This window comes from Peromyscus leucopus, chromosome 2 (genome assembly GCF_004664715.2).
Source record: "Peromyscus leucopus breed LL Stock chromosome 2, UCI_PerLeu_2.1, whole genome shotgun sequence".
NCBI classification, from domain to species: domain Eukaryota; kingdom Metazoa; phylum Chordata; class Mammalia; order Rodentia; family Cricetidae; genus Peromyscus; species Peromyscus leucopus.
Window position 1 is genome coordinate 58,388,061 of NC_051064.1, and position 144,179 is coordinate 58,532,239.

A 144,179-nucleotide genomic window follows, 5' to 3' on the forward strand; every position below is an offset into this window, starting at 1 on the left:
GAAATTATCATTTGTGTTTTTACTCATTTTTTATAATTTAGACTTGTGGCTCAAAGCAATGCATATTTTTATTTCATGGAAAAGAATTCCCTTAGCCAAGCATGATAGCACACTCCTGAAATCCCAGCACTTGGGAGGCTGAGGCAGACGGATTATGAGTTCAAGGCATGTCTTGGCTACAGGGAAAACGTCTCAAAAAACTAGGGGCTGGGGAGAAGATCAGTGGCTCAAGTGCCTGGCACACAGGCATGGAGATCCCAATTCAGATCCCCAGCATCCACTTTTAAAAATAAAAAGCTAAGTGTGGTTGTACACATCTATAACCCAGTGCTAGGGGAGTGGGAGAAGAGACAAATGGATCACCCAGAGCTTGCTGGCTGGCCAGTGTAGACACTCAACCGAGTGCTGGGTTCCGAGTGACCTTGGCCAGAAAGATAAGAGAGAGAGCAAGTGATAATGTAAGAGGCCCCATGTCTACCTCTGGCACCTCACCACACACACACACACACACACACACACACACACACACACACACACAGAGAGAGAGAGAGAGAGAGAGAGAGAGAGAGAGAGAGAGAGAGAGAGAACAACCGTGGTCTGATGATATAGTTCAGTGGTAGAACACTTGCCTAGCATGTGCAGGCCCTGGGTTTGAGCCAGAGCACTGAAAACAAACTAGTTATTAGTGAAGTATCATTGTCCAATGCAATAAACCTTTTTCTCCAATGAGGGGTTATTTATAGAAGAGGGGGTGCATCACATTTTGCTACTGCTTGGTGACAGTTTGGAATTTAAAATGACCTGACAGGTCACAGCACTCAGCGACATGGGTGACATGCTGCAGAAAGCGCATTTGGTCATAGAGGGAACGTTCATCTACCTGAGGGACAGTGGAGATTTCTTCATCCGTGTCCGAGATGGTTGGAAAAAATTACAGGTAATTCTTAAGCTTCCTTTATAGCCCTCTCCCCTCCAAACACTGTGGATGTACAGAACCCCCCAGTGGTGCCAGTTTTCTGTCTCGGAAGCTGTTTCTTACAGCTGTTGCATTTGCAACATCTTCCTTCTCTTGTAGTTGGGAGAACTGATCCCCATCCCTGCTGACAGCCCCCCACCACCAGCGCTTTCCAGCAATGTGAGTAGTTCCTCTGCCTGTCCCCTGAGTGCCCCTGAGTCCCTGTACCAGGCTCTCCAAACCCAACATGTTCTGTGTGACTTAGCTCCTGGTGAAAAACCCAGGAATTACTAGACAGCACATTGTCACCAGGGAGTGGGGGGAGAGCTGGGTGCAGAGGCTGGAGACCCCTGTTGCCAATTTACCCACAAGCCATCTAGAAGAATCCCTCCCTCCCTCCTTTACTTACTTATTTTGAGACAAGATCTCACTAGTAGTCCTGGCTGGCCTGGAACTCACAGAGATCCACCTGCCTCTGCCTCCTGAATGCTGGGATTAAAGGTGTGCACCATCACAACTACCAGGCAAAACCCTTAACTTTACTGTAAAGAGCATAAGCAACTGGCATCGTCTGTTGTTGGGTTCTATTGCAACCCTTCGAGGCCACTGCCATCACCCCATTTTTCCGATTGTAAAACTGAACCTTTGAAGAGGTAGACATGTTGCCTTTTAAGCTGAGGTCCTCTGCTTCCCCAGCCCAGGGATCTTAAAGATCTTGAACACTCCCTCCTTCCCTGATGAATTTTTCATTTGGCCATGAAAGTCCTCCCACTTAAGAGTCACAGTTAACGGCAATGCCCAGCTGTTTAAAGCATCATGCCAGGAGGCATTAGACTAATCGTGCTCTGGAGAGTACAGCGTGTATCCTGAATGTGTATTCATACTTATCCTTTCCCCTTTCATATCACAGCCATACCAGCCACAGCCTCCACTGAACCCCGTTTTAAGTGCCAATTATGAGAGGCCTGTCGTAAGTACAAGTCATTCGTTTGCTTTTCAGATAATGAGTATGTGAGTGTGCCTGAAAGTGCTGAGCCCTGTGCTCGGTTCTAGTTATTATTATTTCTCTTTTAGATTTTTTTAGATTTTTTTGACTACATGTATGTATGTGCACCATGTGCATGCCTGATGCCTGTAGAGGTCAGAAGAGGGAAACATAACCCTTTAACTGGAGTTACAAACAGCTCCAATCCACCATGTGAGTGCTGGGAATTGAATCCCGGTCCTTTGAAAGAGCAGCAAGTGATCTTAACTGATGGGCCATCTCTTCAGCCCTGATAAATAGTTCTTACCACCCACCTGCTTACAAACTAGCCAGGAAGACACATGCAATGGACAGTTATATCATGGTCATTTGAGTGAGACAAACTGGAGATGCTGGGATCACTAGAAAGACAAAGGCAGTCAGTCTGGAGGAGGTGACCTCTAGCTTCAGACCTAAGAGACGCTGGAGTTCAGGAGTGAAACAGGCAGGGAAAAATAAAAGTAGGGATTCCCAGCAGAAGGGAAGATGGAACCTGAGAGGGTGAGGTGTGTGCGCTGCTCCTTCCTGTACTGCATTTCAAACTGGCCAGAGAACTAGACTTCACAGGAAAGGAAAAAGCTGAGGCTGGAGAAGTCCACACGAGCTGGGGATTTGGGCCCTTTCCTGCAATCGATGAGAGCTACTGATAAGTTGAAAGGGAAACAGGGGGAAGTGGTAAGGTTGCTGTTTTGAAATGACTTTGGTTGGAGCACGCAAGTGCTTTGGAAGGGACAGGGGCAGCGGTGCAAGGCTGCAGGCTGGAGAAGACGGCTGCTGGGAGAGACATGAGGAGACAGGGGAAGCCAGGTTGGTCACCTGGTGCATGTGTGAGATCAAGGATGAGGCCCAAACCCCCACTGGGGTGATCCAGTGGTCACAGGCTCCTTCCCAGGCATCATCTGACATGGTGGGGATTGGAGATGCACCCTAATCTTTCACATAAAGACCACGTCGCAGTCACTTCAGGGACTTCACAGAACTTGATCACAGGAAGTACAGCCAGCCTGGGAACTCTTGCCCCTGATCTCGGTCATTTTGGTATTTCCACAGACTCGCTTGTATAAGAGTTTCTCTTCCTGTCCCCCTCTAGCCCTACCCACACAGGCATGGTATACATGAGCTTGCACAAGCTCTGGGTACCCACAGCACTGTCTCGTGTCCTAATGCTTTTACCCTATGGCTACAGAGCCCAATCCACCCAAGTCAGTTCTGAGTCTTGGGAGGAGCAGTCTCCATGTTCTGTCTTAGATCAGTTACTCATTCCCACTCCAATGAAGAGCAGCAGGGAGATAGGATCAAACCCCAAGGCCTTCAAAGATCAGGTCATAAGCCACACAGCACAGAAATATGCTTTCTGGAATGCTGACACCTCCAGAGAAGACCTTGGGGTCAGCAGAGTAAGTCTGAAGTGACTCCAGAACACCCCAGTGAAAGTGGGAAGGAGGGATAGACTATGAATGTCTTAAACCCTCCTGGAGACCTTTGGCAGAGCCATGGCCATTGTCATGGGGATGGCAGGAGTCCCCAAGAGAGCCTGTACAGGGACAGGAGCAAAGAGACTGGTAGAAGAAACACAAGAGGCAGATGAGAAGCCAAGGCCCTGGACGAAGAAAGAAGGCCAAACAAGGTAATCAGAAGTCAAAGGCTGCCGAGGGGCAGGAGGCAAAAATGACTGAAAGGTCCTTGAGGACTTAGAAGAGAGAGCAAAGCATCTTTGAGACCAAGAAGATTCTAGGAGCAAATGCTCAGGAGAGAAGTGAATTTAGGTAAACCCTCAATGAGTCCCAAAAGTTAGTAAAGTGGCGAATGGGGCTTTCAAGCAGTATATTGGGGTTTTAACTTTTAAATATTGTGGGGTTGGGGATTGAGCTCAGTGGTAAAGCACTTGCCTAGCAAGCACAAGGCCCTGTGTGTGAGCTCTCTCTCTCTCTCTCTCTCTCTCTCTCTCTCTCTCTCTCTCTCTCTCTCTCTCTCTCTCTCTCTCTCTGTGTGTGTGTGTGTGTGTGTGTGTGTGTGTGTGTGTGTGACTTTCTCTCTCTCCTGAGATGAGGCTACATAGAAAGTGAGCATGCTCAGGCCATGGACTGTATTTCCTATGAAATGCCAGTAGAAAAGGCTGAAGGGGGAGGTCAATAAATGGATGTCAACGTAAGAGAGGAAACAAAGTCTAGAATGGCTTTGGTTTGAGGCTGATGAACAGGGTGTCAGGAATGGGAGGCCAGAGTGGCTATATGACTCTAGTTTCTAGAAGGGTCCATCCCAGCAGTTTTAATAATAAGTGCTGTGTGTCCATTCCTGGATGTCTCTCTTCCATGATCAGCCTCTGGTCTGCTCAGGAAGAAGTAAGGACAGCCAGTAGTAGCTGGAGGAAGCTTGGGAGCCAGGACAAAGTCAACTTAGAGGTCATGCTGAGAACTAGGCTAGGAACATATCCAGAGTGCTCAAGCATAACTAGCTGGCTCGGACTAGATCTCCAATGAGCTTTGCTTGGTCCAAGGAGAATTTTGCATCCTTTTTTAAATCTAAGAAAGATATTCCCACCCCAAGGGCTGTTCACAGAGCTGGAATGAACTGGCTGGGGCTCCAAGGCTATCTTTACTGGGGATGGACAGTTCCACTGTCGTTACAGCCAAGAAGCCTATGTATGCCATGTCTTGCAGCCAGAGGTGGCTCTTCCTCAAAACAGAAGGTGCTGGCAGGATTGCTGATTACACTGTCTTCCTCTTTCAGCTGCATCTGGTTGCTCTGAACACGCCAGTGGCCGGGGACATCCGAGCCGACTTCCAGTGTTTCCAGCAGGCCAGGGCTGCAGGACTGCTGTCCACCTTCCGAGCTTTCCTGTCATCCCACTTACAGGATCTCTCCACAGTTGTGAGGAAAGCAGAGAGATTCAGCCTTCCCATTGTGAACCTCAAGGTAAAGAGAAACCTTTATCACTGCCTTCAGGCAGACTGGTCCCCAAGTGTCCCAAGCATTTGCTACTCCATGGCATCAACCGCAGCTTAAGGCTACACCTCCCCTCTTTTCAAATCACTTTCCTCTCTGAACTGGGGACTTCAGGAGAACAGGCATCTGAACCCTCAAGGATGAGCAAAAGCCTAGTTGTAGGCCAATGGCATAAAAATTCTAATGTGGCATTTTTCTTCACAGGGCCAAGTTCTTTTTAACAATTGGGACTCAATATTTTCTGGCGATGGGGGTCAGTTCAATACACACATTCCGATATACTCCTTTGATGGTCGAGACGTGATGACGGACCCTTCCTGGTGAGTGCAGGCTGAGACCCTGTTATGTAGCACCATGGGTATTTTTAGGATATTTTCTAACAATGAGATGCCTTTATCAGCTACCCCCCTCCCCAAATACTGCCAATCCAAAGCCACAGGAAGGCAGCCGAGTCATGGGAAAGCCATGGCCTTGGAGCCAGAAGACCCAGGTCTAGTCACTCACTGTAAGACTTGGGCAAAGCACTTCACTCTGTAAACCTCAGCTGCCTTGCCTGTCAAATGAGTAGACAGTCATGTGTGTACTCTAGGGCAGTTGTGCAGATGACTGTGAGTGAAAACAGCATGCAGTAGACATACTGTGACTGGTGGTCCCGCAGCTCTGTCCTATAAATGGCACTCTCGGTCTTTGAAAACAGCATGTGTTGTTCAGGATGCTCGGTGCCTATGCTGTAACACATCTAATGCCAGGTCTGGAAGGCACAGTAGTACACCGACATGGCCCCTTCTCTTTAAGGGTTTTCAGTGTCAAGGGGCAACTGATAACAGACCAAATATGCATGTAGACAATTTTGTAGCTTTGAAATAGAAAGATGACAACAGGAGCCTAGGGAAGCCATTGGTTTTTGAGGGTGGGAATCAAAAGTCGAGTCCTGCAAGAGGGGGCCCCTCAGGTGAAGGAGTCCCAGGTCTGACTGTTAAAGAGGCTACTGAAGAAGTAACCGCAGTAGCAATTTTGCCGAGTCATGAAAACTAAAGGTGCTATTGGGAGATGGCTGCAAGCTGAGTATGCTAGAAATAGAGTATGCCTAGAAAGCTGGTAACAGCCACAAGGCTAAAAAAAAAAAGGATCTAGCATTGCTAGCATTGGATCATGGACTGTGGATGAGGAAGAATGTGTCTTACTGCACACACTTATGCCAATTCACTTACCAAGATATGCCACGAAGAATTGCTGTTTAAGAACTAGAGTGATTGTCCAGCAGTGGTGGCAGACGCCTTTAATCCCAGCACTTGGGAGGCAGAGGCAGGAGAATCTCTGTAAGTTCGAGGCCAGCCTGGTCTACAGAGCGAGATCCAGGACAGGCTCCAAAACTACACAGAGAAACCCTGCCTGTCTCAAAAATAGTAATAATAATAAAGAACTGGGGTGAAGGCTCAGGCAGTGAAATGCTTGCTGTACAGGCGTGATAACCTGAATTCAGGTCCCCCTCATACGTTTAATAGCTAGGTGGGGGTGCGCATCTGTAACTCCAGCACTGAGTGGCAGAAATCCGTGGCTCCTTGGGGTTTGGTGTCCATCAAATCTAGCTAAATTGGCAAGCTCCTGGTTCAGTGGGAGACCCTGCCTCAAAAATAAGGTGGAGAATGATTGAAGAAGATATCCAGTATTGACCTCTGGCCACATACATGTGCCCCTCCGCCCCCACGCATGCACAAACCACACAACACAATAACTATAAAATAAAATAAGAAATAAAGAACTTCATGTTATTAAAAATGCTACTTAAAATGTAACTAACACTAGCCAGGTGGTGGTGGTGCATGCCTTTAATCCCAGCGCTTGGGAGGCAGAGGCAGACAGATCTCTGTGAGTTCAAGGCCATCCTGGTCTACAGAGTGAGTTCCAGGACTGTTATATAGAGAAACCTTGTCTCAGAAAACCACATATACACACAAAAAGTAACACTATAAAATTCCTTTCTAGGCCCCAGAAAGTCATTTGGCATGGATCCAACCCCCGTGGTGTCCGTCTTGTGGATAAGTACTGTGAAGCCTGGCGAACCACGGACATGGCAGTAACGGGATTTGCCTCGCCACTGAGCACAGGGAAGATTCTGGACCAGAAAGCTTATAGCTGTGCTAATAGGCTAATCGTCCTGTGTATTGAAAACAGTTTCATGACAGACGCTAGGAAATAATAGCCTTCCCATGATTCTCAAAGAGTTTTCTAATTTTTCTTATGTGAAGAGTTGACACTGAAGTCTAAAATGTTGTAAATATTGTAAGTTTTTTTTTTTTATATTACACATTTGTCAAAAGAGAAACCAAAGAAAACATACCTCAGTATACTCAAAAGGAAAGACACAAGGGACTCAGATCCAAGTCAAATCCAATCCGCATATTGGTGCTAGATTCTGCAGGAAACCCCGGCAGTGTGAACACATCCCGACACAGAGTAGGGCAATCTGAAAACAGAGGCCAGAGTGACTGATTGCCCAGTGCATTCTTCAGAAAGAATTCCTTCCTTCCAACCATGACTATTGAGTGTAAGATGTCCTTCATGTTTGCTTACAAGGTCAGCTTTTAGACACATAGCCCCTCCCTAAGTGCTTGGTGATTCCATATACATCCATCCGTCCAGAGAAAGGGACCTGCTCGAAAGATCCCATTCATATTTTCTTCTATCAGGCTTTAATACGGTTCCCTTTAAAATACTATTGCCATCATGCTGTAGAGTTTTGCATGTTTACCCAATCATAGTTGAGCGTGGCATCTGTTTATGTAGTTCTGGCTTGCTGGGAAAGTTGAGACTCCAGGAAAGAAACAGCACATAATCATTACCTTTCTTTCCCTTGCTAGTCCTCCTTCCCATCCCCCACCCCAATTTTACGATTTCCATTTAGCAAGTCTTGAATTACGACTGCAGCTGAAACAGATTTCGTTGAGATGAGTTTCCTAAAAAGTCTGTATCATTGTGCTGTAGACTTTGCTATCTTTTTCCATGTAAGAACATAAAGACATCTTTTCCAGGAGCTTGCTTCTGTTTGACTTTTGATCCCTGGATCTTTCATTCTTTGCCACTGAGGCAGAAGTGGCCTAGGTGGATGTGCTAATCTTGTCACCGGCACTGGGGACGAGTCATTCCAGAATTGAAAAGGGGTGGGAGTAAGGTGGGGCAGATGAGCCCGAGTGGGAGACAAGCTCTGTTGGGATTGCACCAATGTCCCAGCGCATGACTGTGGGCTCTTCTGTCTCCGGGAGACTGGGGTCGACGCACAGTGTCGCCTTTGCTGAGTAAATGTCACTCATCAGAAGCCCCCTAAGCTCTGCAAAGGGGGTAGATTTTAAACCTCCACTTTACAAAGGAAGAAAAAACAAAGAGGCGGCTCAGGTCCTTCCTGGGTCCAGTCACTTGGCTGGCATGTGTGGGGCTGGTTTCAGACTCAGGCTCTCTCCCCCTCCAGGGCCCAAGGTCTTTTCAAGGCACCCCTGGATATGGCTGCCTGTTGGTCCCCTCTCCACCCCAAGTACCTGACTCTGGAAACATAATTAGTAGGCAAGAAGCATGCTGAGATATTTCCTCCCATTCAGTGGGGGCTGGCCCAGAAAGCCACCATAGTGAATGTATCCTCCTAACTCCTTGAAGAAGGAAGGAAATTAAGAACAAAAAATAAATAAATAAATGAAACAAAACTAACAGTCCAGGAACCTCCACTTCAGATTTCACAGCAGGAAGAGCAGCTGGAATCTTTCTAATGAGTCATGAACTGAAAATGGTTACAGGGGAAAGCCCCAGGGGGGGCTGGTTGAGGATGCCCCCCCCTGCTGAGTTACAGGTGGGGAGTGCTTGGCATGGACGGCAGTGGCAGGGGAGAGAGGACGGGAATCCTGGGTCAGGAAGTACAGATGCCACCCACTTCAGTCAGAGCCACAAGACCCAAGACCACAGAAACGACAAGGTGAAATGGGACTGAAGAGAGAAGCCAGAAGAAAGAGACCCACCTCTCCTGACCCTAGAGAGGGCATTGAGGCGTGCCCCCCTGCACACACTGGAGGACCCACCCTCGCAGATGGAGTCCCAGAGTCAACTGCAGCCCCATGCACCCTGACAAACCATCACGGTCCTGTGCCTGGCATTCTAGAGTCTTTGCCAAACATCTGCTTCCACCTGAACTTTCCAGACCCATGCCAAAGTCCATCTGTCTGGCCTACCTCGTGGTCTGTTAGGCAAACTGCACAGGCTCTTCTGCTGGGCCATGTTGCTTGTGCCCTGTGCCATCTTGGCAAAGCCATAATTGCTAAGTGTCCCTCCCCTCCCATCCCCTTCCCACAAAGCATCTATGGCATCCCCTAGACCTGTCTACCTGGTGTTGTATTCTTCCTCCCTCTGGATGCCTGGTGTGCTTCACATCTGAAATTTGTCACTCAGCCAGTTAAAATATAATGGCTTAAGGGTCTCCAAACGTTTATTACCCATTTGCTTGGAAGTCTTGGGGATGCTAGAAGGCTGTTAAGCCTACTCTCACACTGCCCAAACACAGGAGGGAGGATTTGGCATGCATGGCTAATAACCTCTATAAAGTGGAGGGCTTTGGGGTACTTGGGGTACTTGCTCTGAGTCTGTAAGAAAGGCCTTCAGATGTGAAGCCTGTGGTTTCAGGCTTCCTGAATCTTCCACCAGCAATAGAGCCAGGGAGGAGGAAACGGCTGCCCACCCATGTACACGGGGGCCACATCCCATGAGAAGGACGACTTGGGAGGGACACAGAGCAGAACTGGACAGCTCCAGTGGTAGTGGGAAACCAGCACCAGGAAGGCCTGGAGGATCTGCTGTGACCACACAGTGTGGCCAGAAACAGATCCGGAAGCATGAGGAAACTGGATCACAGGAACCGCCCTCAGGTTTCCAGTCTCCTCTGGACCCCGCGGCTGAGTGCTGTGTCACTTGAATCTGAAAGGGACACAAGCAGAATCATGGGAACTGTCAGCAGCCTGGGAGAGCTGAGTATTAGCTAAGGTCCAAAGGAGTAAAACCAAAAAGCAGAATGAGCTGGTTCATGAGACCCAGAAGTGGGGCATGGAATGCAGACTCAACCTGGCAATGTAGCTCCTGGGTTAGGGTGTGTGCCCGTCTTCCCCTCATCTGTCTGGCTGTCTGGCTGTCTGACTGGCTGGCTTCTGCTTTTCTCTGTGTATGTTCTTCTTTTTCAACCAAAGACAAGCTGCCTTCGTGGGGAGGGGTGATGGCAGGCAGCTTCAGACTTGTGTTTCCCTCTCTTGAAGAAGAGCCGCAGAGGGAAGAGGAGACTTCCTCTCCCCTGGGATTGCATCAGTTCCTGAAAATGACTGTGCTTGGCCTCACGTGAGTTGTGTGTCCTAGGCTGTGTGACTGGAAGCCTCACCAGAGATGATATGTGCAGAAAAAAAAATACTTCATCCATCCAAGATGCCTAAGGTTTTTGAAATGACTAGAACACTGAGAAGATCAAAGCACAGATTCATCACACCCAGCAACAGGGTTGGAATGGTATGGGCATGGAATAACAGGCAGACGTGAGATCATGCCAGCCTTGAGTTCTGGGATAAAGCATCTGAACAGGCAGTTATGGGCTTCCCCATGTGGGTGCTGGGATCTAAACTCCAGTCCTCTACAAAAGCAGCAAGCATTCTTAAGCCCTGAGCCATCTCTCCAGCCCTTCATGCTGATTTTTAAATGTTTAAATATCCAGGGGGTTCTAAGTTGATGCATATGATTGTCTTCCTTAGAACTCCTGCCCAGCTGGTCCCCCACTTAGCCTCTGCAGCATAGCCCCTCCTGTTTCCAAAGCTTCTCCCGTAGACTTTAGCTTCTCCCCTAGTTTATTCTTCGTACAAGAAGAGACAGTTTACAAAAGACGCCACTATACTGCAGCAGTCTGATCTGGGCTCCCTTTAGAGGGGGTTCTATTTGCAGAGTCTGATCTTCTATAAGGGAGGTTCATTTGCAAACCTTATAAGAAAGTGTAAACAAAGCCGGGCGGTGGTGGCACATGCCTTTAATCCCAGCACTTGGGAGGCAGAGCCAGGTGGATCTCTATGAGTTCGAGTCCAGCCTGGACTACAAGTGAGTTCCAGGAAAGGCGCAAAGCTACACAGAGAAACCCTGTCTCGAAAAATCGAAAAACAAAAACAAAAACAAAAAAAAAAACAAAAAAAAAAAAAAAAAGAAATGAAACAAGGAACAGACGGCAGGCCATGAAGAGTGCAGCTAGTTATTGCTGTGGGTAGCTGGCTTACACTCGTCTCTCAGGAACTCTGGGACCATCTTCAGGAACCTCAGAGTTTCCAGAAAACAAAGGTACTGTGGTATTTATATCCTTGTGGATTCAGCTTTAAATGACTGCAGCCATCTCGAGTCACAGGCACCAGGATTGCCCTCTAGTAATCCTAGTCAGTTTTTCCTGCACAGCTTCCCAGCAAACTCTAATGGATGGTTCCACCCCAATCATATGTGGAACTTTACAACTGACCCCTGTTTCCAGAGACTTTCCTGACTCTTCCATAGATCTTAAGAAAACCCAGATACATTCCATTCTCAGTGAAGTCAACTTTGTCCTCACCCACAAATCTACCCTCTTTCTGTCCCAAATTTTGGGGACCCAACTAATCTTGCTGCCAGTGAGGACCACATTTCCATCATTAACATAAAGGTTAATACATTTTTCTTTCCAATTCTTGATCTGTCTGCCTCTTTTTCTTCAGTCTCAGGGCACACAGGGACCAGTCCTGGTGCACCAGAGCTGGACTGTTGCAGAATGGTAGACCAACTCCAGTTGGTTACTGAAAGGTGTGAGTGTGCACGGGGTAGGGGGAGGGTGTTGTGTCAAACTCCAGCGGGCGGCACATAAGCAGAGTAGGCTCTGATGGCCAGAGCAAGCTCTCAGGGCAAGAAGTGCCCTTACAGGAATTTAGAGGTTTAGGGGTGGTGCACCCAGGCTTGTTATGTCACGTTCAGGAAACCGCTCGGGTTAGATTTCAAGATAACAGTTGGAGCTACAACAACTTCTTAGAACCCTATTGAGATGAGAAGACTGAGGGGGAGAAAAAGGTGGTGGAGGAGGAACGAGAGGAGGAGGAGGAAGAAAAAATGAAGATGTGGTGCAGGAGGAGGTGGTGGATTAAAAAGAGGAGGAGAAGGGAGAGGAGGAGGGAGAGAAGAAGGGAGGGAGGAAGAGGAAGAGGAAGAAAATGAAGATGTGGTGCAGGAGGAGGTGGTGGAGGAAGAAGAGGAAGAGAAGGAAAGGGAGGAGGAAGTAGAGGATGAGGGGAAGGAGGAGAGGGAGAGGAGGAGGAAAAGGAGGAGGGAGAGGAGGAGAGGGAGAGGAGGAGGAAGAGACAACCTACAAGTACATCAACAGGCCAGAAACTGAATGCTTCCTAAGAAGCAGGAACCTGGCATGGCTGAATATCTAACCACCACAGCAAGAACAGACCTGGGTCCCAGCTGTGCGCTGACTGCTGGCCCATGCACGCTGAGGAAGAGGTGGGGCTCTCACAGACACCTGTGCGCCTGTGCCGTCGAGCATGGCCTCAGCAGAGCTACTCCCGCTCATCTCTAGCTTTCCATATTCATGAACATCAGCAACAATCGTGTCAGTCATCTGAGGCATCCCAGCAGTCTCAAGCAGGAACTAGCAGATGGGTCAGAACCAACGGTTTCTATTTAAAAAGAATGATTATAACAAAAAAGAGACAACTTTGTAAATTCAAATTTGTATTCTCAGTGAAATTTTAGAAGACAAGAAATCAGATAAATTTAGGAGGATCAGAAACAGTTCTCGAAGATAAAACAAGGTGCCAGGGAGGTGGTTCAGTGGGTAGAAGTGCTGCTGACCCAGCCTGCTGCCTGAGCTTCACCCCCGGACCCATCGCAGAAGGAAAGAACCAACTCAAGAGAGGTGTCCTCTGACCTCCACATATGCAGTGCCATGAGAGTGCACATGTGAACACACACACACACACACACACACACACACACACAGACACACACACACACACTTACATACACACAGACACAGACACAGACACACACACACACACACACACACACACACACACATGCACACATGGGGGAAGGATTTCAAAATTACAGCATCTAGGTACCCAACCTGTGAAAAAAATCTTTTGGAAAATTATAACCAAATCGAAAATTGGTAGAGAATTGAGACCTCACACAGTAGAGGACAAGGCACCATAATAGAAATCTAATGAGAGGGAAAAAATCAGAATAACTTATAGTTATGTTCAAACTAGTGGTTTCTAATGTATAATATGTGTACATCATCTGGACTGAGGTGGCTTTTACTTTATTATTCTGACATGTGTTAGAAAAATGTAAGTAGATATTAAATTCATAATTTCACATTTGTTTTCATTTACTATGAAACTAAAATGGACACATAAAGAACGTAAAGTGTTTGTTGAAGGAAAGATATTAGGCAACTAATGGCACAGGCTGTATGTTGTTAGGATGCATGCTGTTAGAAAGTATATGATTAGGATATGCATTGCTGGGATGGTGTAGGATTAGGGAGTGTATGGTTAGGATGGTATGTTAAGATGTATGTGGTTAGGATGTATATTGTTAGGGTGGTGTGGGATTAGAACATATACTATTAGGATTGTATTGTGTTGGGGTATTATGTTGTGTGTGTATATATATATAGTTATATATATATATATATATATATATATATTAGTTAGTTAGTTAGTTAGTTAGGATGGTATATTGTTAGGATTATATAGTTAGGGTGGTATATTGTTAGGATGGTATACTGTTAGGATGTATATGGTTAGAACATATATTGCTAGGATGGTATATTGTTAGGATGTACATGGGTTTTGTTTTTGTTTTTTTGTTTTTCAAGACAGGGTTTCTCTGTGTAGCTTTGCACCTTTCCTGGAACTCACTCTGTAGCCTAGGCTAGCCTCAAACTCACAGCGATCCACCTGCCTCTGCCTTCCGAGTGCTGGGATTAAAGGCATGCGCCACCACTGCCCGGCTCAGGATGTACATGGTTAGGGTAATATATTGTTAGGATGGTTTATTGTTAAGATGTATATGGTTAGGACATATATTGTTAGGATGGTATATTGTTAGGATGTGTATTGTTAGGGTGGTATGGGTTAGGAAGTATATGGTTAGGATGATACCATTGTGGTTAAGATGTATATTGTTAGGATGTGTATGGTTAGGGTATCTATTGTTAGGATGGCAAATTGTTGGAGTGATAAATGACTAAATTCGTACTTCTGATTCCTGGCATGGAAAGAATGCAGTGGGGTGTGACTGAGATAGAATCCTGGCAGCAGGAGTTAAGTCAGAACCACATATCACAGCTATGGCTGCAGCTGGGCTAAAGGGATCTAGGTTGACACAGGAAGCATTTACTACACCTCAGCAGGCCACTCCTCCCCCTTGTCATTAGGGCCTCAGGCACCATTTTGTTCTCCATATCTAAGGGTTTTGTTTTCTGCAGTTTCCTTTATCCATGGTCACCTGCCATCCAGGTGACTATTCATAAGTTTTACGTGGTGCATCATTCTGTACAGCATAGCTACCCTCCCCTTGCTGGTTGCTTTTGACTGTCAACTTGACACACTCAAGGATCATTTGATCATTTAAAGAATATTGGTGAGGAATTGTCTAGATCAGATTGACCTGTTGTAAGCATGTCTGTGGGATCTTCCACATATTATATATATGTATATATACACATATACATATATTCACAATGCATATGAATATTTTGTCTGTGTATACATATGTATACTATGTACATGTCTAGTGCCCTTGGAGGTCAGAAGAGGTTGTCAGATCCTCTGAAACTGGAGTAACAGATGCTTGTGAGCCATTAGTGTGGGTGCTGGGAACTGAACCCAGGTCCTCTACAAGTACAAGCACCCTTAACTGCTAGGCCATCTCTGCAGCCCCATTTTCTTAATTGGGTTGAGGTCAACCTGAATGTGGGTTGCACCTTTTCATGAGCTGGGCCATGAACTGTGTAATAGTGGAGAAGGCGAGGTAAGAGGGCATGGATTTTCTCCCTGCTGTGAGAGAGACCAGCTCCCCTCACTCCCCCAGGGTACTTGACCATGCATGTGGTCAAGCCATCCTCTAATGCAGCCCTGCTGTGTAAAGCAAGCTCAGATCTCACTAGAAAACCATTGTGAGCTCCCACAATGCTGTTGACTGAAGATGTGACTATTTGCCTCAAGTTCCTGCCTTGATTTCCCCACAATGACAGACTGTAACCTGGAACTGTAAGTCGAATAAATCCTTTCTTCCTTAAAACTGCTCTTCTCAAGAGCGTTTCACTGCAGCAACAGAAGTAAAACTAGCACACTCCTAGAGGTCATTCCTTCCCGGCGGTCATCCTGTCCCTGCGGTCATCCCTTCCCGGCGGTCATCCCGTCCTGGCGGTCATCCCTTCCCAGTATTAGAATGACTGTCAAAACGTTCACTAACTTTTATTTTGTTTAATGGCCCAAGGCAGAGAATACCTCATGCAAGTCCGGCAAGCATACTTATGACAAAAGAAAAAACATATATGAATAAAAATTATAGTAAGAATATAAACCACTGACATAGGAGCCATTTTAAAATATGAAAGATTCCAGGAGAGAGTTGGAGGCGGGTATGATTAAGATACATCATATACACATGTGAAGTTCTCGAAGAATAAATAACAGGTACTATAATATAAAAGATCCTATCAACAACTTATTAATTTGAATTTTAAGACGCAGATACAACGAATGACATGCTACGAAAATGTCACTAGCACAGTTGATGCGAACAATCTGAACATTTCACTCGCTGTAAATTAAATCAAAAAGAATATTGTTAAAAGTCTGCTCAGCTTCCCACATTCCACGTATGTGTTTATGGGTGGTGGTACTGGGACAGTTCCTCAAGGAAAGGAAGATGCTATAGGAACAGAAAATGAAGGAGCACGTGGCATTTAATACTGCCCACTGAGCCAGGCTGTGGTGGTGCATGCTTTTAATTCCAGCATTTGGGAGGCAGAGGAAGGTGGATCTCTGAGTTCAAGTCCAGCCTGGTTAACAGAGCAAGTTCCAGGACAGTCAGGGCTACACAGAAAAACCATGTCTCAAAATAGACAAACAAACAAACAAAACTCTGCCCACTGAGGCTGAGGATGTAGTTCCATTGGTAGAAAGCTTGTTTACCATGAACAAAGCCCTGGCTTCTATCACCAGCACCACATAAACCAGGGGTGGCAGCAAAGGCCCATAGTCCCAGGACTTGGGAGGTAGAGGTAGGAGGATCAGAAGCTCAAGGATATCTTTGGCTATGTAGTAGGCTTGAGGCCAGCCTGGGCTACATGAGACTCTGACTCAGAAAAAACAAAAAAAAAAAAAAAAAAAAAACTGCTCATTGCATCCTACCCCTTATATTAAACACTACACATGCACACACATACACACCACACATTTCCTCATTTACAATTTCAAGACTGTTTTAACTCAATAAAACAGACTCACTGCCTCTTTAAGGACTGACTGTCAAAGCAACATCTAGCTATCTAGTCCAGCAGAAGTTCCAGGGTCTGTGGAGCAGTCCATTCCTCTTAATCAGGTTCTGGTGCTCATTAGCCAGTTATTAATTAATTGCTAGGAAGGACAGAAAAAGGGCAACTTCCCTTGAGGATTTATATTCCCGTGGAGCATATGAAATACACATGTAAACAGGTAAATAGATGTGGTGATTCAGACAGTCCTGAAAACTGACAAGACAAGGTGACAGGGTTGAGTGGGGCTGGGGGAGAATACGCCCTCTTCAAAAGCTGGTGTGAAGAGATGACATCCAAGTCGGGGTGCTTGCAGTCCACTTGTTGGGGTGTCTTGATGAAGGTGCAAACACAAAACCACTTGATTTCTTGCCATCGCTGTCACCAGCTCTGTCCCTAAGTCTCCTACAGCATAGATTTTACAGACCCCTGGGAAAGTGCATTAGCTAAGTCCATCCAAGAGACAAAAGGCACTTTAAATAATTGAACCAAGGGAATTTGATGTGGACAATTAATTACATGGATAGTAGAAAAGCCTATAAATGAATGGATGACAGTAATGTCCATCCGGGTATTATGAAAAGACAAGTGAGTGGAGAAGGATGTCTTTGCAGAGCTTGGAGACCGAGGACCAGAACACAGAGACTGGCTTGTGCTAGGCCTGGAGTCATAGGGAGAAAGAGTCCACAGCAAGTGTTGCTGGAAACGGAGGGAGGATGCTTAGTGTTTGTCTTCCTCCTTGTTCACAGGACTCATCTACACCAAGCTAGAAGTCAACTGAGCCAGCATCTTGGAAAGTACAGCCTGTAGGAAAGTGGTCCCACCCCACAGAGAGCATGGGTGAAGAAGGGGAGAGGCCAGAGACACAGGACAGACACTGGAAGATTTCGTCACTTCCTGGTTATTGAGTGACTCTTCTCCTTGAGATCCAGCCTTAACATCCCCTGCAGTGTTTCTCCCTCGCCCCACCCTCACACAGCTCTCTTGAGCTGGCACCCTTTTCGGAAGGAAGAGGAGAGGCATGTGATCTGGGCCTGAGAGATACTCTCCTCTTCCTTCTTCGTGCCCAGCTCCTCTCTCTCATGTGTCAGAGGTGGGCAGAAAGGGAAGAAAACAAAACTAGAGTCTCTAATTCTCTGACTACAGTCCTGTCTGGGTTGGCTGTTTCGACTTCTCTGACTAGTGCAGGCCACCAATGCCCTCACTGTGGTAAGCCTTCAAACTCCGGGAAGAACACCTCTAGGCTCAAACCTAACCACTTCTGCCTGATCCACTGTGTCCTGCCAGACTCTCCTCCAGTCAGCTCCCTCCTGGTCCCATCTCCACCTTGACAGAAAGGCCAATTATTTCTTATCTCAGCCTAAAGGCAAATAGAATGCAGTGTCAATTTGAGAACAACTCCTCTGCCTAGGACTGCCGCCTCCCCTACAACGCCACATTTTGGGGTTTCTGTGGTGGTGAACTGAATGAGAGTAGTCCAGGTAGGTGCATATGTTTGAATGCTTGGTCCCCAGTTGGTGGAACTATTTGGAAGGTGTGACCAGCCTTGTTGAAGGAGGTATGCCACTGGGGATGGACTTTGAGATTTTAAAAGTCCTTGCCACTCCAGTTAACTAACTCTCTCTCTCTCTCTCTCTCTCTCTCTCTCTCTCTCTCTCTCCCCCCCCAACTTGTGGATACGATTTAATCTCTCAGCACCATGCCTGCCTGCTGCCATGTTCTCCACCACGACGGTCACAGACTCTAACCCTCTGAAACTGTAAGCAAGCCCCTGCTAAATGCTTTCTTTATAAGTTGCCTTACAAAGATTATGGTGTCTCTTCACAGCAACAGAAAAGTAACTAAGACAGGATCTTACCAATAGTGGGCATGTGAGGAGGCTTTCCTTTTATCAGGAACCCCAAAGTATTCTCAAGGCAGATAATCATGACTATCTCTCCCTCTAATCCCATCCCAGGCATCTCATGGAGATCGGGCCAGTAAGCTCTAGGAGGAGGAAGGGCATTATGGTGGGCAGCTCTATTCATTGCTTTTCTTACAATTGTTTCTTGTTGGTGTGAACAAATACTCAACAGAAACGAGAAAAGGCAAGAGAAGACTGTGTTGGATCACGGCATCAGGACATAAAGTTTACCATGATGAGGAAGGTGCAGAGATTTCAAAGACTCCATTTGTAGCTGTGGTCACTTGGGGAGGCAGATCCTCATGCTTTGACACATCAGGAAACAGAAGTAGAAGGACATGTCACCTTCAAAACCTATCCTCAGTGACCCATTTCTGCTAGCTAGGCTAGAGGACCCAAAGGTTCCACTACCTCCCAAAACAGCACCACCATCTGGTGACCAAGTGTTCAAACACATGGGCCTGTGGGGGGCATTACAGATCTAACCATAACAACAGCTAGCTCTCTTGAGAAGGTGTTTGGCTGACAACCCCTTTGTCTTGATGGAGCTTTAGCTAGGATTTCTAGACCACAGGAGAAGTGCGGTGGAACAAACCTACTTTTGAACAATGGAAAGGAGGAAAATTCACAATGGCTGCTCTCAGACGTGCTGTTGGTAGCTTTACAACTGGATTCATCTTTTTAAGTGTGGTGGTAGTGGGGTCTGCAGAGGCCGGAAGAAAGCTCCAGATCCCCTGGAGTCGGAGTTCCAGGAGGCTGTCAGTGGCCTGATAAGGGTGCTGGGAGGTAAACCAGGGTTCTCTGGAAGAGTAATGTGTGCTCTTAACCACAGAGCCATCTCTCTAGCCTCTGATTTATATTTAAGTGTTGAGCCTTGAACTAGGACCTTATGCATGCTAGACAAGCACTCCACCACTGAGCTGTATCACTAGCCTTTTTTTTTTTTAATTTGAAAAAATTTAAGTTACCTAAGTTACCTAATCTACCCTTGAATTTGATTTATAGTTCAGGCTGGTCTTAAACTCTTGAAACATTTGCCTCAGGCTCTCAAGGGGCTGGGATTGTAGGAATACATCACTAGGCGTGGCTTTATCTTATTTATTTACGTTTATTTGGGTCTCTGTCCTAGTTAAGGTTACTATTGCTCTGATGAAACACCATGACCAAAAGCTTGGGAGAGGTTTATTTGGTTTGTGCTTCCACATCATAGTCCATCACCGAAGGAAGTCAGGACAGAAACTCAGGCAGGGATGGAACCTGGAGGCAGGAGCTGATGCAAAGGCTGTGGAAAGTACTGCTTACTGGCTTGGCCCTCTTACTTGCTCAGCCTCAGCCTGCTTTCTTTCTTTCTTTCTTTCTTTCTCTCTTTCTCTTTCTCTTCTCTTTCTTTCTTTCCTTTCTTTCCTTTTTTTTTTTGTTTTTGGTTGGTTTTGTTTTGTTTTTTTTTGTTTGTTTGTTTTTTCAAGACAAGGTTTCTCTATATAGTCCTGGCTGTCCTAGAACTCACTCTGTAGGCCAGGCTGGCCTCAAACTCAGAGATCTGATTGCCTCTGCCTCCCTAGTGCTGGGATTAAAGGCATGAGCCACCACTGCCTGGCTTCAGCCTGCTTTCTTATAGAACCCAGGACTACCAGCCCATAGGTGACACCACCCACAATGGGCTGGGCCCTCCCGATCAATCACTAATCAGGAACATACCTTACAGACTTGCATAAAGTATGATCTTGTGGGAGCATTTTCTTAATTAATGTCTCCTCCTCTCTGATGTCTTTAGCTTGTATCAAGCTGGCATTAAACTAGCCAGTCTCTCTCTCTTTAGGATCTCGTGCAGCCCAAGATGGCCCAGAACTCCTGCATCCCCTGCCTCTACCTTACAAGTGCTGGGATGACAAACATGTACCACCATGCCCAGCTCCATATGACATTTTCTATTGTGAGGGGGAAAAAAAACAAAAAACAAAAAACTACCCTTGGCACTTTCACACCCAGAGACTGTCTCACAAGTCGCATACCTTCAGTAACATGAATTTTATTTCTGAGACTGATATGCCCATCCTGCTGTTAGCTCTCAGCAGATCTGTTAGGTTTAGTAGGACATGAACTGATGTGTGTTTGGGATGACCAGTGTGACTTCTGTGTGCCGCCGGGACTGCAGGGCGAAATGGAACAACAGATAAATGATTATAGTGATGTCACTGAGAGTTTATAATGGTGTCTTGGGCTATGGGTGAAGCAGAGAAGGTGGGAGAAATAGAGAGATTCTGGTAAAATTGGAAAAGGAAACTTGCTAGAAGGTCTTGGTTACAATACAACAATCCTGGGCTTTGGAGCTGGCTAGCTGCCTGGATGGTGATGCTATTTCCTGGTATGGGAGTAACTCTATGAGGGTGAAATTTGCTCATACTTCTGTTTGTTTTGTTCATTATCCTATCCCCAGGGTCTAGAAGAGTGTCTGCCACTTAGTTGTTGTTCAATAAATAGACGTCGAATAACTGAAAAGGCAATGGTTTGATCAGGACATAGTCTGTTGGACATATACACTTTCCACCTAAGACCAATGACATGTTTAACCACTCCCTATGTTTGCCAAATCCATTTGAAAAAAAAACAAGAGGGAAATAAATTTTAGTTGTTGTGACTAAGAACCACTCTCCAGGCTTTGGGGACAAGAACAGCAAAACTCACTTTGTTTGTGGGAGAGAAAGCTCTTCTGGTCAGGCTATTTGCCCTGCCCCTGGGGACATGGGGGAATCCACTGAACAACCAAAAACTGACCTGCATCCTGGGGTTAAGTCTCCTCTTCGTCATAGCCTCAGAGGAGGGAGGGCTCAGCTTCCTGGCTTCAGCTGTCTCAGAGCTGCTAGTGATTAGGAAGTTCTGCACTGACCCAGGCCATGGCCAGTCACTGCTGCCTTAAAACAAAGCTCTCCTTCTTTCCTCCCTGGGCACATCATTTCCCCATCACAGAATGTGGTTTGCAGTTCTTTTTTTTTTTTTTTTTTTTTTTTTTTTGGTTTTTCAAAACAGGGTTTCTCTGTGTAGCTTTGCACCTTTCCTGGAACTTGCTTCATAGGCCAGGCTGGCCTCGAACTCACAGAGATCGGCCTGCCTCTGCCTCCCGAGTGCTGGGATTAAAGGTATGTGCCAACACCACCTGGCTGGTTTGCAGTTCTTAAAGGAGGAAGATCTGCAATGGCCCTGAACTCAGAATCTTGCTCTTTATTCACCTCCTGCTCCCTCCTGCTTTCAAACAGCCTAGCTTTGATTGGAGTCTTCATCCAATCTTGATGCCTGGATGTGATGTAATATTTGGGTTTTGTCCATGGTTCCTGGCTCATAATCCTCTTTTGAGACAGGTTATAGAAACTAGAATCTCTCTTCCTCAAGGTAAGTCGTATACTTCCATCTTCCTCTGTGTATCTGGTTTGGAGCATGATGGTACATACCCATAATGCCAGCTCTTCAGTAGTGGAAACAGAAGGGTCCTGAATTCCAAGCCATGAGGAGTTGGTATAGACGCCTGGTCTACTCTCCTGACATCAAATCATAAGACTCAAACTTGAGAATGGTTCCTACTTCATACCCTTGAGCAAGAGATGGTACAGAATCTAACAGGCAGCCTCCTGAGCTGCCCCACCCAGACTATTCATACCAGGACACACCCTTGCAGTCTGGTCCTGTTTTGACACAGTTTTCTTTGTTTTAATCATACCCATGCAATAAAGTCTCCATGAAAACTCAACAGGACGGAGTTCAGAGAACTCCCAGATAGCTAAAGACTTGGAGAATCCTGAAGAGTGGTGCTACCCAAGGCTGGAGCCATGGAAGCTGTGCATCTCTCTCCCACTCCAAGCCCTTGCACCCCTCGTTAGAGCTCACAAGCAGTCCATAGATCCAGAAAGGAGCTCAAGCTGGACTAGAGAAGGATTTCTGGCAGTTAGACAAAAGCCAGCATTCCTCGGGAACTTGTGAAACAGGTTTTTCCACTGCCCTCCCCCCCAAAGGAGTCATTTTTCTTCCATCTGGCAGAAGGGACATGTGGTTCTCCTATGGATATGTACCAGTGGCGGCTATCAGCATATCAAAGCCCATGCTGTCCTCCAGGTTCCCTCAGTATCACAAGGACCTGTTATACATTTCAAAGTCCATACTAGCATCCTATCCCTTCCCATCTCCTCCCCTATCCTACCCCAGCTCAAGGACATCCCTCCCCCAGCTACTCATCCTTCTTATAACCCAGATACTCTTGCTATTTATTCATGCATTATTCCCTCTTGCTATCCTCTCTCTCTCTCTCTCTCTCTCTCTCTCTCTCTCTCTCTCTCTCTCTCTTTCTTCCTCTCTCTCCTCCCCTCTTTTCTTGCTCTCACTGTGCTCTATTTTCAATCTCTTCCTCTTCTCTGCTCTCTCACAATCTCCACTATTCTCCCCCTCTATGCCCCCTCACATATATCTGGTGCCAAAACCTTTAACATCTCTCACTGGAAGCCTTTGGGATAGTCCATAATAAGCCCATAGCCTAAGTATTTCCTTGAGTTTTGTGAGATGCTCCAGCAAACTAATCAAACCTGAGTAGGTGGTTGTGGGAAGCCCAGTCTATAGGGCTGGGAAGAGAAGCACATGTTGCCTAGAGCTTACAGCTGTCATCGGAAGGAATGGATGGGGGTCACTTTGTGGACCACCCTTCAACCTATGAGATGTAATGCTATTTCCAGTTTGACAGATCAGAACAATTGAATTAGAGGACACCAGTGAAAGGGTCTGCTGAACAATTAATTGCTTGCTTCCTGCTTGGGAGATAGCCTACACCTTCTGGGCTCACAGAGTGATCTGTGTAGTAAGTGTACAATAGAAGAAACTGAGTCTGAGCCGGAGTTCGTCTCCCACCAGTTCTAGAGAGCAGGGGTGGGCTGAGTGGGAACTCATTGTCATTGTCTTTGTAGCCTGGTATCCAGAATCTACAATTGACCGCTGCGTTCCCCTGATGGGGGTGGGATGCTCTCTACCAGAAGAAGGTAAGGATGTCTGTCTTTCTAGGAAGGGACGGAGAGGCTGGGCAAGCAGACAGCAGAGAGCCCCCTCTTAGAACAAGTCAGACAGAACACAGCATCTGGGTACGAGTGAGAGTCCGGAAGCTAGTTTTTGTTTTCTTCTCTCACTTAAAGAAACCAGGTTGGTGATGAGGAGATGACTGCAACCCCCCTTCCTTTGAGGAAAGCTGTCCTAATTTGGAAGTGAGGAGAGCAGGTCCCACCTTTGTCGCCAGGCTCAGAAGCCCTGGGAGAAGGAATCTTCCTCAGGTGGTGACTCAGCCTGGTGTGTCACCACTTCCTCCTCCGTCCGCTCCCTCCAATTCTCCAAAGCCAAACAAATAGGAAGTGCGGCAGACGGACCCATTTTAGCAGCGGTCCACTTGGGTTTGTTTAGATGGGCACGAGTCCACTGGAATGCAGTTCTTTCCCCTCGCATCTTTGCTACAGCAAAGAAACACTTTTAAAGAGCCATTTCAAAGAAGCAATACTGCCTGAGCAAAACGGACGTGTGCACTGCCAAGTTGGATGGGCTAAATGTCATGACTTGTTCTGATCATTGGATTTGTTAGAGCCCTAGCATGTCAGAATCAGAAGCCAGCTCAAGACCATAGCCAACCTTCTCACCCTCCAGAGAAAGAAACTGGATGCCAGATATGGACCTGCAGTGACTTAAAGAGTCAGTGAGCTACAGGTAGAGAAGAGGCAAACTCAAAGGTCTTTCCAATTGCTGCACAGCGATGCTGCCATCTTGTCAGCCAGTGACGCTTGCTAAGTAAATAATGGAGCATTTGCTGTCAATCTGCTTCAAAATGTCCTTGAAAACATGTATGGAAAATTCCAACCTGGTGCTGCAAGTGAAATGGTTACGCGAATTCAATTCTTACATGCCAAGAATATCCCTACAAAGAGGTAGCAATATAGAGATGTTGTTTGGCTTTCAACATGGAGTCCTTGAGCTTAGCCATCAAGGTCATGGCTTTGCTCAACATTACCTTGCTTCCACTGGCTTTCTTAGTTTCTAAATGTCTGAGGTCTAAAGTTTTCTTGACAGGGAGACTGCTCTTCCTGTGTTTTCTACCATCTGTGATACCCTCGTCCCCTGGCTCTCTCCATCTTGTCTGATGTGTTGGGATGTTCAAGCCTGACCCTTGCAGGTCTCCCATCCTTTGATGGGAGTTCGAAGGTTATTGACTCTGTACCTCTAGTTTCACACACACACACACACACACACACACACACACACACACACAGAGAGAGAGAGAGAGAGAGAGAGAGAGAGAGAGAGAGAGAGAGAATATAACAGAAGGTTCCTTGTCTGTGGACTTCCATGTCAGTTCAGTCAACTGTCTAGAGATGGGAAGAAATGAGTTCAGGATTCTTATTTCCCAGTTTTGGGTTTGTGGAACCTTCAAGGGATGGCTACGTCTATCCGTTGTAAAGCACAGCTGTCTTACAGCTTTACCCTGCACAGAACTCAGCCTCAAAATCACAGCAGAGCTCCCTTCCCTCCCCTATTCAGGCATGGGTGGGGTCTGCTGATGCTGGTGCTTTGATGAGCCCTTGGGGTCCTGCACTTTCCCCTGGGGCTTCTCCACACCCTGCAATCCCTTTTTAAAACAATCCTTTTATTAAACCTGCCTCAAATTACCTGCCATCTGTTCAGCTGGATTTCTGGTTGAGTAACTGTCTTACTCTAATCTAAAGCATTATCCTCAATCTGTGAACACAGTCTAGCCAGAGAGAGACTCTCTAGAGATCATTTGATGAGCCACTGTGACTGTAGGGCCCTTGAACTTGGACTTCTCAATCTTGATTACAAATTCTTATCTTATTCTTAAGAACTAAGGTGGAGCCTTTGCATGGATATGGCCAAAGGCCAAGAAACCAGACCCTGTCTGAGCCTGCGTTAGGTGTCCATGCAACAGAGGATCAAGGATTGCATGCAGTGATGTGGAAGGAGTGTCCACCCTGCTGGGATCCAAGCACGGAGTACTTTTTCTTTGGGTTGAAGAGAACTGGGCAAAGAGCCAGGTATGGTGATGCACGACCCAGAATTTGGGAAGTGGAGGCAGGGAGATTAGGAGTTCAGGGTCATCCTTGGCTATGTAATGAGTTTAAGGCAGGCCCAGATTACAAGAGACCCTGTCTCAAAACAAAAGCAACCACAACATAAAGAAAAGCAGAGAGGGGACCTCATTGTGTGCTTAGGCCCAGGCACTAAGAATGCAGGTGATAATGATAAGGGGCTGCTACCAGGACTGAAGGACTCTTGGCAAGACTGAATTATAGTCCTCTCCCCCATAATCTGCCAATTCAAAGTCCTCAACTCCTCTTTCTAGCCATCCCATGCTCTCTTAAGCAGCAAGCCCTGTTTTGACAATGATGAGCTATTCAGCAATAGCCACGGTCTTTATTTCCATCCCTCATCGTGCTAGACACAAAATATGTTAGATTGAGAATAATTTATAGTCACTTACAACCTGCTTCCTTCCGACTGCCACTTGAGTAGAAAACTGTGTGGATAGCAGTTTCACAGAAGAAATAGACAGTTAGCTGCAAAGCTACCCAGAGTGATAATATTATCTCACATTTTTTACAGTGTTTCACAGTTTGTCAGACATTTTCTCATGCATTATGTATATTAGTTGATTCTCATAATAAACCTACTATATATGTGTGTGTATTATATATGCATCTATGTAAATGATATACATACATACATATATATGTATGCTATGCATAATGTGTCTAGAGAATGAGGCTTAAGAAAGAAAATGACTTACCCAAGGTCATGTAAGCAGGCAGAATGAAGCTGTAGGTACTCCTTATGATCCCATTGTACAATACAATAGCTGTGATGATGCCTGTCTTCTACTTGCATCAATGAGCTCACTAAGCCTAGAGTCCGTGATTTGTTATAATTTTTTTTTGACATGCATACTGACTGGCATGTATGTCAGGTACTGTGAATGGTTGTGTACACTAAACTGCTCACCCCACACCCACCTCTTACATCAGGAGATAAAAAGGTGTCCTTTACTCCAAGACTCATTCTGTCCCTTCTATATCTCTTGCTTTTTCCCTCTCTGAAACTCCTAACCACTGTTGTGAATTTTGTCTTTATCACATGAATACATTGTTAATAATATAGCATTTGTTTGTGTGTGTCACTGAACTCTGTATGAATGGGTACATGGCTCACTTATTCTCATCAGCTCCCCATGCCTTCCATATATATGGTGTCTTATTTTGCAGGGAATTGAACTGCCTTGCACACTGTCACTTCCAAGATGTTGAAAATGTGTGGTCAGCATGACAAAACTTCTTTGAATGCCTAGTTGGGTTGCATGCTAGTCTGCTACCACAGAGGAATCTTTCACAGCCACAGATCTGGTCTAAGCAAGAGGAAGGTTCTAGTGAGATGCTTTGCTACTGAACCCTTACAGTCCTGTTGTAAAATTCAGACGTCTTCTGTTGCAAGGTCTTCCTCCTGAGTTTTCAGTGACACAAGTGCCACCCACCCCTGTCTGTTAACTCACCTTCTGCTTCCTTACATACTTCCCTCTCAAATTTCTGGAGAATTTATGCCACATTTTCACAACAATTTCAACAGCAAGCAGTTTTTGCAAACCTAAAGACTGGCATTAGGGGAGTAGTCACCTTGCCCAGCATGCACAGTGTCCTTGGTTCCATCCCCAGAGCTACATGGGATGGGAGGGAGAAATATTGAGATTGTGGGTCATAACCCATTAGTGAGTTATAGAACTAATTTAGTGGGTTCAGAATAGAATTCTTTAAAGGGGCATTACTTTCTCAAGGAGCCAAGACTACAAAAACATCAAGAACATGTACCTAGTAGCAAGGGGCAAATAATAGTTTGTGAAATTTTTGTTTTAAGTGTGTGTGTATGAGTGTGTGTACGTGTGTGTGTGTTGAGTGTGTGTGTGTGTCCTAGGTCACAATGTAAGATGTTTCTGTTTCTGTGGACCATGTTCAAAACATCTTCACAAGCCACTACTCAAGAAGACCATTGCAAGGACAATGGCTACTTACTCATCTCCCATCATTGTAGGATGGTCTGTGGTTTGGATGGGCACCAAGAGTGGCCATGGATGACTTAAACCAGCATCCATATTCTTAACTCAGTGGCCACCATGACTGGCTCAGGACCTTGCCTAGACCAATTAGGACATGTTATTCCCTGTCGACAATGGGAAATACATATGGTCAATTAGCTAGATATCCATCTTTCAGAGAAGCCAAGTAAATCTTTTCATGGGCCTATGAATCTTACAAGCATGAGCTTTAGAGAAGTTCTGTCTGGTTGGAGACACAAAAAGGCTGTTCACCATTTCTCCAAGTCCTACCAGAAAGGAGAATTTCTGGGAGAGGACACAAGAACAATTTCAAACATGGGACAAAGTAATTTCCAAGTGACATCATCAGAAACCCACTTATAAAATTATAATTTTGCTGCCTTCAAGAAAGCTTTGTCAGTGACCACAGGTCCCTCTCAGGCTCTAGACCCATAAAAAGTAGTTCATACATTGGAAAGAAATACTTAGGAGGCTGAAATCCTAGGGAGGGAGACAGAGACTTGGGAGTCATTAGCATGTCCATGCTGGTAGAAGGCAGGAAAGCATTTGATTGTTCAAGGGAGGTTTAAGACAAAGAGGGATGGCCTAGAACACATTTGTGAGGAGCAACAGTGCTTAGAGCTAGGCAGAGGGGAGAAGAGTCAAGACTGATCTCTTGCTTCATGGTAGACACAACAGGACAGTCTCCCTACTGGCTCTTCTCTCCTGACCTGCCAGGATGATCCACTCATCTGCCTGACTCCCAGAGCTTTCACAATGGAGCCCTGGGTAGTGGGAGGGTAAAGGGAGGCCAACTTCAATGCTTTATTTACAGTGTTCAGAATCCTTTGTGAAGGAAGGAAAAACGGGCTGACCTAGATGACACTTGGAGAGAAGTCTTACATATAAAAACTCTTCTGGAACCATTAAATTTTTTTCAACAACTTAGGTGACTTTAGTGTTTGGGGTGAGTAAGACTGTCATTTCTTTTGATGAGTGAGTGAGGAGGTGGTTGCCTATGTTGGAGTTACAACAGCAGGACAATTAAGTGTATGTGACATTTGCCTCACTAACAAAAGAGAGATGGGAGAAAGGGAGATCTGTGGATGCTGGAGGGAGGGAGGGAGAAGAGATGAATGGATGAGTTCTTTGATTTATTTGGTCCTACCTCTGCAGGGGCATTGCCTTTCCTTCCCCTCCTGTGCTCTTGAAGACCAAGGAAGAAAGAGAAAAGTACACCCAGGGAGCCTGCCTCCACACTGCCTTTTTGTTGGAAGCAGGAGGGAAGAACTCATCTATGAGGGATAAATGGAACTCTAACACAGGATTCAGGACAGAACATTCTAGAAGTTCAGACACTCATTCTACAAAGTCGGTGAGCCTCTGGTAGTTTCTTCTAATTCCTTTAGCATCAGAGCTAAATTCCTTTGGAAACTACCTGTCTCAATGAGGGCTCGAGGTTACATTCTAGGGCTGGAGGGAGAGGACATGTACAGTTCTTGAGGGTTGGATAGGACGACTCAGGAGGTGGTGACATGGGCTGCTCCCACCTAAGCAGGATGCTCATCTCACAGAGATGCTCTGAAATCTCTCCTAGGAAGCTATCCCAGCCCTGGCACTTGGCACATGGGAGATGCTTCTATGGCTGTATGACTCCTGAGCATAGCTCAGCCCTGGCCCCACGAAGATGCTGGAGCTCTGCAATAGCATTCTTACCTTCTTCTTTTTCTCAGAATCCAAAGTTGGCTAGGCTGCTGGCTTCTCAGCTCTTTCCTAGAAATCCACAAGGCCTAGTCTGATAGGTTCATTCGCTCCAGATATGGTGTGCCCATACATATTGCCTTCTGGCTTTAGCTTGGTCTAGCAAGTTTCTAAGCTGAGTCCAAGGGCTGAGTCCCACAGATAATGAACCACCTGATAGTCTTGGAGATTGTAGAGCAAGGAGTACATGAAAGGTAAAAAAAAAAACAAAAACAAAAAAAAAAAAAAAACCAGAGGTTTTTATCTGGACACTAGGATTAGTTACTGGGACAAGGAAGGTGATTTAGGGGGAGAGAAGAGAAGTCTTTTCCTCTTGGGAGCACTCCCTACCCCCAAGAGTGGTTGCAATCAGCAGCTGTCAGTCTTTGTCTCTAGAGGTCCTTTCTGTAATAGGAACCCTGTGACAGTTCCTTTGGGAACAACTTTGGTTAATTCCTCCTCAGCCACTGGTGCCATTGGGTCTGGGAAGTTACCAAACACAACACCCCAGCGGTCCTGTCTCCACCGAGAGAAAGCAGACACCTGGGGCTCAGCCAGTCACATTGCCTCAACCGCCTGGATTCAGTGGTAGTTTTCAGCATGAGGCAGTGTGGCACTCTCCTCACCTGGCATTGGAAATGAGGGACTGTTTTCATATTTTGGTGACTGTTGTCACAGGATGATGGATGTTTCTGGACTTAGTGACCAGAAGTGTCAAATACCAGCCACAACCAGCAATAATTTACCCTATTCGAGAGATTATTAGCTTCTCTATGGAGTCACCTTATAGCAAAAGATGGACACCCTGTCCTTGCTGGGCCAATCTATCTGTTCCTGGGATTTTAAAAATTAATGAAAAGTGCTGGAGAGTTCTCCAAGTGGTTAAGAGGCTTCCTGTTCTTCCAGAGGACTTGAGTTGGGTTCTCAGTATCCGCATCAGGCAGTATATATATATATATATTTATATATATATATATATATATATATATTATATACCAGGTATACATTATATATTATAATAATACCTTATATACCAGCTCAGAGGATCTAACACTCTCTTCTGGCCTCTGTGGGAACATGCACACACATGAGACACTTTAACACAGATACATACAAATAAACATAAAAAAATTAAAACACATTTTTAGGAAAAAAAAAAAAAAGAGAGAGATTCTCTACCTCTGGGTTCACCAGCTAGAACAAGCCTGAGGCAACTTGGCTATCTTCTCCCATCTCGTGAGGCGTGCAAAAAGATGTTTGGAGCAGAGAATAAGGCTAACTCAGAAGAGGCTGAGATGAGAGATGAAGGGGTGTGTGTGTGAGGAAGCTCGTAAAATCATCTGGCCTTGTTAATTTTTGTTATGATGACCAATATTAAATTTTTTAATTTTAAATTATAAATTTTGTTTATATCCCTTTGAGCTGGGTTCTTTGTAATTCAAAGACTCTTGACAATACTGATGCTTCAGAAATCAATGGTCCTCCTCTCTGGATGACAGATGGTGTGGATGTGGACTTCAGAAGGCAGCCGCACACAGCTCAGTGATTAAGAGAACACACTGCTATTGCAGAGGACCCAGGTCTGGTTCCCAGCACCCACATCAGGCGGCTCACAATTGACTACAACCCCAGCTCCAGGGGATCTCTTCTGGCCCCACGGATACTTGCACACATGATGTGCACAGACATACATTTCATGTAAACACATGAAATAAAATAAATATTGTAAAAGGCAGCTTAAGCCTTCTCTATTCTTCCCACTTCTCCCTTCTAAAAATAGAGAAAACATCCAGGGAAGGGTCACATATCAAATTAGTGACAGATGTCGGATCTCAGCACAATGTCATTTAATAAGACAAAGCTGAAACTGCTGCCACTGAGATGTGACGCATCCTTACTGCCCCACCTGGCACTCTGAAGAATGCCAAAATCAGGTCTACTGAGAATGCGAAGCTGGCTGCGCCATCATGGCTACACGGATCCCATTGCTTTGGCTTAGAAACTGGGACTTCGGTTGGGAATGGTAGTACAAGAGAAATGACTGACAAGGCAGAAAGTTGTTCATCCTCTAGCTGGAGTTACCATGTGAGGCAATAAAGGGATCAGGCAGGTTCTCTAGGGGAATAGAATCCGTGTATGTGCATGGATGTGTGTAGTAAAAGGGGGTTTTACTAGAACGGCTTACATGATAGTGGCTGGGTAGTGCAGCAATGACTATCTGCACGCTGAAGTGCCCGGGAACCTGGTAGCCGCCCAGTCCACAAAGTCAGACCAGTGGACATTAGGTGGACATCCTTTGATTCGATGCCTTAGCAGTCAGTCGCAGTCTGGTGCTGAAGACCTGGAACGTTCCTGGAGAGTCAGTCACTGGTCTTCAATCCACCTTTAGAGCCAGAAGCTAGAGTCGGAATAAAGGGTGGCTGCTGCAGAAGTAGGTTAAATGCACTCACCAGCAAGGAGCGAAGGCAGAGAGTCTGAGGGGCTTTCCTTTCTCTGTCTGGCCACCTGACAGAAGGTGCTGCTGACTCTGAGGGAGGGTCTCACCCCTCAGCTGAGCCTTTCTAGAAAAGCCCTAACCAGTCTGCCCAGAGGAGTGTTGCTCAGTTGACTGCAGATAGCTGAAGTTGACAATCAAGATTAAGTGTCCTGCTATTCCATGGGGGTTCCCATTTCCACCAGTAGGCAGTGGACCTCTCTTTCCAGCCGAGAGGCTGGTTTGTGGCCAGATACTACCTAGACGGACGTGAGATCTTTCCTATTAAGCATGCAAGGCTAGGGCGTGCCGGACTTGGCTGTGAAAATGAGGATACTGATCACCTCTAACTAGCTTCAGTATTGAACCATTGGTGCACCCAGTCCCCTGCAATGCTCACTGTTTTATCACCTTGCCTACCAGGTTCCCCTCCCCTACCCCATCACACAGACAGCTTCAAAGTTGCTGTGGGTTTCTGTGCCAGAATTGTAGCATTAATGCTAACAGGTATGGGAGGGATTCATATAAAAAGTATTCGGTAACTACGACACAAATAAATTCTGATTCTGACTCGTCTAAAATTGAGACGATCACTCGCACTTTCTTCTCATTTAAGCTGATTTCTCCAAATGCTTTAGTTACTGCAATCATTTTTCTTTTAACTATGCTGTTTGTTTGTTTGTTTGTTTCCAAATATTTGTTACCCATACCCAATTTGAAACTCCCCAGGGACAGAGGATTAGCCTCTGCTTTGGAGGCTTTCCTAGGGTTTGTTAATTTGTGATTCCCTTTGTACATGTCCCATAAGTACTTGGAAACAGAAGATGGCTCTGCTCTTTGGGTCCATGTGAGAAGGTGTGTCCAAGCACTCAGACTGCATTCTGGTAGTTATTTACTCTTCTTTGGTTTTTTAATTGCTCAAGTCATCAAGTTGAACATGTTTCTGCAGCTCTGCTGTGTTTCTGCTGAATCCTGTCAGCAAATGTGGAAAGCTACTGTGTGAATGTAGAGTTGTGAATGTGCATGCAAACTGCGTGTGTGTGTGTGTGTGTGTGTGTGTGTGTGTGTGTGTGTGTGTGTGTGTGTGTAAAATTAAACTTGTGCAGGTTTCCAACCAAGAGGCCACATGGGCATGCACCTAACTGCCTTCTGGTCTGTTCTTTGTCTTTGTGCTTTCCAGAACATGTGATTAAAGGGGAATTTGAGCCAGAGGGAGGAATAGTGGCAGTCTCTGTTGAAAACCTTCAATTTGTTTTGACCACAGGAGTACCTTTCTGATTGACCAGGAGAAAAACCTGGCTCTGTGAGGAACAATACAACTTGGATGGGGCAGAAAGGTAAGAAGAAAAGGGCCAGTATTGAAGGGAGACGAGTCATACAATCCAGCAGGCAATAGACAAAGCAAGAGTGACAGATAACAAACAGGCATCAGTGTGAAGATTCTAACCAGGATTCTAGATGGACAGAGAGCAGCAGTATATTTGAGAAGCAGAAAGACATGAACATTATGGAGGTGAGTTGGCACAAAGCACACACCCAGAATTTAGGCTGGGTGTAGGCCTGTGATTCCTGCCTACACAATGGTCAGAGGGGGGCTGGGCCAGACTGGGAGGAACTGACATTACAGAAGATGAAAAGGATAGCTTAGGTACAGACTTAAGGCAGGAGCTTGCCCATGAGCCATGTGTCCAGAGAGAGACCGAGACAGGTGAATGTCCAGCGGTCAGCGGACACGCCTGATCTGGGGGTTTCCAAAAGCAGAGCAGCAACCTGCCAGGCCTGAGGCCCAGCTCAGAGGGTATGGGAGGTCCGTACCCCACTTTACTTCCCAAAGGAGGATGGTGAAGACCAAAGGGCCTGTTTCCAAGGACACAGGGAAAGCAGCAGGGGGTAGGGTCAGCTTAATAGCTTCTCTATTTGGCAAACCAAACAGCCAAAAAACAAGCAAGGATTAGCTATCAGTATTAAACACACACACACACACACACACACACACACACACACACACACACACCCTACACCCACAAATTTACATGCACAAAAAACAAAGTTCACTTTTGTTTTTGGAACAAAACAATTATGAAATCAATCATAAACATAAAAAGAAATTACTTCCCATAAATTAAAAAAGAAACATCTGTTGGTCACATTATTTTAACAACAATGTATTTAAAATGAGACATTCATAAGAAAGGCCTAAGTGAAAACAAAACAATACAAAACACAAAACAAAATAAAACAAAACATTTTCCTAAAGTAACCCAAGCATTTGGGGAGCCAGCTTGAAAGACGGGGGCGGGGGTAGACAGCCTGTGAGCATATTTCTAATGTTAGAGAAGTAGAGAGACAATGCCAGAAGCAGAATTTCTCTGGTGCTCTATTGGCAAAATAGCTTTGTTTCAATCCACTTGGATTCCTAGAGCAGTTCCAACAGTGTTCTGCTCTAACCGAGAAACTGCTAGTGATTTTGAATTTGTCTGTGTGGTGGGAGAGGTTGCATGGAAGAGATTTTGTTCCTGGTTAGTAGATTGACCCACTCATGAAAAGGTTAAATGAAGAAGAAGGAGGACGACGACAACAAAACCCCCAAACCACAAACAAAAATCACTGAAAGTTCAGGGACTGTCCAGGGCCTCTGGATACCCCTCCCTCCCAGAGCTGAAACCCAAAGGGTCTACACCCCCAGTAAAAGAATGCACCAGAAATAACCACTAACCCCACGAACCCCCGGAGTTTCCAGGACCTAGGGGTTGGGTAAAAAGTGACAAGATAATGGAATTGCTGAGAATCTGAAGCCACAGACTGGCATAGATTTTGAGTTTTTAAAACACTTTATTTAGTTTTTGTTTGTGTATATCTGTGTGTATGTATCTCTGTGTGTGTACAAGACACACACAGAGAGAGAGAGAGAGAGAGAGAGAGAGAGAGAGAGAGAGAGAGAGAGAGAGAGGAGAGAGAGAGAGAGAGAGAGAGAGAGAGAGAGAGAGAGAGAGAGAGAGAGCATGTCATGGCATATCTCCACTCTCCAGTGACTGGTGCCAGGAACTGAAGTTGAATTCAAGGATCAACAGAATCAGGGGAATCAAGGCAGTGCTGGTCCGGAGCCCTTGACTGGCGTTGTGTGAAGCTTTTATTCTGGATAGCTAGGAGTTCAAGGCAGGGTCAGAGACACAGTGAAAAACAGACAGAGTATTTCTCATCACTGTGACCAGATATGCTCAGGGTCTGCAGGTCTCATGCTGGAATGGGGGCTGTTTGAGCAGTGTTCTTGAGCATGCTAAGCTTCATTGCTAAGGAAGTGAGAAGAAACATCTCACAGGAGACATTTCTTGGGCAGCCAGGTAGAAGCAACAGGGTTCACACAGCAGGATAGTATAGGAAAGTCTACTATATGTAGACTACAGAGGCAGGTGTGTGAAGGTCAGAGGCCAGAGGATGACCCACCATACTTAATTCTTTCCTTCTATTATATGGGTCCTAGGGATTAAACTCAGGCCATCATGCTCTTTGGTAGGAGCCTTTCCCTGCTGAGCCACCTCTCTTTAAAATTTTTTTCCTTCTTCCCTTCCCTTCCCTTCCCTTCCCTTCCCTTCCCTTCCCTTCCCTCTCCTCCCTTCTCTTCCCTCCCCTCCCTCCCCTCTCCCCCTTCCCCCTCCCCTCCCGTCCCTTCTCTCCCTCCCCCTCCCTCCCCTCCTCCCTCCCTCCCTTCCTTTCTTTCTTTTAAGACAGGGTGTCATTGTGTAGACTGGGCTGGCCTAGAATGCACTATGTAGATCAGGCTAGCCTTGAAACTCATAGAGAACCACCTGCTTCTGCCTCCTGGGTGCTGGAATTAAAGGTGTAAATCTTCTTCTCACATATTTCAATGCCCATATTCATACTATCTGCATAGCTCAAACAATAAGTGAATAAAAATAAGTCAACATCCTAATTTTTTGTTGTTATTGTTTTTGGTTTTTCTGAGACAGGGCTTCACTGTGTAGTCCTGGATGTCCTGGAACTCACTCTGTAGACCAGGCTGGCCTCAAACTCATAGAGATCTGCCTGCCTCTGCCTCCTGAGTGTTGGAACTAAAGGTGTGCACCACCACCGCCTGGCTCAATACCCTAATTTACAGTCATTATAGACTAGCAGTTGTCCTGATGGTAAAAATAATGTGAAGCCTGCATATAAAGCCTAATCTTTGGATTAGATCTCAAAGAACCTAAGGAAAATGAGGAGTTTTTGATTTTAAAAAACTGATAGTGTAAAACAATACACAGTAGAAATAATCAAATTGAAAAATATACCCAAGAGTTTTAATAGAAAAACAAATATATTTGAAAAAGACCCATATAGAACTTGCATAAATTTGAAATATGCAACAATTGAAATTAAAACATCATGGAAACTGTTAGGAAAGAAAATATAAAAATATATCTCACTTTCAAATTTAATCTCTAGGTTAAAAACTTATGTAAGGATAAATTTTACACATTGTCATAAAAGTCTCCTGTTAATAGAAACTCCAAACATTGTTGAGAAAAAAATTAAAGAACTGAATATACCATGTTCTTGGAGGATCAGATTCAATACTGTAAAGATAACAGTCCTTGCCAGATTGATTTACCAAGTGCAATTCTAATAGAGCTCTTAGATAACCTTTATTAACAGGTATTGACAGGGCTAGAGAGATGGCTCAGTGGTTAAGGGCATGTACTTCACCTCCAGAGGATCCTAGTTCAATTTTTGGCAACCAAGCCAGGTGACTCACAACTACCTGTAACTCTAGCTCCAGTCCAGAGCCTCTGTGGGCATCTACATTCATGTGGGCAAAGACAAAGAATTAAAAATAATAAATGATAAATATTTTTGAAAGGAGTTGGAAAAACTTTCACTAAAACTTACATATCATTGTAAATATTTTAGAATAGGCAAGACAAAGTTGGAGAGCTTATTTTACCTGATTTTAAGAGTTACCATAAAGTATGGAAATCAAGAACCATGACATTAAGAAACACAAATAACTAAGTAGAAAAGAAAGTTCAGAAATAGATCCACACATATATAAGATTTTTTTGTGTGTATTCATTTTCAAATTCATGTGTGTTTTTGTGTCCATGTGTCCATGTACATGCTTGTGTGTGTGTAGAGGTCAGTGGTGTCCTCCACCTTATTATCTATTGAGGCAGGGTCTCTCACTCGAACCCTGAACTCCTCGATTCAGCTCGTCTAGCTAGCCAGCTTATTCTGCTGAAGCGCCGTCTCCACTTACTGAGCTCCGGGACTGTGGGGTGGCCTACCCCGTACTTGTGTAGGTACTGGTGATTTGAACTTTGCCCTTGGTGCTTGTGTCACAAGTACGTGTCCACGAGACATCTCTGTAGCCCTATTAATAATATTTGAGAAAGGCGCCACTGTAGTTCAATGGCGGAAAAGTGCAGTCAGTAAATCATATCGGATATAGAAAAAAACTTTGATTATTCCTCACATTTTATATATGCACTAATTTAAGACAGCTCAAGGACTTAAATGTAAAGTCTTAAGTTATAAACAATAAGAATACCATGTATAAGGAATTCTTTGTGATTGGAGTTTTGACAGTGAAACTATTATGTAGGATACTACATTGTGGGATACATAGGCTTGTACATTTGTTAAAGTCCATGGAATGTACAAATATTGTGACAATTCCTTCCTTGGAGAGATATATAATAAATATATAAACAATGTATACCCTTCTTCATAAGGTCCCAGTGATAAACCAAAGTACCATTCCACCACAGTGCACCCTGGGAAACCAATGAATTCATCAGGCTTACTTACAGAGAACAAGTGAGGGATTACAGGAGTGTGGGAGACCCCAAGGCGGCCACCCTGTAAAGTCTTCACTCAGAAGGAATGATAGATTCGCCATAGTCATACAGATGGAGATCCCTGTAGTTAATCTCCCTAATCTATACACTTGAGTACCCAGAGGCCATGTCCAATTAAGGCAGAATTGCTTACATGCTGGGAGGAGTGGTTGGACTCTCAGGTAAGAATCCAATGGTCCTCCCCAATTACTTCTCTAAAGAAATATGCACAGCTAATGGACCATGGGCTACAGTCTTTGCAAGCAGGCATAGCTGATCTGGTGTGAACAGTGGCTGTTTTGTTTGGAGAACCATGTTCTACAACACTGAGAATGGACCAAATGTAAACTGATGTGACTGGGTTTCCATGCAGGTTCACTGTTTGTAACAAACTGTAACTGTGTGGGACATGGATAGTGATGGGAGTCGTGTATGGGTAGGAGCAGGGGACACATGGCAAATAATTCCATGTAATTTCAAGTCATTTTGGCTACAGACCAAAAAAAAAAAAAAAATGCTTCAAAGAGTGAAGCCAAGGGCTGGGGAGATGACTCAGGTGATAGAGTGCTTGCTTAGTGTGTACGAAGTCCTGAGTTTGATTCCCAGGTCTGATCACTGTACAAACTGTGAGTGGTGACACATGTCTGTGAGCCCAGCGCTTGGAAGTTAGAAGCAGAAGGATGATAAGTTCAAGGTCACCTTTGGCTACATATTGAGTTTAAGGCCAGCCTGGGCTGCAAGAGACTCTGCTTCAATAAATAAATAAATAAATAAATAAATAAATAAATAAATAAATAAATAGAAACATAAACATGAGACTCTGCCTCAATAAATAAACAAACAAATAAATAAATAATAAAGTTTATTAAAAATCAGAAACATAAGCACATCCAATCAAACGAACAAACAAAACCAGCTGGGAAAGTGGGCCAGGCTGCCTACAAAGGAGTAACTATTAGACTGCTGTCTGATTTCATGTCACAACAGTGGAAGGCAGAGCACTTCACTATTCCAGTTGCTGAAAACAAACAATCCACCCAACATTCTGTGTCCAGTGAAAACATTATCTAACAGTGACATTGAAAGAAAAATATTTATATCAAACCAAAGCTAAGATGACATATTTGTTACGTTTCTATGGTTATGATAAACATCTTGACCAAGCTATTTGTAGAAAGAGGGTTCATTTTGGACTTATTGTTCCTGAGAATTAGAGTCCATGATGGCAGAGCAAAGGCGTGGCTGTGGGAGCAGCTGAGAGCTCACATCCCCAGCCGAGAGGAAGGCAGAGAGAACACTGGGGATGACAGGAGGAGTCTGAAACCTTAAGCCAACCCTAAGGACACATTTCTTCCAACAAGGCCACACCTCCTCCTTCCCAGACACTTCCACCATCTGGCGACCAAGTATTTAAATGCCTAAGATTACTGGGGGACATCTAATCCAAAGTACCACAAACGTTTTGTTCCAAGAAGACTCAAAAGGATGTATTTCAGGCAGAATGGAGGTGATGTACAACAGGGTGTCAGAGATAAAGGAAATGAAGATCAGAAGAATCACTTTGCAATGTGATTTTACCAATTCTTTTATTTTAAAAGATGGAGTAGGGAAAAAAAATCAATGCTGACCCAGTTTCTCCTATTTTGTTTTTTAAAAAGTTGGTCTTTAAAAAAGGATTTTCTTCTTAATTACACGTTTACATATGTGTCTCCACATATGCATATAAACATGTGAGCGCAGGTGGCATCGAGGCAGTCGCTGAAGTTACAGGTGGTTGTGCGAGGCTGGGTGTGGATTCTGGGGACCAAATTGGGCTTCTCTGTAAGAACAGCACAGTACATACTCTTAACCCCGGCCATCTTTTCAGCCCCATCTCCTGACCTCTTTATGCAGATATATATTTCTAATTGACCTCATCTTTTGTGAGTCATATGGGTCAGGGCCCCACAAAAACAGGGAAGCTGTACCCACCATCTCTACACTATGGTTGCTTAAACAATTTCCACATAACAACACCAGTTAGCATCCCAATATGAGTGGGAGAATTTCATAAGGCTCTACCCTTAGATCAAGAGCTACATGGGTACTGAGAGAAGGAGAATCAGTTTTCTCAGAGACAAACTCCCTGATAGATTATCCCAAGGGGTCAGTCCTAAAAGGCATGTACATATATAAATGGACTCAATGGGTTGATATGAGCGTGTGTGTGTGTGTGTGTGTGTGTGTGTGTGTGTAATAATTAAAGAAGAAGAGATCATGAATTTGAGAGGGAGGTGGTGGTGAGATGGAGGAGTTGGAGGTGAGAGAAAGAAGGGTAGAAATGGTGTATGCAATATTTTGCATGCTAAAATTCCCAAAACATAAAAAAATTAAGTTAAAAGTAAGGGGAATGATGATAATATAAATAAATCATTTAACAAAACAAATAAGAAAAGCCTTACAAACTAGCATATATGATATCACACACACATATATGTCATGATATATGTCTACATATATGATAGAGTTGCTGAATTTGATAAGCAAATAACTTAAGCAAATAATTCGAAAAAGACACAAGAGATTGGCAAGATAAAAGTCATTTTGAGCTTTGATCAGAAATACCTCAGTTTAGAAGCTGAATAGAGTAAAACCCAGCCTGCGATGTCCACTCAACTTGATAAGGCTAAGTCTCTGTGTTCTCAAATATATGGGCCTGGGGTCAATGTCTGTAAAACCTCCTTCAAGCTTCAAATGTGTTAAAGAACATCCTTCGGATGTGAGTCTCAAGTCCAGCTTGTTTATACTTATGCTTCTGACCAATTGATTCAATTAGATTGCTTGAACGGCTCACAGATCTCAAGAAAAACCCTAGACATACTTACTAGCAGATTACGAGGGGTATTCCAAAAGCTGTGAATGAAGAGTTGCATAGGACCAGCTGTGAGGGAGAGGCACAGAGCATCCATGCCTTGGAAGGAGCATCCCCTTTGAGAAGCCTCCATGTGTTCAGCTACCCAGAAGTGTTCCATCCTCATGAAGACTTCATCACATAAGCATGATTGAAACATGGATAACCACGTAAGACATGACTGGACAAGAAGATATGTTCTAGAGAGCCTAGCCTGGGTAGAGAAGTGTAGCAAGGCTGCCAGTCTGATTCTGCAGCATCCCTGGAGAGTCTAGACTAGGACCCTTTCTCAAGTTCAGGTATTACGTCGAACAGGATGGGTAAGTTTCTTTATGTCCACTGCCTCTATGATTGAAAGGTGTGTGTGTGTGTGTGTGTGTGTGTGTGTGTGTGTGTGTGTGTGTTGGAGACAGGGGTAGTTTCTATGTCCAGCTTCAGGAAAGATAATGCTAGTTGCTGTAGCTTGCTTTGAGGATGAAAAGGAAGCTAGGAACCATGTATCATATACATATACATATGTGTGTGTGTGTGTATGTGATAATAATTTCTATGCTTTGATTTTTGTCTCTGCTCAGTTCCTGCACAAACCAGGGGGGTAGGGCAGAAGTGAGCCTAATAATGTGCTAACTCTAAGCCTAACAGTCAAGCAGTCTTACACACTTTCTCTCTTTCTCTTGGATCTCTGCACTGCCATGGTAGCAAGCCCAGGCTGGCTTGCTGGAGGATGAAAACTACCTAGAGGTACTGACTGGCCCTGACAGCATGCTCATGTCAGAGCTTAGCTGAGACTGCTTACATTGGCCTAGACCAGAGAAGCCACTGTGCCTATCCACAGTCTTACGGACAATAACATGTGCCTAGGATTCCCAGCCACTAAATTGTGAGGTACATTATCCAGTTAGGAGCACCAAGAGTTAGCAGCCTCTCACAAGGGCATAAATCAATAATATTCCGAAGGTGAGAAAACAAGATAGAAAATTCTGTATCAGAATAGTCACATGAGCAGAAGTAAAGTGTTCTAAGGTTTAAAACAAAGGCTTATCTCTCCACATGTAGTAGGAAATAAGTAAGTGCTTTAGAGCCGGTGCAGTTGATCGCCGGATTTTTGGGGACCCATTTTCCTTCCTACTAAACCTAGTTTAAGCCATCATCACCATTATACTTACAAAGGGCTGCTGTGTCTCCAAGAGCTGCAACTATATTCCAGGAAGAAAGAGAGTGAGAATGTGGTGTGTTTGCCTCTTGTTTAAATGGTGTTTTAGTCAGGGTTCTCTAAAGGAACCGAACTGATAGACTACAGATGTGTGGGTTTATTAGAATATCCTGCAGGATGTGCGTAGTCCAACACTGGCTCTGTCACACTGGAGAGGCTGAGAATTCAGGAGTTGCTCAGTCCCCAGGCTGGATGTCTCAGCAGTGCCAGTCTGGTGTTGAAAGCCTGGAGGTTTCCTGGAGAACTGCTGGTCTTCGGTCTGCATCGGCTGCCCAGAGAAGCTGTTTCTAAGGTTGGTGAAGAAATGCTACAGCAGTGGGGTCCAGGAACTTGCTGGTGGAAGTAGGCAAAACAAACAAACAGAAAAGAGAGAACACCACTGGACAATGCCACTTAGGGTGAGTCTCCCCACCCAATAACCCGACCGAGAAAGTCCCTCACAGGAGTGGCTAGAGGCTTGTGTTTTAGTAGATTCCAAATCCAGTCGAGTTGACAACCCAGGTCAGACACCACAAATACAGGGAAATGAACTTAACTGGGAAGGAAATGGTTTCCTGTTCATGTTTTGCTGGACTGAACCTGCTGCCTGCTCATATAGGTGTGGAGCTGAACAAGTTGAGATCTCCCCACCCTGCCCCCACCCCCATGAATTGCTTTCCCTTAAGAAGTTAGGATTCTGTTACCAAGCAAATCTAGGAATGGACACGGATGAAGCAACTAGCACGCTTTGCTCTTTATTTCGGAGAAAGTATCTTACTTAAGAGAATCATCCAGAAGGAAAAACAGCCAATGTAAAGACGGAGGTTTGACTGTGTAGAGGGTGAGGCGCTGGAGTAACTTCCAGGCCGAGCTCCACAGATGATCTGCCAAGTGATGATCCTCTTTCTCTTCCCCTTTAAGTCAAGAAATTAGAGTGAACATCCTATTGGCCTTTTGAGAACCTGTGGAGACTAAGATGGGGATGGACATTTGTAACTGACTCCCTATGTGCAACCATTCATTGAGGCCTCACAGCCACACTGTGTGTAGGGAGGTAGGTGGGAGGTGTGTGCCTGTGTGGCTGTGTGGGGGTGTGGGGAGGTGGAATGAGTGTTGGATTTAGGGAGTGAGTAGAAATCAGGCAGGTCACAGATCCATATCCAGAAAATGTCTAGGGTGACTAGGGTCTGTAGGTTTCCAAGGCTGGAGGCTTCCTCCCACTGCCCAACCTTTCTCAAAACAAACGTGGGTTCATTCATTTCACTGTATTGAAGAAAGTCAATGTCTTCTGAAGTGGCCAGGTGTCCTGTGCAGCAGACCCTCGAGAGAAGTTGATTGGCAAGGTAGATTCTTGGACTGCCTCCAGAGGAACTTAAGCAGGCTTTCCAGGACCCAGACCCAGCATCTGCATCAGAAAAACTGCAAATACAGAGTCCCAATTTTAAGCTGACAGTTTAGTGTTCCATTCTAACACAGTTATTTTCAGATCTGTAGCTCATGGAAATTTCCCCCAATATTAGGAAGACACAATTTAAAAATAGTCTGTTTCTCCTTCCTGTTCCTCAGTTTCCTAGTGAACACACTTAGTTCCATGGAAAATGTTCAGGACCTGGACGTGTGTCACAGAAGAAATCCCCGAGCTGATAGTACAGGTTTCATAAGGCAAAGGGTAGAGTTAGACTCAGGGTTAACATCATGCAAAGGGGATGGGCAAAGGAACTGGTATTAACTAAATATTTACTATGTCCCAGACACCGTTCCAGACACATTATGTCATTAAGGAACCCTGGCCTTGTGATTCAGTCCCTTTCATTTATAAGTGGGATAGGTGCTTTTATTGTTTGCTACTCACTAATAAAGATAACCAGAGAAAAATCCCATGAGAATAATTATTCGTGTATTAAATAAAAATCTCCCGAGATCTTATGCAAGACACACACTAGAACACTAGAATAGGAAAAGTAGAGTAGGGGGAGGGGCATCTTGGCACTTGTCTGTAACCCCAGTGGGGGATGGGGTGGTGGGGGTTGGGGGGGTGGGAGGGAGGACTGAGGCAGGAGGATTCTAAGTTCCAGTCTAGCCTGGTTTGCACAATGAGATCCTTTCTTTAAAACCAAGGACTGGGCGCTGGAGTAATAGGCGAGCGCTTACGGGCATTGCGCCCTCCCAGAGGATGGCTTCTGTTCTCATCACCCTTGTCAGGCAGCTCCCAACCACCTGTGACTCCAGTCCCGAGGGGTCAGAGGCCCTCTTCTGGACTCCAAGAGCACCGCATTCACGTGGTGCACGTACCCACAGGCACACACATAAATCTTAACAAACCAAAACGATCAGTGCAGCTTACTTGTACTTGCTTAGGAAGGACAAGGTCTCTGGGGCGGGGGTGGGGTGGGGGCAGGCCCCGGAGATTCCGTGTGTGACAAGGCCCTCTAAGTCTTCCAGAGCCAACTGCATTTGAGAGCTGGCCCGTCTCTGCGGCCTCAGTGCACTTGAGCCTGAGGAGCTGGGGGCTGATGGTTCCGGAGCCCCAGAGAGCAGGCCCTGGAGAGCCAGCCTGTTCAGGCTCTGGCAGTTTGAGGACTTGCTGAAGCGTATCCCAGCGGCAGCCAAGAAGGAGTCTCCGACCCCCATCTCTAGCCCCCACGGTCTGGTTTCCCTTCTCGGCAGGATCAAACTCTTGGAGAGTGGCTCTAAAGCAATTTGCCAACCGATACTAGAGGCCGGCCGATTGCCACTACTGAGCTTTATTTAATTACGAGTTCAAATCACACAGAAAATAAAATTGTCTCCTTAAAAGGTTCTGCGGAAAAATGCTGTCGGTGCCATGCGGCCGCCTCCGTGGCTGTTTGTGTCTGAAGAAAGGACTAGTCTGACAGGAAGAATTACAAATCTGGAGCTCATTTTGGCGTCCCAGAGGGAAGGTGGGTGGAGCGTCTCACAGTAAATTAGGAATTCAGAATGAAAACGGAGCTGAGTTTATTTGGGTTTTTAGTGACACCTCGAAATTATTACACAGGCGTGTCGGAGACAACTCAAAGTACCTATGACTGCTCCCGCTTCGCCCCGGGGCGGGATGCTCGGTAGGGCAATCCCCCCCTCCTTCGAAACCCTAGGGACTCTCTGCTTCCACGCGGGGTCAGGAAGGGAGGGAGGGAAGGAGGGCAGCAGGGATCCCGGTCTGGGTCTGTTACCGCGGCCGAGAGGCAGCGGCCAATCGGGGGTGTGGCTGAGCTCCGACTCGGGTATCCGAATCTGGGATCCGACTTTGGGACTGGAATTTGAGGCGACAAGATGATCTGGGGTGGATGTGGAGAGCAGGAAGAAATCGGGTTTATCTTGCGGGGAGGCTGGAAGTTGAGGGTTGGGTCTAGGCAGGGGAAGTTGGACGGCGGACGGCACTCAGGGTCTGAGCGGCGAAGAGTTGGGCTTTGCCCGGTGCAGAGCTGCGCAGGGGAAGTCAGGGTGGGGTTGGGGTAGAAGAAAAGAGCGTGCAACGGTCACAGTCTTTCCCTAAGCAACTCGCACAGGCACACCCTGTGCTTAGCCGGGACTGCGGGCTCCGTCTGGCGCGCTGGCTGGACCCTGCCCCCACCCGCCGGTAGAGCGCCAGTCGCCCCGCGGTGGCAGGAGTAGGGGCGCCCAGCGGTGCGGGGGCGTGGCCAGAGGCCCAGCAGTGCGGGGGCGTGGTTAGAGGCAGAAGCCCGCGGCCGCTCATTGGCCACCCAGAGGCCCCGCGGGCGGGGCTCCCGGCTGGGTCCCTCTAGGGCGCTCTCGGGCGGCGGGGGAGGCGGGGTCGGCGGGAGCCGGGCAGCCAATGGGCGTGCGTCCCTCGAGCAGTTACAAAGGGCCGGAGCGAGGCCGCGGCGGCGGCGGGGAGGTGGGGCGAGGCGAGGCGAGGCTTGTTGAGGAGAAGCTGTGGCCGGGGCCGGGCCGGGCCGTAAACGGTGGCGGCGGGACCATGGAGGCGGCGGCGGCTGCTGCTCCGCGTCGCCGGCTGCTTCTCTTCGTGTTGGTGGCGGCGGCGGCGGCGGCGACGCTGCTACCGGGGACGGAGGGTGAGCGGCGGGCGGGCGGCTGCGGGGCGCGCGGGCGGGCCCGGCCTCTGGCTCGCTTCTGCTCTTTCTCAAACATGGCGCGGGGCCGGGGGCGCAGGTGGCGGCGCCCGGCCGGCCGGGCTTTTCTGACCCGGCAGGCGCCATGCGAGCCGGGGCGGGGAGGAGAGGCGGGGCGGGGGCGGTGTCGGACGCGGGTGGCCGAGCGCCGGGAGGCCGGCCCTCTTGGGCTCCCGGGGGCAGCGGCGGGCTAGCCTGCGGAGGTTGGGGGCTGCCTGCCCTCCGGGGCGCGAGGCCGGCCGAGGACCGAGGGCCCCCGAGTCCCTTCCCAAGTGCGCCGGGGCCTGGGGATGCTGGGGCGTGGGCGGGCACTGGAGTGGAGGCGCTCGGGGGCTCGGAGCGTGGAGGACTCCCCGGGGGGGATCGTAAGGGGTGCAGAAGGCCGAGACCCCGGGTGGGCGGCGCTGCCGTGAGTGTCAGCACCCGCCAAGGGCGACTCGTCTTTAACCGGGGGCTTTGTGTGAGAAGCAGGCGCGAAGATGCGCGGAATGTTCTCCCTTCGTGCGCCTAAGAAGAGTTAAGAGTCCGGTAACCAGAGGATTGTCTTGCTAGTAGAAACTTGAACGTTTCTTCACTCCTCGGGCTTGGGAACGTTTTAATGGGCTTGGTCCTGTAGAATTGACCGAATGCTTCCTTTTTCTCGAAGGGATCGTTGCTTTGGTATATCATTTCCTTAAGTGAAGGTAGTTTTAGAAACAGACCTCTGTGTAGCTGGATTTTGAGGGGGGATGTTGTGTGGTTTTCTAAAATATTAAAGCCAGTCGTGATACTGGTTGTCACCCCGTGGAGGGAAGAGTGAAAAACTTTGTCAGTCGCCGAGTTAAAATAGGAGAAAGCAAAACACCTAGGCTTAGCATTAGCAACTAAAATGCAGTGAAAATACATTTCTGTTGCTGAAAGTGGATAACAAAATTTTTAAAAAGCAAAACAAGCCAAAAAAAGGCTCTTTATAGACTGTGGATGCCAGTTATTATTAAACTTAGTAGTTACTACTTATTAGGAGTCGATTATAATGCATATACAAAAGGTACACCATAGTACAGTGTCTGACACCCATAACTGAACCCTCAGGGCTACCAGTAAGTGCCTGTATATTGACATGAAAAGTAAGGTGCAGGCGATTAAGTTCTTGCTAAGTGCAGAAGTTAGAATTTGTACTTAGGCCTTTCTGAGTTCAAAATCGGTGCACCTGCTACACCAAAGGAGCATAGCCCACTTAAAGAACAGTTGATATTTAATACTTACAACTTAGGTATCTTTCTTACTTTATTTGAACATTCCTTTCACATAGTTCTGCGTTAGAAGATACAGTGGGTTTTTAACATTGGCTTAGGAGGGAAGATAACTGTGGGCATAGTGGGAGAATTGTTGTAATTATGCAGCAAATATAAGTGGCCATTACTCTACACAATTATTTGGCTAAAGTAATTCATTCTTTTCTACCTAGGACAAAGCAGGACACATTCATGTGCTTAGCAGTATTGATTTGGATGCTGAGAAAGTTGGTCCATGCCCTCCCTGGAGGACTTTATCTCCTACTTAGGCAATTGTGTAATGCAAAACTGGCCTAGACGCTTTTATTACTCAAAGCCTAGACTAACACTTCATAAACTTTTCCCATTTGCCACCTTCTTTTCTCAAGAAATTGTATGTGACCTTAAGTATATAGATGTAGAAACCTAGTATATAAATCAAACATACTGATAATAGGTCAAAATAAAATTATTCTAAAACAATTCATCAATATATACAGCTTTACCATTTATTAAAGATTAAAGCAAATTTTTGTAGTAATGAGTTGGGTGAGTTTATTTTTACATAAAGAATTAAATCATCTGATGTCACTTCACATAATTACATATGTTTAGGGCCATTTCAGAAATTGTTGGAAATTCTGTCTTAATCACAAGATGAGATTCATTTAACAATGCTTTTTAAAATGAAACTTACAGTTTTTAAAATCAACATTCTAACATAATATGATCAAGGATACACCACTTGGATAGACATGAGGAATGAAAGTCTTTTCTGTAGTTAACCATTATGTTTTTGAAAGAGTAGAAAATTTTGTATGTATAGTAAAAACGTTAAAACTCACAAAGTAATATCTAGACTCTGTTGGCACTATGTAACAGGACATGTGTGTTCAGAACCAAGGCTGTAGTGAAGTTGCATGATTCAACACAAGCATGCACTGCCCGAAACACCTCAGATTCATTACTCATTTGATTTTGACTTAGTTTTTGGATGCTGTGTATTCAGAAGCCCTTTACTGTTGCCAGAGTTTTTGTGACCCTCCCCCTTTATATGGAGTTATGCTTTTAATCTCAGCATTTGAGAGCCAGAGACAGATCTCTGTGAGTCTAAGGATAGCCTGGTCTACAGAGTGAGTTCTAGGACAGCCAGAGCTACATAATATAGACTTAGTCTGGAGCTCCCCATCCCCCCTAAAGAAAAGAAGCTATGGCCTTGATAAGTTAGGTTGATGTTTCATTGTATCCTTTTACACATTCAGAAGAAGTGGGCTCCCATGTTTATATGTGTATATATATAAAATTTAGCTTCTCTTAAAACTGGAAGTTGCTCTTTACTGTCTGAGTATTATTTATATTTCACTGCCAGCTTGTTTTCTCCAATATAGATTTTTTTAGAGAAATTGGTTCCTTGTCCCTGGTACACAGTATTCCTGTTTATATCTGCATCGCATGTTAGAATGCCGTTTGTTGCCTGCCATTTCATGACTTTCTTGGAAAACATTCCTAACAGCTTAGTCCTGCCAGTTACCCCCTAAATCCACTGTTTTTTGTTTTTTTTTTTTTTTGTAGTGTTTCTGTCATGGAGGATTTTTTATGAACCAATGCCAAACTATCCCAGGCTGTCCATTGAGGTTTGAAGATTTCCTCTGTGTAGTTAGCACCCAGAGCAGCACTTGAGGCTTATGATTAGAGCCATTCAACTAGAGAGAGAGTATCTCAGAACTGCAAACTCTTGAGTTCCCACCAGTTCCTGACTCTTGAGCCTTTTCACTGCATACGTCCTTTTGTCCCTTTTATGGGAATTTGAGGACAGAAATTCTCAGACTGACATTCTATGTAGGCTTCATTTAGCTCTCTTTGAACTCCATCTCTTGGAACTGTATAGCATTAAAGTTTGTGTTATTCATTGCTACTATCCTGCATTGTTAACTAACTGTATGAGTATGTATTGAGTATCCAGGGTATGAATTATGCCTTTTCGTTACGTCCTTAGAACCTAGCACTGTGTCCTATATACTGTTCTACATAAATGTGTGTTGATTAAATAAATTCTGTAAGACTGCCCAGTCAAACAGAATTCTGTCTTAATTTAGAATTATATATAGTATATATAATTGGAGAACATTGCATGGTATGATAAACAAAACAGCTATTTGTGATACTTTGTATAATTCATGAAATTGTAGAAATCAGATGAGAAAATTATGTTATTTAAATTTGAAGTTTCTGTTTTTTTTAGCAATGAGTAGGACTTGTGTATAACCACTGCCCACTAGGCTGCAAGTGTTTTGATGGGTTAAATACCTTTTCTGATTGGCTGGTGCCCTTGTAGTGAACATTGTTAAATGTTTTACTATCACTTTTTGTGGAGAGACATATTAGTATTTGACAGGGAAGTAGTAGTATAGGCTGAAGTGACTGGAGAGGGCTTCCTGGATACTTTTTTTTTTTTTTTTTTTTTTTGGTTTTTTCGAGACAGGGTTTCTCTGTGTAGCTTTGCGCCTTTCCTGGAACTCACTTGGTAGCCCAGGCTGGCCTCCAACTCACAGAGATCCGCCTGGCTCTGCCTCCCGAGTGCTGGGATTAAATGTGTGCACCACCACCACCGGCATCCTGGATACTTTCTAACTAAAAATGGTTTTGAAGAGTCTCTAGAATTCAGTTAGGCACAGAGGAGGATTTGATCGTTTTTAAAGTTCTTTATGTTCTCAATTGCTGCAGGACAAGGATCAGGTCAAATGATTCTTTAGAGTTAGGTTCCTTAGTCTATGCTGTGTGTTTGGATGTCTTATCTTTCCCTCAGTTCTAAACATTCTATAATACATGACTAGAAATGAGACAGGATGGTAACGTAAGTGGGTGGAGTAAGGGAGAATAACAATAGAGTACTCCACCAGCGCTGGGGATCCAGTGGTGAAGATCACAGGTATGTCATCATTCAGTTTACCATGGAGGATCCCGAGAGTAATTGCATTTCTCAGGGCTCCACAGTGCCAAACTGAAAAAGAAAGGAACTTTGATTTCCTAATTCCAAATCTTGTGTCCTGCCATGTGCTTTAAAAGTAAAGGACTTGAAGATGAGGAAGGAATTGGATTAGTGGTGATTTCCCTAAGTGAAGTTGGTCTGAATTAACAGAATTTAAGAAAAGTGAGTTTTTCAGGAGGGAGAGAGGATGCTTAAGGTAAAAATTCTTCCAGGGAAAAGTCACTGTTTTTTTTTAAATTGCTCCTTAAGTGACTTGGTATAGTACTTACTGGTTGAGAAGTGGGCTGACAGTTTGGATTTGTCTTGGTGTTAAGTGAGGTGTAGTTGGATTGGGGGTAACTATGTGGGGAGGGGCTGCAAACTGCAGCAGACTGGGAGCCCTTTGTTGCACTTTCTTGTCATGGCTTACGTAACAATGTGTTCTAAACAGATGGACTGTGGGTTAATGTCATGTGGTTGGGACGCATTCTCACTTCCTGCTTCTGGAATTAAGGGCAGATGCTGTCATGTTTCTCAGGAATGTTTTTGCTTTTCTTCATAAAACTTGCTCTAGGCAATTTTGGAGTATTCTCAAATTTATAGTCAGTTTGACCCAGCCTAACTGCAGTATTTAGGGCAACATTGAAGGCTCCCCCAGACCCCTTTTTTGAGAAGGGGTCTCATGTAGCCAAACTAGCTTCAAACTTGGTAGGCACCTAAGACTGACCTTGAACTTTTGATCATACTGCTTCCACTTCCCTGAGTGGATAACAAGCCTGTACATCAGAGATTTATTTATTTACTGTTTTGTTTGTTTGTTTGTTTTTGGCAGTATTGATGATTGAACCCAGAGTTGTTTTTGTTTGTTTATTTTCAACATGCTAAGCAAGTGCTTGACCAGTGGAGCTACATCTCTAGCACTGAATGCCTTTGTGAACTGAGTTTTCTTAAGAACACATCCAAGCACTTTCCACAAAAATTAAAATTTGTTTTGCTGAAGTAGATCCATTTTTTAGCTGTGAGGTTGGCCTTCAGTCCAGACACTGTAGGTCAGTCTAGTGACTACTTCATTGTGAACTTGTGATTGGTTGACTTACCAGGTTTTTGTTTTTGTTTTTCCTTACATCCATTTTTTTTTTAAACACCAGTGGAGTAAAGCTGATTATATGGGCCCAATTTTACTGATCTGGTATGGTCTTTATAAAGCTTCCCCCCCCCCCATTTGGCAACCTGAAAGTAAGACATGTAAAAATAATTTCTAGCTCAAATAACAATCCCTAGCTATACAGATATATACATTCATTAGGAGACTATAATATGAGCATTTACTTATCTTGTCTCATTTAACCTAGTGACCAACCCTAGATGCTAGTTAGTAGCACACAAAAGGAACAGCTTCTTGTTTATACACACTGATTAATTAAAAAAAGACTGTGGTAATGCAAATCAAACCTGGGACCTTGAGCATTCTGGGCAAGCCTTCTGTCCTAAGCTAAATCCCTGGGGCCACAAAATGACTCCCATTTGTTCCAGGTCTAGGCAACCAGTGCTCAGAAGATAACTGGATTTTGATGACATAGCTCCTTTTCAGCACTCGTTAACATTAACCAAAGATACTGAGGTTTTGTGTTTGGCCTTTCAATAATAGAGGCTTTTATAGCAGTAAGACTACTTCAATTAGAACAGCTATAGACTAACAATAGTCCAACTACTAAGCTGCACATAATGGTGTGTTACCATTAACTCCTTATATCTAGGTAGATAGAGCTGGCAGGAGTTTGCTTAGATTGGGACTTAGTTTGTATCTATGAAGCTTCTGGTTTTCATTTGGCAGACAAGGAAACCAAAGTCATATTGTTAGAGTTACTTCAGGAGGAAGTCCTTTCCATGAGAAAATGAATCAGACCTTTTATTTTTCTACTTTAAAAACATATTTGTTTGTTTGTTTATTTATTTATTTATTTATTCATCTATTTGTATCTGTGTGTGTGTGTGTGTGTGTGTGTGTTTGTGTGCCCGTGTATACAAGTGTCTGTGTCCTTTATCATTCTCTGCCTATTCCTTTGAGGCAGAATCTCTCCTTGAACCTGGGCCTCATATTTTCTCAACTAGGCAGGAAGCCAGTAATCCTCCCATTTCTTTGTCCCTCAAAGCTGGGGTTACGAGCATTTGTAGGGAGCCCAGCTTGCTACATTTGAGCTAGGATCTGAACTCTGGTCATCACGATTTTGTAATGAGCTGTAGAAGTAACCATCTTATTCAATAAGAAACACAGAACCAATGCAAAGAAGAAAGCCAAGAGGTCAGAGCTAAGAGCTAAAAACCTTTCTTCCTGTGTTTCTGGCTTTTTAAAGACTTTCTGTTCTGCCTTCTCATTGGTTGTAAACCCAACCACATGACCACCTCGTCACTGCCTGTCTGTACAGACCTCCAGGTCTTCTATGGTTGGTATTGAGATTAAAGGCGTGTGTCTCCAATACTGTATCCTTGAACACACAGAGATCTACCTAGCTCTGCCTACCAAGTACTGGGATTAAAGGTGTGCACCATCACTGCCCAGCTTTCCTATGGCTTGCTAATAGCTCTGACCTCTTGGCTTTCTTCTTTGCATTGGTTCTGTGTTTCTTATTGAATAAGACGGTTACTTCTACAATGAGCTATTGTAACTACTGAGTCATCTCTTCAGCACCCCCCTCCTTTTTTAAAAATAGTTTTGAAACTTGGTCTTGCTATAGAGTCCATGCTGGCCACTATGTAGTCCCAGGCTTTCTTGGGGCTTGAGGCTGTCTTCCTGCCTTAGCTACTTGTGAGCTAGGATTACAGGCATGGACCACCATGCCATGCTGTTTGAACTTGTCTTAATTGCAGTTTGGTTCTGCAACTGCAATTGACTCAGTGTGTAATTTTTCCTTAAAGTTATATTTTTAGGTAATTTGAGTATCACTCATGAGCCCAATCATAGTTGATCACTTTATTTATATTGATTTGTATAGCCCTTATTAAACTCCTGCTTTTAAAAGTAAGTATAGAAGCAAAAACAACTGAAATTTTTTATTAGAGAAAAGCAAAACAAAACAAAACAGAGCTATCAGCCATCATTAAAAATGGATGCTTTTTGCATCTCTGCACATTAAAAATAAACTCCTTTTTTCCAATTTTATTTTAGAGAAAGAGAGAGAGAGAGAGAGAGAGAGAGAGAGAGAGCGAGAGAGAGAGCGAGCGAGCACAAGCATGTGCATGCTTCTGCATTCACATGCAGATGTCAGGTGTCTTCCTATATTGCTTTCAACCCTTTTGAGACAGGGTCTCTGACAGAACCTGGAGTTCAATGTTTCTGCTAGACTGGCTGGCTAGGGAAAATTCAAGGAGGGCTCCTCCTGTCTTTGCCTCCCCCAACCCTCTACCAAGTGCTGGGATTACAGATGTGTACAGCTGTGCTCAACTTTCTTCACCTTGCCTGCTTGCACAACAAACACTATACCAATTGAGCCATTACCCCCCCCCCCCCATACTCTTAATCATTGTGTTTAGAAGTTTATCAGTGCTAATAAAAGTGCTTTACACTGGCAGAGTTCCAGCTTGAAAACAATTTTTTTTCTTAGCAAATATTTAGTAATCATCAATAAGATGGGAAATATAGAAAACCTAGATGACAGGCTGTCATTTAAAAATGACAGTGCTGAGGAGCAGTGACGCAGACTCGGATGTAGCAGCCACAAAGACTACTTTGCAGAGGCGGTGGAGCTGTAACTCTGCCTTGCAGGGTGGTAGGATGTAGAGGATGGATAGAAAGAGAAGCATTCCTGATTCCCCAATCAGAATGGCACTTGTGGAAAAGGATCATGATAAAACTTTAAGAATTTTAAGTGAAGAAATAAATTTTGACATATTGGGGATAGATGTGTAAGAGAATTGTGAAAATTGGGCTAGTAGTTTTACTGTGGAAAAAGAATGTTTAACTGTACCACAGAGGAAGTGGGACAGGGCAGCTGCCTGGAGAGACTTTGGAATTGGTTTGATGATATTGGAAATGGAGTGGAAGAGGGGCTCTGGGACATTTCAGTCAAATCAGAATTATTCTGTTCCCTGGTACCCAAATGGCCTCCTCCCTCACCTCTTTGAAGTTGCTCAGATGTCCCATTTTCTCAATGAAGCTTCTTCTGACCCATTTTACAAGTTGTTATACTCTTCTACTTTTTCTTTTCTGTAACACTTCCTTCCTACGTCTTGTTTACTTATGTGAATACCATATATATTCTCTATGTTTCTTTCTCTTTCCTACTAGAGAGCAAACTTCAAGAAAGCAGGTATCTTTTTGTTGGCTGGTGTATCTCAAATGCATAGAAAGTGCATGGTAAGAAAGTCTTAGCAGTAAAAAGCAGAGTGTAGAAATCAAAGACTCCAGGTGCCTGGGCACCTGGGAAGTGTCTTTTGTAAGGAATCTGAAAGGAGAAGGATTAAAGGGAAAGGAGTTCTGACTTGAGGAGGTAGAGGTAGAGGTAAGATAGGCAAGTGCAGTTGTTCAATAAGGAGTGAAGAGAGCAGACTCCCGGCAAAGACATGCTTTGCCACTATCTTCTTTTTATCCTGCACTTTTTCTTTGGCTTCTGGTAGTCTGAAAAGCCATCTTAAGAGGAATATTCAGTCCTGAAGTCCCAGCTTGGATCTGGATCCTGCTCAGTTCATTGGCGTGTTCCTTGTTCTTATGTTGCAGGACCTGCCTAACACAGAACATATGTGTTTAGAATTTGATCTTTTGGTTATACTGAACTAAATAAAAACATCCAGTCTATTTAGGAATTTGCCTGGTTCCTGACTGAGCTAGAAGACAGGAAGTCTCCTGTTTAGAGTTTAGGTTACACCATTGGTCTCAGGTCATGGTTGCTGATATTACAGGAATTTTCTTGGAGTTCTCTAAACCCTGTCCTGTTAAATGTCCCCCCCCCCATTCTGCTTCATGAATTAAACACTGGTGCTGTGTATCTCTAGACTGTTTCATTTTCTATTTGAATTGCTGTAACTGGTTTGTTTTGAAGGCAGGTTCCCAGAAAGTTAGTTAGTAGTATCTTTATTTCTAAGAATAGATAAATAAAACTTGGCATTCTTGTCTGTAATTATCTTTTAATGGGTGTGTTTCATTGGGGAACACTTTGCAAAAGTTAAATGTTCACTTACATGGCCATTGTGAAGATAGAACACAGCAGTGTCTGTAACATACCTTGCATGAGCCCAACATAGTAGATACTCAACAAATGGCAATTATTACGTATTTAAATAAGTGAAGGGCTGCCTTTGGACTTGATTATGTCTAAGCTGTTTCTCATGGAGAATTCTGTGTATTTTGGTGTAACCCAAACTTTCTTGCTTACTGTTTTTAGCCAGTGTACAAGTTAAGCCCCACTAGGATTCATGGTTTCAAGATGAGCATTATCTTCATGAGGTTGGAGAGATGGCTCAGCAGCTAAGAGTGCTTGCTACATTTCCAGAGGACCAGAATTTGGCTTCTAACACCCACATTAAGTGGCTCACAACCACTTGTAACTCCAGTTTCAAAGGATCTCACTCACTACCTCTTCTGGCCTCTGCAGGTACCTGTACTCACATGTAGATAGCTACACACAGACACACATTCATAAACACACACACACATACACACACTTAAAAGGTAAAATCTTTTTTGAGCACTATCTTCTTGTAACTTTCTTATTGTACTGAGATATTTTACTTGATTGTCTTGTACTCTGGCTATTCTTAAAAGAAGGATTTAGCTTGAAATAAAATGAGACCAGAAGTAATGACTGGGAAACATAAGGACTAGTTAGTGGCTGAAAGGAGGAAACAAGGCATAAAACACTATAGCTGAGGAAGGCTTTGCATTTTAGCACAATACTTAGTTAGCTCTTAATTTTCTAGCAGCAAGAGCAAATGAGGAAGCTGAATATCTCACTACCTATTACTAAGAATTCATGAGCAACCCCCTCCACTCCCCACCCCTCAAGCAAGCAGCAAGATTGCAGTGCTCAAAGAATCTCCAAGGTATAAAGTTATTGCTAGACCTGGCATTCCTGATTTCTTGTTCTAAGACTCACTCTTCAACACTTTCCTAGGGTTCAGTTTAGTACCTACTGCCACCGTTTTCCTTATTTAAGGCTCTGATCCAAGTGTGGACATATGAGTCTCTAATACCAGTGGAACAGCTGATGCAAAGCTGGGACATTTGAATTAAGCTTTGCTAGAAGCTGGAGGATAATGGATAGAGAACAACATGAAACTATTTGGGCTGGCTTATAAAGACATTTTCCTAATGTTCTTAAATTGGCCTGTATCCATCTGGCAGGCATCATCAAAGAATGGTCACCAAAGCTGAACAGACCCAGACATGTTTTTCTTCCATCAGGTCCATGTAGGCCAGATGTTGAGAGTGTCTTTGCTTTGATTACTTGAGGGGAGATCACATGTACCTAGAGTATGTTCCCCTTTTTTTTTTAACCAGTCTTATAGTAACTCTAAGATACCCACATCAGCTTGTGTAACATTCTCTATTTTGAGGCATTCTGGAATCTTCTTGTTTCTTAGCAGAATCTGTTTGTAAAGCACTCTGAGAAATGAATGATTTGTGTTTGTTATTCTTCATGACTTACAAGGATAGCTTTCTTTTTTAAATTTCACTTATTATTGCAGTAGTTATTATTATTACTTATTAGTTATTAGTTGTTGACTGCTTTAGGGCCTTTCCAGATTTATTTATTTTGCAGTTGTTGACTATTTTAGATCCTTTCGAGGGTTTCCTTGATTTCACCAACAGGGCAAACTTAAAGTTCACCTTATTTTTGATTACTTGCTTCAGGATAATAGTTCCATCTAGGTTTCTGAGTTATGGACCTCACTAGTTACATAATAGGGTATTTATAGTTCTAGGACACCTTGTACAGGCATCCTGTTGCATTTCTACAATATAAGATCCTTAAATATGCATTGAAATTCAAATAGATCCCGTGACAAAAGCAAAAACAAAAAGCCTTCGTACTAGAATCTAGGAATAATGGACATATTTGAGAGCAGTGAACATGGAGGATGCAGTCAGACCTACTCAGAATATAGAGACAAAAGAGAAGCAACTGTGGCTTCTCATTTGTATGTGTGTGCATATATATTTTTTGCTTGATTTATTCATTTCTAAATTGAACTGTAATGTGCTCTAATTGAGTCTCTTTGTTTAGCACATGGCTGTTGATTTGAGTATTCTCCAATTGAGAAACTGACATTTTAATTTTGTTATTCAATGTGCAACAGATTTAAATAAAACATCAAGATGGTCTATTATAGATTTCCTTCAACAGTAATTATACATAATTATTTTTACCAAAATAAACAGTTAAAGTAGTTTTAGTTATTTTATCTAATTTTATATTTGGAAAAAAATTGCAAGTCAGGGGCCAATTTACTTGTGTTCCTCAATGAGGAAAGATATTCTGATTGCAAGCCCCACACAGCCTTGCAAAACAGGTTCTGGTACTGACAAGTAATTAAAGACAAAGCATAGCATGGTGGATTTCTTTCTTCTTTCTGTATTGTGAATTGAGCATAGGGCCTCACTCATGATAGGCAAATCCTCTACCATTGTGCTTCATCTATCCCCAGATGAGTTATATCTATTCCTAGCCCTTTTTTAGCATTGTTTTTGTTTTTGTTGTTTTGTTATTGTTTTGTTTGTAAAGACAGGATCTTATTTAGCCTGGCTTTGAATTTGTGATCTTACTGTCTAAACCTCTCAAGTAGCTGGAACCTGTAAGCCACTGGGCCTGGCTTATGGATTGCTTTCTTATGAACTGAAGCGTTTATCTAGTTATTCTTTATCAATAAAATCTCAGGAGTCCGATATTGGGGTAAAGAACCTGAATGATTAGAGAAATGACAGAGAAGCTGCCAGTGACCTTCTTTCTTTCTCTTTCCTCAATCCAAAAGGGCTGAGCATCTTTGTAAGCCCTACCCTACTACTTCCTGTGTCTCTCTATGTGTCCTCAGTTCTCCAAAACCTTTATGTCTAATTTTGGTCAGCTAGTAGCTAGACCCGCCCTCTGATTCAAAGTAAACTTTATTGGCAGTCTCAAGAGTGTCAGAATATGATCAAAATATCCCACAACAATGAACTAATTGTTCCTTTGTCTATTATTTTGCTTTTCTTAGTGTATTTTACTTTTGTTGTCTTCTCTCTTGTCCTTATGAATGTAAAAGTAAGTCTATTTGTTCTCACACTCATGATTACCATTGTGTCTTCCATGTTATCTTTTTAATAAACAAAAAAGACCATTATTTTAGTTAGATCGCATCTATCATTTATTTATTTATTTGTTTGTTTTTGAGGCAAGGTCTTACAGTGTAGCTCCAGTCGGTCTGGAACTCATTATGTAGAGCACACTGGCCTTGAAGTCACAGAGATCCACCTGGCTCTCTGCCTCTTGAGTGCTGGAATTGAGTCAAATTCAGCTTGCCCTTATCTTATGATGGGAAATGTAAAAAAGGAAAGAGGTTGGTAGGGAAGACGCAGGCATCAGGCAGAAATACAAGCTCAGAATTAAGGGTGCTTTGCAAGAGTGTGCCCTGAGGAAATAGTCTCCCTAAGAAGCTGAATGCTTTCCTCTAATTTAGCTTGGAATCCCTGGAACTGGGAAAACAAGTCTCATAGAACAGGTGGTTGTAATCACCTATGGTCCATTCTAAACCATAGCTAGAGTTTAGTAATTGTTGACTTGTGTTTAACGGTCATAAGTCTGTAAGAAGAGTCTTCTGTGCTGTATCTTCACTTCTCCAAGTGATACACCAAGGCCCTCATTTTTCTGACCTTAGGAGGTCTTTATGTTTCTCCCACCATTGCAGGCCTTTTTCAGTAACCACTGTTTGTAGCAGTTGGAAGCCTACTGTATTTCTACTGCCAAGTTTCTTGATATCTAGGTTTGGGGGTCTGAAAACTTAACTCTCATCCTAGACTTTCCTATACACATAGTTTAGGTTTAAAGGGCAAGTGTGTACCCCAAATGGAGTTCATTTACTGTGAGGTGGTTGTTTCTACCTAAAAGGAGTCGAGTCAGTGGTTAAAATAGTATAGGCATATTGCAGAGTTATTACTGGAGACTTCCTTTTGCTGGCTTAAGAAATCAACTTGAATGGTTTAATTCAGTTACGTTCTTGTAGGAGGGACTCTAGCTGCTTGTTTTCATGTCTTTGCTGATGAAGGTAACATCAGATGAGAGAAGGCAAGAACACACAAACTTGTATAACTACTGTGTGTTATCATTTACTAAGTTTTCTAGCTTTCTAAGAGTGCCTACCATCTATTTTTGCTAGATTCAATAAATTCTTCATTCTGCAAATAAATGGGAATTAAGTAAAGCTAAAATACAGAGAGAGTCAATCCAGGGTAGAGTGAATTTGCTTCAGTTGGACAGGGAATAAGAAGAGTTGAATGTTGGGAGTGCTACCTTTTTTTTTTTTTCTTTTATTAAAAGTCTTAGAGAATTATTTAACACCATAAACTCTGTCCATAAGAGGCTTTTAAAAATCTAATTACAGCCAGGCGGCAGTGGTGGCGCACGCCTTTAATCCCAGCACTCGGGAGGCAGAGCCAGGCGGATCTCTGTGAGTTTGAGGCCAGCCTGGGCTACCAAGTGAGCTCCAGGAAAGGCGCAAAGCTATGCAGAGAAACCCTGTCTTGGAAAAAAAAAAAAAAAAAAATCTAATTACAGGACAAATATTAAGTCTATGAATATTTAGTAAATCTAAACGATTAAATTATTTTATTTTTGAAAACTTTCTTAGATTGTATTAATGCACCCAGAGGACTGTAAATCTGCCTGTCCCCTCCCAAGAAATATTTAGAATGCCACCAAAAAAATTCAAAATAATGTAATATTTAAAAAGGGCAAATCTGATAACAAGAAAAAGCTATAATAAAATTAATACCATACAAAGTAACAATCAAGCTGCAGAACATTAAGGTTAAAGGTATTTTATTTTGATAAGAACTACCATTCCCCAGGATGCATTGTTAATCTTTATGTAGCTAGTAAAATATGTATATATGCCAAAAACTGTTAAAATATAAGAAGATATTTATAAAACAGCTATAAATTAAGAAAAGCAGGATTCAAAGTATGGAATAAAGATTTGATGAATTCCAATTTTGTAATCATAAATAGCATTCTTTCAGAATTCTTCTGGATTTTTCCAGGAAGTTTACCACATGGAGGTCCACAAAGAACACTCAAATTAGAAATTAACTGTAACAATAAATAAATAAATAAATAAATAAATAAATAAATAAATAGCAAAATAAATATATTTACTGGGAAATTTTATATTTTCTCAATAACCCTTTGGTTAAGGGAAGTCTAGCTACAGACCTCTAGAAATGAATATGCACCTTACATACCAAAACTACTTGTTAGTTCTGCTAAAGTAATACTTAAAGGAAAATTTGAAGGCAAGAAGTTTGGAGATCAAGCTGGAGATAGAACATTTCAGTAAATGCAAAGAAAATAGAAGTGCAGGAAAAAATAGATTTTATCAATTAACTACTAAGTTATTTTTTGTAAACATTATTAAAATAGATATTTGTTAAAGTTTAAAAAGGAGATCGTGTGAATGGGAAAATGACAAAAAGGAGAATGGTATCTTAGTATGTTTCCGCTTTAGTTCCTTCTAAGATTGGTGCATTTTCAATCAGTGTGATTTATCTTTCTGTATCCAGTGCTGCCCTCCCATGTTCTTATCTTACCTTTCGAATTGAGATGTACTGTGAGCTGCCTTGCTTCTGGATGCAATGCTGGGGACTGAACCCTGATCTTGTATGCTAGGCTCTCCCACTGAGGTATATGCTCAGCTCCTACAAGTTTCTTTTATTCTGCAGTTTGCTAATTGCCTTTTTTCTTAAATGAATGTGTGGGTTTTTATCATTGTTTGTTTATGTTGTCTAAGCTGCCCATTTCACTTGTTCCTGTGTCAGCTCCCCCAAATGGTTTGCCTTTCATTAACTTTCCCCAAGTTCATAGTACGGGATCTTGTCTTCAGAGAACTCCTTTTCTGTACTCTCTGCATTTTGCATTGCGTTCACCAGTGGTGTGTTTTGTTCTCCATATTGTGAACTAGAAGGCAAGAGTCTTTTGTTGGCATTCTGGCCCACTCCTTGGGGACCTGCCCTGTGTCCTGACATAAAGCCTCTTTTAAGGAAAAACCCCTCCCTCTTCTTCCTCCTCCTCCTCCCTTTCTCGCTGTGAGGTGTGCATACCTCTGCTTTCCCTCTTTCCCTCCCTTTTTTCTTCCTCTCTCTTTCCCTCTCTTCCTCTCTCTTTATTATAATAAACTCTCCATGTGGATACTGTGTCTGCATGGTATGAATGACTTTCCACCGTGTCAGGCCACTGCCTGCTGCATCTGCATGATGTGTCTCCCTCACTCAGGGGGAACCTTGGCCCAACCCACCAAGGCCTCCTGTGCTGTATCATTACAGTCTTACCTTCCTCATCCTCTGAAGGGTGTTTTCTCACTGTGTAGGGTTACACGTGCTGTTGTTTTCTATGGGAAAGTCCACTAAGCACATGACACTACTAGATCATTTCTTCAGCAATTGGTCCCATAGGTCTTTAGCTGTTTGCTGCCCAAGTGTTATTTTCTGTACCCTAAGTCAAAGGTAGCTCTGAAGGTGGTTACTTCTGTCTTCTTCCTCAGTTACATCTCATACCTCAGGCTTTTAGCCCAGGACGATCTACTATATCTCTACACAGCCAAGAAACAGTGTTCCCTACAGCCAGTTTTGCTTTCCAGAGGGAAAATGTGGAGCTCTTCATTTTACCCTACTTCAGTGAGAACTCTATAGGTTTTTGCATTCTTTTCTTCTTTCCAAAATAAATGAGAATTTGTTGGTGTAGCGCTTAGAACTTTCTGTTCATCTGTAGAATAACAAACTAGAGTCAGCCTGAACATTTCATGGCTAACAAGTTGTGGTATGAGCTTGTTATTCAGGAGTGTTGCATATAAAAGTATGCCCAGGACCTATTGCAGCACTGTGAATTTGGATTGTAACTGAAATTGTATTTCCTGTAGATATCTTGTGTGCTTCCACAATGAAGTTCTTTTGCATTCTGGTTCAGATACTACTGAAGAATTCCATGAATGGAGAGATAGTAGCTCTTGTGAGTGTTCACTGCCTTTGTGTCTACAATTTATATTGTGCTCTGTGTCAGTATTGGTTCCTAGAGCTGTCTAAAGATTAGCTCTGATTATTTGCACAACTTCTAAAATGGGTAGCAGCATGAAGTAGATGCTCTAAAGAAGTTGTTGTTGAATGAATGCATAACAGACGTGGATTATTAAGTGCTTTGGGTGCTGTGCTGATATTTAACGCCCAAATTTACATTTAACTCTCAAATCTTCTGTAATTAGTACTGTTACAGAGTGTAAGTCAAGAAATTTAGGCTCAAATAAATTAGCGACTTTTTCAGATTGACTTTATCGCTGACTGGTACAGTTAGTATTCAGTGTAAGTCTTTTTGTTTCTGAATTCTATATGTACAATGATTATGTTCTTATAATACCAACTAATGAAATTGAAATCTGCCAATTAAAAGTGTAAAAGCCTGTTTAGGAGAAATAAGAAATCTAGTTGTTTCATCACTCACTGTCAGAAACAGAAGTTTCCTGTTTCTTTTTAGGTTCTAATGCAGTGCTGAGTACACCAGCCTGCTTCAAGCATACCCAGACTCAGGAGTACGGAACAAAACCAAGAAGAACTTGGCAGACTGTAATTATTTCACATGGAGCTTTGCTTTCTGCTCTCTGTGGAGTTAATAATGTGATCATTTCCTGTCCTTAAACATGCTGCTAAAACCAGTCTTCTGTGTCTAATTGGGTCATAGTTGAGAATCTCATTGCACTGTCTTTCGCTCAGGTTTTTCAGTCATAAATATTAATGGCTGTTTATGTGCTTACATTTTTGTTCTCATTTTCTTAGACTAAATTCTAAGAATGAATTAAAAGGTAATTTTTTTAAAGGATTTGTGTGTGTGTGCAAATTATTTTCAAGAGTGAACAAAATTTTGAAATTGACATGAAGTAGCTGCTCCCTAGGATAAATATGTTGGTATAGAATTGTGGAGGAAGTGTAGAGAAAAAGGATGGAACATACAGAAGCATCTTAATGTTTTTATTACATTATATTTTTATTAACTAGTTAGGAATTTCACATCATGCACCCTGATCACACTCACTTCCCAGCCTTCCCAGGCCCGCCCCCCTCAACCTTCCCCACAGAAAAAAGAAGAGGGGGTAAAAAACCCAAGTCCAATTTGTGTTCCCATATCCTCGGTGGAGCATGGCCAAACTCCCAGTGGCCATCCCTTGAAAGAAAACTGAGTCCTTCCCCACCCGCATCTCCACTTTCCAGAAGCCATCAGTTGTGGAGAGCTATACTTGAGCATCTTTATCACAATTTTAAAAAGTTGTCTTTGATAGGTTTCCATTTAGGCTGTTAATTTTTGGGGTAAGGGGTATGAATTGTCACAGAAGCCTTCTCTGTCCCTCTTTGTCAACTGTGAATCTGCAGTCATTGATACCACTGCAAAAGTAGCTTCTTTGCCTGTTGCCATCAGTGGGAGCATGGATTATGGGCTTGCACATTGTTTCTGGTGTTTGCATCCACATGGTTTCTGGCAATAGCACCTGTCACACAGACTCCGGTGACAGTACAGATCATGGACATCAACACAGACGGCCCTCTGCTGCAGCACAGGCCACAGACACCATCATAGTCTTCCATGGCAGTACAAACAGTAGACATCCACATGGTCTTCAGTGGTAACATAGCCAACGGACATCAGTATGGTCCCTAGCCGCAGCAGGATCATGGACCAAGACATGGCTCTTGGTGGCAGCATGGCCCACGGACATCAAAATGGCTTCAGGTGGCTGGCTGCACAGGCTACCCACATCAACATGGCTTCATGTATCAGCACAGATCATGGACATCCACATGGCCTTTGGTGGTAACACAGGGCACAGACATTAACATGGTCCCCTGGCTACTGTAGGCCAAGGACATCCACATTAACCTTGGGCTTCAACACAGCCTGGGGCAGTGGACCACAAATACCAACGGGGCCTCCAAGGGCAGCATGGACCATAGAGGTATTTTGAGGAGGTCCAAACCAGAAAATGAACCATTCTTCATCTCAGACATCCTGCCATTGCTCAGAACCTGAGCATAATCCTGAGGCTGGGCAGCGTGTTTGGGGGGATGGGGAGGTGGACTGAGTCAGAATTCAAACCCCAGGCTGCTGTACATCACCCTTTCGGCCCTACTCATCCAGGCATGTTCCCCTGTTCACCACAGCCTTTTCTCACACTTGTAACCACTTCTCTCCACTGCTCATTCACCACCCACTCCATTCCTCCATCTTTCCTACCGCTCTGTCACATATTTGTTCATAGTAGTGACGTTGGAAACTACAGTGTGTCACACAGTGTATTTTTTTGGCCAAACAGCTTTACATGCAAGTATTCATTGCAACGAGTCATTGGTCTGATTCAAGGTTTCTGGTTTCTGAAGCACCATAAATACTGAACCATTGCTAAGACTCGTCTCTGATATCCTGCTGTTGCCCATAGTCAAGATGATGTTGCAGCTAGGCAGGTTCTATGCAAGCTCCTGATTGCTGCATACATCCCTGCCCTCAGTGACTGCTTCCCTGAGGCGTGTGTGCATGCGGGCAGCAGTCACAGCAAGGCAAGTAGCACGTGCTGCAGTAGCAGTGGCTCTGTTTTGGGGGCCAGCTGGCTGGCAGGTCTAGGGCTGGTCCTATTCAGTAATGACCTGTTTCTGTGGGAGTTCCAGGCCGCTGCACATCCATGCTGGCAGCCCCATGGTTCATCAGGCATGACCTTTGTGCTTGCAATCTGCTGTCAGTCCATCTTTCTCTTTTGCATGCATCTCTGTTCCACCATCTTTCCAATTTCATGAGTCCACTTTTTAAAAGCATCTTTCCATAAGACTTGCTCCTTTTTTTCTTTTTAGTTGATCTGGCGCTATTGCAGCCTCTGCAGACTCCTTTTCCATCTGTCATGTCACCCTTTGGAGCCTCCATGGGTCTCTCAGACTCCTTGGAGCTCTGCAGCAGGTGCTGGCAGCTGCAGCCATCTTTATTTTTCTCCAGTTATTTTTTTCAGCATCATCACATAGGTATAATATATCATCTTTTTGGAAGTTCACACATCTTTCAAAATGTATGTGTGGTAAAGTCGTCTTCCACTCATCCTCTAGTCACCCAGTCCTGTCCTTGGAAGCTGATGATACTTATTTCTTCCTTTAAGTTTATTTATTTATTATTATTTACTATTATTATTGTATATGTGTGTGCATGATGTGTGTGTGTGTGTGTGTGTGTGTGTGTGTGTGTGAGAAAGAGAGAGACAGAGAGAGAGAGAGAGACAGATGCTAGAAAATCATCTATAAAGTGAGGAATTGTCTCCATGGCCAGGGTAACTTCTGTTCCTACTTTAATTTTTTTGAATCTCTGAGTGTTTATGTTCAAGTGACACTTTTTTTTTTTTTTTTTTTTTTTTTTTTTTGAGACAGGGTTTCTCTGTGTAGCCCTGGCGTCCTGGATCTAATTCTGTAGACCAGGCTGGCCTTGAACTCAGAGATTTTCCTGCCTCTGCCTCCCCAGTGCTGGGATTAAAGGCATGTGCCACTACTGCCTGACTTAGTGCCACTTATTACTATGTAGTCACTTAATAATACTGTTTATTCTTTGAGAGCTGTGGTCAGATTCCCCAAACCTCTTAAGTAGGTCTTTATCTGGTCCTTGTGTAATTGATCTCATTTTGAACTCAGAGGAAACCCTTTGTATTCCTCCCTCCTGTTGAGTCTCCTCTTGTCATTGGATAGCCTATTCGTGCCTGTTTCTCTGTTATCACTTAATACTGTGCTAGCTGTTTTTGTGGAGCCTTGAGGAAAATGAGTCTTTTTGGAAAAACAAATGACTGAGAATTATGTAATGAGACATGACTTAAATTATCAATAATGCTTAAATTATTTGAAAGTAGTAGGAATAAATGGGGTTTTTCTGGGAAGACCAGATTTTTATTTTAAAGCCCTACATTTGGAGGTAAAATGTTTTGTAAACCAGAGAAATTTGCTTTATATTATATGACTTTTTAGCAAGCTCGCTTTGGCATATTTGCTGCAGCGTAACTAACCCCCAGGGGGTTGATTGGAAGAAGACTGAAAGCCTTGAAAAACAAACCAAAAGTTGGGTATGATAGTGCATGCTTTAATCCCGGCACTTGGGAACCAGAAGCAGGTGGATCTCTGTTACTTCTGGGCCAGCCAGGGCTACATGGTGAGACCCTGTCTTAAACAAAGAACGAACTCAAGGTCTGGAGTAACCTGGAGGGAGAAGGTGGTCAGTCCTGTAGTCTCAAATGTACTGATAGGCAGCATATTGAAAGAAAGAAGAGAATCTACCTGGTATGCTGTTCCCAGAGATAGAAGAGGTGGGAAGGAGAAAGGAGAGAAAGGAGGAGAGGGACATGGCATGGTGCTGGGAACGGTAAGGGGAATGTAGATGACTCAGAGGAATTGGAGTAGAGGAATAGGTGGATAGAAGGAGCTGACTGCTGTGCCTCAAAGGATTTGTCAGGTCTTAATTAGAATTTATCACCCTTACACTGTACAGTAAAGAAAGATACCCAAGGGGACTACTCTCTTTTTATTAGTCACTTCATTTGACATGCTAGGTGTTTGGTATCTGATTGTCTTAACATCACATCAAAATTGGAAACCTTGAAAATTCTGACTTACTCTAGGATATTTGAAAACCTCACTGGTAGTAATTATATTTCTGATATCGGACTGATTTTTTTTCCCTGTGAACATAGTAGCTTTTCTTTTAGTGTGGAACCATAGTGAAATCTATGTATAGACATTTAATAACCAACAAAATTTTAAGACTTAGTTGCAGGAAAATAATCAGTGCAAATAATTAAATGATGATTAAAAGAACAGTACCATCTGTGGTCACTCCTGTAAGCAAAGGTGCAGTGAAATCAATGAACTGGATCACTCTTTGGGTAGAAAGAAAGGTTTATTTGGGAAATTCAAAACTGCCATGGCTATCTCTCTTAGGGACTGCTACAACAACTTGAAAGAATATCAGGGAGGCCTGCAGGTCAGAAGAACTTGGGAGTTAGCCTGGGGACTTTGGTATGTGTTACAGGCATGTGTTAATAGGGAACTGGGTACCTGGTTACCTGAGGTAGTTGGCTGTGGGCAGATAAGGGGAAGTAATGGCTCTTCCTTACAAACAGAAATCTCCTTCACAAGTTTCTGAGGAATCCTGGTTTTAGGCTTTTGTTTCTCTCCTAGCAGTCCTTCTGTTTACCTAGTCGGAGTCCACCCTGAGCTGTCAGTTATGACATTGTCAGTGGCACTGCCATTTTGGAGGGCCCACTTTAGACCTAACAGTCCCAAGTTGCAATGTCCTGTTTTACCTTTCTGTCCTGGAGGGTGGATGGTGATGGTTTCTATCCTATTTCCTCCCCCCCCTCCCGTGTCATTTTTGTAACTTTGATTGTGCAATGTATTCAAATTTTAGAATGTTAAAAGTTCAAGGAAATATGGGTCTCGGAATTAAAGCTTTGCATAATCCCAGAGATTGGTGACTAGAGACCAAGTTGGACAGTATAGTAGAAAGGTACTCCAGGCGGTGGTGGCGCACGCCTTTAATCCCAGCACTTGGGAGGCAGAGCCAGGCGGATCTCTGTGAGTTCGAGGCCAGCCTGGTCTACAGAGCGAGATCTAGGATGGGCACCAAAACTACATGGAGAAACCCTGTCTCGGAAAAAAAAAAAAAAAGAAAAGAAAGGTACTAAACACTGAGTTTAGTTTTTATCTTTGCAATCAGTAACAAAGTCTCAGGCTAGGGGTCTAAATGTGAAGCTGTGCAGTTTAGCCACAGTTGGGTTTTTCCTTTATATGTATGTGGGTCAGTATTAGGATCCTCTTCAATTGTTCTTCACCTTTTTGAGACAGGGTCTCTCATTGAACTTGAAGTGCACCAATTTGCCAAGACTGACTGGCCTGCAAGTCTCAGGGATTTTCAAGTCATTCCCCCCCTGAGTGTTAGAATTGCAGGCATGTGCCACCATACCAGGCTTTTACATGGGTACTGGAGATCAGAAGTCATTCATGTTCGTGATGACTATCCGAGGGGATTCACATCCATCTGTATAACCTGAGTAGAATAATCACTGTTAATAATTACTGGTCTCCTAACTATTGATTTCTATATAAAAATGATAGAATTGAGTTTCAATCTTTGAGTTTTATACAGTTGTGTCAGTCTGGGACTCTACAGTGGAATTTTGAGTACAACTTTGAGAAAAGAAATTTCATTGTGTCAATAGATGGAGTTGCTCTAAACATGTTTTTTTAATTATATATATATATATAATTAGTTTCAAAATGTGTTAGTCTACAGTATCTGACTTGATCTTATTGAGATGAGCTAGGTTGGGAATGGAATTATGTTCATTTTGTTAGTGAAATTAAACAATTGTGTTTAGTCTTAAACCATTGTTTGAATTTGATTATATTAGAGTATTTGGGATTCTAACAACCAAAAGTGAAATCCTACCACTGAAGAAAACCCCATCAGTATCACTTTCTCATCATTGCTTGTATAACACATTATATACATTCTCCAAGTTCTGACTTGCATATCCTGTGAAGCTTTGCTTCCTATCTTTTCTACTTTAGCAAGTTGAAGCACTTTGATTATTTTGAGTTTTAAGTATGTTTAATGTCTTATCCATTCTAGGAAACTACTTAAATACAAATATGTTTTTTATTTTTTGCTATACCTGGCACCTTGTATGTTGAAATGCACTGAGAGTAATAAAATAACTAAATGGAATGGGGCCAGAATTAAATTTAATGGCCCAATATTGCAGACTGGGGAGTAAAACTTGATCTTTAGGGTAGAGGAAAGGAAATAACAGTCTATCACTTTTTAGATATGCATATAAATGTTTCTTTATGAAGGAATTTAAGAATTCAAACACTATAGATGGAACAGTAAACTTTTATGTGTACGATGGTCACTGAAGAAATCAGATAGAAAAAGATTAAATTCTTTTAATTAAATGAAAATGAGAAAAAACAAACAAACAACCAGAACCTTTGGGATACAACTAAGGAAGTTATAAGAGGAAAAATCATAGCTTTGAGTGCTTACATTAAGAAATCAGCAGAATTCAAGTAAATAACAGTACACCTCAAGGTCTCAGAACAGTCCAAACCTAAGAGGAATGTCAGCAAGAAATAATGTATACCAAGCAGAAATTAATGAAATAAAGGCTAAATGAGCACTCCATAGAGTCAGTTGAAGAGCAGGTTTTTTGATTGACAAATTTTTAGCAAACTAAACAAAAGAAGAAATGATACAAATTAATAAAATTAGAGATGTAATAAGCTATAAAGTTGAAGTAGTAATAATGTCTCCCAATGAAGCCCAAGATCAGACAGCCACTGTCAAATTCTACCAAACCTTTGAAGAAGAGCTAATGTCAGTGCTTCTCAAACTGTTCCATAAAACAGAAAGGGAGGGAACCTTACCAAACTCATTCTACGAAGCCAGCATTACTCTGGACAAGGGCATATAACACTGGATAAAGACAACCAATAAAAGAAAGTTGTGGATTGATTTCTCTGATGAACATATGAAAAAAAAAATTGGATAAATTCTTACAGACCCAATTTAAGAACACATTAAGATCATGTACCATGAACAAGTTGACTTTGTTCCAGTGATACAACATACAGAAATCAATAAATATAATACAAAACTTAGATATAAGGACTGAAATCACATGATCTCAATAGATGCAGAAAAAGCCTTTGATAGAATTCAGTACCCCTTCATGATGAAATCCTAGAAGAAACTATAAACAGAAGCATACCACAATATAACAAAGGCTATATAATAGATAATAACTATAGGCATATCCTCTAAAGTCAGGAGAAAGACAGGAGTGTCCACTGTGTCTGATCTTATTCAATATAGTGCTTGAAGTCTTAGCTAGAGCAATAATATAAGAGAAAAAAGGAAACAGGAAAAGAGGTCCAACTATCTTTATTTTCATACTATGTGACCTTTTATTTAAATACTCTAAAGACTCTACCAGGTTACTTAGACCTGATGAACATTTAACAAAGTAACAGGACACAAAATTAATATACAAAAACAAAACAGTATCTTTCCTATATATCCTTAACAAACATGCTGAGAAATTTGGGAAGAAGTTCCCTTCCTAATAGCTTCAACAAACAGAAACTGCACAGGAATAAACATAAGCAGTGAGATAAGACCTCTACCATAAAAACTTTAAAGACCCTGAATAAAAAAAAATGAGAAAGACCTCCCACACTAACTGATTAACAGAATTAGTATTGTGAAAATGATAATTTTTATCTAAAGTGGTGTGCAAATTCACCTCTGTATCCTTCAAGTGATAGTCTTCCAATGACACTTTATTTTCCACAGCTATTTAAAAAAAATCTAAAATTTTTCATACGGAAGCACAAAAGACCCCAAAGTATCAGTAGTCCTAAGCAGGAAGAGATGAGTTTCTAGAGTAAGAGGACATAGACATAAATAGACATAGTAACATTTGTAAACAATGGTGTCAAAAACACATTCAAAAGCTTTAACAAATGGCACCCACAATATCAATTCTGACTGGAGCAGAGAATGTATAACCTGAAACTGTTAGAGGAAAGCCAGTAAAACACTTCATGATACAGGTTCTATTAGACACATTTCTGTTGCTGTGGGAAATATCCTGACAGAAACAGCCTAAGGGAGAAAGAGTTTCATTTGGCCCCAAGCTTGAGGTTGTAGTTCATCATGTAAAGGAAGTCTTGGCACCTCAGGAGCTTGAGGCAGTTGACCACATTGTACTACAGTCAGAAAGCCAAGAGTGATGAATGCCTGTGCTCAGCTGCACCTTGGGACTCCAGCCCAGGGAATGGTGCCATCCACTTAGGCTGGGTCTTCCCACCTCATAAACTGGTACAGACAGTCCTTCACAGACGTTTATAGATAATTCCTCACAGGTATATCCAAGTCTGCCCTAATCTGGATAATCCCTTCCAGACATGCTGAGAGGCTTGTCTCCTAGGAGATCTTGATCTTAGATCCTGTCAAATTGACAGTATTAACCATCACATAGGCATGGTCAAGAACTTTCTGTAAGAGTCCAGCAGCACAGGAAATAATGTAAGAATTGATAAGTGGGAACACATGAAATTAAAAACCTTCTATACAGCAGAGTGGAGAGAGCCTACAGAATTGGGGTGGGGATTCCAACTATATATCAAAGAGGAGTCTGATATCTAGAATACATAAAGAGCTGCCAAAATTAAACACCGAAAAAAAAATCACCTAGTTAATAAGTGGGTTACTAAACTGAAGAGAAAGTTGTCAAAAGAAAAAGTACAAATGACCAATAAATACTTGAAAAAAGTATTCAACATTTTCAGCTGTACATTAAAACTGCTGTGAGTTTCCATCTCACCCCAGTCCAAATGGCTACCATCGAGAAACCAAATGACAATAATTGGTGGTAAGAATGTGGAGAAATTGAAACCCTTATCATTCACTCTTTTGGGATTGTAAACTAGTGTAGCCACTATGGGAGTCAGTGTGTAAGTTCCAAAAGATAAAAGAAGAAGAAAGAAAAAAAAAAATAGAACTACCATATGACCCAGCCATACCATTCCTGGGTAGATTACAAAGGACTTTGTATTTTAGCACAGATGCCCTGGTATCCTTCAGAGAAAGTCACTGCTGGTTTAGCAGACAATGAGAGGTTAATTTCCTCAGTCAAAGGTAGAAAAGGCAATATTTCAGGGGGTGAGAGTAGGCGTACATCTTCTGAGGGTAGAGAGACTACTTCTTCAGGTGAGATAAACCCTTGAGAATCTAAGGGTTCAGTTTTCAGTTTCAATGGAGTGGTCTGACACATTCCCATCCCAAGTGACAGGATCACTTTCTTTACTAATTAATGCCCTTTCTTTAACTCTTGACACTCTCTGAGTCTGGGACTTAAATTTTCACTTTAATTCAGCCAATCTTATAATGAGGGCTTCAGTTTGATTTTCCACAACTTGAGCTCTGTGGAAACTTAGCAACCTTTAGGCTGTTTATGCACATCTGGAGGCTGTCTATTTATCATTCAGTCCATAGCTGTCTTTCACTGTATTCTGAAGTACTAGAAATTGGTTAATTTTATCATGGAGCTCATTCTTTTCCTTTGTCAGTTTGTCTAGAAATCCTAGGAGCAACTGATCAGTATCATAATTTTCCTTATTTTTCCACAAATTGTCAAAAGTTTTATATACAGAGTCACCAAATCTGTTGCCTCTCACAACTGGTGAATCATGAGAGTCAAATGCATTTGTCTCCTTAACTTTGTAAAGCACACCAGGGGTTTTCAGTAATCTCTGAGCTTCTAGGAGAGCTTCAGTAACTGTAAGTGTTGGCAAATTAGAAAGCTTATTCCATATTCTTACAATATTCAACCTTATACTCTGTTCCTCCAGAACCCCACTCCAGGTACCAATTTCTGTCTTAGGTAGGGTTACTATTGCTGTGATAAAACACTACGACAGGGAGGAAAGGGTTTTATGCTTCCACATCACTGTTTATTACTCAAAGAAGTCAGGACAGGAACTCAAACAGGGCAGGAACCTGGAGATAGGAGCTGATGCAGAGGCCATGGAGGTGTGCTGCTTACTGGCTTGTTCCACATGGCTTGCTCAGCCTGCTTATAGAAGCCAGAACCACCAACCCATGGGTGGCCCCACCCACAACGGGCTGAGCCTTTTTATGTCAATCACTAGTTAAGAAAATGCTACACGGGCTTGCCTTAAAGCCTGATCTTATGGAGGTATTTTCTCTGTTGAGGCTCTCTCCCTTCTGATGACTCTGACTCTAGCTTGTGTCAAGTTGACATAAAACTAGCTGGGACAGCAGAGATACTTACACATTCATGTTTATAGCTGCACTATGCACTACAGCCAAAGTAGTAACCAGCTTAGATGTCCATGAGCAGATGAATGCACTAATATATAGTCCATGTATACAATGGAATTTTGTTCAGCTGTATCGTGTAGGAAAATGGATATAACTGTAAATCATGTTAAATGAAGTAAGCCAGACACAGAAAAACAGATGTTTTCTCTCATATGAAAGCAGGATTTTAAATGTGTGAGCTGGATTTAGAATAGGGACTGTGAAGATGTGAAGGATCTTAAGTGAGAAGGTAATAGAATACCTGTGACATAAAAAGAGACTACTTGTGAAGGTAAAGATGATGAGGAGAGGACATGGGGGATGAATTGCAATATAGTGTAATGATACATATGTGTGAAAATGTAGTAATAACATTCATTGCTTTGTATATTAAAAATATTTAAAAATTGAAACTAAGACAGGTTAATTAAAAATATTTTACATTTTTATTTGGTGTGTGATGTGTGTAAGAGAAAAATGTCTCACTGCAAATGTGTATAAATAAGGACAATTTAAAAGAATCCATTTTTTCTACTGTGTGGTTTCTTGGGGATCAAACTCAGGTTCCCAGACTTGATGGGAAATGCCTTTAGCCACTGAGCCATTTTGCCAGTCCCCTACTTTGACGTAAAAATGATTTGTGTGTGTGCAGGAGTGTCTATGGGTGTGAGTGCATGTGCATCACTGTGTGTGAGTAGAGCGCAAAGGACAGCTTTTGGGAATTGGTTTTCTCCTTCCACCTTGGATTCTTGGCATCAAAAGTCAGGTGGTCAGACTTGCATGGCAAGCACTTTTATCTGCTGAGCTATCTTGCCAGCCCAGAGACCTATTTTAATAAAAGAGGAAGAAGGTGCAGGCTGGAGAGATGGTTCATTGGTTAAGAACACATACTGTTCCTCCAGAGGACCTGAGTTCTGTTACCAGCACCCACATCAGCTATGCACAACAACCTATTATAACACCCTCTTCTGGCCTCCTCAATCACCCATATGCACATGGCATATACTCACACAGGCACTCTTACACACAAAGAAAAAAATTTAAAAAGGGGAATGAGGTAAACCAGGAGCTGGATCTATCTAATAATAAAGTCACTTATAATTTTAGGGGGAGGTCAGATGCTGGGTATAGAACCCAAGGCATTGCACATGCTAGGCAACTACTTTACCACTGTCTACATTACATCCCAAGCCCTTGCTTATTTTGAATCAGTCTTGCTGTGTATCTCACGCTGTTTTGGAATTTGGGATCCTCTTGCCTCTGCCTCCTACGCACTAAAATTACAAGTATACACTATCACACTTAGCTTACAGACTTGAACTTGTAAGAAATGAGAATTAAGGTAAAATGTTTATGATAATCTGTTGTTTCCATTTTAATTTTTCACAAACTGTATTACTATGTCATATAATAGCAATCCTGTATTCAGTCATCTGATTTAGACTGGAAAAACGGAATTTCAAAATTCCCTCAAGAGATAAATCCTTGCCTGGCTAAGCATTGTGTTATATGATGTTTATATTGTCTAGTGACCTTTCTTGTTGAAAGAGTAATAAGAGAAGCCCTTCAGCATTGGCTTTTTAAAAATTTCATCTACACTGACCTCTTTGAAAGGAAAACTGCAAAATGTATTTTTCATGATGTTCTTTAGATTGTAGACATGAAATCAGGAAGCATAGAACTTAATGTTTTGGGCTCATTTACAATTATAAATTTAATCTGTAAATTAAATGCAAAGACAACAACAAATAGCAAAATGCAAATTAATGCAATTATTTGGCATGACAGTTTATGTTTCTCTTTCATTGTAGAAATAAAATGGCCTTAGGTCTGGTTTTATTTTTCTATCTGTTTCACTGTTCTAACTGCAGTGATAATAAATGTTGCAAGTGGCTGTTTCAAGATAGTATTAATGACCTCAGGGCTTGTTGGTAAGTTCAGGATAATGAGATCTCATACCTAACCAAAACACTTGCTAGCAAGCATTCCTCAAATACCAGTTTTAATGAGATGTTTTGTTTACTGCAAGATAGGGCTAGTATTATACTATTATTGAAGTCTTTACTAAATGGTTTTCTAAACCACTTGTTGCTGGAAGTGAGAACAGAAAGTGTCGTTGAATATTATAGCCGTATATATTGCTGGTGAATGTTTGCAAGGTTTTCTACAAAGAAGGGATTTGTGTAAGGCTTGCATGGATTCTGGACACCTGTGGTACTAGCTGTCTTGACTCTACCAGGTCTACAGTACCTTGTGATCCTGTGTTTTAAGTTTTACTTGTATGTTTTTGCTCTATACATACTTGAAGCTGTCTGTGTGTAAAGTGTGCCACAAGGACATTTAACCTGAATGAGCATTTCACACAGCTGTAGAAATAGTTGTGAAAGCTTCGTAATGCTTGTGGAGATGGTGGTTACTCAGGATTCAGAATGTTTATCATTGTTGATAGATTATCTTTGGAATGAAAATGTGTATGTAACTCATAGACTTCTTTTCTCTTCTTTGTGACCTCTTGTATAGGAAACCAGTTAGCAAATCTATTTTTCTTATACTACCTCAGGGTCCAGAATAAAAAAAAAAAAAACAAAAAACGGCTAAACACAGCCCTTCCTAGAGTAATGAGAGATACAAACAACAACCTATAGACAGATTGGTATGCATCTTCAAGGTATGCAGAGGTATGTGAGAACAAATGAAACAAACCCAATTATGTAAAGGGAAGACTTGAGATTACATGTGGAAAGGATCTTTGAATAGGATCTTGAAGGATGAGAGGCAGAGGAAAGGTGGGTTTAACTAGGCAGAGAGAAGAACTAAAACTCTTTGCTAAAATCAGCATAATGATTATCTCTTTCTAACAGTATTCTTTCTCCTTACTGTTCTTGAATTCCCTTCATATTTGGGTAGAATTGAGTTAAATGGCTGAACTCTTAAAAAGAATGAAAATATTCTTTCAATTTATTGTTATTATTTATGTGTATGAGAGGTGAACATGGTAGAGGTCAGAAGACAGCTTTTTAGAGTTGATGCTGTCTTTCCATCTTTTATATATGGGTTTTAGGAATTGAGCTCAGGTGAACAGGTTGTATGGCAAGAGCCCCACTGAGCCATCTCATTGGCTCTGAAATTTTTTTATAATGATCAAAATAAAATTTTGTTAGTTTGTTAATAGGCAAGTGTACTGATTGCAGCAGCAACCTTTTGAAGCAGCTGCTCAAGAAAAGCCTGCTGTTCCTGAGTTAAGAGTTTAGCTGTTAGTTTAGGGTCCCCAAATAGCACACCTCCTAGTAGAGCAGGACACTTTCTTCTCTTAGCAGTGGCATGTGACAGCATGTACAAAGTACTTGCAGCCAGTGAAGCCCACTTGAGCCTTGGTTAGTGTCCAGGGCTTTTCCTGATGATCAGTCACCAGCCATTGTATTAGTTAAACATTGCATCACTATGACAAGCATCTGACAGAAACAAGTTGAGGATTACTGTTCTTAGCTTTAATGAAGGGCTTAGTCTGCTCAGAGTTTAGAAATTGTAGCCATCAAGTTGGCGAGGGTGTGGCAGAGCATCTTAAATGGGTCTCCCTCCCTCTCCTTCCCTCCCTCTTTCTCCTCCCCCCCCTTTCCCCCTCTCTCTTTTTTTCTCTCATTTTACTCTATTCAGATCTCTAGAACTTAGGACAATAACATCCACATTAAGGGCAGGTCACCCCACCTGTAACCCAAATCCTCCCTCAGAGGTGTGCTTTACAAATCTAGATAGTTCTCAACCCAGTCAGGTTGATGATCTAGATTAACTATCAGTCTATAGGCTTATGGTCTGCATAACAGCTGAGCTAAGGACTAACTGCCTCCATCCCAACAAACAAAAAATAGGTCTCTTCTGTAAATTACACTGTAAGTGCCAATGATCTGGTCAAATTGGTACTATGTGACCCCAAGCCTTATACATACAGAAACATTCTTATCAGAGAGCATATCCTAGAGGCTCAGCACTCACATCCAGTCAAGGACAGTTACTCTTGGGAATATGCTGTGTTGTTCAACTCAGGCCTGCTAAGTACAGCACACTAGCCATTTAAGAAAAAAAGCTTTCTTCTGGCCTGCTGTCTACCTAGCTACTCCCTTTCTAGATATAATGAACCTCCCAGGTCTCATCATTGTTGGCCATTCCACCTAACTGGACTTTTCCCTCGCCACTGAGTAATTGGATCACTTATTGTGTTGTTCATTCAGCAAGCAGTTTTTAATGCTGCTGTCAGGCATAGGGCTCTATGGTGGATTTTCAGAATGGGTATGGGTCTCTGACCCCACAGAACTTACATTTTCTTAGAGGTGGAAATAATAAAAGCATTTCTGGTAAGTTAACCTCATTAGAGGATATGGGTGTATATGTGGGAAAATGTCGGTGACAGCAGATACTTCCATAAAGGGGTCATTCCTAGAGTTGAGCCACAGAGACCTAATAGGTACAGTGGACATGTAGCTAGTTTGCCCATGTGGCTGGCATATATAAACTGTTCCTGGAATAGTCTACCCCATAATAGTTAGAAGGTATGTGTCTTAGAGTTTGCACAAGAGTGAGTAGAAAACCAGTGACTCAATAGGAATCTATTTCTATTAACTTCATTGCTGCGAATCTACTGAAATGACATTTCTAAGCTGTATTGAGTTTGTGGCAGTATTTTCACACATTGCTCCCCAATCACCTGTGAGGGGTGTGAGGTGTGTATGTGGATGTCTAATTTAGGGCCAGTAACAAGTGTAACTCTGTTTTGTTTGAAATGGGAGGGCAAATGCTTGTCTTATCTAGATGAAATTATGTGTAATTCTTTTCTAGGAAGCAGATTTGGGGAGGGTAAAAGCCTAGGTTGAAATTTCACTAAATTACCTAGACTTCTATATATATGTCATTCTTCAACATTCTAAGAGTAATAAAAGTTTTTTATTTGAACAGTACATAAGTTGTGTTATAATAGATCAAAACTGTATTAACAGTGTAAATATTGAACTTACAAACTGAACCTTGGGATTCTTTTTCCTAATAAAATTTTGTTCTCTTTTTCCAGCATTACAGTGTTTCTGCCACCTCTGTACAAAAGATAATTTTACCTGTGAGACGGATGGTCTTTGTTTTGTCTCAGTCACAGAGACCACAGATAAAGTTATACACAACAGTATGTGTATAGCTGAAATCGACCTAATTCCTCGAGACAGGCCATTTGTTTGTGCGCCATCTTCCAAAACTGGGGCTGTTACGACAACATATTGCTGCAATCAGGACCACTGTAATAAAATAGAACTCCCAACTACAGGTAAGTTGTTGTATTAGCACCCCTGTCTTTCCTTCAGGATGCTAAAAGAAAGCTTCTAGACTGTCTACAAATTTAGAACTGCCAGGGTTTACAGAAGTCATCAAGCTCATCTTGTTGAAGGTAGAGGCAAAAAGTGACCTGTCCACAGTTGTAGATTATGAGTAGCTAGGATCCTGACTCCTGGGTGTGTGTTGTTAGAGAAAGCAGTGCTAGGAGACTCAGTGAGATCTGCTACATGGGAGTAGCCTCTGCAAAGTGAATTCTAGACTCTCATAGGGCAGCATGTCCTTAGGGTTTCCCTACCTCGTCCTCAGAGTGAATTTCTCATTCCTTGTACAATGTACCTACATCTTAATGCAATCCAATCAACAAGCCTTTTAATGGGCAGAAATCAAGTGCACTGAACAGTCTAGATGTTTTTATTTTATGATTTTTTTTTACCTTGTTTATGATCTGTATGATGTGATACCATGTACTTAATACTTTTTTTTTTTAAAGGTCCTGGAAGGGCTAGAAAGATGGCTCAGCAGTTAGGAGTACTTGTTACTCTTCCAGAGGACCCAGACTTGATTCCCAGCACCCATATGGTGCCTCACAACTGTCTGTGACTTGAGTTCATGTGATCTGATGCCCACTTCTGACCTCAAGCACGTCATGCATGTGGTACACAAACATACATGCATATAGGCAAAACACCCATACACATGAAAGAATAGTAAATGGTGCTGATAGAGCCAGTAATTTTAAGATTCTGAATTAAATAGAAATTTGCCACTTTCTCCAAGTCCTAGATTCTTATTTTAATAGTCAAAAGAATATAAAATGGGAGAAAAACCTATATTAATGCTAACAGAATTAATGGAAGAATGAATGCCAGAAGAAGGAAGGAAGGAAGGAAGGAAGGAAGGAAGGAAGGAAGGAAGAAGAAGGAAGGAAGAAGAAGGAAGGAAAGAAAGAACATAAAGTAAAGGCATGGTGGCACATACCTTTAAACCCAGAACTCAAGGGGGCAGAAGCAAGAAGATCTCTTGAGTTTGAGGCCAGCTGGTGTCTCTGTCTGTCTCTCTGTCTCTGTCTCTGTCTCTGTCTCTCTCTCTCTGTAATCAAACACTGAATTTTCATCTTGATGTTTAGACATAATAAACTCTAGAGCTACAGGAATACTTTGTCCTTTGTTAAAAAAAGAAAAAAACTTCTAATGCTATTGTTGTCAGTTTTTGTCTGCTTGTTTGTTTGAGACACGAGTCCCTTGTAATTCAGTACTTATTTAGATGAACATCCAAAGGTTGAACTCTGACCTCCACATCTCCTCCTGCAGAGTGTGTGTGTGTGTGTGTGTGTGTGTGTGTGTGTGTGTGTGTGTGTGTGTATGACACCAGACTAGTAAAAATCCTGTGCTTGCCTTCAGTATAAAACTAGGGATGAGTTGCTACAGGAGCAAATGTTAGATTCTCCTTTCAGGAGCATCTTGTTCCAGTCCTCAGGGTAAACCCTGGTGCTCACTGTGACTGGCCCAGTGCTCAGAGCTCATGTTGACTAAAGTAGGAGGCACACCTGTAGCTCAGGAAAGAGGCACAGAAGGGAGACAGCCTTCCTCATAGTTTTAGCAAGCTATGAAGCTCTCTGTGGCTAGACTCCGTGGCTCTTCCAGCCTGTAATTTCTTGGTGACATTTATATAGGCATCTATAGTTATAATATGGCAAAGAAAATGGTGATTCCTGAATTTCTCATTTCTATTGTTTGAACTTGAAATATTTAAGTGGAAATTTATAGAACCCTATGGAGAACTCACCTCATTTCTCCTCATTTCTGATTCCAGTTAGCAAGCAGCAAAACTATAGCAAAGGAAAAGAGTCAGTGCTTCAAAAGATGTAGCCTAGATGGGTAAGTTCAATTAGATGGCCTCCTACACTATAAGCTGCCACTTGTTAGCAAAGAACTTTCAGTTCTCACTTATTAACGATAAATGAGAACATTTAAACCATTATTAATGATTACTTCAAGAGAACCACTTGCTGTACAAATAGATTTGATAAAAGGTTGAAGATAGAGCTAGGTAATCCAAAATACTTACTAGAAATCCAGAAAATGACAGACTACAGAAAATAATATTAATCAAGATTAATGAACTACTTAAAATTATTAAAATTCATTTTCTTTAAAAAAAATTTTAAACTACAATTATTTATGTGTGTGCATGAGTCTGCATGTGCTGTGTGTGTGTGCTACTGTGTATGTGCGACTAGGAAGAATATTTCCAGCTGACTTGCACACACTGCACTAGGAGAGCTCTTGAAACCCAGGAGACCATACTGTTACCTGTCGGTCATCCCTTAGGGAGGAGATCCTCAAGCCCTGCCAGTTGCTACTTTCCAGCCTCCTACCTGTCTTCTCTCTGAGCGGGTACACTGTATCCAGTGTACACACGAGTGCGTCCATAGGAAGTGTACGTGGTTGTGTGGGGAGAGGTGCAGGCACTGGTGTGTTCAATCACATAGAAGATGGATTGTTTTTTCACTAACAGTTTATATTTTTTTAACATTTATTTATTTGTTTGTTTGTTTATTTTGTATATGTGTGCTGGTGTGCATGTGCCACAGTGTGTATGTGTGTGCACGCATGTGCACATGTCAGAGGACACCTTGTAGGAGTTGGTTTTCTCCTTTGTGGCTCCTGGGGATCGAACTGAGGTTATCAAACCCAGTAACAGACATTTTTCCCTACAAGCCACCTTGCCAGCCCAGTATAGTTTTTAAGCATAGGAAAAAAAGCGTCAGTGCATTTAACACGGGTTATCTAAAAAGGAGGAAAATGTTCAGATTTTCCATTTTATTCAAGTATTGGGGGAAGTGAAATATTATTTGCCGCCAAAATTCTTAAAGTAATCCAAGACTTTTCATATACAAAGGTAACAGCTGTCTTCAGGTAACTAATTAAATATGCAGTATATAAAGATTTAAGTACTCTTTCTGAAAGAAATTGCTAGAAATAGAATTCTGTATAAGTTAATCGAAATGAAGATGTAAAGAATGAAAAATATTGGTAAATACCAAAAAATAATTAATATACTTTTAAGTACTATATTTGAGATTATAATATCACATTCTCCCTTCTCTTTCCTCCCTCCAAACCCTCTCATAAACTTTCCTTGATCTCTCTTTTAAATTCATGGCCTCCTTTTTTTTTAATTGTTGACACATATATGTGGTTATTAATGTGTTTTTTAAATGAGCAAAAATTAATTTATTAAGAGTTTAAGAAAATAATTGGTATGTAATTAAAAATACAATTGGCAAAAATAGTTTAGAAAGAATGTATATGTACAAACTATTGTAAAAAGAAGGGTTTTTAATCCCAGAGCTAGAAGGCAGAGGTTGGAGAATCCCAAGTTTGAGGCCAGCCTGGATGAACTACATGGTAAAACTCTGTCTCACAAAAAAAAAAAAAAAAAAAAAAAAGGATGGGAGGGTTTAAAAAGAAAAATAAATAAATGAATAAATAACTAGAATAAAAAACAAAAGTAAACAAGGAAGTGTTTTGGTTTTTAAAAGTTGATGAAAATGTATATACTAAAGTATGAGCCTTTGCAAGATCATGAGGAAATAGATAATTTGTAAAACCTTTATTAACTATATATTTTCCCCCTTGCTATAAACCTGCTGTAGACTTGGAATAAGAAGATAAGACCAAAGTGCTTTATAAAAAACGATTATTGGAAGTTGTTGGAAGTTGTTTCAAATGATTGGTTCCTTTACTAGTTCATCTGAGGTGACAAATGGGGAAGGAGGTGTAAGATGCTGGTTAGCTGACTGACCCAGTGATGGATTAGAAGATGGGTAGGGGATGCACAAGAAGAGTAAGAGGGAACTGACGGAGCTGAAGGTCCAAAGGGGAGGGGGCAGGGAGAGAAGGCAAGATGGGGAGAGGACGGAATGGGGAGAGAGAGGACAGAATGGGGAGCTCGTTCTGGCCTTGAGCCCTGTGTGACGAGGCTCTAGGACTAAGTGATAGCAGTGAACACTTGGGAAAATATGGAGGGTTTGGAAAATGTGGGTACCACCTACAGTGTTTTTGTTCTTGTTGATGTTTGTTTCATTTGAGGACCTTTTTCAGAAAAGCAGTCCCCTGGCCTCGGTCCTGTGGAGCTGGCCGCTGTCATTGCTGGTCCAGTCTGCTTCGTCTGCATTGCACTTATGCTGATGGTCTATATCTGCCACAACCGCACTGTCATCCACCATCGTGTGCCAAATGAAGAAGATCCATCCCTAGATCGCCCCTTCATTTCAGAGGGCACCACCCTAAAAGATTTAATTTATGATATGACAACATCAGGATCTGGATCAGGTGATGTCATTGTTTACCTTTTCTTAAATCTTAATAAATCACTTTGGCCAATTTATTTAATTAGCTGGTTGGGGCATTTGGCTTAATATGTTAAAATTTTGAGATAGTGTGAATGCTGTTCTAGATTGCAGCCTAATAATGAAGGTTGTTGAACTTGGTGTCTGTCTGACTACATAGTTTAGTGTAGGTAAGTTAGAGATTGCTTTTCCCATTGAAACCAGTAAGTCACTTACACAGTTGTATAAACTTCAGAGCATCCTCTCCTATAGAATGATACTTGGCTTTTCTGAGCTTGGGAGGTAGAAAGTAGGACACTTTTTGTTTGTTTGTGTTTGATTTTGGGTTTTTGAGACAATGTTTCTCTGTATAGTTTTGGCTGGTCTTGGAACTCTTTCTATAGACCAGGCTGACCTCGAACTCACAAATATGCCTGCCCTACCCAAGTGCTGAGATTAAAGGCCTGCACCACCACTACCCAGCTGGGACACCATTTTTATAAAGATAGAGCTGCCATTAAGAGATGCAGTTACCATTTTGCAGTTCTGGGACTGTTGGCCTGGAATTTGGAAGGCTATTTGCCGTTTTAAAGGTATGAAATTGTTATGTTAATGCAAAAGTGTGTGTGTGTGTGTGTGTGTGTGTGTGTGTGTGTGTGTGTGTGTGTGTTTTGCATGTGTGCACCTGCCTGCCTGCTAGCCACGGTGTACATGTGGAGTTCAGAGGACAACTTGTAGGATTTAGGCTTCTCCTCCACCATGTGGATCCTGGGGAACAAACTCAGGTTTCATGCTTATTGGTAAGTACCTTCATCCACTGAGTCAGTGGGCCAGTCCAATTTATTGTCTATTTTTAAAGTTAAACTATCGCATTTTAGTAGCTTTTTACATTTAAAGAAAATTTAAAAATAGTAATTCTATTAGTGAATGGACTATGATGTTAGCTTTTCTCAGTTTTGTTTGTTGATTTTTGTGAACTCAGAAATAAACTGGATGATTGCCAGAATCATCCTGAGGTAGATTTTTACATAAGAGTATTTTACTTTTTGTTTTTTCTTGCCTGTGGTTTGGAAGAAGACTAAGAGAAGTGTGTCTGCTTTACAATTTTGCAGTTTGATGTGTGGCTAGTAATCAGCAGGTCTAGATTCTGACACAAGCTCTATGACTTTGGTCAGTCTATTTCCTCTTTGGGCTTCTGTTTCCTTACAGAAATATAGAACAGATACTTTTGGTAAAAATGCTTAAAAGTGGTTTACTGAAGTCTTGAATGTGGCATACTACCATTTGAAAACTATTGATCAATTTAAAATAAGGGCTAAATTTGTGGCCATAATGAAAATTTGGAAATAAAAATCTGGCTGATTTCAAAAGAAATGATACTAAAAAAAATGTTGAAGTAGGAGTTGTGACTGAGGAATAGTGTAGTTCTGAAGCTCAAAAACCACATTAGTGCTCAGAACACATGTAATAATAGATGTCTTTACTTTAAGGAAATTAATACATAATGGTATATATGCATGCCTGCTCACTCATTAAGTATTTGAGGAACCTGATTTTACTATGACCTGAAGCCTTTGGTAAAAATGTGGCAATGAATATTCAGTAGTGTGTTCTTTCTCTGACTGCTAGAACACATGGAAGCTTGTACACGAAGCTCCCAAGCAGCCATAGAGACTCCTTAATTAGTCCCATATGAGAGTGAGGCAGTGAGAGGTTGGACTGGGCTAGAACAGCTGGAGTACTGGATATATGACACACTTTGGGAAGGAGAAGTAGACAAAAAGTATGTTAGGACTTTCCTGGTTTCTCCATTGATTCTGAGTTTTAATGCAAATGGTTCTCAAAGAAAAGTCTCCTCACAAGGGATCCTGGTCCATGATAAGTAGGAGACAAAGTTGCAGAAAACTAGAGTGATTACAGACTATTAATTAGTCACTTGGATCTGTTCTCTTATTGCTGAAGTTACATCCAGGGAAATTACAACAGCTCACAGTCACAAGCCCACTGAAAGGATTCAAGACATTGCCATGTAGATGACAGCTGATTTCTTTCTTTTTTTGATTTTTCAAGACAGAGTTTCTCTATGTAGTTTTAATGCCTGTCCTGGATCTCGCTCTGTAGACCAGGCTGGCCTCAAACTCACAGAGATCTGCCTGGCTCTGCTCCCAAGTGCTGGCATTAAAGGCGTGCACCCCACTGCCTGGCCGACAGCTGATTTCTAACAGAGGTTTGTTTATTTGCCTTTGCAATGTAGCTGTGTGAATTGGAGGATGGACTTACTCTTTGTCTTTCTACTTCCCTTGTCCGTCTGGGGCCATCAGGAGTTGTTCTCGCCCCCTCTTCCCCCAAGACCTCTCCATCATTTGCTAGCTCTGTGACCATGCAGCTGCTGTCTTGTGCTTGAGTTATTCCATCATTAAAGTCAAAGCAATGAGCAGTGCAAGTCATTGGATTGCTGTGAAGTCCAAGTGAGACAAGGTGTGTGTGTGTGTGTGTGTGTGTGTGTGTGTGTGTGTGTGTGTGTGTGTGAAGACTTAATACATTGAGTTATGTCCAGATGATAGGGATTGGTCTTAATTGAAAACATACTAAAGAACACTCACATAGGGCTTTTTCTACACTATGCAAGGAAAAAAAAAAGCTTTGTTTAGGATCTTCTTGTCTATCATAGTTTACAGTGTGCAGAATCCTCTCTGAACTCCAGAAAGGCAATCTTTTTTCCCTGTGTTCATATTAAAGCTTTAATGCCACTTTGTGTGTAGGACTCATACCCATGACGATGTCCTGTCTATTCATAATTCCCTGAAAATTCTTTTACTCATTGAGGAAAAGGTAAAACTGAATGTACCTTGGATTTGAATGCTCTTCTGTTTTAATTAGTACTATGAGTATATTGGAGGGAAAGTTCTAGTTCTACCTTGGAAAGGTACTTTTAATTTTCAGAACTGGAAGACTGAGGACCTAAGTTACAGTACCTCTAAATTTGAAGATAACCTACTCCCTCCTGCATTAATTTAGTCACAAGTCATACATGTGCTTGTATTTGAGCTGCAATTAGATTGTCAAGTATGTGGCAGTCTCTTAGTCCAGAGTCCTTAGGGCTTTTGCAGGTGTGTGATCTTGAACACATGGTTGTTAAGGCCTAATTTCCCTTATTGATATTTCCTCTCAAGCACTTTTAAAGGTATGGGAGATTAAAACAAAATGTAGAGATCTATGTTAGGCTTGATTTTTTATTTTTTTTTAAAAAGTAAGGTTTTACTACATTAATTATTATTGTATGTATGTTTCTTTGTGTGCACACAACACATGACATGAGGTGCATATAGAGGTCAGCAGTCAGTTTTCTCCTTCCTCCTTGTGAGAACCAGGATAGAACGCAGGTCCTTAAGCTTCATAGCAAGCTCCCTTACTCACTGAGCTACCTTGCTAGCCTGGCTTGTTTATTTCTGTAAGGAAATTGTTACATCTTAAAAAAAAAAAAAAAAAAAAAAAAAAAGCTCAAGTACTCATATGGATTAAACCCAATATAAATAATATGAAGAATCTAAATTTGTTCGCATTTTGTATCTAGAAAGGGAAGACACAATTTCTCCTTGTCCAGTTAGCCTTAATTAATCGTTCCTGTGTCTGTGTCTTTGTCAGGCTTCTTCAGACTTCCTATTTATGCTTGTTTTAATTCCTCCTTCTCTCCTTCCCTCCCTCCCTTCTTCTTTTAGGTAGGTTCTCTGAGGCTCAGGCCAGTCTTCCTGTCAGCCTACCAAATGCTGGGGTTATAGGCCTGGACTGCCATACCTGGCTTGGCTTGCTTTTTGCTTATTACTTGCCTTCCAGATTCATCTCCTGAAATGAGCTCTTTTATGGCCCTGCCCTTTTTCTCAGAGTAGTTCATATTTTTATGTGTCTGTGTGTGCATGAATGCTATGTGTGTATAGTGCTCTTAGAGACCAAAAGAGGGCATCAGGTTTCCTGGAACTGAAGTTAGAGGTGGTTATAAGTGTTGGGAACACCCGCCTTGACATGGATGGGTATTGAGAACTGAACTCAAGTCCTCTGAAAGAGTAGCAAGTGTTACCTTAATCATTGAGCCATTTTCTCCAGCCCCTGAAATGAACTCTTTAAGATGCTTTTGTAGAGAAATGGTTTTTAATTTTTATTTGTCATTTGTTATTTTTAACAAACAATACATTATTGCATGTGTGTGTTCCTGCATGTGTGGCACTGTGTGCATGTGGAGGTCAGAAGTTGACTTGAGGGAGTCAGTTCTCTCCTTCTACCATGTGGCTCCCTGAGGATCCATCTCAGGTCATCAGGATTGGCAGCAAGCCTCTTCACTCACTGAACCATCTGGCCTGCCCTTAGGATACTTTTGGTAGAATTTATGGTCCTGTACAAAGTTTTAAGAAAATTTAGTAAGTCAGTATTTAGACTAAACAATGTAAAATAATTGGGAATTGATTGATTGTAGTGGAAAAGCACTCCTTGATTTAAATAAGAATTTTCCATATGGATCTATTTTTAGTTGTTGTTTTTAAAAAAAAATAGTCCTTTTAAGAGATTTAAAAATGTTTGTATCTGTATGAGTTTTTGTCTGCATGTGTATATGCACCATGCACATGCCTGGTACTCTTGGAGGTTAGAAGACAGTATCAGAGCGTCTGGAACTACAGTTACAGTTGATTGTGAGCCACCATGTGGGTTCTGGGAACTGAACTCAGCTCCTCTGCAGCCATGGAACCTTCTCTCTAGCTCCTTATGGACCTGTTTTTAACTACTAGTCTCCTTATACACAAAAGCAATGCTTTCTAATAGGACTGCTAACTGCTTTGTAGAAAGTGGAGAGAGTTGGTTAGCAAAAGAGGAAAAACCCATGAGAGGAAAGGCGGAAAGTTTCTGACTGCTGTGGACTGTAGTATTTGGATTCCTGGGTATTTCAAATCAAGAAGCCAGAAAGGGGGTGGCTTCCTTTTACTGTCACTCAATTTATCTAGTTAATAAGTGGTTGTCTTAGTTACTTTTCTAGTGCTGTGTTAAGACACCATGACCAAGGCAATTGAAACAGTAAAGCATTGAATTTGAGGCTCACAGTTTGAGAGAGTTGAGAGTCCATGACCATCATGGTAGAGAGCATGGCAGCAGGCAGACATGGTGCTAGAGCAGTAGCTGAGAGCTTACATCTTGATTCACAAGCAGAAGCAGAGAGAGCTAACTGGGAATGGCATCATTGAAGTCCTCGAAGCTCCCTCACCTGTCGTGATATACCTCTTACAACAAGGCCACACCTCCTAATCCTCCCAAACAGTTCCATCAACTGAGACCAAATATTCAAATACATGAGCCTATGTGGGCCATTCTTATTCAAACCACCACACTGGCTTGTGAGGGTAGATTATGAGTGACACACATTTTGTCTGTCTATAAATTACACAAGTAAGTATTAATATAGAACATAATGCACATTGGTATTTTACTTGTTAGTGTTAGTGTAATTTAAAATGACAGTTCCTGGGGTTGGTAAACTACTTTTTGTATAAGCATTGGGACCCAAATTCAACCCCTCAGAATCCATGGTAAAACACCAGCATGGTGACACAAACCCTTGTAATTCTGGCAGTGAGGAGGGCAGTCAACCTAGTCTGTTTGGTCAACCCCAGTGTGAGAAACATTAAAAAACTAAGGTGGCTGGTGCCTAAGAAGGTTGGGTTTTGGCCCTTACATACATGCATACACACATGTACCTAATATACACATAAACACACACTGCACACTCTCATGTACATACACACAATAAAACAAAGTAAAAACTAAAATGACAACTCCTTAGTGGATGAGTGAGAGATGATAATTATTGCCCCAAATCTAGAAACTCTTAATTGTTATAAATACTAAATTGTTGTAAATCACTAAGTGAAGTATAATTGTTTTAAAAACACATACTTTAGAATAAGACAAAGTTAACTAATTTAAAAAATACAAGTACCTTGCTGGAGTAAGTTACTTTTTATCAGTGGTTCTCAACGTGTGGGTTGTGACCTCTTTCACAGGGGTTGCCAAAGACCATCGGAAAACCCAAATATTTACATTACGTTTTATAATAGTAGCAAAATAGTTACGAAGTTGCAATGAAAATAATTTTATGTTGGGGGTCCATCCCTACAACATGAGGAACTGTGTTAAAGGGTTGCAGCATTAGAAGGCTGAGAACCAGTGCATTTCTTTCACATACTAGTTCAGGTAAGTAGCCAGGTTCTAGCGAGTACATTCCTTGCCTTGAAATGGTTTTTGTGGCATTTTTTAATGATTTAATAAAAGTTAGGTCAGAATTTACTTCTGTTTGTTGTGTTCATGTTCTTTTTCTCCTCCTATAAGTAAAGCAGTTACTAGATTTTAAATTTTTTATCTTCTGGTGACAGCTTATCTTTTCTTCCACTTTCATTAATATCCTCTCTCATGAATGAGACTGGTACCCAAAAGATACCTTGTTTATTTCTTTATCTGCCTTTGCTGGATATTCCTGTGTAACCACGTTCTTCCTTCTCTCTTCTTTCCCCCATCCATTAAAGGAAAAGTTCAGCTTACTTCCCCAAATCTCTAGGCAGTTGTCTCTGGATTCTTTTACTGTATTTACTATTGGTTTTTCCCTTTTCATTTTTTGGGGTTGGGGGAGGCAAATGTAGTCTTTTTCCAGCAAAGCAAGCCTTAAAGAACAGTACCTGCCTCTGCATTTGCATTGCCGGCTGTCTGTCATGTGTGAGATGTGGACTGCTGATGATTTTTGCTGTACTTATTTTTGTATGTAGGTTTACCATTGCTTGTTCAGAGAACAATTGCCAGGACCATCGTGTTACAAGAAAGCATTGGCAAAGGTCGGTTTGGAGAAGTTTGGCGAGGCAAGTGGCGGGGAGAAGAAGTTGCTGTGAAGATATTCTCTTCTAGGGAAGAACGTTCGTGGTTCCGCGAGGCAGAGATTTATCAGACTGTGATGTTACGCCATGAAAACATCCTAGGATTTATAGCAGCAGACAACAAAGGTCACTGATGTTTCCTTTCTCGTGTGTGTGTGTGTGTGTGTGTGTGTGTGTGTGTGTGTGTGTGTGTGTGTGTATGTGTGCGCGCGCATACACACATGCACTTGTGCAGGGGTGCATGAGTGTGGATGATGTTGAGTATCTCTAACAATCACTCTCCACCTAATTTTTGAGATGATGTCTCAGTGAACCTGGAACACGTCTGTTTGTCCAGACTGATTTGCTAGAAATGTCAGGGATCCATCAACCTGCCCAGCATTGGGATTACAGGTGTGCATCACCACATCTGGAGTTTACATGGATGCTGGGAGTCTGAACTTAGATCCTCAGGCATGCATGACAGCCATGCCACCAATTGAGCCATCTTCTCAGCCCCATTTCCTTACTTGTAGTGGAATATAACAAAGTCTAGAAGAGCTTTGTTTTTACAGAGATGATTACTAAACGCCATCGGATTTGGTGAGAAACAGATTTGCTTGGTTTTCCGAGACAGGGTTTCTCTGTGTAGCTTTGGAGCCTGTCCTGGATCTCACTCTGTAGACCAGGCTGGCCTCGAACTTACTCGATCTTCCTGCCCCTGCCTCCCAAGTGCTGGGATTAAGGTGTGCGCCACCACTGCCTGAACAGATATTTTTTATAAAGGTAAGATTGATTACGTCAAACATTATCTTTTAGAAATAAGAATTTATTTTGTGTGCTACTGTGCACATATGGAAGTTAGAGGACAACTTGTTATAGTCTTTTCCTTCTACCATGTGGGTTCCAAGGATTGAACTCAAGTCATCAGCACTGGATTGGCAGCAAGTATCTTTACCCACTGAGCCATCTTACAGACCCATGACAGTATATTTCTAAATCTTTTATTGATTTATAAAATAGATAAAAAACTATAAAAATGCTGTATACTTCTGTTTTTTTAAATCTGACCATTAGTTGAGTACAGTCATAAGATAGAAGGAAAAAACTATAAACTGGTTATTCAGAATTTGAGGTGAGATCAATAAGACATCTCAGTGTAGACCAATCTCCTCACATACACACCCAATGCTGTGGTTGGTAGAACATCTCAGTATAGGTCAGTCCATCTGTCTATCCCTACCTCTCCACCCCTACCCAGTACTGGATATTTAGTAGGATATTTCCATATAGACCTGCGCGCGCGCGCGCACGCACACACAACACACACACACACACACAGAGTGCTGGATTAGTAGGTTACCTCAGTATTGACCAGCTTTCCTCATTCAGTCCTGTTGTTCCTGTGGTTTCTACATGCTAGACAAGTGCTTTACAACTCTGCTGTATCTCCATCCACATGGCCTTATTTTTGAGGAAAGTCAAAATAATTTGTCAGGGTATTCTGTTGTGACCTGGCAGGGGTTAAATCATTCCTCAGTACTGTAAGGAAGCTCGGGTAAACCAAAGTGGTTTCTCTCAAATTGCCTTGCTACTGGAGCCACATGAAGACTGCAGATAACGTAGTGCAGGTGTGAGATGGGGTCAGGGCACATGCTCAAGAAGCAAGGAAGCTGCGTCTGTGGAGTCAGAAGGAGGGGTGACTGCCAGCAGTGACCTGGACCCCGCTTCTGCTTCATGGCTCCGTTAGTACCTTTATGCCACAGTTCCTCCTCCCACATCTGCTGGGGACTTACATTGTGACCCAATTTTTGCCGTCCTAGCCCCAAATCTAATCTATTTCCTGCTTTCCTTTTTTGTTTTTGTTTTCTTCAAGACAGGGTTTCTCTGTGTAGCTTTGCCTGTCCTGGATCTCACTTTGTAGACCCCACAACAGTGACTGTCATTTGTGTCTTGGTGAGACCTGAAGGAGGCTGTCCTTCTCTTTTTCTAATGTCAGGTGGTCACATGAGGGGCTTTACAATTTTTTGTGTCTCTATTTTTTTAGTTTATTTTACCATTCATTAAATTTAGAGACTGTGTTAGTTCACTTATGTCACTATTGGGGCAAAATACCTGGCAGGAGCAACTTTAGAACGGAAGGATTTCTTTTGGTTCCTGAGGGAAGGCGTGGTGGCAGCAGCGTGAGGGCGATGGTGGTGGTGTCGCCTCTGCCCTCGGAAGCAGAGGGCGGTGTGCAGCCCTGTGTCCTCCACTGCAGCCATGGAGCAGCGCTGTCTGTGTTGAGGGTGGCTCTCCTCGCCTCACTTAAACCTCTGGAACCACCCTCACAGACATACAGACAGGCTTGTCTCTGAAGCGTCTCAAATTACACTTAGGATTACACTGCAGGGCCCAGTCTGCTTGGTTTTCCTTGGTTCCCTAAAACACTCACCAGCCGTGTTGTCCACTTCTTAGGCTCTCACATCATGAGGCTTATGGTGTTCGATTGCGGTAGGAGCACTAATGGGTAGTAAGTAGGCCGTGATTATTGTGGCTCCTAGCAATCCAGTATTGAATTGAAAAAGAGAGAAGGAAACTAAAGTAGTGATGACAGTTTGACTGCCCTTGGTCCTCACTTGCTTCTGTTTTGACCGTTTAGTTCCCTCACCCAATTCTCGAGACATTTTTATTGCATTTTTATAGTTTTTGTTTATATTTTCTTTTGTTCAAAGCTGGCTTTGAACTCATGATCTTCCTCACTCCATCCTCATCGCTGAGATTACAGTGTGTGTCAATATCAGCCTACTATTTGCTTGTTTTCTCAAGCTTACTCTTCTGATTTGTAAGAAGGCTCTCATTTTACAAACAGTGATTGTTCCCTTAAAGGACTTACCCAGATTTGTGATTTCAAATTCTACTATCCTCTCATTTGCACTTGAAGCTTAAACCTCTTATAGGCTTCCATCAGTCATGGTCCAGGTTACAACACACAGGTGCAAACTGCTGAACCTGTTGTGCCCTGAAGTGCCATTTGTTCAAGCAGCAGTCAAGTGGATGCTGTCATCTGGTGGTCACAGTGGGAACTGACTGACCCTACTGGCTTTGTCCCATCCCTTTTTTCTTGATGAGGTGTTAATGGGCAGAACCTAGACTTCCTACCCCAGTTCTCTTTTTCTTTATCTTCATCCTCTTGATTTGGTTAATTTTGCCTAGGCCAGCCTTAAACAACAAAATTAAAAGATTTACTTTAAATTATATGTATGTGAGTGTATTTGTGTGTAGGTATGTGTGCTTGAGTACAGGTGCCCAAGAAGGCCAGACACATAGGTTCTCCTGGGGCTGGAGTTACAGGTACTTGTGAGCTGCCCAGTAGGGTGCTGGGAGCTGAGCTCTGATCTCCTCAAGAGCTGTATGTGTTCTTAACTGTTGAGTCATCTCTCCAGCCTCTTGGACAGCTATCTTTGTATGTATAGCCTCTTCCCTCTTCTTCCCTGGTTGAATACTTCAGGAAATCTCCCTTTCCTACCATGTTCTCTAGCTGTTGTGTTTTTGAGCCTTTCAGAACACAGTTATGGTTAACAGACATGCACATGAGCTAGTGATGTACCCATACCAAGAAAAAGACTTTCTGAAATGCAGGAAGAACAGTTTTTAAAAAAAAGGAAAAAAAGAGAAGAAAAAAACTAGTATCACTCACCTCTTAAGTTCTTTTTGGAAGTACTAAGAACTACTTTGCATGGGGCTAAAGAGATGGCTCAGAGCCCAGGTTAAACTCCTGGCACCCACATGGTAGCTTACAGCTGTCTGCAACTCCAGTTCCAGGGGATCTGATACCCTTTTCTGGCCTCCATGAACACTAGGCACACAAGTGGTAAACAGCCGTACATGCAAGCAAAACACCCAAGCATAAAATACAATTAAAAATAAAAGAATCTCCAGATTCTGTAGTTCCATCTTCTTTCTTGATCTCTCACCTTCCCTCTCTGTCTCTCTCTTTCTCTCTCTCTCACTGTCTCCCCCCCCCCCTTTGTTGTTTTGTTTTTTGTTGTTGATTTTTCAAGACAGGATCTCTCTGTAGCCCTGGTTGTTCTGGAACTCAATGTGTAGACCAGACTGGCCTCCAACAGAGATAAACCTGTTTCTGCCTCCTGAGTGTTGGAATTAAAGGTGTGTGCCACACCCTAAAAGATGCAGATCTTATTTTATGTTTTTTTGTCCTTTTGTTTATGGCTAGTAGAGATCAGCCCATTTTAAGTTCTCATGTGTCAAACATTGTATTATCTACTTTAAAAAGAAATCTAGTTCTGTATTCTCTTTTAACATCTAAAGAGTCTTCAAAGTAAGTTGTTGTTCTTGTTGTATAAAAAAAGCACAAGTCCATTGAGAAACTTGTCCAAGGCCATGTAGTCAATAGCATACAGACCCTGGATTCCTGCCTGGGTCAGTATGACTTGTTTTAGTTAGGTTTTCTATTGCTGTGAAAGCACTATGACCAAAACCAAACTGGGGACATAAGGGTTTATTTCAGCTTACCTATCACAATCACAGGCCATATGAAAGGAAGTCAGAGCAGAAACTGGAGGCAGGAAATGAAACAGAGGCCATGGAGGAATGCTTTTTTTACTGGCTTGCTACCCATGACTTTCTTTTAGCACTCAGGACCACAAGCCTAGGGGTGGCACTGCCCATAGTGAGTGACTCTTCCCCTTCCTCACCCCCAGCCCCATTGTTCATTCAGACTTATCCACAAACCAACTTAGTAGGGACTTTTTCTCAGTTGAGATTCCTTTTTCTCAAATGACTCTAGCTTATGTCAGGTTGACATAAAACTAGCCAGTATATGACTTAAGGGTATATATCTTTTACTGGATTGTGTTGTCTCTTGTTTTCCCATCTACTTCTAAGTTAAATACTATTTAACTAGCATCCTTACTGTTACTCCTTTGGGAAAACACATTTCAGATGCATGTATCAGCTTATCAAGGAACTCCTAGCACCCACATTCCAAGTTGTTTAGGTTCCAAATCACCTTGGGTAAAATGAGACTTAGTCTTAGTCTTTTCAGCTTTCTCCTCTGACACTTCAGTTCCTGTCTGAGCATCAGAGGTACCACTATTTTTGTTTATCTGAGGTAGCAACATTGGAATTATAATCAGCTTGTCTGGCGTCTTTGAGGACTGTACAGTCTGTCGCTAAAGCTTGTCAGTTCTCACAACGCTCACTTCAGTTTTGTCACATGCTCTTCCATCCACACTGAGGCCGTGCTGGGCTCCCTGGATGTTTCTCATCCCACTCCTTGCTGCCCTTCCTTCCCCCTCCAGAAGAAAGCTGGAACACTAACTGATCAGACCCAGGTACCTTCCTAGGCATTGAGGAGTCTCAGCTCTGCTTCTCTGTAGGATGAAGAAATCAACATGATTCCTTTTTTTCTTAAATGAGTTAGTTATCCTTGCTTTAATCTCAAGAATAAGGGATACACTCCGAGGGTCTGAAGTATATGCACATAAAAGTGTAGAAAGACTGAATTTTTGAATGTGAAAGGAATTCGTGCAAACTTAAGGGGATATTATGTTGCAGTTGTGTGATCAAGATTGATAGTGAAAAATGGTAACAGCTTGAGTGGACTGTAAGTGCTCGGCAGTCCAACTGAAATGTATGTCTGATTTGCAGACAATGGCACCTGGACTCAGCTGTGGCTGGTGTCGGATTACCACGAGCATGGATCCCTTTTTGATTACTTGAATAGATACACTGTTACAGTAGAAGGGATGATCAAACTGGCTCTGTCCACCGCAAGCGGTCTTGCCCATCTTCACATGGAGATTGTTGGTACCCAAGGTAACACTTTCTATAGTTTCTGTTATTTAAATTTAAGTTCCAGTGAATGCAATTAATACATACTCAGAACTCGAAACCTAACTGGAAATATGTAGCTTTAAAAAATTTGAATGTTTTCCCAATGAAAATCTCAGAAATCTGGAAATTTACTTAGAGATCAACAAACAAACGTTTTCACCTTAGTTTTTTAGTTCTTAGATTTATGTTGTCTGAAGATTTAAACAGAACTTCGTCCCTTTTGGCACAGTGATTCACTGAGGTTAGTAGTAGTGTAGTTGTTATAGGTGGTGTAACTCAAGTGCCTTCACCCTGGGACAGGTGAAGCTTTGGGACCTAAAGTGAGTTGTGATTGGTATCACCTGTTAAGCAGTCATGTCTAACTTTTGGTTTCCAATAGGAAAGCCAGCTATTGCTCACAGAGATTTGAAATCAAAGAATATCTTGGTGAAGAAGAATGGAACCTGCTGTATTGCAGACTTGGGACTGGCAGTGAGACACGATTCTGCCACAGATACAATTGATATTGCTCCAAACCACAGAGTAGGCACTAAAAGGTACACTGAGGGAATAAATGGTTTTAATAATGCCTTATGTCAACTTCTTTTCTTTCCTACTTTATATGTGTCTCAACTCAAACTTGGTCCTTTATTAGACTGTTCACAGGCTTTTAGAGTCTTTGCTACTTTGAAGCCTAGTTACCTAACTTGAAAACAAGCCTATTGATAGAGCAGCCCTTCCAGAAAGTATTATCATTAACTTAACTAGGTTAGTTCTAAGAACAATAATGTTTTAGTTAAGGTTTCTATTGCTATGAAGACACACTATGACCACAGAAACTCTTCTAAAGGAAAACATTTCATTGTGGTGGCTCACTTACAGTTCAGAGGACCAGTGCATTATCATCATGGTGGGTGGGACATAGTGGTGTACAGGCAGACATGGTGCTAGAGAAGGAGCTAAGAGTTTTGCATCTTGATATGCAGGCATCAATAAGTGGTCTTTTTCACTGGGCTTGAGCACATATGAGACCTCAAAGCCCACTTTCACAGTGACACACTTCCTCCCACAAGACCACACCTGCTAATAGTGCCGCTCCCTATGGGGGTCATTTTCATTCAAACCACACAAATAATAACTAATGGTGGTCTACAGCTGCCATAGTTTCTGTTCTATAGCAAGCCTGTTTTTGTATTTACTGTTGTCTTTCTTCCTTAGAACTTTTGTGTATGCTGTCCTTAACTCGTATACATCCCTTATTGTTTCCTTAATATCCCTCCTGTCTCAAGGAAGCCTTTTCTGGTCCTCAGGACCCTTATATGTGCCTGGCACAGCACAATAATAAATGACTATAGGAGGCACTTACTGTAACTGTTCTCACATTATGTTCTTTCTAACTGTCCGCTTATGTGTCTGGGTCTGCGTATTCCATTGGATTGCAAGAAGCTTAGGAGCGGTTTTGTGTTCCAGGTATTTGATGAAGTGCCTAATACACTTTTATTAATGTGTCACATTCTTGCGTTTTCAAAAGAACCTCCATAGATGGCATTGTCACTATTAATTCAGATGAAAAAACCGCCTTGTTGCTTAAGTAATGTGGCTGACAAGCTGAGATGGACTCAGCCTTACTGTGTTTAAACATCACTTTACAACATTTCTTCAAAACTAATTCCTTGAACTTGGAGAAAACCAGCAGCTTTAGTTTATCTCAATTGTAATTACAATTTCTGGGTTCCATGGGACTTGGCAAAATTCATGACTGGCTGAGTAAGCCTCAGTAGTGGTCTGTAGGACATGTAACTAAAGCAGATTTTTAGAAACTTCATAGCAGAGCCAGGCAGTGGAGGTACACAACTTTATTTCCTGTACTTGAAAGGCAGAAGCAGACAAATCTTTGAGTTCCAGGCCAGCCTGGTCTACAGAGCAACAGGACATCCAGGGTTACACAGAGAAACTCTGTCTCTAAAAACTAAAAAAAGAAAAAAGAAAGAAAGAAACTTCAGAACCCAGTAATTGGTAATGTAGCATCAGCATGACTGACATTCCTCTTATCTTTTCATTTGTCCCATTCTTCTTTCCTGTTTTTTACTGTTTGGGTGAAAAGCCTTCCAGATTAAAATATGTAGTCTCTAAATAGTACATGAGGGTGATGTACATAGGGTATTTGTAACAGCCACAGCTATTCATTGTGTGTCTTTGATAAATAATGATCAGAAGGCAGATGGCATGGAACTGCCATTTCAATGTTTCATGGGATTTAGTCAGCATCATTAGTTTGCAAACCAGGTTAGAGACTTGATATTTTGCTTGAGTCTGATATGATCTCAGTTATATGTTATTTTATGTGTGTGTCTGTATAAGGAGGTGTCTGAAAGGAATGACCCGTGTGTTAACACTCACGGTAAGGGGGTGATTTTTTTTCACCTTGTACTTTATGTACCTGGGAAATTTTTTTATAGGAAGTGCGAATCATTTTTTATAAACAGCAGAACCACAACAAAAAGAGAAGAAATTTACTGGTTTTGATAGTGTATACCTTTAATCTGGACACTTAAGAGGAAGAAGCAGGTGGATTTCTAAGCTAGCCTAGTCTATATAGTAACTCTTCAAGCCAGCTAAGGCTTCATAGTGAGACCCTGTGTGTCTGTGTTTTTCCCAGAAGGAAAAACCAGTGGATGAAACAGTTAAAAACTAATGTGCTATCTATTCCACTAAAATGCTGACTTCTTTTTTAGGTACATGGCCCCTGAAGTTCTAGATGACTCTATAAATATGAAACATTTTGAATCCTTCAAACGTGCTGACATCTATGCAATGGGCTTAGTGTTCTGGGAAATTGCTCGACGCTGTTCCATTGGTGGTAAATCTCTCTCCTTCCCCCAGTAGTTTGTCATGAGAGTTAGTCAAGAATTGTCTTTCCTCTTGACTGAAATTCTATAGTCAGTAGTCTGACTGGTGACCACTGAGAATGCCACAGGAACAAAAGATAAACCCTGCCAATACACAGCTTTAGCCGGTGTCTTCTGTTGCTGTTTAGTCTAAGACAGTGTCAGAACCTGCCCCTTGTTATCTTGAATTCAGCTATTTGAAAGGCCACCTGAGAAATGGCTTCTAGTATGGACTTGGCTACAACATCTTTTTGTTTTTAAAGACTATAGTTTTCTCCAGCTTGATTGTTGAGGATCCATATACATATAAAGATAATTGCACTAACATTGGGTACTTTTTAGATTTAGTTTGTTTTAAATTTTGGTTTTATATTAGATTGAGAACTTAATATATCAGTGTTTGCTCAAAACACTATCTCTTGGGCTTAGGAATCTGGGTTGAGACTTAGAACATGAAGGTTTTGAGATAGTGAGGGACAGAATACGTTTGGTGCTATAGCATAGGACATGTTATTAACAGGCCCAAGCAGGTAGAGGGATTTGTGGGATTCACTTCTCCTTATAAGAGTATATAATGCATCCAGAGAGAGACTGCAGTCACCTTAATGTCTCATCTTCTACCTGGTGGCGTTCTAGTCAAAGTGTCAACCTGGTCATCACAGCACACTGGGTTCCAAGTGTCCTTGGTTTCTTTCCCATCGCTGTGATACAGTGCTCCAACAAAGGCAGTCTAAGGGAGGACTCACGGTTCCAAGTTATAGATAGCTGTCATGGAGGGAAGTCACCGTGGCAGGAGCTTGAGGAAGCTGGTCACATGACATCCATAGCCATGCAGCAGAGTAGTGAGTGCATGCTGATGCTCAGCTAGCTTTCTTTATTTATACACTGCACTCCAGGATCCCTTGCCCAGGAAGTAGTCCTGCCTGTAATTAAGATGAATCCTCCAATGTCAATTCTGTTAATCAAAATAAACCCTCAGGCTTGCCTAAAGGTCTGTCTTCCAGGTGATTCTAGATTTTGTCAAGTCGGCAACACTATCCTTCACAAAAGTTCAGGCCCAGTGATGACTTAAGTGGTGGGTTATTGATGCAGATGTGAGTGAGATACATAAAGCTGTGAACCTTACTTCACCTACCCAACGTAGAGACAGACCACAGTAATGAGCCTCTCAAGTAATCCTCTCTAGTGATGTGGCAGTAGCTGGTTAAATTGGGTTTTTTTTTTTTTTTAAACCAATACAGGAATTCATGAAGACTACCAGCTGCCTTATTATGATCTTGTACCTTCTGATCCATCAGTTGAAGAAATGAGAAAAGTAGTTTGTGAACAGAAGTTAAGGCCAAATATTCCAAACAGATGGCAGAGCTGTGAAGTAAGTGTTTCCTTTTGATATGAGGCTGTTTGCTCCACTGAAACATGAATCTTAAAAGGTCTTATTAATAAAAAACCTGGAGCCAGATATTGGGGTGAAAGCTGAAAGATCAGAGGGATAGAACAAGCCACAGCCACAAGTTCTTACCACAAGGAAATCCTCAGCCCAAGAGAGAGCTACTTCCTGTATACGCAATGCCTATATACTTTTCTGTGCCCTGCCATCTTACTTCTTCTCACCGCCTAGCTTCATCACTTCCTATTTCTGCCCAGCTCTATCACTTCCTGTCTGTCTGTACAGACCTCCACACCTCTATGGTTAACTAGTGCTGGGATTAAAGGCGTGTGCCACCAGGCCTGGCTCTGTTCCCAGTGTGGCCTTGAACTCACAGAGATCCAGACAAATCTCTGCCTCCTGAATGATAGGATTAAGGGCCTGTGCTACCACTGCCTGACCTCTATGTTTAGTATAGTGGTTGGCTTTTTCCTCTGATCCCCAGCTTTACCGGGGTGCATAAATAAAATATCACCACACTCAACTGTTTCTGCTTAGAGGCAGAAATTCGTCACTCTTCTGTAAGGAAAAATTCTCAGACTCTTTTTCTTTTTCATAAACAAATAAACAAAAATAATTAGTTTGCTTTTCTTGAGCGTATTAAAAGAACTATGAAACATTTGTAGTGGTCAGTGGCATGTCTGAACATTGTTAGATCTGCCAAGTGAAATAAGGTGCCTGCTGTTGAAATGAATACCTCCTTCAGCCATGTAGCCCAGAGTACTGTGACAGACACTGGTCAAGAATGAGGAGGACTGTCAGTACTGGCTTAGCTCCCTTTCAGACTTAGAAGTGGACAGGTTGCATCAGTTCTCTGGAACTTAGGCACACCTTTGTGAGACAAGGAGCTTGGGTACAATCATTGGAAAGCTTCAGATGTATGACTTGTTCCTAGGACTGTATAGGGCTGCTCCTCAGGAGGGAGGAGGTGCTTTCCAACAGAGTCTGAGTATGTCATCCCCAGCTCTTACAGAATATTGTAGGAATTCATTCTTAGCTGTAAATTCAAAGAAGTCATTAGACAGATTTTATTGACAGCTGTTACTATTATGATAGTGCAGCAGGATGTGCCTTCCAGACTTGAAGTTTCTTAGTTTAGGTGGACTTTGTAAAAAAGAAAGAAGAGCTGGACACCTCAGTAGTTCTCCACTGACATCAGTGTGCTCCCTCTGGGGTGTGGCTGAGTTGGTAGAGTGCAAGCTTAGCATACCAGAGGTCTAGGAATTGCTCCCCAGTATCACTTTCAGGCAGGGGGGTGGTACACAGGCCTGGTATCCCAATATTCCAAAGGTAAAGCTGGAGGAACAGGAGTTGGAGCTTAACTTCAGCCAGTTTCTGGCCAGCCTGGGCTGTATGAGACCCTATCTCAAAATAACAATGTTAGATCTCTTAATGGGGCCCTAAGGAGTTATACCAAGGTGGTATTTTGTAGTCTGGTAATGTCTACAAAGCTCTACTGTTTATTGTTGGAAAAGTACCAAACTTATACATTCCTAGAAAAAAGGTCCAGGTAGGACACATACCCAAACGTTAATAACAGATTACATGGGGAAAGCAAACTTAAAGAGAAAGGATATTTTTCTTTTCCTTAAGAAGTTTTTAAGAGTTAAAAAACAATTTTTTTTGGTATGGCAACTTAAGCAAAATGCAGTGTGCAGACCCAGAGGAGACAGCTCAGAGTGTGCTCAGAGTCTTCATGTGATAGAACTCGACAGATGAGGGTGTGCTCTGGGTAAAACTGTCTCTGGGTACTTGAGAGTGCAGACTAGAAGTGCTCTCACACACATTTAATAAATGAATCAGTTTAAAGACAGATGGCTTTTAAGCAAGAAGAAATCGATTAACATTAAGAACATGTGCGGTGCGGTTACTATTGTGGTAAGCCTTCACTGCCATGTTATTTTCTCAGTTTGATTACTAGTTTTCTGTGTACTTACTGCTAGCTCAAGTTTCTACTTTTCTAGGGCTTGCAAGTCTCTTAGTTGCAACACATAAGAGTATGGAACTGACTAAGCTTGCTGGCACAGGCCTCTAATCCCAACTGCTCAGGAGGCTATGACAGGAAGGTCACAAGCTCAAGTCCTGCCTGGGCTACTGAGCTCTAGTGTAAGGCCAGCCCTGGTAATGTAGTGAGACTTACTTCAGAATAAAAACTGAGAAATACCCTAAATTCAGCATACAGCTTAGTGCTCGAGTGCCTGCCTAGTGTGTGAGGCCCTAGTTCAGTGTCCAGCAGCACATGCAGAGGTGTACACACATACCCCCAAATTGGCAAATGCGTAAATGTCTCTTCTAGGGCCTTCTGTGTGGCCTTTTTCCTGGAATTCCTTTTGCTTTCTTTTTTTTTTTCTGTCCTTCCTGGGCCTCCATCTTCCTGTCTCTTTGTTTACTCCTGTCTTTCAGGACTCTGTTCAGAGTAGACATTTCCCCTCCTACTGAGAATAGTGCTTTCCTCCCTTGGCATGTTTCCTCTCCTCTAAATTGTTTTTCTTCTTGACATCCACCACCTTGAAGGTCTGTATTTCACAGTAATTTATTAATTGGTTTATCTCTGGAATGCAAGCTTTTTGAGGACAGGGATTTCATAAATTTGTTCACTGCTAAATCTAACATGTACAAACATTTGTTAAAGGATAGGCATTTAAAAATATTTAAGTGAATGTGTATGAATGCATTGCTGTACATGGTCCTTTATATCTAGGGGCTTGTATTTTCTAAGAAATACTTCTGAAGTCTCGGATAGCCTCCCATTTCCTTTTGTTGTTTTTCTTCACCTCTTCTGTTGGTTTCAGTTTCTCCATTGCATGTTACTTTTTTCAATGTATGATCAGACCCTTTTCACTTTTAATGAGGGTTTAGGTACAGTAGAACTCCTGCCAACAAGACTAGAGCTTACTTAAGTTCTCTTTAAGTTATCTCTGGGTTGACTAGAGCTTACTTAAGTTCTCTTTAAGTTATCTCTGGGTTGTTTTCTTAGAAAGTCACAGTTGGTAATCTATTCAGGCCTGTTCTCTTGGGCTGCCCAAATCTCCAGAGGAGATACCTTCAGCATCCACCCCAGAAGACTGTGTGCAAGTACTACTGCCCTGTTGGGGGAGAAAGCTTACAGTATGAGAATCCAGTATGCTTCTAGTGTGAGATGTCTGCCCTTATGCTCTGGAACTAGAGATCCGTCTTTTCTCAGATACAAACCCTCAAGCCTTCTGCTGAGATGGAGAGGTGGCTGGGTTCCTAGCTGTGAAATGTTAGGGTGGCCCAGGCCGGGGTTCTAGCACTTTGAGCTCTTCTCCCTACTTTCTCCCCTAAGCTTTGCTCTAAAGTACTTAAAACTGAAGTTAAGTTCTCACCCAGTGGCTTAGGTGGCATTGTGGCTCTTTGACTCAGTGCTGATTCATGATTTAGCCTTTTGAGGTCTCCTGAGAAAGCTCCCCTGTCCACAGCCTCTCCAGCAGCTGGCACCTGAATCTTGATGGGAACTAAAGTCCACATTTGCTACTACAAACAGTGCTAGAATATGACCCTTATATGTATTTTTAAAAGTCACAGGTGGAAGTTCTTCCCAGATTAATGGCAAATGGTATGTATGCATTCATTATTTTTCTCATATTTTCTTGTAGGCCTTGAGAGTAATGGCTAAAATTATGAGAGAATGTTGGTATGCCAATGGAGCAGCTAGGCTGACAGCTTTGCGGATTAAAAAAACATTGTCACAGCTCAGCCAACAGGAAGGCATCAAAATGTAACTGAAGCTTCGTGGGAACTCTGCTCTCTTCAGATCTGCTCCTGGGTGTGTTTGGGAGGCCGATTGTTCTACCTCACTGAGAGAACGGAGGGCGCTGCTTCCTCTTGCTGCAGTGGAATATGGTCAATTGAAAGCTTCCCAGGCTTTCTCTGGGCCCAGAGGCGGCCACGGGATCCTTTCTGTGCACTATGGATGGTTCTTCCCAGGACAGTTAGAGAATGTTGTGTAGTCTCCTTTTGTTTTTATTAACAAAGCTTGTTTGTAAAAGATGACTGCTGGCCCTTAGGGAGCTGCTGTGCTGGTGGTCATCCCTGAGGGCGAAGGAGCTGCAGTGTGGCGTTAGATGAAGCACTTGTGATTTTCACTCCCGGTTAGTACATTCTCAGAGGATTCTGAACCACTAGTTTCCTTGATTTACTTTGAATGTACTGTTCGATAATCTTTCAGGATCTTAAACTAACACCTAAAACTCTGTAGTCGAAAAGAAACAACCTCGTGTAGGTGTGAGGAGCACAACTGATGCAGTTGTATTTGTGTACGGCTCCTGCTCCTTCACACTCAACACAACATGCCTTCAAAGTGGCTTGTGCTACACCAGTAAGTGCGTGCCACTTCTGTGTCTTTCTAAATGGAAACGAACAGAACTGCTCAAAGTCTGTGCTAAGTCCTGTATCGTTTTCATTCAAAACCTTTATTTTTCTGAGTAACCTAAATCTTTTCTGGGTTTGTTTTTGTTTTTAAGAGTTTTTGTGGTAGATGTCATTCAGTATTTATGCCTTTCTCCTACCCAAATGTGCTTGAACCACTGAGGCAATGCAGTAGCATTAATAACCAGAGTTATCGGTCATGTGGGAATATCCCCACATCGAGCTTTGGAGCTTTGCAGTTGAGATGTGTTTTCTGAGTTTATTTTAAAAATGAAGTGGCACTTCAGACACGTACAGTGCTTTATGGATTTAATCATTTTGGCATACAGACTCATTCTTCTAAAAGGAGAGGTTTGTCTACTGCCTTGTGAAAAGTTGTATGCTTTTCTGTAAGCCATTTTTTTCTTTATCTGATCAAAGACTGTTTTTTTTTTCTTTTTTGAAGTGAATTGCATTTAAAATTCAAATGTGGTTAATGTTAAATGATAGGCCTTTTCTAAGAAGGCAGAGAGAGTTAATTTGAATATGTAACAGGTGTATTTGACTTTCACATGCTATGTAGCTGTAAGTATTTGTGGATTCTATCTTGGGAAGGGTAGAGTTAATGGAGTTCTGAGGTCACTACACTCTGAGGAAGGCAGCTTTGAATTTGGTCTTTCTTAATCTCATGTGTAGATCTTGCAAACTGCATGATTACATGGTAGCACTGAGTACAGTGCCCCCTGATACTGGGAGAAGTGGCAGCTAACAGCCACTGTGAGTAGAGAATCTCTTTTCATATATATTCTTGGCCATATGAAATGTTCAAAGTCAGCCTGTTAGGTCTTCTCACTGGTCTGGAGTCTTTGCAGGGCTCATATGGCTTTCAAAGTCCTTTTTATCACTGTGATCATATTCTGAGGGAAAAATGTTATCATTGCTTGAGGCAAGATATTGCACATAGTGACACCAATTCCCAGATAAAAAGGTCAAAATAACCTTTAGTGTTAGTCAAGAAGAGATTGTGACTGTTGATGCTGAAGCAGCTGTTTTCTGTTAATGTCTTATCTCAAACCTAGAATCCATTTGAAGACTATTTGGTCTTAAACCAAAGGAACTGTAGGATGAATGACATGTTGCGTAGGCATTAGTGTCAATTTCATGTATTTAAAAACATCATGGGGAAAAGTGCTTCGTTGAGTATTTTTTAATACAAATTTGCGTTTTTTCTGTAACTACGATTCATCAGTGTAGGCAAGCGTGACGGTTCGTTGTTACAGTTGTGTTCTGTCACCTGCTTAGTGAGCTCTAGTGCTATGATCAGGTACTTTTGGGGCCTTTGTTTGTTTTTTGTTCTTTCCATTTCTAACCCTTTGAGATCTGTTTTATGGAAATCCAGGGGACCAATGCATTTTATCACTAAAACTATTTTTATATAATTTTAAGAACATACCAAAAGTTGTCTGAGTTAAAGTTGTAATACGGTTTCTCACTTTCATGCAAGGAAATGGGATTTTCTGAAGATGCTTCTCATCACATCAGAAGCTGAAGAATCATGTTGTTCTTGCCTAAGTGGATAAAATGTGCTTTTGATGAAATCAGGGAACTTTTTTAAAGTTGGAATTTAGTTCTCAATTGAGTTTACATATTTATAGCTAATTTTTGTCCAGGGATAGTTTGATAATCCCCAAGTGGCCAATATGAAAATGAAAATAACTTAAAAGCTGAGATAGGTCATGGTTACTGTGGCTGTGACTACAGACACATCTGATTAGAAAAATACATTCATGTCATTTTGTAATATATTCTTCCGTGTATATTGTCTGTCAAAAACCACGCATGCGTGTGTGCATGCGTGTGCACCAAGATGTAGTATTGCTACAACACATCTTCTGACTTGTCAGTACCCTGGCAGAGAGAGCGTGAGGGAATTAGGACTCACTGAGGCGTAGACCACCTGGGCCCCATGTATTTTCAACTGTGTTTTTCCTAGTCTGCCTTTCTGCTGGCCCCAGGCTCAGAGACTTTTGTCCCCACCCCACCTCCAGCCTTTGGACTGAAGAACTGCTTTTGAGACCTAAAATGAAGTGGTTAATAGAAGCTGTGTGACATTTTTCCACTTGTTCGTGTCATTGGGTGTCACAGGGAGTGGTCTGCAAGTATGGGGCTGGGAATGCTCCCGTTGGTAGCTCTGCTTTGATGTTAGCTCTGGGCAGAGTGGTGACCTCTGAGAGTTAGCTCTGGGTGACAGCCAGGTGGCAGCAGGCGCTGCCTCAGAAATAGTGGCTAGCTGTGTTCCTAGTAGAACAGTAAGGCCTGAGGAGCTGAGCCTGGAATCCTTCTACTACAATAGTACTCAAGAAGTGCCTTGAGGCCCTGTGTGGTGCCGTGGCCATCAAGAATTCCACACTTTGGTTCTCACTACAGATTTAAGTGGTCACTTGACTGTTTTGCAGTCCATACATGTTTGACTCTTTCCCCAATTGTCAGATACGTAAAACCAAGGACGAAGTACTAATTAACATTCACACCAAAATCTGCCCAGTAGACATAGCAAAAGTCTATGTTTTCACTCCATGCACTGAAGGAATGGTCGTAAGTCATTTCTTTGTTCCTTGGTCCTGGGAGTGTTCTGGCTCCACATGTGGAGATTCCAGATGTTGTTCTCTTACAGTTCAGCAGAACATGTCAATCAATGTGTTGAGATTCTGAAGAATAGTTCTGGATGGCAGTGCAGCTTCATGTGTTGGATGTTGAAATTTCTGTGGGCTCTCTCTAGGAAAGCTGAGGGCTGTCAGTACATTATTTTCAATCCTGTTATGCACTCTTACTTGTAAACATTTTTAAAAAGTGGTCAGTAACATTCAACCTTTCTTAAAACTTAAAGTGAATTTGTTTTTACTTTTCAATGAGATTTGTGAGTTGAGTATCATGAACTGTGTTTTGATAATCCCTTTTTCACATTGTGCCAATGGAATGGAGTATTTGATATTTCTTTATGGGTCAAGGAGATGCTTCAAAATGTCATTTGCTTTAAACTTAAATTACCTCTCAAGAGACCAAGGTACATTTACCTCATTGTGTATATAATGTTTAATATTTGTCAGCATCCTCCAGGTTTGCAGTTTTATTTCTATAAAGTGTGAGTATTATGTTGCTAAGTTACTCAGATGGTACTGTATTGTTCATATTTGTACCCCAGATAACATCATCTATACTTTGTTTTCTGTATTTTATTGTGTTTGTGAAAAAAATCTTTCGACTCTGTTGGTGTGATCTCTGCCCTTTCAGAGATGTACAGATGTCCATAGAAGTTTTCATTGAAGTTGAATGATTTTGAGAAGCCTGTGAAGAAGAGAGAAAAACAAACTGCGTTTCCCCATAAGTTTTTAAAATTGTACATGGGTATGTGTAGTAATATTCCAGATGAACTGTAAATAGAAACTAGGGAGATGCATAAGTTACGTCCTAACACTACAATAGAAAATGGAAACAATGCCAATAAACTACTTTTTCCCACCAGTGCCAGTGGCTGCATTCTTTTCTGGAAGACAAAATTGAATAAGCTCCCAAGCTCAGTCAGGGTATCATAAGAATCTACTGTTCATGAGTTTGTAGAACCGAGTGTCTAGAAGCTACCCACTCTCCATGGCTGGTGGTCCCCTTCCGTTACCTACGCCAGCCACAGCTGCAGCTCCTTCCCACATTTTCTTCCCTGCCTCTCTCACCTCTGCTTTTACATTGCATCTGTTTTTTCTGCTTTGCTCCTGGGCCTCGTGGAGGCAAACTAGGCTGTTCTCCCTGACTAGTAATCTCCATATCATCCCTTCCACTTTAGCACCAAAGTTCATGCTGGATTAAATAGTCAGATGCCAAGTGTGGGGAGACATTGGGCTACCACAATAATTATGTATATTCTTTTCATTAAGCTGTATAAAGCAGTAATTACATAGAGGACTACTGTTATGTCTACGGCATAGAGACAGAGTATGACAGCACATGGGAGATGAGGAAATAGAATAGTGCTGGAACAAACCTGTGTTTTATTGGAATTACTTGAGCCTCAATCCAAAGATTGTGATTGACATGCATATTATTGCAGCCTAGAGCAACCACTAGAAACATCACTCAAATATTGGTTGGAATAACAGCAAAAACAAGAATAGAACAGTAAAAATATTTAATATAAAAAACAGAACAGAATAAAAGGGCCTTAGACTTTTGAGGCATTTGCAAAATGGCAGGCATGGTTTAACTAATAATTTCATTAAATGAGCCAGTTATGGTGGTGCCTGCTTATAATTTCAACATGCAGGAGGTAGAGGTCCAACAATCCCAAGTTTGGGATAGCCTGGGCCTGCATGTCTCAAGGGAGCTTGGGCTACATAGCATAATCTGTCTCTAAACAAAATTCAAAAGCCATTAATGGTAGAACTGTTAGAAGAATATCAGTTTAAAGTACCCACAGAGGTACTCTTTAGATTCAGATGTAAATAGTTTAAGGTGAAATTATGGGGAAAACACATAATAGCTGTCTTAGGATTTCTGTTGCTGTGAAGAGTCACTATTACAAAGGAAACATTTAATTGGGGTTGACTTACATTTTCAGAGGTTTAGTCCGTTATCATGACAGGACATGGTGGCATGCAGGTAGACATGGTGCTGGAGAAGGAGTGGAGAGTAAAAAATACATCTTGATCCACAGTAACTCTTATCTACAAAGGATCTGACATCCTCTTCTGGAGTGTTTGTTGGCATAAAGGTAGACATTCAGAGCAATGAAACAAGTTTGGGGAATGAACCCTTAAAAGTATACTATAATATATTACAATGACCAAGTGAGAGAGAGGATAGCTTTAGCAGATGGTGCTGGGGATGGCCAGAGAAAGGAAAAAGATAGCAAGAGGGTTAGTTAAATCTTTTTGACTTCCCAGTTTTGCTGTATGGAGCCTAGAAGGAAATACAAAAAAACATGGGAAAGACTTCAACAAAACCCATTAAGAAAACAAATAGATAAATCGGACTTCATCAAAATTAAAGGTCTTTTAGGGCAAACAAAACACCATTAAGAGTAAAGGGACAAACCAAACTGAAAGCATCTGCAAATTATATACCTGAAAAGACTTGTAGGATTTATAAAGAACATTAAAATTACATTTACTGTATATGTGTGGGGGTGCATATTTGTGCATCATAGTGCACAGAACAACCTGAGGGATTAGGTTCTCTCTGCCATGTAGACTTGTGGAGACTCGAACCCAAGTTTGTTAGGTTGGTGGCAAACACCCTTTGAGCCATCATTGGTGCAAATATATGAAGAACTCATAAAAATCAGTAAGACAATCCAATTGAAAAATGGCTGAGAATTTGTAAGGCATTTTCCTAAGAAGACACATGATGGCTATTAATTCTTCATAGAGACTATTGATGACAGGTGGTGATGATACGTGCTTGTAATCCCAGCACTTGGGAGACTGAGGCAGGAGGATTGAAAGTTTAAGGCCTGCCTAGGCTACATAGCAAGACTGTCGTTAAAAAAGAAGAAGAAAAAGACAATATATACCAAGTGTTAACACTTTCCTTGGCAAAGTCCTTCACTCATTACTGGGATTATGTAAAGTGGCAGAATCTCTTTCAGAAACCAATTGGATTACTTAAGACGGCTAAACATAACCCTGTTTAATGACCCAGCAGTTCCATTTCCATGGATTTATATGCAATAGACTTGTCAGATAAGATACAATATTTCCAATGAAATCTGAATTATCAGATAAACAAGTGTTTATTTTAAGAATATCCTAAGCATTGAATAGGATATACAGGTATGACCAGGGGCCCATTTCACAGGCGATTCTAGAGCAGTGGTTCTTAACCTGTGGATCATGACCTGTTTGAGGGTCCACAGACCCTTTTACAGGGGTCTCCTAAGACCATGAGAAAACAAATTTACATTAGGATTTGAAACTGGCAAAATTACAGTTATGAAGTAACAATCAAAATAGTTTTATGGTTGGGGGTCGCCACAGCATTAAAGGGTTAAACCACAGTGGTAAAGGGTTGCAGCGGTAGGAAGGCTGAGAACCACTGCTCTAGAGTCTGTCGAGTTGGCAACACCTAACCATCATAGGACGCTAGCCCTGGATTCCTCCATAATCACAAGTGACAAGCAGAACCAAAGGGCTAGTGACAGGCACGAGGGAACTTTGGGACAACATGGATGCTCTCAAACTATTTTGGCGGGTTCACTCTTGTGTAAATGTACTCAACCTCATTCACTGCACATGCAATGAGTAAACTTTACGATGTTTAACCTACCTGATAAGTCTGAAAACAAAGCTTGCCGACTGCCATTGTTCTCACCCAGTACTCTGCGGCCACCATATTGAATGACCGTCATCAATGTTGCTTCTTGCTGTTCCTTTTCTGCTCAGTTTGATACTGGAGCCACCTTGCCCCTGCCCTCCGTCCTGCTCATTTAGTCATCCCAAGGCTCAGCTCCAAGCCATTCCTTCAACAGTTCTTCCCACACTACCTGTGCTAGTTCATCTGTCCTCCGTGGGCACACTCTGCGCTTTTCTCCCATTTTAGCCTCCAGCCCCCTGAAAGAAGCGGCTGGTTTTCACATTTACCAAATATCTAAGTGTTATGTGAACCCATAAGAGTCTGTCAAAGGATCTCAAGAATTTATTAAAATGTAAAATGGGGATAATACACTTAATGGTACAGAACAAAATAAACACCTGCCACTTACCCAACTGTCGTCCTCCATTCCGCCTAAGGGTGATGGAAACCAACTGCAAGTTGCTCCTTGCTGCTTGACCCAAGAGAGAGCAAGAACCCTCTCTCTCTCCACTTAAGCGGTCACATACGCAGACATGACCACGCCCATTGGGTCAGATACCCCAAAGTCATTGGTGGAATGAATTCCCATAACATCTAAGGATTAACAAAATAGTTGGATGACTTACATGCTAACTGCTAAGTCCTTGGAGTCTCAGGGAGCGTGGCATATTTGGGATGCTCTTTTTCAGTAGTACACACTGCTTCTAAAGCATCTCCTTGGAATGGCTCCACAGTCCATTTTGTTTCTGCTATTCCAGGCATCCATCTAAACGAACCCCCAAACAAGGATCATGTCTAATCTATTTCCACAACCCTCTCACCTACCCCAGAGTTGGACTCAGGACAGGCCCCAGAGAGCTTGTTAAATGGATGCTATGGCTTGCCGTAGTCTGGGCTGTAGGAAGCCTTGCCAGGTTAAGCGCTTTGATTCCTCCTGGATTCTGCCCGCAATCACGGCTGTGTTTGAATCATTCCAAAGACAGTCCATGTGACTTTGGGGCCTTGCACCGACCTAGTGGAGTAGGCACCAGAATTACTTGTGAAATGGTACATACATGTATGCAGAGGTCCTGCAGTCTAACTTCCCTCTGACATGCAAACATCTTTGCTGGGACATGTGGGGTGGAAAGGCTCACTTTCAGACATCAGGGTGAATTCACTGTTTTCATTAAGTATTTTTTATGCAAAGTAAGACTTACTGAAAATTTTTTTCTAAATTAAAAAAAAAATCTTACCTGTCAGTTCTGCCCTGTTTATCTCCCTAGGCCCACGTCAATCTCTGTCCTGGCAAAGCCAAATTAGAGATTTGACATTATGTTCCATTGGGCTCGAGTATAGTGAACAAGCCCCACCGCTGGCCAGAGTGCAATACATGTTTAATCTCATTACTGGGATAACAGAGCTTAGGCAAATATCTGCCAGTTTGAGGCCAGTCTGGTCAACTTAGAGATTCCTAGGCCACTCAGGGCTGCATAGTGAGACCCTATCTCCAAAACGAAACAAGCCCCCCTCCCCCATCTTTCTTAAACATTGTCCCATGCCTTCCCAAAGTTCTCTCTGTAAAGATGTAAGCAAAGACCCCATTGCTTACATCGATTGTTATGCATGCTTACAGTGGAAGATAGCCCTGTTTTCAACTGTTCATAAGTCTCAAAAGATAACATGCCAAAACAAACAAAAAACCAATCCTAACAACAGAAAGACCTCATTTGGAGCTCTCCAGTCCATCTCCACAAGGGGGCAGTGCTGCTCTTCCATTGTGCTTTTGGGTTGTTTATTTATTTTTTTATTTATTTTTATTTATTATTTATTGGTATGGATTAGAATAGCTGAGGCTTTAGCTGAGTTCTTTTTGACGCAGGTTTACTTATTTCGCTGGAGTCCTTTTTAAGATCAGTACATCCCCAAGGCTGACTGCAAATTAAGTAGATCTTTAATACTTTATTCTTTTACAGTTTTAGATTATAAACATTGTACATGCTTCCAAAAATTTCACGTAAGTGTAAGAAGAAAAACACAAGATTCCCAAGTGTGTTGCCATGCATGTAAAATGTATACGTGTAAAACATAAAGATATGTAGCATTCACAAGTGCACCCTTGCTTGCACACGCAGGCTCACACCATCCCTCCTTTTCTGCAATCTCCAGTTGCTTCTGTACAGCGTGTGTTCCACACCAGTACATAAGACCCTATCCTCCTCACTCTTTGGGCTGTTACCTTTCCACTCTGCTCTGGAACCATGGTCAAGACTTTTCAGACTCGACCTTCTGACTACTTAAAAACCCAAGAAAAACCACGGTGTGGTTATGTGTGCATATTCATCTCCACAGAAGGTGATCTGATCTATAGAGGACAGGGAACCACCCACCCAAGGCCAGCCTCTCCTCTGCCAGGACTCAGTTCCATCATTGTGTTTCCACTTTACTCGCTTTACCTCAGCCACCCCCCCAACCCCCCTACCTTCCCACCCCTGTTTTCATTTGTTTGCCTTAGTCTCTTTGTCTTGCTGGGATGGAACTCTGTGCCTTTCCTACCCCCTGAACCACACCCCCAGGCCCTGAGCTCACATTCTGAAGTTACATCCTTAGGCTCCGCCTGTTCTCTCGTGTATTTCCTGGAGTAATTTCAGAGTCTGACTGCACATGGGAAAAATGTCCTACAAATATAGTTGATGACTGGTTGAATCTGGGGTGTAAATCAGAACCTGATCCACTTTCCATTGGATCTTCAGGGGCTTGCTTTTAAAGCGTTTCTGATGGGATGTCTGGTGGATTCCTTTGTGGATGGCCTATTATTTTTTTCTTTCTGGAAACTTGGAAGACTTCCTGTCTTTTTCTTGGATGCCTGAATTTGTTACTACAAGTGTCTTATGTCTCAGGGGTTTCTATTGCTGTGAAGAGACATGACCATGGCAACTCTTATAAAGGAAAACATGTAATGGGCTGGCTTGCAATTTCAGAGGTTTAGTCATTTATCATCATGGTGGGACATGACAGCATGCAGGCAGACTTGGTGCTGGAGAAGGAGCTGAGTCCTTCATCTTGACCTACAGGTAAGAGGAAGTGAACTGAGATAATGGGCGTGGCTTGAACACATATGAGACTTCAAAGCCCGCCCCTACAGTGATGCACTTCCTCCTACAAGGCCATACCTACTCTAACAAAGTCACGCCTCCCAATAGTGCCACTCCCCATGAGCTTATGGGGGCCAATTGCATTCAAACTACCACAGTCTACATATGGGGCTTTAGTTCCATTTCCCCGGCTTGGCACCTGGCGGGCTTGTAAAACCTGAAGACTGTCTTTTTTCCCAGGTCAGGGAGGGTCTCCCTTACACCTTTGATTCCCTCCCTTCCCTGCAACCCCTTTCCTTTGTGATACTTCCTGTTGAACTGATGAGTGCCGGCGTCTGCATCTTTTCTATTCACCAGCTCTTCTTTCGTCTTGTGTGTTTGTTTGTTTGTTGTTTGTTTGTTTGTTTGTTTGTTTTGAGACAGGGTCTCTCTGTGTAGCCCTGGCTGTCCTGGAACTCACACCAGGCTGGCCTCAAACTCAGAGATCACCTGCCTCTGCCTCCCAAGTGCTGAAATTAAAGGCGTGCGCCACCGCCTCCTGGCTCATCTCTTTACAGCCTCCCCATGACCTCTGTTCTCAGACTTCCTGGTACCTGGCCTACTTTTTGGCCATTTCCAGGATCACTTTCTTACTCATTGTGTTTGCTGCATTTGGGGGGTGTGGTAGGGGGAGACCATCACTTACAATTTCTAGAAGAAACTACTTGTTGTTTTGATGGCAACTGCTCTGCCTTCCGAGATTGTCCAGTCTCCCAAGTCTCTCCAAAGACACTAGTTACTTGAGCTTTTTTTTTTTTTCCTTTTTGCATATTGCTCTTTGCTGGTCTTCTCTCTTCTTTCTTCTTGTTCCTTCTTCAGTGTGTGATTACTCATGGCTCTGCATGCACTTTGATAAATGAAGCCATCCTTAGGGATGGCTGGTGTGGTCTATTCCCCTAAAGGGCAGGGCTGGCTTCAGGGTCCACAGTCGTGGGGCCAGGGTAAGCAAGGGCTTGAACAATGGACTAAAGAGCTCCTACTGTGTTTTCTCCTTGGGTAGAGTAATTTCTTCCCCCATTGTCTCCACCGCCCCCCCCCCCATGCCATACACCTCAAGCCCTGCTCTGCTTCCCCTGAGTTCCAGCATCCATAGTTAATAGCCTTTCCTGAATAAGCCACCCACTGCTGGTTGCTTCTGGTTGCAGGTATGTGGAGGGAGGAAGGAAGGGAGGTTGTCTAGTTGGATGTCTGAGAAAGTGGGTGTTGGTTGCCCCAGGGCCCTTGCTTTCTCTTTCTTGGATCTGATGTGACATGTCACTGTTCTGTTCTCAGCGGTCCTGTTGAGAAGGAAGGTCCTCATGCCTGGAGCTCTCCGCTGCTAATCCTCCTCTGCTCTCAAGTTCCCGGTGTGTTCTCAGACTCTGGCCTTGCTTTCTAGCACTGAGAAGATGCCATTGCTCTGATAATTCCTTGTATTTTACACTAGTGGCCCCGTGGCATGGTGGGAAGTCAGATTTGTGTGTCAGTTGGTGACTTCAAGTTGAATGTAGTTTTTGGATTTTTTTTTTTTTTAATTAAAGTAATGTCTTAGTTACTTTGTGAGAAGCACCATGACCTAGACAACTTATAAAAGAAAGCATTTAATTTGGGGCTTAGAATTCCAGAGGGTTAGAATCCGTGACTACCGTGACAGGGAGCACGGCAGACGGTAGGCATGGTGCTGGAGCAGTAGCTGAGAGCTTACATCTTGATCCACAAGCACATGGCAGAAAGAAAGAGCTAGCTGAGAATGGGGTGGGCTTTTGAAACCCCAAAGCCAGTCCCCAGTGACACACCTTCAATAAGGCCACACCTCCTAATCCTTCTCAAACAGTTCCACTATCTGGGGACCAAATATTTAGATACATGAGCTTATGAGGGCCATTCTCATTCAAACTGTCACATGTAACTCTGAAGATATACAAAGGAGATTGGCACTATAGTGTGGCTGGGAGAGTAGACAGAGGATTGGCACAATGCTGTTGGCAGAGTGCTTGCCTTCCCAGCACCACATAAAAATTAGAAGCCAGCTTGGCCCTACTTTTTTTTTTTTTTAATGGTTTTTTTGAGACAGAGCTTCTCTGTGTAGTTTTGGAGTCTGTACTGGATCTCACTCTGTAGACCAGGCTGGCCTCGAACTCAGAGATCCACCTGGCTCTGCCTCCCAAGTGCTGGGATTAAAGGCGTGCGCCACCACTGCCCGGCTCCTTTTTTCTTTTTTTATGTTTTTATTGTTTAGTATTTGGAGGGGCCATGATATATGCCACAGCACACATGTGGAGGTCAGAAGATAACTTGTAGAGTCAGTTCTCGTCTCCCTTTACATGAGTTCTGGGCATCGAACTCAGATCCTTAGGCCTGGAGATAAGTGCTTTATCTACTGAGCCATCTTAGGGCCTTAAACCCTTTTGAACAATTGATATTTGTCTGGCATTCTATCACAACACAAAGAAAAGAAACTAATACGCAGACTCACAGCGTCCTCTCTGTGTCCACACCAATGATAGGCTGAGCTCTGTGTGTGTGTGTGTGTGTGTGTGTGGGGGTGGCTGGTTACAGTCCTCAGCATCTTGTGTTTGGCTGGCAAAATGAATTCTGCCTCCAAGTGTGTACCGCTCTCGTAAGGCCCCCCACTTCCTGCTGGGCCGTGTGTTATACAACCACTTCCTGGGCCTGTTCATCAGCCTTACCTTCCTGAGAAAAGAGATGGATGTCTTCTCATCCCACAGGACAACCTCTCCTTGCAGTGAATTCCAGTAAACACACTTTTCCCCACCTGGAATCTCAGGTGACAGGCAGTGCCCGAGGTGGAACCAACCATTAACTCAGCTTGGGCGCTGCCCACAGGGTCCTAAAAGTAAATGTCTCATACTTTTTCCTGCTTCTTTTTCCTCCCCGAAGACCACATTCCACGCTGATCCAGGGTCCTGAGCTGATCCATGGTCAGCCCTGGCCACTGGACAGTGTCTCCTCTGAACAGCGACCATTTTTTAAGAGGACAGAGGAGCCAGAAGTCCCCCGAGGGGTCTTTAGAGAAGGGCCGGGCAGCCCTAGAGCTGAGAGCCAATGGACAGGCTGCTTCTTGTATGGTCAAGCTTGCATTTCCCTAATGTTCTCCAGTTCTGTCTCACTCTAAGCCCATATCCTTTACTGTAGCCAGCCTCCTGCCTCATACTGGCAAGGTCTTTGTCTGTCTGTCTGTCCTGTCTTCCCACCATCCTGCCCCTTTGTTTTTCTTTCTTTGATGCACACACACACACACACACACACACACACACACACACACACACACACACACACAGTTTCTAAACTGTTTCTTTGTTCCCACAGTCCATCACACAGGCACTCAGGATCTTATTGAAGAGCCAATGTCTAAATAATTTTTTGAATAGATAATGTACCAGCGATTCAGAAATCAAAATGTCTTTCCCCAGCTGTCTTGTTCTCACCCTCACTGAACCCCACCCCCACTGCCAACCACCCCCACTACCTGTCCGCTCTCCACCCCTTCTTTAGGCCAATGTGAATATATTTGTGTTCTTCCCTCCTTTTATACACAGGTGTCTAATACTCTGCTTCTTTTATTTCCTACCGTGACCTGGAGGTTTTTAATTGACAAAAGATCCATTTTTCTCTTTCACAATAAAACAAGGATAGCTACAATCCTTGCTTGTCACAGTAATTTATGTGTTTGAGAGAAAAATATATTACCCTATGACCTCTTCTGGAGAGGGAGTCTCCAGGGGAGAAATTGCCTCAGTGAAGGCGGAATGCATAAACCAGGGACTGGGCTTGGGAGGCCAAGTACCCCAGGGAGGTAGAGAAACTTCCTTGACAGTGGGCCTGAGAGCTGGGAGACAGCCTAGATTACATCAGTGAGGCCAGCTGTCAGGAGAACTGAGCCTAGGGGATGTCCTCCAGTCCTGAGTGACCCTGGGGTTGTGTACTAGACATCATCCGGGCTGTCAATCTGTCTGATAGACAGACTTTAAACACCAGAACCTGTACAAGGTGTACACTAAGAGACTTGCTGCAAGGGATTGGTTTATGTAATTATGGGACTGGCTGGGAGAGTGCAGAATTTGAAAGCTATAGGAAGGGAGGCTGGGACCCTGGGAGGAATCAGAAGCCATGTCCACAGGGAAGTCTTCCTCCACAAGGAAATCTTCAGGACAGGCTCAGGCCAGTCCCTGAAGCCTTCCAACAGATGATCCAGACCTGCTCTGCTCATGAGGGACATGCTCCCTTACCAGGGCTGGTTAACTTCAATGCTGCCTGCAAACCTCTCTCATCCCTACACTCAAGCAGCATGTGAGTGTCACCCTGCCTGTCCCAGGCTGGTGTGGTTGGAAGGGTTATTCAGTAACAGCAGAGACTCAGGTCGGGTATTGGAAGGAAAGGTAGAAACTGATTTTATTTCTCCAGATAATAACAGGGCGATCTCTGATTCGGTTGCTTAGTCCTTCTACCTATGGAGCGATGGAGTTAGGCCCCGGCTTATCTTGGGCAATACCCAACTTTGGAGACATACAGCAGGAAACACCCGAGGGAGTCGCACACCCCCAGGGCCCCAGCTCATCACCCAGTGCCTCTGCTGTTTTCTCATTCTGGTCACTGAAGGGTTAAATCTAGGCAGCCTCTGCTGGCCTCAGGGGTTTCTCCAGCACTCTGAGGCCATTAATCATCCAGGCCCAAGGCTGCAGGAACGACACTTACCAGCAATTAACCTGCAGTACCGGCACCGTTCACTGCCGCCCCTCATCTGCACACCCAATTACTCTAAATTAACATTTACCAAGCAAAGTGCCTGTTAATTGGAAGGGCAGTAGAAAGAAAGGCCACACACCTACCCAGTCTAACTTAATAACCTCAAAGGCAGCCATTAATTAAGAGGGAAATGTTTCTGTTTGGATCTTGCTTAGAGGGCCTGCAGTTAACTTTGCGCTTTGGAGCTCGGCGGCGCTGCACCCTACCCCCCTTTCCGACCTCCATGCTAGCAGCTAAGAGGATGAAAACAACAACAACAACAACCAGCACTCATTAATAAAACTTTCCTTTGAAGAACATTGCCCCAAGACAATCTTACTGCCTCGGAGGGGGAGCCGAGGCCAAGGAAAAGGACAAGAACAGCCCAGAGTCAAGGGTTGCATACCCATCTTTGTTTGACGGCAGCGTTCCCTCTCATCTCTGCCAGACCAGGCAGGTTTGCCAGCTTTTGCGACACTACAAGTATAGGAGGCCTTTCAGAGAGGACAAGAAGAAATGGGGAGGAAGGGGTATCCTTTCCCTAAAGGAAATGTTCTAGAAGGTCCTCAGTCCGACTCGTACCTTGGGCCCTCCTGACTCGGGCGAGTGGGTTCGTTGGCGCCGTCATCCGCGGCGCGGTACCTGGAAGGTTCTGTTACCCAGCTCTTCTCCTTTATCCTTACGTCAGCCCCAAGTCCTGCCCACTTCAAAGTGGCATCCTTTGAATCACTTTCTTTTCTTTGCAGACTTGCAGCCTTAGGCACAGCAGAACTTTCTCTGGTCCACAGCCTGTGTGCCCCTGATCTAAGGCCGGTGTGCCTGCCCGGAATTCGAAATTTTAAAAAGACTCTGTTTCCCCCAGGCTGCCTCTAGTCAATTCTCTGGAACATTCTCTGCAGGTTGTTGTACAGCATCAGGACTACATTTTTTTTTTTTCAGCTGCTTTAGACACCTGCCCTCTGTGCGCTCACGCCGGGCTGCTCTCTGCATTCCTCCTGTGCAAGGCCAGCCCTGCCATTGGCGCTGGAGTAACTGGAGTTCCCCACCCGGACCAAGCCTCCTGGGGGGGCCCTGCCCCCCCTCTTCTTCCTTTGTCTCCAACAGCACTGGTGTGAGTCATCCTGGTCAATCCAGATAGCCAGGTGTGGCAGGGCACCTGTCCTCAGTTATTTGGGAGACTGAACCGGAGGCTTTCTTGAATTCAGGAGTTTGAGACCAGCCTGGGCAATAGAAGAACTCTGCTCAATCAAAACAAAACAAGCTTCCCAAAGACAAAACCTCCCCGCTTTCCCTGTGGCCTCACAACCCCCACCTGTCCTCCTTCCTCCCTGGGCCCTGAGGCTCTCCAAGCAGGTGTTGAGCCCCTTGTTCATGTGCACCCCTCTCCCATCCTCCAACCCCAGGTGCTGACCTTTTGCCTGAACTGCCACCTCTCAGCCGCAGTCCTGCTCAAGTTCAAAACAGCATCCTTGTCACAGAATCCAAGGACAGTCATTTTAGGGTTTTAAGTAACAGTACCTTGTGGCATTTCCTGAAGCTGGCTACTCCTTCCCCTTTTCCTCCCTCTACCTCTCCCTTCAGCTTCAGGAACCATTCTGTATCTAGTTCTGCCTGCCCCCCCACTTCCGCCCTGCCCACCCCATCTCTGTGCTGAGTCCCTCCTCATCACAGTCTCCACAGGAGTCTCTTCTGCTCTGTGGATTCCATTACTGTCTAGAGGAAACCGACAAAAATCACCAAGATGATACAGTAACTGTGAAGGCTCCAGTCTGTGCAGTGAGGACAGATCTAGTCCCTGGTGTTGGATGCGAATCCAGCCACCTGAGGCATCTGTCTTGTGGAGCCTTATAAGCATCCCCCACTGTTTCCACACAAGCTCCTTGCCTTCTCTTGGGGAACACCTCCCTTCCAGGCTTCTTATCTTAGTGAGAGTATCTGGGGTGTGAATGAAGGAGAGGCTCAGCTCTACCTCCATCTTTCACGTCCATCAACCTAATCCGTCGGTTAACTTCAAGTTCTATGCACAAACTCTAACCAGTTCTGGGTAGTTCCAGGCTCACTTCCCTCCAGGCAGAGTCAGCCTGAAACACCTACATTTTATGAACGATCACCACTGGGTGGCTCAGCATGCCCGCAGGGACAAGGGCGAGCCCTAGGACTCCACACACCAGCCTGAGTTTAGCCTGCTTCTTCAGGTTTCGGATGTCACCAGCTAGCATTGTTGTGACCAGATCGTGACCCCCAGAGAGACCACCAAAGACAAGCATGCCGGAATGCAAAAGCAAGGTTTAATTCTGGATATCCAAAAGCAATACAAGCCTAGGCAGGGACTTCGTCCAATACATCCAACACAGTGGAGGCTGGAGGAAGTGCCCACCTGTCTGCAAGCTCAGCTTTTAAAGGGAAATGTCACAAGGTTACATCATTTAGGGGTGCTAGTATGGATACAATTCTGATTGGCTCGCTTCTAGGGACTTCTAGAAATTACTTCTAAGGGAGTGGTTGCCCGTCACCATTTCTCATTGGCTGCCCTCAGGTGGGGGCATTTCTGTGGTCAGTTACCCTGGAAACCAGGGAGAGGACATTCCATAGTCTGGCAGGCATTACCTTGTGACTATCTTGTGATTCTGTACTTTTACACTTCCTGGTTTCTGGAATCTGAACTGACTGGTTTCAGTAACTAATGGCCTATTCCTAAAAGGAGAAATCTTAGGCCTTAATTTTAGGGTGAAAGCATTTTGGTCTTATTTCTAAGATGGCCCATTTTGGTCTCACAGCATGATGCACTGGAGAAATTACTGTGTAGTATGAGGGTGCTAATCTCCATCTTGATTTTCTCATTTAAAAAAATAAAATGAGTCCTGGAGAGATGGCTCAGAGACGGTTAAGAGATCAATCATACTGCTCCTGCAGAGAATCTGAGTTCGGTTCCCAGCGCCCACCTTGGGTGACTCACAACCTTCTATAACTCTAGCTCCAGGTCTCTGACATCCTCTTCTGGGCTCTGTGAGCATTGCACTGTTCCCACATGGACAATGCATAGATACAATTTAAAAAAAAAAAAACAAAAAAACAAAACAAAACAAAACAACAAAAAAAAAAAAAATCAAAACATTCAGCCAATGATGTTGGTTCTCAGAACTTTGACATCCGTTTTTTTCCCTCCTTCCTTTCTTCCTTCCTTCTTTCCTTCCTTCCTTTTCTTCCTTTTTGTTTGTTTTTTTGTTTTTTTGTTTTTTTTTTTTTCAAGACAGGGTTTCTCTGTGTAGCATCTGTAGACCAGGCTTCCTAGTGCTGGGATTAAAGGCTTTGTTTTTGTTTTTGAGACAGGGTTGTAGCCTTAGTTTTACTAGAACTTGATCTATAGACCAGGCTGGCCTCGAACTCAGAGATCTGCCTGCCTCTGCCTCCTGAGTGCTGGGATTAAAGGCGTGCGCCACCACCAGCTGTTTTCTAATTTAAGTCTCATAACATCTCTAAGACAGGTATTACTGTTGACCTATCCAACAGATGAGAGGAAAAAAAAAAAAAAAAACAACATTGAGTGTTATAGGTTCTAACTCACAAATAGCCAGGGACCACAGAATGACATTCATTTCCATCAATGACAGACTGCACATGATAGTTTTCCTTTAAGGCTATAGGGTTCAGTGACATTTGGTCAGCTTCATGTGTGGATGTGCAGTCTGTAATATTTGTGCAATGATGACATCGCTTAAGGATGCATTTCTCAGAATGAATCCTCGTCCTTAAGCCATAGATGATGCGACCAAAGCAGAATATGAACTCAAGTTTCACATTTCCTGTGTCTTTTTCATGACGCCACAGGGAAGAAGATGCAGAAGCCACTCTGAGGAGCAGGCTACAGACTGAGTCCTTCTTACCTTTTCAAAGTCTTCTACATACTGCTCTGTATCTGGGGCCTGAGCCCCCACCTACAATCTGGGTCAGAGACAGCCCTTTCCTAACATTACCTCAGATGTAAGCGACAGGGATGGCAGCCAGGCACAGGATCAATAGGCATCTGCGCAGCTTCCCCTTGACAAGCTAATCTTTACAGTAAACATTTATTATCTCCTGCTAGCTGCCGCACCTGCTGATGGGAGAGAGAGTGGGGGGGGGGTGGGAGGGGTCCTCTGCTTTAAGGAATAGCACCCATGTCGACAGGGGTCTTTGGGGCCCCTGGAAGCCAGCTAAGCTCAGCTAGCGTTCCTCTGTTGTGGAGGAGTGCAGATTGCCCCCAGATTTTGGTAGCTTCTGCAGACACATATTCTTGTTGGCTCTAGCTGTGTTCACGGCCCGCGCTCTCATGGCTCACTGTCCAGTGGTCAGTTCTCATAGCTTGGCTTTGTTCTCATCCTGCTGTCCCACCCAGGGCCTCTCGAAGTGACCATGCCTGCTGTATGAACAATCACAATAGCCAGTGCCCACTGAGCACTCACCTCCTGAGCTAACGGCACTGGGATGAGTGTCCTGTGCGCGTGACTCTACAAATCCCTCGGCAGGCCTATGGGTGGTGTGACCTCAGGCTTCCCCATTTTGCAGATGAGCAAAGTGGAGGGGTAGAAGCTGACTTTATCTTACCCCAGAACCCAGCTTCTTGGCCACTTTGTTAGCTGCCTTTCCCACACTATGACAAGCTACCCGAGGTAATGGGGGGGGGGGGCTACACTGGGAAAGTTATTCCTGCTCACAGTTTGAGTGACTTCTGTCACCCTCCCTTAGCCTTTTGTTAGTCAAAACATCAGGGTGTGTGGTGGAGCAAGGCTCCTCACCTCACAGCGGCTGGGAAACAGACAGGGGAGGAGGTCAAGAGCCCTTTTGTGGGCATATCCCCAGTCAGCTAACTTCCTCAGTGGACCCTACCTCTTCAGACGGTTGCCCCACTTTACAATAGTGCCAAGTCATCAAAAGTGTGTGCTCATTTATCTAAAGTGCGTGAATATGCACACATGGGCGGCAGTCAGAGGACAGCCTGCAGAAAGAACTGGTCGGCTCTTTCCTTCTGCCATGTGTATTCCTGGGCGCCGCCTTAGGTTGCCAAGCTCGGCATCCAGCGCCTTTACCTGCTGCGCCATCTTGACCCCCTCTCCTCCCCTCCTCTCCCCTCCCCTCTCCTCCCTCCCCTCCCCTCCCTCCCCTCCCCTCTCCTCCCTCTCCTCCTCTCCTCCCCTCTCCTCCCTCTCCTCCCCTCTCCTCCCTGTTCCGTGTCTTGAGACAAGGTCTCACTATGTAGCCCAGCTGCCTTTGGATTCACGATAAACGAACGTGCTTTGGCCCCACAGTGCTGGGACGGCCTGTGCCACCATAGCTGGCTGGGGACCAAGTCGTTATTTCATGGGCCTTCAGGACCATTTCAGATCCAAGATTAGCATCCGCCATAATCACATTTGCAGTTTGTGAGATGATGTAACTAACATCTGGCCCCTCCCGCCGGATTGAAAGGCGTGTCCCCAGGTCTTGGTTTGAATCTGAACTACCTCCCACCCCCAACCCCAGCTTATGTTTTAACTCTCAGTCCTATGCCTCTGACACTATTTGGAAGGCAGCTCTAGAGGCAGCCGCTGAGTGGCAGGAGGAAGTCACTGAGGATGAGCCTTTGATAGTTAGAGCTGGCCCGTGCCAGCTTCTCTCACTGCTTCCCGGTCCACCTTCTGTCACCTGCTGCCACAGTCATGGACGATGCCTTGCCTTCCCTCTGGGATGGACTGCAACTCGCTGAAACCCTGAGCCAACTTTCCCCTGAAAATTAACGTTTTCATCTGTTGGCCAACAGATGTCAGCCTCGGGAATGGAATGAATATACTCCAGCACAGAGCGTGTTCGTTTTTTAATGCTGTGCACAGTGTCCATGAGTTTATTTATCCGTCGTTGCTCCCAAGCCAGTGGAGACAAGAAGATGGTGTTTGTGGAGTGGCCTTTGTCTCTGTGGTGCAAGAGAACGCTGCTCTGCCGCTTCCTAGACCACCCTCGGGGAGGTAGCCACCTTGCTTCTGTAGACGTGGTTGACTCTGGATGAGTTCCAGGAGGAGAAAAGGGGGAACATGACACTCTGCTGTGAGATGTGATGTGAGATTTCTTCTCAGGAATTGGGGCGAACCAAAAGAGGGAGCAGCTGCAGCTGGTGGCTGCCATGCACGTGTGCAGCCTCCTTGGTCCTATTCTCTCAGCCCCATATTGCTGGGAAGTGACCCACTGGATCTCTGAAGGTCAGACCCTAATGCTCCACCAGCCAAGCAGATGGAAGCCGAGTAACAAACCCTGAAAATAAGAAAGTCAAGACATCCAATCACAAAACGGTGCGGTGTCCATGGAAAGCTTTTAGAGTTTCTTCTACCTTGTACAGTATGTGGACACAAAGGAAGATGTCGAGTAAGGCACATGATTCTGCAGTCCATTATTCTTACACAGCCATACTCAAGTCGTTGCTGTGCAGTGCTCACAGGAGTCTCAGTGGCTCTGGGGTGAGCAGATGCACACATGATCTAGAGCCCTGACTGATGAGTCCTTGTGATGGCTTAATGCTGGGGGATGTCTTTCTGTACACTGTGAATAGATGTTGTTCCCATTGGTTAATAAATAAGCTGCTCTGGTCTACGGCACTGAGAGGCTCCTCTGCACAAGTGACTTATGTCACATTTTGAGGCTGGAGGATGACTCTGAACATGAACACATGGCTGGCACCAACCGTCTGGGACACACAGCACAGACTGATAAATGACTTATTCCTCGGAGCAGGAAGGGTGCCACCATATGAGTTTATTGGTGTGAACTGGGAGTAAGGATCATGGGTATGAAGATCACATCAGGAAAACCAGGCCCAAGAACTTGTCAGACACACCAGATCAAAGAAAGGGTGCAACCACCTCACCTGGACCCCATAATGAGGTGGACACCTAGCACTGTCATGGCAGCAGTCACCACAAAACTGTCCTCTTGGCCACCCAGGGTGTGTGTGTGTGTGTGTTTATATGAGTATGTGGAGGACCAACAGGCACACAATACTGACTGTCCCAGAGGCTTCAGCTTGGCTGCCGCCACTATTGACATGACCTACTCATTGCCTTCTGCCTGTCTGCCTGCTCACCCACCTGGACCCACTGTCCACCCATCCCACCTGGATCCCCCTCCACCCATCCCACCTGGACCCCCCTCCACCCACCCCACCTGGATCCACTGTCCATCCATCCCACCTGGACCCACTGTCCATCCATCCCACCTGAACCCACTGTCCATCCATCCCACCTGGACCCCCTCCACCCATCCCACCTGGACCCACTGTCCATCCATCCCACCTGAACCCACTGTCCATCCATCCCACCTGGACCCCCCTCCACTCATCCCACCTGGACCCCCTCCACCCATCCCACCTGGACCCACTGTCCATCCATCCCACCTGGACCCCCCTCCACTCATCCCACCTGGACCCCCTCCACCCATCCCACCTGGACCCACTGTCCATCCATCCCACCTGCACCCCCCTCCACCCATCTGCCCATTCCTTCACCCAGCCCTGGTCTGCGCTTCTCCTCACCTTTCCCCTGCAGTTCCCCTCTGAGGCTGCAGCAGAAGCTGCTGCAGCTGTTTTGGCTGCTGTCGCTAGAGACTGTATCCTATCTCTCTTGGCTCAGGCCTTAAGTCTCTTGAACTCTGCAGTAGCCTCTTAACCCATTTTGGCCATGCTGCACGCACACACAAACGCATGCACTCACTCACTCACTCACTCACTCACTCACTCACATACTGAAGTGTGATCTGAGAGTTAAGATTAGTAATTACGATCAGAATAAAGGAATCTGTGCTCAGCCTTGGCTGTCAAGGAAAGTAAAAATATCCGGCAAACCGCCACCATTGAGACCCTGTACCTTGTGAACGTATTGTTGTCAGTCCTGACATTATACAAAGAACTAACGTGCCTATTTGTATTTCTGACATGGTGTGCTCACAGCACTTTTTTCATCGAAACTTTTCTTTTAGAGTATTATTTTTCTCAGTTTTTCATGTCAGTTTTTGTTTGTTCTTGAGACAGGGTCTCCAGATGTAGCCCTGACTGGCCTGGAATCATGGTACCTTTTAATGGTATTTAACATGGATCTGCCTTTCTTCTTTCTTCCTTCACTGTCCTGTAGCCTCATCAGTTTTAAAACCCTGGCAGTGTTCCAGGCTGGGAGAGAATCATCTAGGCACAGCTGCCTTCCCCTAGGAAGCACTCTGTGGTTCATCTTCTCCCACAGGCTCCTGCCTCCTCATGGTCTTTTACCTTAGAACCAATGGATGTTGCTAGTGTTTTGTGCTGGTCGGAGGCAAATGGTCCAGCCCTGAGAACAGTTGTGGGAGGGAGTCCTGACCTGGGGCCTGCCGATAATTAGTTCAGGTTAATTATTACCAATCGGTAGATGTGCAGCAGCGGAGCCGCTTCCCCCAAGCTGGGGCCTCTGGAGCTTTCCTTTATGAGCCTGCCCCCCGAGGGAGGTCTTAGTGTAATGAATTTTGCTATAATCAGATTTAAGGGCCTGGTCCCTGAGCCATGCAGTCAATTGCAGAATTGAGCACCAGCTGGTTTATTTGGCCACAGGATGGGAAGATAAGGCCCAAGGCCTCAGGTGAGTGTATTGAAAAGTAGCTTCCCTGTTCTTAGGGGAGTGGTTCTGTTATCAAGGGGAGAGGCCATCTGGGAGATGTTTGGAAAAGAATAGTCTGGGTATCAGGGAGTGAAAGTCCTCTCAGCCTTGAGGGGACCCCCAGCTTCACCCTCAACTTGAACTTCCTGCAAGAGCAGCACAATTTGCACATGTTTATAAATATTTAATTTGTTCAATATTTGTTTAGTACACATTCATCTGTTTTTATGTTCATTCATTCATTCATCAATCATTCATTCAATCATCAGGAGGCAAATCCCCACCCCAGTAGAATGCAAGGCAAAGACTGGGGTTCCAATGTGCCTCCTGAGTAGAAACCCTGCTCTGTGTGTGCTAGCATTATGCAAATCTGGGCTCCTGGGAGTAAAAGAAGCTGAGCTATTGAGCCTGTGGGTTGGAAGGAAGGACAGGGAGCTGTGAGAACTCCCGAAGCAAAGAGCCCGTCCCTCTCCAAGGGACAGCTCCAGACCACGTTTCCCAGCATGGTGGCCCACTGCTTCCTGTTTTCCAAGAAATGTCAGAAATCCAAATTTGGTGGGGGATTGATTGGAGATACATCCCTGTCTTAAAAATCTTGGCTCAGATTTTTGTCGAGCATCTCTTTGGCAAAACAAAATGTTTCAGTGTGTTGGGTTCATAGCTCAGGCAGCTAGATATGCCCAGACACACCCCTGCTGAGCCCTGGGACATTCTACTTAATAGGCCCACCTATAAAGAAGACTGCAAGAAAACTTCCTACATTAGGAACCAAATAAAGGGAGGGAGTGGAACTGAGGGGAGAGATATCAACTGTAAAGCCTGGGCTAAGGGGCAATCACCAGCTTAAGCATCAGTGCTTTGAAAGCCTCCTGGAAGCCAAGGTAAAAAGGGAAATGGGTGGTCAGTCTCCCTGCAAAAGAGGTTTGGAAGCATGGGTTCCTAGCAGGGCACGTGGTCATGCTAAACAGCACTGGAATTATGTCTGAACAGGCAATGGGAAGTAGCCAGCAGCCCTTGACACAGCTCTAGAATAACAGATGAAAGAAAACCCCTCTTCCCTCCAGGCCAGGGTCATGAGCCCTTATTAATAGATACTTGAAGATAAGACCCAGCACTGTGGTTAACATGTTTCCCTTAGCTCCTGAGAATGTTAGAGGACAGTTCAGTGCCAGGACAGTGTGGGAAACAAGAGCAGTACCTTAAGTGATAATCAGTGAAGAAGTGAGAGGACCCAGGACCAAGATGACTGATGGGTAGCAGGGCTGGAGGGGGTTCAGAAGCCTCTGCGATGTCCCACACATTATCATACAGTACACACACACACACACACACACACACACACACACACACACACACACACAGGCCTCCAGCTCAAAACAGTTGGGATACTCTGGTTTGGACCAAGCTAATGAAATTGATTCTATCACAGCAAAGTTTGGGCTCATCACTAAGCTTGCCTGCCTTGTGAATTGATTCTCCTCTAAAGGGATCATCTCCAAGCTTATCTTGTGTTAGAACTCAGGGAACTCCTAGGGATAGGCATTCCAGGGAGGGAACAGCGTGAGACAGTGGTGCAGTCAGGAGCTGTCTGCCACCTTGTTTTCCTAATAGTGTTGCCTATTGCAACTTCTTTTATTGTTTTATTAAAAAATAAAAGTTGGGAGTTAAATATTAGGGAATAAACCTGAGAGATCCACAGAGTAACAGAGAAATGATCACCTGACCCTCTTCTCCATCTTCCCTGATCAAAAAGGCTGTGCATCTCTTTAGGCCCCACCTTATTCCTCCTGTGTGTCCATCTATCTTCCTCTCAATCAGCCAGAAAACTCTATGGTGTACTCTGTCCAGCTGAATGTGGACTCCGCCCTCTGAACCAAGGTCTTCCTCCTTGGTGGCCTTGGAGCAACAACATAAGCAAATCTCCCACAACATTTCCCCTTTTTGTCTAAATAAAAAGGAAAGGTTTTAATTCTAACATAATAAAACTATATAAAATAAGAACAATTATCAGGTATTGTCTAAATAAAAAGGAAAGGTTTTAACTCTAACATAGTGAAACTATATACAATAAGAACAATTATCAGGTAAGAATTACATTCACAATGTCCAGCCCATTTGTATTTGCAAATTCAGAGAAAATACTCCATTATCTAGCCTCTCTTGGTGAGTCCAAAGTTTTGTGCCTAATTTACTTTCTACCATAACTAAGGAAAACTGTAACTATAACTATCTCATCTTCAACCCCATCAGAGATTCTAAAGGGATATATTACCTGAGTAAACAGGAAGTGCAGCATAAGCAACTTCCAAAACTATGGACATGACAGAGACGTCTGGGTGCCTAGACAGCCACTAAAGGTTCCTCTACAACACTGGGATATCCAGCACCAGCCTACAGGGCTAAAATATCAGACAGACTTTTCTGTGAAACAGGAATTTGAAGAACTGTCTTACCTTGTCTTGGCAAAGTTTGGCAGTTGCCTTCTTTCATGTCCCGCTTGTCCAATTTGGACTGCATACTGTCAGCAAGGACAGTTTCTTTGCCCAGAGTCTAACTTTGCCACAAATGAAAGCAAACTCCACATGGAGGTTCTTTGATGCCCGTCATCCTCCCACACCTTTTTTTTTTTTTTTTTTTTTAAAGTAAATTGGTGCTGCCAGGAGCAGATGTGTCTCGCTGTTATGAAAAGACTTATGTTATTAAGACATTTTAAATGTCATATTCTGTAGATCTCTGAAGTATTTAAAGACCATCTATCTATTTAAAATGTATCTCTGTCTGACCTTGAAAACATATCTAACATGACTATAAGTTTTATGATTTTAGATGACTAAATATTAACCTGTCTTTCTTTATTATCCTTAATAGCTTTCAAGGACTATAACTTTATATTACATTTTTTAAATGAGCTGTATATGTACAATACCTTAAACAAGAATAGAAACATATATACAGTATAACAAAAATAACCTTAAATTTGTATCAATATACAAAAAAATCCATGCCAACGTAAAATACTTGAGACTAGTAGCTGCTTTTTTAGTTTGTAAGTAGATTCAATAATCTATCCTTTTATTCTATCATTTCTATATCCTCCCTATTTCTTCTCAGAATGAGATCCCTAAATCTAATCTCCTTTGCTTAGTTTCCTCCCTGACCATGACTTGTAACCAACCTCACTAAATGATGACAAACATCCACCAAATGACCAAAAAACACCCACCCCACCTTTTGGGAATGTGGGCATCTTGTTCTTAAAATTACTTCCAATTGTCTGGGGACAATGGCATCTTTAGGAGACCCTGAAAATTTGAGGTAAAGATAAAGTCTTGGAAGAGCTAGCTATTGTTCAGTCTCAGTGTGATGGGAAAGTGCAGGGCTTATCTGAAGTTCTGGCTAGAGTAGTCTATGATGCTGGACCATCTTCACTAACTGCCTTGAAATTGTGCTGAACAGTTTGTAATCCAAAGATGATCTTTGAGTGGCGTTTGTCAGTTTAGTAGCATTTCCATGATCAGGTGGAATCATCATTGTGGGGCTCTATCATCCTTTTGGAGATTTCAAAGTTCACTGTTAGGAATGGTCACTGTTCACTGCAGAAGACTCCAACATTTTAAATGTCAAATGCAGTAGATCTTGGAGAGATTAAAGGATCACAATCTATTAAATACATCCTGGGTGCATAAGCTTAATTCCTAATTACTTGCTTCAGACTCAAGCCTGAAATCATGTAGAGGAAGCTAGATGAAGCCTAAATCTAGAATAGTTACTACTCTATATGATCATTAATATCATGACAGAAAGTATGTTTATATATATAAGATAATACTTATGCCTTGAGAAAAAAATAAATCCAAGGAATTATGAGACTAGTGACAATAGAATAGTCCCTTAATTTTGGTTTTCTTCTGTCCTATACCAGGTGGCTCTTCTGACATGAGATAGAGACTTTGGATTTTCCTTTAACAAGCATGCTTGGGTTTAGAGAAGGAGAGATCCATGTTCCAACTCCAAAGCCAGCTTTAAATTTTAATTGATTTGGGACTACAAAAAGACCATTTGCCTTATATGTCTGTAGCAAAGAGCAGAAACAAAAATTTGGGAAGATTTATGAAATTTAATCCTATTGGAAATGTGTTATACCATTAAGCCAATTTACTCTTTTTTTTTTTTGGAACATTTTCTTTGGATGATTTGTCCTTCTTCAGATGTTTTATTTGTCCAGCGGTCTTCAGATTCCTTAGTTGGATGCCTTCATTCTCCTGGAAAGACAAAAATAAAACCCTGCCCCAACCCTAACTTTGTGGAGTTTCTCTTTTTGGCAGGTTATGTCAGATCAAATAAAAATAATTTGTAGTCTTATAAGTTAATTTAGATGGAATGATCATGTAGTCTAATAAACTGTCACCTCTCCTAATCAAGATGTCTCTCCTGTTTGAATCCAACCTTTATCAATCTTGATGGTATCCATAGCTTTTCTTCTCCTGTAGAAACAAAAGCAAACCCTCTTCCCCAGCTTAACACATATCCTGATTTCCATTCTGAGGTCAACACATATTTAAAGTATACAGGTTGACTTAATTCAGCAGTTTTTTCTTCTATCCAATGTCTCTCCACAGCTGTCATTCCTTTCTCATTAGCATATAAAAATGTTAATAAAGCATTGTGCAATCTATCTCTGAGCATATTTATTAGCCCTTTCTGTTTATTAAACATATATTTTTAAAGTGTGTTTGGCTCTTTCCATAACTGCTTGTCCTGTAAAATTATGTGGTATACCTGTAATATGCTTTATATTATAATATGCAAAACACTGTTTTATTTTACTAGAGACATATGCTGGAGCACTGTCAGTCCTAATTTGTATGATGGCCATAACTTCTGATAAATGTGTGATTACAGAATCAGCCTTTTCAGAACTCAAAGCAGTTGCCCATTGAAATCCTGAATTAGTATCTATGATATGGTGCACATACTTTAATTTTCCAAACTCTGCAAAATGAGACACATCCATTTGCCAAATTTCATTTCTTTGAGTACCTTTTGGGTTACTTCCTGCAGGTAGTGGAGTTTGGTTATACAAAGAACAAGTAGAACATTTCCTTGTAATTTCCTTGGTTTATTGCTAAGTGATAGAAAAATCTTTCTTCAAACCTTTACTATTAACATGGTGTTTCTTATGAAATTCTGAGGATTGTAGCACATTTCCTACTGACAGCTGATCAATTTCATCATTACCTTGTGCTAGAGGGCCCAGTAGGCCTGTATGAGACCTAATATGTAATATATACTGACAATGTATATATATGGGATGATTTCTATTTCTGATTATTTCTTGTAATTTAATAAATAACAAAGTTAATTCTTAATCATCTGAAATTAAGTCCAGCAGTTTTAATATGTAAAACAACTCTTTCTTCATATTGAGAGTCAGTAACTATATTAAGAAGTCCTGGAAAAACTAATAATACCATAAGAATAGCATATAATTCTGATTTTTGAAATGAATCATAAGGACTTTGAGCCACTTTCCTTATTTTTCCTATAATCTGCCTTTCCTGATTTATTTGCATCAGTATAGAATGTAGGGGCTCCAGAAATTGGTGTTCTCCATGCAGTATGAGGAAGAATCCAGTTATTCTCTTTATAAACTCAAGTCTCTTGATTTGGGAATATTTGTTGCTAATACATCCCAAAAAACTACTGCAAGCTCTTTGCCATTGTTCATTTTCTGTCCATAATGAGGCAATCTCAGCATTAGCAAAAAGTGCCACAATTTTTTGTTGAGTCTATTCCCACTAATTGATGAAGTCTCAATTTTCCTTTCATAATCAGTTCAGAAACCTTTTCTACATACATCTTTCATTTTTTACTCTGTTTGTGTGGTAAAAATATTCATCCCATTGGGTGGTGGTGGTACACACCTTTAATCCCAGCACTCAGGAAACAGAGCCAGTTGGATCTCTGTGAGTTTGAGGCCAGCCTGGTCTCTAGAGTGAGATCCAGGACAGGCACCAAAACTACACAAAGAAACCCTGTCTCGAAAACAAACAAACAAACAAAAAACAAACAGAAAGAAAAAAAGAAAAAATCTATCCCAAGATACTGTCTTCTCTCTGCATAAGAATTACTGTAGGAGAATGTGTAGAAGGCAGTATGACCAGGATACAATCAAGCTCTGGATCCAAATGATCCACATGTGCATTCTCTAATTTCTCTTCTACCAATGCCAATTCTCTCCCAGCCTCAGCTGATAATTTTCTTGGACTACTTAAATCCTTATCAACTTATAAGGTTTGAAAGAAATTACTTAGTTTTTGATATGTGGGCCATAGCCAGTTAATATCTCCCAGCAATTTTTGGAAAATCATTAAGAGTTCATAATTGAGCTCTCCTGATTTATACTTTCTGTGGTTGAATTTTTTGTAAATCTATCTTATATCCTAGATAATTAATAGAATCTCCAACTTGTATTTTTTCAGGAGCAATTTGCAATCCTCAGCAAGGCAAAAATTTCTTTACTTCTTCAAACATTTTTTTCTAAGGTATATGTGCCTAAATCAGCTGGTAAGATATCATCCATATAATGGTTAATTATAGGTTGAGTAAACTGCTTACAAAGTATTTCCAATGGCTGTTGTACAAAATATTGACACAAAGTGGGGCTGTTTAACATCCCTCATGGAAGAATTTTCCATTGATACTTGATAACAGGCTGAGAATTATTATAAGTAGGCACTGTGAAGGCAAATTTTTCTCTATCTTGTTCTTATAAGGGTATAGTAAAAAGCAGTCTTACTTTTATAATAAGTATAGTAAATCAATTACTATAATAGGCCATTCTTTAGGTAATAAAGCAGGCAAGAGAATTCCTGGTTGTAAAGAGCCCATTGGTTGAATCACCTTATTTATAGCTCTTAAATCTGTTAACATTCTCTATTTTCCAGATTTCTTTTTTAATGACAAATATAGGAAAGTCAATTCTTCAATATATTGTGCATCTAGCTGTTCCTGTACCAGCTGTTCTAGTGCCTGCTATTTTTCTGATGTCAAAACCCATTGTTCTATCCACACAGGTTTGTCAGTTAACCATTTTAAAGGTAGAGCTGTGGGTACCCTTGAAAGACCACCAGCTGTTGTGCCCTGTTAACGTGCAACCTAAATGGTCTGTGACTGTTCTTGATAATACCTTTTAATATTTCTTTCAGAAACATTCTTTATTTTATGGTTTGTTTCTGAGATTGGATGAATGTTAATCTGTGTTTTCTATTACTATAACGAATCACATTCCCATAAATTCATTGCTATGTTAGCCACATATGGTTTAAAATTTCCAATCTGTCCTTCTGGTCCTATATAATTGACCCATATTGTACTTTGTTTTATCTGAGATTAAAGATCCACTTCTTAAAAGCTGAACATTTACCTCCTAAAGAGGCCAATCTGGATGCCAAGATTTTGGTGCAATTATTGTTACATCTGCCCCTGTGTCTATCAAACCCTCAATGACAACGCCATTTATTCATGTCATTAGCTTTGGTCTTTGATCATTTATAGAAATTTGCCAAAATACTTGTTTTATGGTCTCTCCTAAAATTTTTATCTTGTTTATTGAAGCTGTTCTGTCATCCAGAGCATTATGGTTTATAACAACAGACATTAGGTCTTTTAATTGCTCTCTGGAGGAGTTTTCCCAATGCTGACAGGGAATGATTGAGCCAAATTTGAGACCTGCAAGAGACACTGTAAGGTATTTCCCAGTGGCAAAGAATGACCTTGCCTGTCCCTTGTTGATTTGCATTCATTAGTCTAATGCCGGGCTTTGCAATACCTCCTGCATACTCCAGAAGGCTGGGGCCTTCTTTTTGGATTATCTCTAGAAAAAAACATTGTTTCTAGGAACATCTTGCCTAAAATCCCTTTTCAAATGACCTGTTTACCACAGTTAAAACATTGACACTTTGATTTTTCTTAAAATTTTTAGAAATCACTTCGCCTATCCAAGTATCATCATAAGTGTGAGTTCCAATATCAGTGGTACTTCTAATCCATTCATTTATTGGTGATGATCTTGCCTTTAAAGGCCTAATCACCCTTTTGTATTCTGAATTATCATTTTCAAAAGCCAATGATTCAATTAATATTTGTCTAACTTCTGCATCTGATATCATTCTATTTACAGTTGAAGTCAATCTTTGTAAAAAAAAAATCAATGAAAGCTTCTTTTGGGTCTTGTGTAATTTTAGAAAAATGACTCAGTCCTCTTTTCTGATTCTTCAACACTGTCCCAAGCATTCAAAGTTGCTATATGTAGCATGAATCTTAAATGGTCTTATTAATAAGAACAAACCCAGAGCCAGGTATTGGGGTGAATGCTGGAAGATCAGAGAAGCAGAACAATCCACAACCACCTCACCTTGTCAGTTCCTCAGCTGATCCTGTTTCCTCATACTGAAAGCTTCTGAGTCCTCATCCAAATGGATCTCAGCTGAACTGTGCTGCTCAAAGCTTGAAAGCTTAAGCAGCCTCTAGTTCCTGGTCCTCAAGCCTTATATACCTTTCTGCCATCACTTTCTGGGATTAAAGGCGTGAGTCACCATTCCTGGCTATTTCCAGTGTGACCTTGAACTCAAGAGATCTGGATGGATCTCTGCCTTTCAAGTGATAGGATTAAAGGTGTGTGTGCCACCATTTTCTGTCCTCTGTATCTAGTGGCTGTTCTGTTCTCTGACCCAAGGTAAGTTTATTAGGATGCACAATATTTTGAGGAACACAATACAACCACAGCTATATGACATAGGGCCAGGGTGCAATCATCAAATCTAAACTGTCTTTGCAAATCAGCATACTGGCCTTCACTGAGAAACTAATCTTGGGAAATTTCCATACCTCTAGCCCTACCTCATTGTTCTATGACCCTAGCTTCCTCTTTCCACCATGTTTTCCATTGTTACTGAGGGCCAACTTCCAATATTGCTGTAACTAAATCTTTTCAGTCTTGTGGGATAATTCTGTTCTGAGTTGAACATTAATTTAACATCTGCTTCACATATGGTGAATACATACCACATGAAATGACTGTTTCTTTAAATCTCTTCAAATCTAAAACTTCTGCAAGGTTCCAGTCAACTTCTGAATAGCCTTGGTGATGTCTGTCATCTAGTGGTCATTCTTGTTTGGTAACTGAATAAACTAAGGTTGGTTTTCTTAGGCCACTCCTCTTCAATTTTTTAATGCAATGGTGTGGTAGGTTCTGCTCTAAATGCCTCTGTATCTGAATATTTTTCTATTTTCATTAGTAGCTCTTTCTAAGGCTTGTATCTTACCAGTCAAAAAAAATTTTTTTTTCCTGAGATAAGGTTTCTCTGTGTAGTTTTGGTCCCTGTCCTGGATCTCCCTCTGTAGACCAGGCTGGCCTCGAACTCACAGAGATCCACATGGCTCTCTCCTGAGTGCTGGGATTAAAGGTGTGCACCACCACCGCCCAGTGTTATCAGTCAAATTTTTGTTATTTTCATTAGTAAGTCTTTCTAAGGCTGTATCTTATCAGTAGTATGTATTTCTAAAGCTTACATCTTACCAATATTAAGTCTTTCTAAGGTTTATTTCATATCAGTCCAATTTTCATCTTTGGCATAGTTATTAAACCACTTTTTTAAGGATAAACTATGAATTACCAAACTGATAATAATTATGTTTGACATAATGTCAATCACAACTAAGTTGGTTATCCCTTCATTTAATTTTTCCATTTTCAAAGCATCCATTGTGGAACCATACAGAGATCTAACTTCCTGTACCATGATATTATTCCCCCATTCTTAACCTGGAAAAGATCTCTCTCTCTCTCTCTCTCTCTCTCTCTCTCTCTCTCTCTCTCTCTCTCTCTCTCCCCTCTCTCTCAAACGCAATTCCCCCTTTAAGAATTCCCAGGTGTCTCACCACATCTGTTGATGACTGACAGTATTGGCAGAGCTGGGGTGTATGTGTGGGTAAATCAGCTGCAGTGATGATGTTCAACTGTGCTGGCAGGGAGGGCAGGCATGCCGAGTGCCCCAGCCATGTTAACTGTATGCCTGGGCTGTGGGCCACCGTGACTGCTCACATGTTGTGCAGAGTGGGGGTGGGGGAGGGTGAGCCACCTGAAGAGCTAATGTAGGGAAACCCACACAGCTGGGATGGCGCATGGGGTAGTGGGAGGGGGTGTCGGCCCTCGGCCAACTGGGAACAGCAGAGGAGCAGAGGGCAGCTACCCAGGGAGTGTAAAGAAACCACCACTGGCTGTGGCTGCAGCAGTGGCAGCTCTCACTGCTTTGGCGTGATGTACCAGGCTTTTTCTTTAGGGCCACCAGCCAGCTCCCAAATCATGACACTGAGACTTACTATTAGTTATGAATGCTTTCTTTCTTTCTTTCTTTCTTTCTTTCTTTCTTTCTTTCTTTCTTTCTTTCTTTCTTTCTTTCTTTCTTTCTTCCTTCCTTCCTTCCTTCCTTCCTTCCTTCCTTCCTTCCTTTCTCTCTCTCTCTCTCTCTCTCTCTCTCTCTCTCTCTCTCTCTCCTTTCTGTCTGTCTTGCTTTCCTGCTGTCTCTGTGTCTAGTGGGCACCCGCCTGGCTTCTGGCCTGGGTGTGTCCCTTTCTTTCTACCTTGTCCTCTCCTTCTCTCTCTCTCTCTTATCTCTCCAGCCTAGAGTTCTCCTACTACTTTTTTTTCCTGCCTGCCAGCCCCACCTATCCCTCTTCTGCCTAGCTATTGGCCATTCAGCTTTTTATTAGATCAATTAGGTGTCTTAGGCAGACAAAATGAAACAGATGCAGTGTATCTTTACATAATTAAACAAATGCAGCATAAACAAATGCAACACACCTTTACACAGTTAAAGGAATATTCTATAGCATAAAGAAATGTAACACTTCTTTGCCTAGTTAAAACAATATTCCATAACAGTGTGAACTAAGGCCACAGGTTGGACACCAGATATTGGGACTTCTTTTATTAAAAAATACAACTCAGGAGTTAAGTATTAGGGAATAAACCCTAGAGATCCACAGAGCAACAAAGAAACAATCATCTGACCCGCTTTTCCATCTTCCCTGATTGAAAAGGCCACACATCTCTTTAGACTCTCCTTATTCCTCCTCTGTGTCCCTCTGTCTTCCCCTGAGTCAGCCAGAAAACTCTGCGGTCCACTCTGGCCAGCTGAACTTGGACCCCGCCCTCCAAACCCAGGTCTGACTCCATTGGTGGTCTCGGAGCAACAACTGAAGCAAATCCCACAACAGCCCGTTTCTTCCTGGAATCTCTTCCTGGATCCAGAATGGCTGAGTCACTGTCTCAGGCCAAGCTCTGATTTTCACATTTTGCCAAGCTCTCTGGGCCACTCTCCATCTCTCTAAAGCTTGGGGTCCATTGGGTGGCAGAGCCCAGCCTCCACCTTACCAACACCATGATGGTTCTATCAATGTCCACCCAGGCTCTTCCTCCGGGCCCCCTCAAAACTCATTTCTCTCCCACCACTTGCTCCCTGATCATTCCCCCAGCCCCGTCCACACAGCTGGCATCTATCTTTATTGCCGCTCTGTTTATTGATTTAGGGGCGTCTCTGCAATTCGTCAGGCTTAGATCCCATTTTAATCTGGGCCTCCGAAGTGGCAAAGATCCCTTCCAGCTTTGGTGCTTGCAGAAATGTAATTAGCCAGGTCTCCATTCCATCCTTCAAGCCATTAATGGGAATAGTAAACGGTCCTGGTTTGGCATGCAAGTCTTCAGGGTCTCAGGGGATGTATGACTCCCTCGCCTGTCACTAGCTCTGCCTGGACAATGGAGGTCATGCACATTTCAGTAGTGGTTGTTGCTTCAGCAACACAAATCTATGCAGAAATCCTATTTATTAATTAGTTCATTCATTCAATAAACACTCAAGGAAGAAATAGCCTGAAGACATGTCATTTTTCCTTTCATAAATGGCTTGTTGACCTCAGGGAGAGGAAGTTTATTGGAAGGATGTGTGTAGAAAAACCACTTTTTGGCCAGGTGTGGTGACTCACACCTGTAATTCCAGCACTAGGGAGACTGAGGCAGGAGGGCCGCTGCTGTGAGTTCCAAGTCAGCCTAGGCCACAGTGTAAGACTCTGTGTCGGGTATCTCTCTCCCACACTAGATGTTTCACACAGCCTGTAGCCTGGCTTTTGAGATGCACATGACAACCAAAGCTCACTTCCTCAGGTATTCCTCACCACGGCCAGAAACAGACAGCGCCACTCACTTGTCCTACAAGGTGGGCGGGGTCATTACTGCAGCCACTTCCCCTTTTCTATAGGGCAGTATGCCAAGAAAGTACTCGAGGTGCCTAAGGGGCCGGCGCTGGTAAGGATGGCAGTGAGTGTTCACACTCGGGCAGCCTGGCTCTGTCACAGGCCGGGGAAAGCTGTTTTGGATTGCTGTGCCTGTGTCTGGAGGAGCTTCCCCAGGGCTGATTCTCCAGGAAGCCCTCCCGTGGCGAAGACATGCTGAACTGGTGTTACCCGTCGTCGTACTCCTGAGAGAGGCGGAGATTGGACAGGCAGGTGGAGAGGCAAGCTCTGGAGTCCGTGTTCAGACCACCACACAGCCTCATCCACACGCCTGCAACACAGTGCCAGGAGACCCGGCGCTTACAAAGCCACCTTTCTCAAAGGAGCCTGGGGACTGGATGCTGTCTGGAAACGTAATGGGCGTGGCCATCCTTTGTCAGTTGACACACCTTTGACTCCTTTACTTACTGCTTGAAGTACGTGGAGCTGGCTGGTGCCCAGAGCTGAGAAGGACACTTCCTTGGATGCTCAAACAAGCAGACGGAAGTTGCAGTCCCAACTCATTTGGACTTAGCAGAGGTGGACCAGAGGCCATCTCCAGCGGGGGTGGGACAAGCCAGCTGCCTGGAGGAGGGAGCAGAAGAGTCGGTTCTCCACTGATGACTTCATTGACAGCCGAAGGGTGAGGTGGGGCGACAGACAGACCAACTCTCACCCTTTGCCCCCGTGAGGGCTGGGGTGGCGCTGCTGGCTGGTCATTTCCCCAAAGCTTGCCAAAGCAAGTGACATCAATCAAATTTTCATTTCATTCCTTCAGGCTCGGCCCTTCCGTCAGGCACTCCACAGCTGCCTCTGGAGCAGATGTACAGCTCATTAGTCAGTCGGCCGCTAGAGCCAAGTCCAGGTTCCCAGCCCCCATTTCTGGGCCTGGGAGGAGGGAAGGAGGCTGGCCAAAGGGCCTTTGTTCTTCCACAGTAGAGCACTTCGCACGTCAGCCACAAGGGGGCGAAAGCTGCACACGCATCGTCGGTTTGCAGACCCTGAGCAAGCCTACACTGGCGAGAGCGGGCAAATTGGGAGGAGGACCATGAAGGAGAGATGGCAAAACCTCCTTTGACCTCCAGAGTGTTTCAAGCCTTTAATGTGGCATGTAAGAATAGCTCGTTTGATGCGAGGATGTTTAGGAGGACAGGAGAACTGGAATTCAGATGCTTGGTCAGAAGCTCTCAGCCTTAGGGCCTTCATGTGGGAAGTAGGATGACATTCCTTGCCTCAGAACCCCACCCGGTGACCTTGAGGCTAAAGTGAGACAGAGGACATGAGGAGCACCTAAGCTTCATGACAACTGAGGACAAGGGGTTCTGATCATCTCTACTTCTCCGCAGGGGACATTGAATACCCTGAGCTGGGTTCCTTGAAGAATAGCAAGCACTCTTAATGGCCGAGTCATCTCTCCAGGCCCCTACTTGGCTTCGCAGTGTAAGTTTGGGCAGAGGTGGACCGAAGGGGAAGTAGGAAGACAGTGCACCCCTCCCCTCTCCCAAATGAAGACACCACATCCTGATTTCTTGCACGTTTTGGCAGGAGTGGTCGAACAACATAGAGTGCATGCACACTCTCCTGTTTTTATTCTCTTTTACTGTGTCGGGGAGATCATTCCCTAGCCACACATTTAAACCTTCTTTTACTTAAATGTAGGTGGACAGAATCCTGTTTAGAATTTCTCTCTCTCTGTCTCTCATTGTGGAATATTATTTTAAGATGTGTTACTTTTGCTTATGTGGCATTTGTTTAACTCTGTGAAGCTGTGTTACTGTGCCTGTCTAAAACACCTGATGGTCTAATAAAGAACTGACCAATAGCAAGGCAGGAGAAAGAATAGGTGGGGCTGGCAGGCAGAGAGAATGTATAGAGGGAGAAATCTGGAAGGAGAAGAAGTAGCCAGAGAAGGAGGAGGACTCCAGGGACCAGCCACTCAGCTACACAGCAAGCCACGGAGTAAGAGTAAGATGTACAGAAGTAAGAGAACAGGAAAAGCCCAGAGGCAAAAGGTAGACAGGGATAATTTAAAGTTAAGTAAAGCTGGCTGGAAACTAAGCCAAGCTAAGGATGAACATTTAGAATTAAGAATAAGCCTCTGTGTGTGATTTATTTGGGAGCTCAGTAGCGGGCCCCCCAGAAGAGCAAAAACAAACATCTCTTTCTCTCTCCCTCCCCTTCCCCCCCCCCCTCTCACACACACACATACACACATCTGTTTGCCTCTGTCTCTCCAATGCCAGGGATAGAACCCAGGGCCTTGCCCACACTAGGTAAGTACTCAGCCACCGAGTTACATTCCCAGCCTAGTCTTTCTTCTCTAAAACAAGCCAAGCCAGCAAACGCCATGGATGCAACACACACGGGTACGTGTCTATACATCCACAATTCTGCCTGTTGTCTCCACTGTTAAGTGTGGAGGCCAAGAACCAGTGTCAGGGTTGGAGACTGAAACCAATTCTCTTTGTGTCTGTGGCTCACCCCTATTCTCTCCCTCGGGGACCTGTGGTCCCCCCTACTCTGTCCAGAATTCTTACCCACCCTCACCCCCACTTCCCACAGGCACAGTCCTTCCTTCTCAGGCCCACACAAGCCCCTCCGTTGTGCTGCACTCACATCAAGCTGCAGTTGCCCCCCCCCTCAGTTCTGACATTAGCAACCTGCCCCAGGGCCCTTTTAAAGAGAAGCGGGCTCCCACCACACTCTTTCATAGAGGTACTGGAGTACTCTGCTTGTGGACAAAGCTGGGCAGGCATCGGAACCCTTAGAGCAGCATGGACTGGCTTCAGAGCCTGTGCCAGGCTCTTAGCTAAGTGCTCTGCACTCACTGGGCCATGGTCAGCTTCATAGCCATCTGGAGACATGGGGTCATAGCATCATCCACACTTTATAGATAGAACTGGGCACTGAGAAGGACCGAGACTCTCGGTAACCCAGTGAGGGACGGAAGGGACAGCAATCTGAGTGCTGCTTTCAGAGACTGCCCCCAGTACAATGTAATGACATGACCAGTGTCACACACTGGACATCCTGAGCCTCCTCCCAAGCAGCAGAGTTCACGGTTCCTTCTCCTATGCTTCCAGGTGCCCTGGTTATAGGTAAGACACTTTACCAGGTGTCTCTTTGCCTCTGTTACTAGAACAGGATGTTTCCAGGTGCTGTGGGATGTTCTGTATGTCCTGTGGGAGCCCATTCTCGGGTTCCTCGTGGCTTTACCCAGCAGGTCCGCATAGAGGATGATTAGGACCACGGGCCTAAGTACAGGTGTCTGAGATGGTCTGCACTTGGCTGTGCTGGGGGATGGTCTGTATGGCAAATATGTTGCTCTGATTGGTCAATAAATAAAACCCGATTGGCCGTGGCTAGGCAGGAAGTATAGGCAGGACTAACAGAGAGGAGAAATAAAAGAACAAGAAGGCAGGAGTCACTGCCTGCAGCAGCTGCCAGGACAAGGAAAATGTAAAGTACCGGTAAGCCACGAGCCACGTGGCAAGGTATAGATTTATAGAAATGGACTAATTTAATATATAAGAACAGTTAGCAAGAAGCCTGCCACGGCCATACAGTTTGTAAACAAAATAAGTCTCTGTGTTTACTTGGTTGGGTCTGAGCAGCTGTGGGACTGGCGGGTGAGAGAGATTTGTCCTGACTGTGGGCAAGGCAGGAAAACTCTAGCTACATCCAGGTGCACTGGTTATAGGTAAGACACTTTACCAGGTGCCTGCCTCTGTTACTAGAACAGGATGGATTCAAGCACAGAACGGGGCAGGAGCACTCAGAAAAAAATTGACTAAATCCAATCTTCCCCTCTTCTAGAAGCTTTACTGCAGCATGGCCTGCCCCTCCCCCAACACCCACCACTTAGCTTCCACAGCTGGGGTGCCGTGGTTTGAATTTTGAATGTACCCGCAAAGGCCCATGTGTTGAAAGCTTGGTTCCTCGCATGGTGCTATCGGGAGATGGCGGAGCCTTTAGGGGATGGTGCCTATTGAGAGGTGGGCAGGTTGTGCGACCCTGACACCTTTCCTTTTGCTTCCTGGCCATGAGGTGGTGGTTTCGTACCACCATGTGCTCCTTCTGTGATGTGCTGCCTTGTCATAGGCCCAAAGGAATGGACTAGACCCTCTAAGCTGTGAGCCAAAACACAGTCGATTATCTCAGGCTTGTTAGAGTGCTAGTTGACAACCCTGTGTGTGCCATTACCTGTCCAAGCTAAACCTTCAAGGACAGGCATCTCTGTGGATGCACCCAGTGTCCATCCTGGGCCCCACTGTGGCCTCCTTCTCTAGGCCAAGACTCTTAGTGTTCTGACTTGACTAGTCATTTTGCTTAGGACAACCTCTTGCCTTCTGCCTCCACCCACAACCTTCTTACCCCAGATGGGGAGCTGTCCCTAGCTTGTCCTCACCACCTGCCCCCCCTGCACAGCCCCCCTACAGCCCCCAAGGGGCAATAGGAGCCATTGCCCACACAGAGGCAGATACATATTCAAAGGGAAGAGGCATAGTAACAACTTCCTCGATGTCGTAATGATCTAGAGTGAAATATCCCCTCACCTCTCGGTGAAATTATCATTCCAAACCACGGAATACATTAGGTTTTATGATCTCCTCGCTTCTTCGGGGAATATAAATCTCAAAACATCATCTTCATATGACAGGGCAAAGAGTCCCTGGGGACCCGAGATGTTTGAGAACGTTAACTGAGAATCAGAAATAGTTGGCGATTAATATTGGGATTTTGTTTATGGGCACAAATAAATCCCAGGTCTAGGGCTGACCTGTAAAAATCTGCCTGTGACGAAAATTCTGATGGCAAATGATGGAATGAGAAACAATCTGAATTTACAGAAGTGATCTGGGGGGCTGGGCGGTGGTGTTTAGAAGCTCATCTTTTCTGACTGTCCATTTGAATTCTGT

The 144,179-nt window shown here is 43.1% G+C and overlaps 2 protein-coding genes and 1 long non-coding RNA gene across 4 annotated transcripts in view; all 3 read left to right on the plus strand.

Moving 5' to 3' along the window:
- Col15a1 (collagen type XV alpha 1 chain) overlaps positions 1 to 7,980 on the plus strand; it is a 110,692-nt gene extending 102,712 nt beyond the window's left edge. Inside the window, 6 exon segments of the mRNA XM_028882775.2 lie at positions 809 to 937; positions 1,076 to 1,135; positions 1,866 to 1,925; positions 4,710 to 4,895; positions 5,130 to 5,245; positions 6,912 to 7,980. Coding sequence (XP_028738608.1) covers positions 809 to 937; positions 1,076 to 1,135; positions 1,866 to 1,925; positions 4,710 to 4,895; positions 5,130 to 5,245; positions 6,912 to 7,125 — 765 coding nt within the window. The 3' untranslated portion in view covers positions 7,126 to 7,980.
- Positions 7,981 to 28,223: 20,243 nt separating this feature from the next.
- LOC119087338 lies at positions 28,224 to 30,854 on the plus strand. The gene is made up of 3 exons (XR_005090745.1): positions 28,224 to 28,479; positions 28,689 to 28,883; positions 30,752 to 30,854. It is a non-coding gene; the product is annotated as an uncharacterized LOC119087338 (long non-coding RNA).
- Positions 30,855 to 45,504: 14,650 nt separating this feature from the next.
- Positions 45,505 to 107,653, plus strand: Tgfbr1 (transforming growth factor beta receptor 1). Of its 2 annotated transcripts, none has more exons than XM_028882773.2 (9): positions 45,505 to 45,696; positions 78,160 to 78,405; positions 82,508 to 82,750; positions 89,547 to 89,777; positions 95,283 to 95,450; positions 95,848 to 96,004; positions 98,183 to 98,307; positions 99,577 to 99,707; positions 103,379 to 107,653. In XM_028882773.2, the coding sequence occupies exons 1-9, from the start codon at positions 45,600 to 45,602 to the stop codon at positions 103,502 to 103,504; spliced, it is 1,524 nt and encodes a 507-aa protein (XP_028738606.1). In that variant the 5' UTR covers positions 45,505 to 45,599; the 3' UTR covers positions 103,505 to 107,653. The 2 variants fall into 2 exon arrangements, with proteins under 2 accessions (XP_028738606.1, XP_028738607.1); XM_028882774.2 differs by having other exon boundaries at positions 82,520 to 82,750.
- Positions 107,654 to 144,179: the final 36,526 nt, after the last annotated feature.

What these genes read in the sequence shown, in the direction of transcription:
- Tgfbr1 (XM_028882773.2), top strand. Translation starts at nt 45,600, where the DNA reads ATGGAGGCGGCGGCGGCTGCTGCTCCGCGTCGCCGGCTGCTTCTCTTC. An exon ending in AACATCAGGATCTGGATCAG is followed by an intron (nt 82,751 to 89,546) that starts GTGATGTCATTG and finishes TTTTGTATGTAG; the next exon opens with GTTTACCATTGCTTGTTCAG. An exon ending in TCGACGCTGTTCCATTGGTG is followed by an intron (nt 98,308 to 99,576) that starts GTAAATCTCTCT and finishes AAACCAATACAG; the next exon opens with GAATTCATGAAGACTACCAG.